At 49.3% G+C, this 110,366-nt stretch overlaps 2 protein-coding genes and 1 long non-coding RNA gene across 9 annotated transcripts; 1 reads left to right on the forward strand and 2 right to left on the reverse strand.

The window, feature by feature from the left end:
- Positions 1–4,862: 4,862 nt before the first annotated feature.
- CD247 (CD247 molecule) lies at positions 4,863–74,046 on the reverse strand. 3 transcript variants are annotated; one of them, XM_019747429.3, is made up of 8 exons: positions 73,839–74,046; positions 11,357–11,457; positions 10,543–10,599; positions 9,939–10,019; positions 8,808–8,843; positions 7,985–8,041; positions 7,023–7,064; positions 4,863–5,983 (listed from the first exon to the last, which is right to left on the reverse strand). In XM_019747429.3, the coding sequence occupies exons 1-8, from the start codon at positions 73,894–73,896 to the stop codon at positions 5,918–5,920; spliced, it is 498 nt and encodes a 165-aa protein (XP_019602988.3). In that variant the 5' UTR covers positions 73,897–74,046; the 3' UTR covers positions 4,863–5,917. The 3 variants fall into 3 exon arrangements, with proteins under 3 accessions (XP_019602988.3, XP_088657672.1, XP_088657671.1); XM_088801546.1 differs by lacking the exon at positions 73,839–74,046 and adding an exon at positions 16,027–16,122 and having other exon boundaries at positions 5,785–5,983; positions 8,808–8,840; XM_088801545.1 differs by lacking the exon at positions 73,839–74,046 and adding an exon at positions 16,027–16,105 and having other exon boundaries at positions 5,785–5,983.
- On the forward strand, positions 64,028–68,911 carry LOC148756605 (uncharacterized). Its single transcript, XR_016022696.1, has 2 exons — positions 64,028–65,541; positions 68,548–68,911. It is a non-coding gene; the product is annotated as an uncharacterized LOC148756605 (long non-coding RNA).
- A 9,378-nt stretch (positions 74,047–83,424) lies between the features above and the next one.
- CREG1 (cellular repressor of E1A stimulated genes 1) lies at positions 83,425–90,157 on the reverse strand. Of its 5 annotated transcripts, none has more exons than XR_012492837.2 (5): positions 89,754–90,157; positions 86,748–86,867; positions 84,867–85,051; positions 84,216–84,333; positions 83,912–84,173 (listed from the first exon to the last, which is right to left on the reverse strand). XR_012492837.2 is itself a non-coding variant. In XM_019747436.3 (4 exons), exons 1-4 carry the CDS (start codon positions 90,093–90,095, stop codon positions 84,324–84,326), a joined length of 657 nt encoding a protein of 218 aa, XP_019602995.2. In that variant the 5' UTR covers positions 90,096–90,157; the 3' UTR covers positions 83,425–84,323. The 5 variants fall into 5 exon arrangements, 3 of the variants coding, with proteins under 3 accessions (XP_019602995.2, XP_019602996.2, XP_074178170.1); XR_016022697.1 differs by having other exon boundaries at positions 83,912–84,153; positions 84,195–84,333; XM_019747436.3 differs by having other exon boundaries at positions 83,425–84,333.
- Between the last annotated feature and the right edge of the window lie 20,209 nt (positions 90,158–110,366).

Raw genomic sequence — 110,366 nt, forward strand, 5'->3', positions numbered from 1 at the left:
TGGAAAACCAAGACACCTTCCTTTTCTCTGCCATGGAACTGTGTCATTCCAGAATGTTCTTACTCGTGGGCTCCAGGGAGGTGAGTGGTTCATTGTTGTGATGCAACCCAGAAAGGAAGGGGGGGAAAAGGCTTGTATTACTCTCAATATTCCATTGAGAAAACAGTCAGGTTTCAGAACTTCGTGAAAGCTTTGCTCAGAGTCTTGTTCTGACTTGGTGTTAATACTCTGTGACTTCTCAAAATGCTAGGTGGTCTGTAAGCAGGTTACAGGGACTCCGAAGGTAGAAGTACTTGAAACAGAAGTTACGGGAGAACAAGGTGTGTCCGAGGGACACTGCTCTGAGCGTGGAAGTGAGACTTGCGGGGCAGAGGCGGGAAGGTGCTGTGTCCCTGACTCGACCCAGGGCACACAGGGCTCCGCCACCCAGCACCACCTTCCAGGTCAAACCAGGGCACCGTCAGAGAGTTCAGAACCCAAAGCTCCTTTCCTGCAGACATCGAGGTCTGCTGCAAGGCCCACGTGTTTCTGTTATTTACTCATCAATGTGCTGCAGGCTCTTTTCGGACCTTGAGTTCTGACGGCACATCCCAGAGTCTGCAGGCAGACAGCCCACACAGTGCTGAGCAAAACGAGGCAGCCAGACCCGTCTCTACAGTTGGGGTCTCCTTCGGGTAGAGAGGACGGAGCCAAGAGAGACCTGCCTCTGCGCTCCCACCTCGCTATCACGGCGTCTCCCAGTCTGAACCACTCGGCAGGAAATGCAATGCACTTTCAGAAGCTAAAATGACAGTTCTGTTACGAAGGGTGGAGTTTCGGTGGGTAGGGGCGCCCTGTCTTTGGTTCTGCAGAAGGCACACACTTCCTAATTGTGGGGTGACCAGTGCCAGCCTGGTGATTTGTGAAACTGCAAAGTTGGGCGGGGCAAAAAGCAGAGAGCTAAGACTTCACAGAACCATATTATAAGAGTGGCTTTCTGCCACAGAAATGGCGTGTCCCCTGAGGTCAGGTAAAGGGGAGAGACAGACAGACAGACATCCAGCTTCTTACCTCTGCTCGAGTGGGTCTGTGAACCTGCCCAGTGCAGGGGGGGGCACTCTCCGAGGAGACGCCCCCCTGCACATTAGCCGGAGTCCGACTCCTTCATCTGTGCTAGTAGCAAAGGCTAGGTGATAAGTGTGGGGTCCCCCGCCGCACGTACAGCAGCTGTCATATACCTCATTCGAACTCGTGACTGAGTAACTTGCTTTAACTCTAAACCCTACAGAGTGGCCAAGTCCGCCCTCCCTCCTCTGAGTTGCACTCTGGCCTAGAGCATCACGGGACCTGTAGCCTGGGGGGGACCTCCTAAAGCCTCCAAATGTCGCTGCTTGAAAGCTACTGCAAACTGAGGGCAAATTGCAATCTTCTGTCTCTTTCATCACAGGGGGTCTTCGCAGGTGTCCTAGCGTCTGCTCCCCCACCCGCCTGTAGGGCTGGCCCGCTGCCCGTGCCCCTTGCTGACTGTTGGCCACACAGCAGCTCCTGGCCCGGTGGTTGGCGGCCACCCCTTCCGCTTGGAGGCCTCAGGGTCCCTGCTGATTTTCAGGACTGGGGTGGAAGGGAAGACCCCCAAGAGGCTCCTTTATGCCGACTGCTGCACACACATTTCACTTGTTTTCCTTTGACATGACCAAAAAAACTCCAAATATTTAAGTTTTTATTATTATTAATATTATTATTATTTGACAATCTTCTACCCAGTGGGCTCTCCAGAAGCTGCAACCCCAGCCCCTCACCTTTGCTTTGAATGTAGCCCCTAACCTTCTCCAGCCCCCACTCCAGTGTCAGAAGCTCGGCCAGGTCCGCGTACTGCAGCTCGATGCAAAGGGAGGGCAGTTTCTTTGTTTTGTTTTGTTTTTTTAAATTTCCAGCCAAAACCAAAGATTTCTTAATGATTGTATAAACTCAAAACAAACAAAAAAACCAAAGAAAAGGGAAGTCTTCAGCGCTAACCCAGCCTGTGGCGTCCTGGCATTCAGAGGGGGCCCGGCGGGGCGGGGCGGTGGCCGGGGCAAGCCTGCCTGCCGTGGCGCAAACTGGCATTTCTGATTTTTCGAAACAGTACACAGAACCCCATGACCACAGCCAGCCCGGTCACCGCAGGGGCTGGGCACGGGCGAGGAGGGTGGTGGGGGTGCCGCGGGCCTGCGGACACCACAGTGGGGAAGCTGAAGACGCTGGCACAGGCTTGGCTGCTCTGCTGGGTGCTTCAACCTCTGGGCCGTGGTGGTAGCCACGCCGCGGGCCCTCTGAGCCTTTTCTCTCTTTTTCCTGTCCTGGAACTGCTTGGAAGTGGCTGTCCTGTTTGTGGGTGTCAAGCTTTCCATGTCCTTCCTGTAGCTGGTCTCCTTCCTGCAACGCACCGTGCAACTATGCATTGATTTCACAACCTTTTGTGCTAGGTAGATGCCTGTGACTTTTTAACTTCGGGGGGTGGGGGGTGCAAATGAAGGAACTTTTTACATGGATCTTTTTAATCTCAGTTGACTGGGGGGGTTTGGTTCGAGGGTCATACAAGCTCTATCCCAAAGCAAAATTCCAATGTTAATAATCTTAGCCTGACGAACATACCAAAGATACCTTCTTTCCTGCAGAACCTTAGACTTGTGTAATAAGTACGATTACCCAGCACTTGCATTAGTCTAACCTCAGTAATTCCAAAGCTTAGATGTATATTTTGGTATATTTCTGGGATATTAAAAAGTCGTCTAACTTCTTGTTTGTTTGAGTGTAATGCTCTTAAACTCATAGCATGAAAATAACTGAACTGTCCTATTCTTAGTAGTTTGAAATAATAGTATTTTTGTATGTTTTGGGTGTGTCTATGTATGTATTAACATAACAGTTTTCACTGCCTAGGTGTTCATAATAAAAAAGAAAATGGAAACGTTCTAAGTGTACATACTATTCAGTAATAAACTTCAGCCAGGCCCCATTGGAACACATTCGCTGGTTACTGTTCCCCGTTGGGTTCTGTTTTGTTTTAAAGACAGCGAGCGTGTTTTTCTAAAGGTGTTTTTTCTTTCTCTGACTTTAAATATCTTAACTCCCCTATCTGTTTCTTTTCTCCCTTTTCTTTCCTTTTTTCTTATTTTTTATTTTTGATATTGATTCAGGGGTGTTTTTCCACTGTTGTCAAGGGAGGGACACAAGGGGAATTGGCCCCTGGACCTCCCAAAACTTTGTTTTATGTACGTAACTTTAAAATGTGAGTTTGAGTTCTCTTTTGTGGAAACTGAAGATGTGGTGTAAATGATTCTTTCCAAAATTGTCCAGCGGCTTTAATGAGGCAGTGACAATTCCTGAGTAGTTTGTGGGGAGTCCCTTTCCATTTCTCCTTAGATGACTTGCGGTCTGGGTGGCTATCGTGTAGCCTCGCTGACCCAGAGCGCCCGGCCAGCCTTTCCCCTTTGATAGGAATATTTTGTAAGACTCGGCCGGTAACTTGGAGTTTGGGACCCTGTTACCTGGGCCCCCGGAAAACACAGGCAACTACGTTTGGGGGGATTAGCAGATGCCTTCAGAGGCCTGAGGAGGTGGTGGGGAATTTGAGCGGTGCTGTCTTTTTCAAAGTGCCCTTTCTGTGATTCCCCCTCCTGGGGCTGCCTGCAGGGGCTGTAGGTGACAGTGAATCAGAATGAAACGGTAGATTTTGTGTAGATGCATTTGTCTGCTGTAATTTTTTATATATATTAAACTTAACTGTAACTGTACAGTTCATTTCTGTTGTAAAACATCATTAAACCATTTTCCAAGTGTTTTCACATTGCTCGGGTTTCTTTGAAGGCGTCGTGTTGGTATGTGGCTGCTGCACACACACTACTTAGCCCGCAGGTACCCGGAGGAGCCCCAGAGTCACTGGGCACGGGGTTCCTCGCCACCACTCCACCCCCCGCCCGCCTCTTGTGTTCACCCTTCTGTCCTGGCTGTGTCTGGACCCTGCAGTGGTGCTATGTTCTTTTAGACGTGTGGCTGAAATCCAGTGACAGCATTTTTAAGTCTCTAACTCTGTGACGCTACATGATACTGCTCTGTCCTCCCTGGCAGCGGGCCGAGTGCTGGGCACAGGACGGGTGTGAGCTGGGTGCAGATTGTTGAATGGCGTTGAAGTCCCGTATGAGGCCAGCTTACAAATGGAATGTGTTGCCGTGAGCTGTGACATGTGCCTGGCAGAGGTGCGTGTCATGCCTATTGGAATCCCAAACATGCGGTGCTTTTAACAGCCGTCGCCTCAGAGTTCTTTTCTGGACGAGTGAAGGCACTGATTTCAAAGCTGTTACCCAGCGTTCATTGGGGGATTGATGAGTTCAGGCTTATTTACAGCCACTGCAGTTAGAGGACATGCTGCTGGGGGACACGGCCAGCTGTGGTGAGTGAAGATGACCTCAAGACCTCTGTCGCCGCCCGTTCTCCCCAAACGCTGTGTCCTGAGGCCCATGCTGTGCCATCAGCGGCTGATGGTTTCTCCTGGATGCCCTCTGCTGACAGTACCTCCTCTTCCTGACACCAGAATGCTGCGTGGCCTGTCTGCTGCTCATTTCCCTCACTCCACATGCCAGGCCTCACGTGGAGGCGAAAGGGGCCTGGCTCGGCCCGCCCCACCCTGTACCACATCAAGCACCGTGCCCACCAGCCCAGACGCCGCCCCCATGGCAGCACCGTGGACCACCGGATACCTCTGCTCACCTGTGCACCGAGGAACCCTCCTGTCCTGAGAATGGGCCATTTCACTGCCACTGAGAGGCAGCAGGCGGATTTCCTGGGGACTAAAGGACCATCACAGGCTTGACTGTCGCAATAAAGCTCAGAGTAAAGCAGCATTTTCACCAAAGCGTTTATTATGCAAAAGGTAAGGCCTCAGCAAACCAGTATAAATTAAAACCAAGCAGAGCAGAGCGGCCGTCCATCCATGCTGCGAGCCCTCCGACGCCACGCAGCGTTCCCGTCTATCCACTGGGCCTTTCCGTCCTGCCAGGCCCAGGGTCTAACTTCGAGGCCTTCACGACGATGGCTGTGTCCTGCTATCAGTGTGAGGTGAGCGTGCCTTGCTGCCTTCTCTTGCTCCCCCAGCTTGGTTCATGCTGTGATGACCCTTTCTGTGTTTTTGGTACTGGTTTGCTCACAGCTTGCTCCCCCTATAAGGATGTGAGCCCCGTGAGGGGAGCGGCGGCTTTGTCTTGCAGGCCCCAGAGGACCTGGTACACAAACTTTCCTGTGGAAGGGCTGCTGAGTGAGGAGGGCGTCCTGCCCCAGGCTCTGGCGGGGCCTCCACACTGGCTCCCACGCCTTACCCCTGGTTGCTACACACCTGCCGGGGCTTGGCCCACCTTCCCGCTGCCCAGACCTCCCAGAGGAGACACAGCCTCCTCGGCCCAATGAACAGTTCCAGAGAAATGAGGGGACAGCTGACGACAGAAGCCAAATTTACAGCAGGAACCAAGCTGCTCAAATACCGACAACAGTACAGACGACGAGGTGGGTGCTGGCGTTTGGGGTTCCCCTGGGGACTTTACAAAACACAATCTTACCAGTGGGTTGTGAGGGGTGTGCCTGCCTCCCGGGTAAGAGCCACCATCCCCAGCCAACAGAAGACCGAGGACAAGTGGTGCCCACAGCGGTCCCCTCGAGGAGAGGACTGGGTCATAGGACCGGGTCGCACTCCCTCACAGCACCCAGGCCGGACATTCTGTGTATGACGCTTTGGGACTATATAGGACCAAGTGGTACAACTTGAAGCCTCCTGCTCCTAAAGAGGAATGCTTTGCTCGTGGACAAATATGGGCGAACTGGGTTGGAAATGCTTTTTCCTGGGTCTGTGACAATCTGGGCGCCTGCAGGTCTGGCCCGTGAAGGGTGGAAGCTCCGCGCTGCTGTGCTAGCGAGGGGGCAGCGTCTGCATGTGCAGGGCGTCGTAGGTGTCCTTGGTGGCCGTGCTGAGCCCCTAGTGAAAGCAAATCAGAGAAGACAAGCAGGTCAGAACCCTCGTGCAGGCACGAGCTCACCAGAGGCCAACAGGTGACCGCAGCAAGGCCTGTGACCACCCACCCACTTCCAGAGACCCAGGAACTCGCCCCTCGTGCCACAGGTGAGATGGTTTGGCCCTGCTAAGCATGGCCTTGGAGCAATTCCTTTCCAGCTAACGTCTCCCCTGCCTCCAGCTTCCAAGGGCTGGGCACTCCCTGCCCGCCAGACGACTTGTCACAGGGAGGGCAGCTCCTTTCAGGCCACGCTACTGCAGTTGTGGCCTTGGTCAGGGAACAGGCAGGTGGGTCCCAATCTACCCGGAACGCCTCCCTCCCAGGTCCAGGAGACAGATGGGCAGCCACACGCAGCCACATTCTGGCCCTTGTGACACCGCTCTAAACTCAGGTAAGCTGGGCAGCCCCCCACGTTGGCGTCAGTGGAGCAAGCGAGCTGGGAAGAGCCCAGGGTGGCCAGAGAGCGAAGGGAGAACCACGGGGTCCCACTTTAAAGAAGCGGGTTGGCTGTGCTCTTTGCATCATCATTCCCACTGATTTGCGTAAACCAGGCACCTGACTACAACATTTTCTTTTCAAAGTTCTTTCTTATTTTTCTTGATTTTTTTCCTTCCACCTTCCCGCCCATCCTACCGTCTTACTAGGTCTGAGGATACGAGGCAGAATGAGGCTTCTGCCAGGCCCCAGAGCAGAGGGGAAAAGGCCGGACACGGCTGTGTGGCGTCCTTCGCCTACCTCTGCCCTGGGCCAGACCGCACAGCTGTGGCCGGTGCCCGGGACTCCCCCAGCCCCAGGGTTGGAGCCAAGTCATGTGCTTGACTGTCCGAACCCCAGCCCTGCCTCAGGACTGGCTGGAGGAGGAGCCACCGTGGCCCTGAACAGGTGCCCGAGGCTTAACTGCTCAGCAGTTGGCAAGAGCTGGTGCTGCCAGCAAGGCAAAGGTGGGGGCCTGACCTCACCTCCACGGAGATGTACCATCCAGAGCAGCGCCATCACTCTTACCTGGTAAAGACCATCGTGCCCCTTGCCTCTACGGCGCTGGTTCTGTGGGACAGAGACGAGGAAAGGGTTAAGTCAGATGGTCCACAGTGGCCGTCTTGCTCAAGGGCCCCCACTGGAGGGGCCCCCACTCAGAGGTGCCTGTCTCCCAGCCAGCACTCCTGCCCCCAGGGGAGAAGGGTCCTCAGGCCTCGGACAGGGCCCGGGTTTACTCTGCCCTCGCGGGTCCTCAGGAGAGTCCTGGGTGGGCCACATGGGAGCTGGCCACGATGCCCGCGGCTGGAATAAATGGGCCTCCCTCCAGCCCTTGAAATTCTGGGCTAGTCATCAAAGCCGCTGGGAGTGGCAGCTCCACAGTGGTCACGAACCTGGCTGCAGAGCCCGTTCACGTCCTGGCTCCCTATTTATTGGTTATGCCACCTTGGGGAAGTCATAGAGCCTCCCATGCCTGGCAGGGCACGCGTTTCTCATCGGGTTATTGTGGGAATTAAATGGGAGCGTCTAACTGGCAAAGCACTGACCAGGCCGGCATGGTGGATACACCCATGCAGGGCCCTGCTCAGAAGGGGCCAGTGCTCTGCTGTCACCACTCGGAAATTCTTAGTCACGTATGAACAAGGGGCCCCGCGGGCCCGGGCACTGAACACATATCAAGCACTTGATAACTTATTGTTAGTAACGGTGACCGATCTGCCCTGCTTTTGCAAAGCTTGGGCCGTCGTAGAATCCAGACTTGGGTCTTCATCAGCCCTTCCTTAGAGTCTTATGTGCCATCAAGTGGGTCGGAGCTGGACTGACCTTTGCCTCCTCCAGTCACCACTCAGCTTTTGCAGGCAGTGCCAGGAATGGATGGGAAGGGGACCTACAGCTGGCATATCTGGAAGCCCATGACGATCATCTTGGGAGCATGCCCCTCCCCCCAATGCCACCACCCAATCCTTGGGAATTAAGAAAGCGACACACACCTCAGGTTTCATGCCGATCTCGCTGTAGGCCTCCGCCATCTTGTCTTTTTGCAGCGCCTGGACAGGAAGAGGGCATGGGACACGGGTCTTACCAACTGAGGCTCCCCTCCAAGAGGAAGCATCTCGATTCACAAGTCGGTGGTGGGTTCCCAGTCAACACTCCAGACTTTATTCACACAAACACCTCTGCCAACCACCAGCTCCAGCCCCGCCCTCCCCCTCAGGCCCCTGGACTCCTGTCCCAGCTGCCAGCTCTTCGCCCTGAGCTCTGAGGCACGGGTTAGGATCAGAAGGGGAAGATGTGGCATTCCAGCCAGAGGACACAGATACTGGCCAATGCAAGGCTCACCTGGGGCCCCAGAATCATGTCTGTGAGCAAGTTGTCAACCCACTGCAGAGGGAAGGTCAAGGCCCTCTTTGCAGGAGGCCACCCCCCGCAAGCGTCCTCTAAGTGGCAGACCCAGACCAAGGGTCTGAAAACATCAGGTCCATGCCCGGATGCTGAGGAGGACCTTCCCACCAGAGGCGACACTCAGGAGAGGACTCCAGCCTCTAGGAACAGGAGCCCCCAGAAGGCATTGCCCAGCCTGACATCGCGATGCCCGCCCTGTCCCGGGCTGACCAGAAACCTGTAGCAGGTGGCTCAGGCTGAGGGAGGGGAGGGGAGTGACGGGGCCTTCCTACAAGCAGCTGAGGCAGGCAGCAAGCCCGTGAGCCTTTATACGCCCAGGAAGGCAGGGCCCCCGGGCTGTGCAGCGAAGCCTCCTCCTGCCTTCTCCTTCCCGCCAAAGCTCTAAGGGGAAGTGCGCTCTCCTCTACTCACATTGTACACGACCTCATGAGGGTTCTTCTTCCTCTGCTGAGAGAGAGAAGAGTTAGATGTGGAGACATGAATCCAGGCCCACCTCCTGCCCTCACACCCTGTGGGCTCCACCATCATCCTGTCCCCACCCTTGGCTCCTGCAGCCTTGCCTGGGCACTCAGGGGGCCTGCACAGCTCGGTGACGTCCCCTGAACTCAGCCTTCACCTCCTCACAAGGCCTCAGCCCAGCCTTGCTGAGGGCAGGCCTCGGGATGTCTGCTGATGGCCTGTCTGTCCCCTCGCAGATATACTGCCACACGTGTCAGAAGCTTACCAGTGGGATTTTGGGCTACAGATGAAAGGTCCCGAGCACCCTTCATTGGAGCATGGCCAACCACCGCTCAGCAGGTCCTGCTGCCCCATCCTTCCCCACCCCTCCCAGTCTAGGTAAGAAGAGGGCAGGAGAAGGGCTGAGGTTGGAGGATTTGGGGTGGACGGCAGGGTTCAAGGAAACCAGCTGTCTCTCCTGCCCCCACTCACTCCAGCCACAACAGGATGCTATGGGGCTCAGAGAGCTCGAGGGCTGGATGGACAGCTGTGACCAGAAGCATCGAGGGCCACAGGCCGTGTCAGATAGGACCGTCCCAAAACCTCGGCGGCCAGGCCTTTGCACTGAGTCCCGTTCTTCCAAGGACCCTACTCTGGCCCCATCCTGCTGCTCCCCAGCCCATAGGGTGTGGTCTACAGCCAAAAGGACAGAGCTGCCTGCCTGGAGCCCACCCATGCTCGAAGGGGTACCCGGGCCCCAGAGTCCGTGCCCAGCGGCTTTGTGTGCACCTTCACCAGGCCTGTCCTCCTGGGAGCAGACGGTGCCAGTGTCAGTGCTTCTCGGTGGCCAAGGAGCAGTGTGAGGGAGGTGGGGGGGGCTCGGACATGAGGCCAGGAGCCACATTCATGCACAGGAGGCCCCTGAGATGCAGACGGAAGCCCAACTGGGAGGAAGCGAAGGGGCTTTGCAGCAAATGAGGCCTCCGTCTGTCCTCATGGCCCAGGCCCCTTACATGTTAGGGGCAAGGGGGTGGCACAGTGTGCTAGCTGTGAGGGGCCCCCCACACCCACACTCGTTCACACACACAGAGAAGAATGTCCTACCTGTTTCCCTCCCATCTCAGGGTCACGGCCGCGTCTCTTATCCAAAACATCATACTGCTCTCTGCGTCCTACATTGAGCTCCTAAAGCAGACAGGAGAGCGTCAGAGACTGAGAGACCCTGGGAGGAGGAGCCAGCCGCACTGCGAGTTCCCCTTGGGTGGTGGCTCTCAAAGGAGCCGGGACTGGGGTGAGGGCGGTAACTGGTCCATGGGACACCAGCATCCCAGAGAACATCTCAGAGGACATGCGTTACCATGCGGACGGGGCAGTAATCCATTCGATCAAAGTCCATTGCACAGGGAGTCCCCGCCGCTGCAGTAAAGGGCCCACCCCTCACCCCGGCTGTGCGCACCCGGAGCCCTGCACCCAGCAGGCGCTTTCCAGAAGCAAGTCCTGAGAGCGCGGCCACCTCACAGCAACCCCCACGAGGCAGGTGCAATTACTGTCCCAGTTTTCCAGGTAGAACCCTGAGCCCCGGAAGGTGCGGTCATAGGGCTGTTGGCCACAGCCCAGACCTGCGAGCCAGCCCCGGCCTGTGTCTCCTGCGCCCAGCAGAAGATGCCCCTTCTCCCCGCGGGCTCCGCAGCAGCAGAGGCCGACTTACGTTGTAGACTTGGTTGGGGCCCTGCAGGTGTGGGGAGGCGTCGGCACTCTGGCTGAACTGGAAGAGAGGGGACAGCAGAGCGTGAGTGCCCTTGCTGGGGCAACTAGGCCGGCAGCCTCGCCCGGCATGCCTGCTGGGGGTGCCCTTGGGCGGCAGTGGTGGGACAGCGCAGGTGCTTGCCTGCGTCACTGTGTGGCTCTGGCTTAGCGTCCCAAGGCCCTGCCCACCGTGCACACCAGCCCACTCTTTTCAGTTCAGGCCACCGCAACCAGAGAAACTGCCAGGTCTCACAGGTCGGGGCAGGGCACACTGCCCGACATGTCTTCTGGGCAGCGTTGTTCAAACTTTTACAAAGAAAATCAGAACAGTTCCGCTTTTCAAATAAAATCTTCTGCTAAAGTTCCCAAACCCAAAATATGGGTGGTGGGGCACCCAGCCTCTTTTCTACACACCGCAGCGGCCCCTAGCCCCCTCCCCTCTAAGAAATCCAGCCTCTGCAAGGTACCAGCTGAGACCCTGCTCCCTGAGACACTTACCCACGGGGAGTGGGGAGCATGGGCCCTGGGACGCCTTGATGTCACACGTCAAAGCTCCTCACTAGGCACCGGGCGTCAGGCTGTGCCTCCGCTCTGTCCCTCTGTCCACTCAACCCCCCACCTTCCCAGCCCAGCCTTGTACACATGTAGCTGGTCCCTGCTTCTCCCATGGACACCAATCCACAGGCACCACCCACACTTGAGACTTTCCCCAACCAAGGCCCCTCTGAACCGAGTGGGGGAGCCCATGCCCCTCCCCAGAGCCCAGGGGTACCCACCTTCGCTTTCAGGAACAGGGCAGTGACAATGACACTGTAGATGAAGAGGAGCCCATCCAACAGGTAGCAGAGTTTGGGATCGAGCAGGCCGATCTGTGCCTCTGCCAAGAGATGACACTGGTCAGCCAGCCAGGCCCAGGGGACAGAGGCGTCCACACCACCCCGGGTGGCCCCATGACTGGCCAAGAAAGTCATGACAAGGGGGTCTGGGTTCACTCCCCATACCTCATCTCACCCCAACCTCCCTCCCACCCCCTTGGACCAGTGCCAGTCCCAATAGTGCACATGACAGCTGGGGCCACAGAGCCTGGGATGCAGGAGGCAGGCAGAACGCAGGGGAAGGGAAAGCTGCCCACTGTCCACGGGACAGCAGCCTCAGGCCCATGGGGGCCCAGGTGTGTGAGCCCATGTGACCCACACACTCTGGAAGCCTCCGGAAGATGGACGAATGGCAGCACCTGACTGGAGTGCGTGGCCCCCTGGGGCCCAGCCAGAGTCAGAGAACGGGACTGGGGGTGAAATGACATCATGTCAATCTCTAACTTAATTAGAACCCCCTTCCTGACTCCTGGTCCCCTGGTGCCAGGCCCTGAGCAGAGCCACCCTCCCAGGGCAGTGGGGTCTGCTGCTGGCTCCCCTCCCTTGGGCCTGAGGGGTCTCGTGAGCAACAGGCTGAGGGACCGTTGACGGTCCCCCTCCTGGCCGGAACCCGGCAGCCTCCCTGCTCACCGCCCTCCCCACCCTACTCATCCTTCCCAGGACCACCTTGCTTTTCCAAACTATGTGCCTTTGCACTGTTGCCTCTACATAGTCTCTCCCTGAAACCCCATCATGTAATGAAAACCTGATGCATCCTGCACAAAGCAGCTCCGAGGTCCCCTCTGTTTAGCATCTCCCACCCAGAATTGCCAAGGGCCCCTATCTCCACAGCCCTATTACCTTTGTCCCGCTGTAGGAATGCAGAATTAGTTGGTGCTGGCCCTGGAGTCCAGTGGGTTTGGGGAAGGAGGCACAGTAAATATTCTGCTTAAATTAAGTTAAATTTCATTCGCAAGCTCACTGCACTGTGTGCGGGGGCGCGGATGTTGTGTGTACGCGAGGCAGGCTGCTCACCCCGCCGCCCTGCGGGTGTTACCGGAGCTGAGGTCCGCGGCCGTCAGTCCTGAGGCCGGGGCGCCCTCTAGTGGCCGCTCAGGGAGTGGCTAATGTGCGGTCTTACGCTTCTAGCTGTGGGACTTGGGGCAAGTGATTGACCCTCTTTCAGCGGCCTCTTCTGTTAAGCAGGGTGGCAACGGTAGCATTTCTTCTGTGTTTACTCTGTGCCTGACCCCGCTGTAGTGCAGTAACTTTCAGCTCCTCCCACAGCACCCCATGGACACGGAGGCGCAGAGAAGTGGCGGTTTCCCCGCAGCACCCCCAAAGGGAGAGGTGCCCGAAATGCCTGGGGTCACCTCCCCTCCGCCTCCCGCCTCCGCTGGGCCCAGCGCTTCAGCAGGAGCAACGTTGTGGCGTCTGACACAAGCTATGTGAGCAAGGCTGCCCCGAGCCCCCCCCCCCTCCCCGAAGCCTTCTGTCCTCAAACCTTGGACCCCTGGCTAATTCAGGCCCCTCGCCGCTCTTGTCCAAACTCCCCGGAGCCCCTACTCAGAAACCATTGAGCACCCAGTCGCTGAGAGCAAAGCCCAGAGTCCCTGTCAAGGCCCCGCCACGCCCCGACTTGGGAGCTGGGGTCCCACCCCTCCTGGAGCTCCTCGGTAGCTCCCACCTGCCTGCCATGCTTGAGCTCGCTCTGCCAGGTCTGCCATTGCTGGCACCACCCTCTCCAGTCAGCATCTGCCCAGATGGGACTCGACCAGCCACCTTAGCCGCTAGTGATGAGTGTGCCCCCCCCAAGCACTCTACAGACATAACGTGTTGGGTTTGAGGGTCCCCCCATCTAGGCTGTAAGCGCTGGAGGCCAGTGGCCTTATTTTTGCCTGTCCTCCACCCCCACCTCAGGGCATTTAAACGGCAGAATTTTCAGGGGACAAGCCGTGCCCCAGCCCAAGATCGGGCTGCCCTCTGGCCCTGAGGCAGCACCGGAAGTCACCCGCTGTCCCTCCTAAGGGGGCCCTGACGGCCTCGAGGAGCTGAGCCAGTCCCCAGCGAAGGCCACCAAAGCTGGAGGACTTTTCCTTTCAGGACTGGAGGGGAGGTTTCAGAGGCGATTTATGGGGGTGGTTGAGATTCAAAAAAAAAGGGAAAAAGGCTGGGAGAAAATCGCTTGGCTGCCTGTCGCGTAAAAGGAGAACAGAAAAATTACTGGATGGTAAATTTAGAGCAAATAAAAAGAAATATTTCTTCGTGCTGTGCAGAGCCAGCTCAGCGGGGAGGGGAGTAGGTGCCTCCCCGGAGATAAGTAATAGGGGCAGGTGTTCTTTCTTTCTTTTTAAAGAGCAGCTTGATTTTATGACCAATGACAAGTGTGCTAAGTGTGGTTTGGCCGAGGAGAGGATAACAACCGAAACGCTCTTCCCAGGGTGGGGGGTGGGGACCCTCCCTCTGCCTAGTCCAGCTGTGCCTGTGCTGGGAGAGATGGGCCTGAGGAAGGTAGTGACAGCCAGAAAGTTCCACAAAGGGCCCAGGACCAAGTCCGTTTACATAATTGATTAAGTATTTCTTAGACATCTGTTTGATGCTGGGGGGTGTTGAATTGGAAACCCCTGGATTGGGTATCAAGTGCTTCCCGTCCTTCCCCTCCCACTAAGTAGCCGTGTGGTCTTGGGCAAGTCACTTCACCTCCCTGGGCCTCAGTTTTTCCATCTGTAAAATGGAGGGTAATCACATCCACCTGAAGGGTTGTGGTGAGACTCAAATGACATAATGCTTTATGCAGGACAGCGGTGCTCCCAGCTGAACTACAGGATCAGTGGGGCTGGGGGGGGCTGGGATCTGACCCCAGGAGCCTTTTCCCATTCAACCTGGGCCTCCACAACCCCTCTGTAGCCCCCTGCACAAAGCAGACTCAGCAGGGCTGGAAGTAAGAAGATTATGCCCGATTCCCCACCCCACCTTACCCAGATCTCATGGGTGACCCACCACTGGGTGCAGCCCCACCCCCAAGGGCCCCATATCTGGGTAGATACATGGAAATGTGGGCCCTGACGCCTGGCTGGGTTGCAGCACGTCTGTGTTATGGGGCTGCAGAATCTGGCTGCTGCCCGAGACGACCAGGCCTCACCCATGACGTTTGGGCAGAGACAGCGTGATTTTCTTAAGTGATTCAGGTTAGTCCAGGGCACAGCAAGACCCTGATGACACCCTGCAGACAAGCCGCTGGAGCCATGAAGAGCTGGCCCTGCACATGGGCGCTTCCGGCAGCGGGCTGGGAGTTGCACCCTGGGTACAAGGGGGTCCCCGCCTGCACCTGAAGTTGCTCAGCCATGAGATCACTGGCCAACAGTCTCACGACAGCCGCCTCATGAACTTGGGGCAGCTCCAGACCCAGTGCTTGGCTGAACTGAGAACCTGAGCTCTGGTCGTTTCGCAGCCCCGGGGTGTCACACAGCCACCCCCAAGGTAGGAACTGACGGAGCGGGCAGCAGGCTACAATCCCCTTCTTCCCCGCGCCAAGAAAACCTCATCTCCCAGGAGCTGAGGGATTAAGCCTTTTCCCATCCAAAGACAAAGAAACCCAGCAGCTGCAGCTCCCGTCCCACAAACTGGACGTGCTGCCCTTTGAGATGACAGGCAGGGGTGGCCAGCTGGCAGGGCCTGCTGCATTGTGAGCTGTAGGGGTCTCCTTCCCCACTGCCTTGGAGAGGTCCTCATATCACCTTGTCAGAAACCTGCTCGTCTCACCCAGAGGGAAACCATGCTGCCCAGGGCACAGGGAAGCACCTTGGTGACAGGGTGTTGTCCCTGGAGCGCAAGTCCCCTCTGCCTCCCTGCCGCCAGCCCAGGGCGTCACTTCCAGGTCCGAGGCCCCCATCGTGCCACCCTGATTTTCATTTTAAGCCTAATAAGTTGGAGCCTCCTGCTTGCCTAGCAGGAGACGTGGAGCACGCCACGTGAGACGCCCAGAGACTCCAGGGCAACCAGAGACAATCACCGGGTAACTGTCCATATGGTGTGTGGCATCTAAAAATGTAATAACTTATTAGCGAGCGTGAGCCCAGCCTGTGCTACACCCTGACGTCAGCTTCATGAAAAGCCTGAGCTCAGGAAGGGTCCCGGCACTGACCACCCCGGGAAGACTCTGGGCACTGCCCTTTGGAACCTGGTTTCTCTGGGCGAGGTGTCTTAGGATTGCATTGTTTTTCTGTCTCGCCGCTAGACCGTGAGCTTCGAGAACAAGGGGAACAGGATCTGGTCCTTCTTAACCGGAAGCTGCAGACACACCAGAGCCGAGCTGGCCCTGCTCACAGGCAGGGGACCTGCTCATCTCCCTCACAGCCAGATGCTAAGCAGACCTCTCATTTGAACCTCAATTTGTACTTTTAAAATTACGTCCTGTGTGTGCTCCAGTTTGTGTCTCATGCAAACGCAGGAGGTAGGCAGGGGGCTGTTCCTGGGCCCAATTCAAAGATTGATAAACGGAGACCCGAGGAAGGAAGCAGCCCCCCACCCCCCAGGAATGAAGCGGGGCTAGAAGGGCTCACGGGGTCTCCTGGGTGCAGGCCGCCTCTTACCTCTCTGCCTCCCGTGTCTCTCCCCTTTGGGTCCAGCACACAGAGCTTTCACCTGGCTCTGCATTCACAGCTAGCTTTTGGCACTAAGTCACAGCCGCTTGTGACCTTTTTACATAGTGTGTCCCCTCCCTGACAAGCCTGGAAAGCACAGAGGAGGCATTTTGGTTTCACTTGCTTATTTCCCTCCCCACCTACCACCTCCCCAGGCCACTTGAGAAGAGGAAGGAACGAGCCACACAGACTGGATTCAAATTCTGAATCTGCCGCTCACTGGCTTTGGGTTTGGGGACAACTGTCTTCACCTCTCTGAGCTTCAGTTTCCCCGCCTGCAGAAGAGGTGTAATAAGACCGACTTCTCAGGATATTTCTGCAGATGACGAGAGATAGCAGTGTGGAGGGAAGTGCCCTGCCCAGTGGAACACGCCGAGCCCATGGCTCTAAGTGAGCTTCTTTGCCACCACCGAGCTCTGTGCAGCCGCAGGCAGGGAGCAGGGCTCCCACCCCTCACTCACCCCTTCACACCAAGGTTGGGGGCAGAACCTGGTCCGGTCCCCAGCTCCAGAGGGAGAGAGCCACCTTTGAGGATGTGTGAGAATAAAATCGGACAGCGACTATGTATAAGGTACCTGCTACACCACAGAAGCTCAACAGTGTGGGGACATCTGAGAGCCCTCGTCTTCACAAAGTAGTAAGGACGTCACTTACATTTGCACTCAGCATTCAGGCGTGGGACCTCTGTGCCCTCGCATTATCTGATTTAATCTTCAGAGCAACTCTGTATGATCCGGCCAGAATTACTACAGGTCTGTTTTGCAGACGAAGAAACTTAGCTCAGAAAGATCCCTCAGGTAGAAAGCTCCTGAGCGCCTCTGGTGCAAAGTCCCTTGTCTGTCCACTTTATTCCTGTGCCTCTTTATTCCACCTTTTGTAGGAATTTCTTCTCTGGCACCTCCAGCCTCTGTTTGAATACCTCGGAGAGCAGGGAGCTCACCACCCAACAATCACTGGGGGACAGTTCTAATTTTCAGAGTTTTTAAAAAACAACTTTGGTCCTAGTTTTGCCTTGCAAAGCACACAGGGCACAGACTCTCCCACGGCCACCAAGCAGCCCATCTGTGCCCAGCTTCCCCCCCCCCCCCCCTCAGTAGCAAGCACACTAACATCTCAGCAAGAACAAATCCTTTGAAGGTAGAGAACTTGAGTGCCTGTCCTGGCTTTGCTACTTAACTAGCTGCATGACCGTGGAATACTCTCATAGCTGCCTCCAGGTGCGACACTTAAATGGAACGGGCTTGCTACCTGGTAGGCTCTCGGCCCATACACGCTCCTGGAATCAATATTAGTCATAAAACCCACAATTCAGATAAGACTGGCCAGCTTCCAAGCCCCCGACCTCCTCTTGCACCCCCAACCCTGAGGCCAGGGTCCTGCCATGCCCAGCCCCACCCCCAGGCTCAGACACCACTGCTGATGACACTGCAGGCTAAGAATTTAGAAAACAGGAAGTCACGAGTTCTCAGGAAGGCAGTGGCAGCAGCTCTGGGTGGCTGTGCTGCCAGCCCACTGGCCACACAGCAGTGACACACGTACCTCTCCTCAGGGCAGGCGCTCCCTCCCGTTGAGCAACAGGCTGGAGACACAGGATAATAGTGAGAACCAGGAGCTGAAGACGGATTTTGTGCCAGGAAGCACGCGTGCGTTTTCTCATTCAGTCCAAGCAGTGACTGAGAGCTGACAGCTGGGGAAACTGAGACTCCCAGAGGCGAATCACGGGCCTGAGACGGTCTAGAGCCAGAGCTGACCCCAGGCCTGTTTGCATCCTTCATCCAAAACACCATGGGGTTCAGCATCCTAAGCTGGACCTAAGGACCCTTTGGTCCTGCCCTTGACAACTTCCTGGTCCTCAGGGCTGGGGAGAGGGGGTCCTCACCAGGCTGGGAAATGTGTCCTACTGCGAAGAGCAAACCACATTCGAGGATGATATCCTGTCTCTAGAATTGGTCTCTGTCTTTGAGGGGGCAGGATGCTGAGAGGCCTGTGTGATTAACAGGGACAGAGGGCCTGCTACCAAGGGTGAGGCCAGGACCCACACTGGCCAATGAGCTCACGGAAGACCCACCTGGAGCCACTCATCACCTCCACCTGCAGAACAAGTCTCCATGGTTTATTGCTACTCGGGGGAAATTTCCCCACCCCCTCGTCAGTGTAGGATTTCAAATGCTCGTATTTCATTGTAAAGCTACTCACCTGGTCAGAACTACTACAAATTACCTATTCCCTCAGATAAGCATTCCCAGTGGAGAAACGGAGCTGTTTGAAACAAATATTTAGGGCAAATATTTATTCCCCTTCTTGTATTTTTTTTTTTTCCATTAAACTTCTTATGGTTTGTGCAATAATTTTTGAAATTTTTCTGTGGTCACTTTTCTTATTTTATTATCAACTCATTTTAACAGTGCAGGAAAGTGGAAAGAAATCAAAACCACCCATAATACCACACTCAGACTTAGCCACCGGTAGCGTGATGCCACTTTGCTTTCCCAGGGGTTTTCTACTTAGAAATTGTAATCATCCTACATAAAAATATTTCCCTGGGGGAAAAGAAAACCACCATTTTTTTCAGTTCGCGTAATGTAACTTAACATCATATTTTCATGTCATTTCTTGCTACTTCCTTGGTATCCTGAATGCTTGCATAATAATCCTGCCACTGTTTATTTAACCATTCCTCCATTAGCCATCATTTGTTTCCAATTTTTCACCATTGTAAATAATTTTGTAAGAAACACCTTCATTCCTAAAGCTTTTTTATAGGTTTAGAATCTGATCAATAATACTTTGACAAAAACGAAAGTCAAGACAACTAGTCCCGGAGAAAAACCAGCAAAAGATATAAATAGGCAACTCTCAGAGGAGGAAAAACAAATTGCTTATAAACATATAAAAGGACACTCAGTCTCACCGGCGGTCAGGGAAAGTACGAAATGACAAGAAGTTGGGTCACGTTTCTCACGGGTGGTCAGAAGGCCTCACCTGTAAGGATATGTGGAGGAATTGCTCTCCTGGCAGAAAAACAACAGGTGCAAAGGACCTGTGGTGGCCCCAGGCCTGGTATATGTGAACAGCAAGGAGATGGCCGTGGCCAGGGTGGCTTGGATGAGGGAGAGTATTAGAAGCTGAAGTGAGAGGGTCACCAGAGAGTGGGGCCATTAGTTCAAACCTCCTGAGCCAGTGGATTTGACTCTGAATGACATGGGACGCAATCGCAGAGGTTTCTCTTCTTACAACAAATACACATTACTTCTGTCATTTAAAAAATGTGAATAAAATGTAAAAGAAAATAAATGAAAGCCAACTGGAGTCCTCTTGGTTCACTGGGGTTGGCTGGAGATACCCAGGCGAGCTGCCTAACATCTGCCCCACGCTGCCAGGGCACTGCCCTGCTCCCTCGAGGCTGTGCCACGATTTGTCATGCAGATGTAGTCGTGTTTGCCTCTTCCTGCCCTCGCCCCATAAACCAAGCTGCAGTTTCCATGCAGAAAGTGGTTTTATTTCTACTGAAGACGTGCAGACCCATTCATTCTTTTGCTTTTTCATCATTTGTTACCATATACTGGTCACCCAGCCTTTGTTTCTGTTATGCTCTGAATTTTGTCCCCCCCCTCCCCCCGCAATTCCTACATTGCAGTTGTAACCCCCAGGACGTCAGAGTGTGACTGCGTTTGGAGAGAGGGACTTTAAAGAGGCAGTTAACATGAGGCTTTTGGGTGGGCCCTGATCCAGGATGGCTCCTATCCCATGAGAAGGGGCAATTAGGAGTCAGGCACACACAAAGGGACCCTGCGAGGACACAGGGAGAAGGTGGCCGTCTGCTCGCCAAGGGGAGAGGCCGCAGGGGGACCCCACCCTACTGACACCTGGATCTCAGACTTTCAGCCTCCAGGACTGGGAAGAAATACACTTCTATTGAAGCCTGTAAGTAAGTGTCTGTGGCACTTTGTTATAGCAGTTATATGCAGATGCTACAGTTTCCTTCCCTGAAAACAGTCACCATCATTCCTATTTCCGGGTGAGTGTAAGGAAGCGTGCACAGTCCGTGTGAGCAAGAACCGAGCACAGTACCTGACCCGCAGCAGGCACCGGAAACACAGCAGTGGCAGTCGTCACCACGAGAAGGTGCCAGGTCCTGTGCTGGGCAGTGAGAAGCAAGTGAAAGATGCAGTTCTAGCCTCGCAGTTGAGCAGGGAGAAGGGCCACATAAACAGATCACCCCAACTGGAGAGACGCTCGGGGCACTAAGGAAACAGGCGGGAATCACTGCCTGCAGCCACCGTCCGGGAGGAAAACACTGACCCACAAGTGACCTTTGGTGAGCAGAACTCATGTTTCAGTTCCTCCCTCTCATCCCACCTTCCCAGCAGCCCCTCAAGGCCAGCGGACAAGTCTCTCATTTTAGAGGACAGCACTTCACTTGCCATGTGCCAGGCCCACTATAAGCGATATATATATACATATATATATATATATATATATATATATATATATATATATATATAGAGAGAGAGAGAGAGAGAGAGAGAGAACAATATATATACACATGTGTGTGTGCGCGTGTGGGTGTATACCAAGGGTGCCACAAAAATGTACACAAGTGGACACGTTGGTCAGCGTTGCTCAAGGAGTCATTTGCCGTCATCAGAAGTGTCTGGATGCCGATGGTAACCACTTTGAGCATCTCTTGTCATTGCAGAAGTCATTACAAGGCTTGTATTCATCTTTTGTTATTGGTAGATATTGAGTATTACAATTTTAATACAGTTTTCCTTTCTTAAAATGTGTATACTTTTTTTGGCACCCTTTGTCTATACGTCTGCAGGTATATATACGTGTGTGTGCGTGTGTGGGTATATATACATATATGGGTATATGTGGAGAGAGAGGGAGAGAGAGAGAGAGGCTCGGCTCTGACGCAGGGCTTTCCTGGTTGACCCCAGGGATCCACTACACCCTACCAAACATTTGCTCCACACTTTCAGTTTACAAAACCCTTTTATATTCCTGATTTCCTTTGATCCGAACAACCATGGATGCAGCAAGCTGGGCAGATCGTATTTGCTCCACTCTGCAGATAAAGAGACTGAAGGTCAGGGAGGTGAAGTGAATCTCCTGGGGGCCCGGGAGCGTGTGCAGCAGAGCCCGGATGAGAAGCAGGTCTGGCCAGGCCTTTGTTCTTCCTCACACAGCCCCGCCGCGGATAGCCCTCACGCTGTGTTCTTGAACACCAGCACCGTTTAAAAGAAATCCACTCCAGATCTAACACCCTCGGGTGAAAATGCCAGGCAGGATTTCAGGTTCTCTGAGGCTTTATTTATTCTGTAGATAAACCCTGACAGTATGCAGACATACAAGCACAGGGATGTTTATTGCCTTATTGTTTGCAGGAGAAAGAGAGAGAGAGAGAGAGAGAGAGAGAGAGAGAGAGAGAGAGAGAGAGAGAGAGAGGGAGAACAAAAGGAGGGGGAGAGAGAGAGCAAAAGGAGGAGAGAGGGAGAGAGAAAAGAAGGAAGGAAGGAAGAGAGGAAGAAAGAGAGAGAAAAGAAAGAGAGGGAGAGAGAGAAAGGAAGAAAGAAAAGCAACGTAAATTTCCACCAACTGGGAACCTGATAAATAAATAAATAAATTTTGGTATATTCATATACAGCAGTTAATAAAACACAATATAACAGATAACTCTGCATGTGCTGCTCTGGGTAGATTTCCAAGACACTTAGGTAAAAAAAGCCCACTCTAGCATTGTGTGTGTAGTGTCTGTGTATAAAGAAAAAATGTGCATGGGCTGCATGTGTGTACTTATATGTACAGAACACACCCTGGATGGGCTTTCTGTGGGGATGCTGACCCAGTCCCCGCGATCGACGGTGGCTTCACAGCACCGTGAACGCACCTCGTGCCACCGAATTGCATGCTAAAAAATGGTTCAAATGGTAAATTTTATATTACATATATTTTACCACAAAATATGCATCTATGTGCGTGTGTCTCTATATCCAGATGGCCACACACACACACCCACATGTTACCCATGGTTAACTCTGGAGAGGAGCCAGACGAGGGAGCCGTTAGGAGAATCGCCCTTATTTTCCACTTTGCACTCGGAAAGGCTATGATAGTACATTACACCTCTAACAGTACACGACCCAAACTAAGACGGACGGCGTGAACCCTTCAATCAAACAAGGTGTGTGCAGCACAGTTCCCAGGGGCAGAAAGGGGGGGGACAGGGACTCGTCCATCTAGCAAAGCGCCTTCAACTGGGGATCACCTGCTGGGGTTTGGAAGGATCTCAGATATACGGACATTTTCGCTACAGTGCTATTTTGTGAACGCGACTATGATTATGTCTGGACATAAAACCCATTACTGCTGCTGAAGATGCAAGTTGTCGGGAATCCGGTCCTTTCATGGACAAGCCCCTCCTCCATCCGCGTCACGTGTACCAGCCCTGCCAGGCAGGTGGTGTGAGAGGAAGCCGGCTCCCAACCCCAGCCTCGCCCCCCAGCCAGTGCCACTGCCCAAGAGACCAAGCAGGTTTCTGGGTACCTAGAGCTGCCTGGGCACCCTGAGGGAGACTATGGGCGCAGGGAGCAGGAGGGCCCACCTGAGCCCTCACCTGCCCTCTGGGAAGCATCCTGTGGGCCCGAGGCTGTTGAGAGCAGCTTTTTGGGAGCTCCCAAAGTACCCAGAGCAGAAACCTGGGTGTTATCTCCTTTCCTGATAGCCCTCCAGCCTGGCACCTCGAGTGGGGGGCCATGTCTCCCCACCCTTGTAGGCCCCGTGCATCAGCCTCTCACCTGCAGACACCTGGGGGGCAGGGGCGAGGACTTCCCGCTGCACCAGCGCCTCGGAGCATGCGGAGGGGCTGGGGGGGGAATGGTATTTTGATTTTAAATTAGACCTCGTGGCACAGAGTAAACAAGTTGCTGGGATTTCAAAGAAGCACCTCAGCCTTCTGAGGCCACATCACTGCCCTGGGACTGGGCACCCTCATGGAAAAGAGAGAAGGAGAAGAATGACTGCCTCGGGGACGTCTCTGCAGGCGGACATGCTCACCTCCTCCCTGGGCCCTGGCCCCCCACTGTCTGACTGGGGTGGATCTGCCAGGCTGTCACACTGTCCTGGGTGCCGGGCTGTGCTCTCCAGCCACACTCAAAGCACCCAAGTCTCTGAGGAGCCTCAGGAAGGACAACCCTTCCCAAGAGGGAGAAACACCTGGGCCCAGAGACGGGGACTCGAGGCCCTTGCTCATCACACAGCCGGGTGGGCTCTGGTGACACTGCTCCACCGCCCCAGTCAGTGTGGTTACAAGGAGCACAGCCCCTCCCCTCCGACCCACAGCTGTCTCCTCGCTCGAGGTTTCCTGTCACACTGCCATCCAGGGCCTGGGTTATCTGTCCCCCGAGATCTCCCATCTGCACAGCTCACACACACGCAGACGTCCGCCCCCACTTGCGGTCCCCTTCCCCGAAACTGCACGCCCCCAGCCCTCTGTGAGGAGAGGTCGGTCTAGCCCAGAGCTCAGGGGGTGGCGGGGATCTGCGGCCTGGCTGGGGGCATGGGTGGGAGGGGCTTCTCCCCAGATGTCAGAGAGAACTATGCAAGGGTCCCCTTGAGGTGCAGGGACCAGACTAGTCCCTGGGCCCCGCCAAGGGGGGGCAGTGACCAATAGAAAGTCTCGCTCTGGGTCACTGGGCACATGTGCAATAGTCCACAGCTGTGCAGCTGAGAGGCCAGGCCGCTGCCTTCCGCTCTGAAGGCCCAGGAGACATGAACTTGCCAAGGCTCGGCCGCCACCCCCCACACCCCTCCCCTCCACAGAAAAGAGGGAGGAAGCGCAGGGGTCTCTCTGCTCTCACACAGGGGGACCCCAAATGTCGTCAAAGCCTCCATTCTCAGAACCGACCTCCGCTTTCACTTGGGAGCCCCGCAAGCACTGTCTGGGGGTTTTCCTGGCACACAGGCACACCTGGTGCAGAGCCTGGCACATTCACCGCCGAGGGGGCATTTCTGTGCAGAGCTCCAGGCATTCACCCTGGAACCGCCTGTGCCTGGGGCTGTGTCTCCCCTGCCCAACCCAGGAGTGAGGGGCCATGGCGGGGAGGGCAGCGGCCGAGGAGAAAGTGACTGCTGGCTCTCTCTGGTTTGCTCTGACGTGAGCTCATCAGGTCCCATGACCAGGTATAAAAGCAGAGAATTTTGACTTAGAAGGACAGAAAGTCCGCTAGGCCACTCCTGGGTGAAGAAGGTTTCAGTCCCCGTCTTGGCCAGCAGCCGGGTCGGGTCTGGGCCTGTGTGGGCATCGCCCTGAGCCACCGAGGGCAGGCCCAAGGGATTGGCCCTTCAACACAATCCCGTGTCTCATGGACACTGTGCTTTAGGAACCCCTGTCTCCGACTTGGTTGGCTCTGGAAAAGTCTATGAAGCCTCCAGCCCCATGTGAGCATTTGTACACAGGCGGCTCTGTGAAGGAGGGCAGCCCCCACGTGGGTCCAGCGGTCCGGCGGCAGGGACCAGCACCCACACCCCATGTCTTTAGTCAGAGAAACACCCAAGGGAGCCTCAGCGTCAACATTGCAGGTCCACTTTGGTTCATTCCACATTTCGTGGTATCGACACGTCGTCGCCTGTGGCATCATGACATACTAACATGGCTGCCCGAGGACCTACTTGGTTTAAAACTACGCTGACAGGGCCTGTCCTGGAATTCCTTTTCTACCTCTAGCCCCGCTTGCTTCACATCTGGTCGGCTTGCTGGGGGCTGGAGGCTGCCTGGGAAGACCTCACACCCACCGGCATCTTGGGAAATTCTGAAGCGCGGGTGTGAGGTGCCAGCAGGGTGGGGCCAGCCGCTGGGTGGCTGTCTCCCGCTGCTTCAGCACTGTCTCGCCAGTGGCCTCTGCGCCTGGTACAGGGGCATAAGCTGCTCTGGGCAACTTAGGGACCCGGAGTTGTTTGCTCAGGGCTGTGTGCAGATGGGATGGGGGCCCAGGCCCCCTATGGCATGTGTTAGTTCTCCTTGCAGGGTTCATTGGCCAAAGAGAACAAGTCCAGCTCCCAAACAGACCCGAATGACCAGAGAAGGAGAAAAGAGCAGAGAAATGCTGCTGCCCAAATGGAGCTGGCATCTCGCCCCGACCATCCATCCTTCCCTGGTTTTGACTCGGTGGACAAGGAACACTACCTCCTACCAGCCCTGGATGCCGAGAACCATCGTGCGACGAAGCCAGTGAGCGTGACCGTACGTCAGCGGGGCTCCTGGGTTTTCCTAAGTGCTGCCCACGGCACTCCAGCCAGACCCACCTTTGCCTTTCGCTCTCCAAGCCTTTCTCCCCTCTCGCCTTCCCTAAGTGTCCTTCCCCAGAGCTTCAGCCCACACCGACTTCCAATGACTTATTTATATTTTAGTGCAAAGAGCCCTTAGTTACTCTCACCGCACCTAAGGGCTGCTCTCCTGCTCAACTGGACTGCAGGTTGTTCAAGGGCGAAGGTCACGGCTTCCAGTTCTCTTGTTTCCACCACGTATGAAGCCCCAGTGGCATCCCCGACTCAGTAATTGCATAATTGCTTGGATGACTGACAAGCTGATTGATGACTGATTGATCAGTGGTCGTTAATGCCGTGCACTGAATGAATTTTGCCTCCTACATTTCAAAGAACCTACAAGTTGGAAGACGCCTGAGAGACCATATTTACGGGGGCCTTGGCCAAAGCTGCCACCCAAAATTTGTCCTTAGGGAAGTTACTTCACCCCTGGTTTCCTCACCGCCAAAATAAGGGTGTCAATCTAACAATCTCTATGGTTCCTTCCAGTTGTGCCTGCTACGTGATTCAGGGTTCAAGCTAGTCGTCAGGAAGAAAACTCCTTAGGATTTCTTAATGAGCAGCCTTCACAAAGTGCCAGATTCCTATCTGTACCCCACCCCACCCCACTTTTCCTGTTGTCCCCACATACTGTGTTTCCCCCAAAATAAGACCTAATCGGAAAATAAGCCCTAGCATGATTTTTCAGGATGACATCCCCTGAACATAAGGCCTAATGCGTCTTTTGGAGCAAAAATTAATATAAGGCTCGGTCTTATTTTCAGGGAAACACAGCACATGGCCCTGGTGAGGGCATAAGTGAGTGGGGTGGGGACATTGCAGCCCCTGAGCCTGTGAGGGAGGAGGCTGGCAGGGCCCCATGCCCTAAGCAGGCCTCTGTCCTGCATTTGACTCAGGCTCAGGCCGGGTGGCGGGACTGCCACCCATGTCAGCATCCTCCTGAGCGTGAACCAAGACCGGGCAGAGGTGTCCCCGGGCTGCCAGTCTCCCACCTCTTCCAGAAAGACCTTCCATTAGACCCTTCCTTCATCCTGACAACCTTTTACTCATCTTTCAAGGCTCAGCGCAAATGTCACCTCCTCTGCTCAGATGTCTGTGTTTCCTTCGGGCAGGCGCTAATCGTCTGTTTCTATTCTACACGGTGCCTGAAAAGTCAGGAATCATGAGTGAAATTTATCGTTAAACAGAATACCAGTTACATTTTCAAATAACACATTTAATGTTTTCCTTCAACCTTCCGGTACCTGTCCAGGTGAAGTATCCCTAAATTGAAAGAAATGGATTCTGTTGTTTACCTTGTAAAAAAAAAAAAGGGGGTTCAAGAAATACAGCGCTTTGTGTTTCCAGGTGTAATATATTTCTTGGACTTTTTTTTTTCACATTCACAATTGGACTCATTGCTTTAAATGGAAGAACGTCCTGACAAGGTGTCTGGAGGTTGAAGAAAACCAGACTGAGCACATTGTTTGAAAATGGAGCTAATGTTCTGTTTAAAACTAAATTTATGATAATGTTTCAGACTTTACAGACACTGTCTTTCTCGACACATTTTCCACTAATTATTTAACGATAGGTCTATCTTGTTAAAAATTAAACCGTCCAAGGCCTGGAATGTATTTTCTTCTTCTTTGACTCTCCAATTCCTCACTAGCGCCAGCATGAAGTAGGTGATCGTAAGGGTTTGATGATTGAATAAGTGATACAGCCAGGCGGTTTTCACCTGAACCCTTGCTCTGGGGCTGAGTCCAGAGTGGTCAGCCTCGCTCGTTCCTGTGTTTTCAACTTCCTTCCTAATCCTCCCCTGCCAAGTTTAAAGAAATAAGATGAAGATTAAGAGCTTTGTGTCTCAGATGTCCCAGACAAATATAAGAGCATCAGAAAAATCTGCCCTCAAGTGTAGGAAGGTGCAGGAGAAAGACCCAGCTTCTCCGGCGATGTATTTCTGAGCTCTGAGTCAGAGCTGGGGGGAGGGGGGAGGGCCATGCACACATCTAAGTCTCCCATGCAGGTCATTTGTGGGACAGCAGGGCTGCCCGCTGGGTTGGAGCAAGCCAGAGCTGGAAGGCTTTCCTGGAGATGTGTTTGTCAGTTTGGCAACCCTCAGTGAGCACAGCCCACGCCCTGAGTGCTCGCCTGTGACGTACTTGGATCAAAGACCCCACAAAGCCTGCCACCCCTGCAGCTGCGGTGCTGGGGACCTGCTGGGGACGTGGGAGGGCTGAGAGCCAGGCTGCCTGGCTGCCGTCTCCACAGGAGGGAGTTCACCCTGCAGCTTCCAAATTCAGCCTGCCCCCTACTCTTCTCAGGAGGGAGTTGGGAGGTTGAGCCTTGGACATATCACCTCCCCTCCTACTCTCTTAGTGACCCCATTACTTGGGCCCTTGGGACATAGCACCAGGACCACCAGGGGCACCTATTTGACTCTAAACCTAGGTCTCTGAGCATAGACAGGTATCAGGTATCACTAGAACAGCTACCAGAAGAAAATACAGCAACATGTTCACAGTGGTTTCATCTCTGGTTTGTGAAATCGTAGGTGATGTCAGTCTTTTCTCTGCTTTTCCCTATTTTCCAAGTTCTACCATGTATCATATAAAAAGGTAAAGTTTTGAACTAGGGAGAAGAGTAAACGTACAGGTTGGTTGACTTGTACAAACCTCACCCCCCAACTAAGGATAGGTCACGATAGGTCAAGGAGCATCAAATGACTCTGGATTCTTCAGGCAGACACCAGCAGATGGTGGGGTTAGCTGATGGAATGCTGGACTCACAGGTTGGTACCGACCAAGTCGCAGAATAGTAGGAGCCGGCCTGCAGCAGGAAGGCTGGACAGGCAGCTTGGTGTAAGTCACCGGGCCGCCCCTGCCAGCCTCCCTCCAAGCCCAGAGGCAGATGGGAGCACCTCTGTCTCCTCAAGCCACTCAGGGCTGGACATCGTCCTCTCACATCCCAGGACAAGGACCAAGTTGGGGTTTGCAGGTGCTCGGAGGTAGAGCCAGTGTCCCTGGAATCCCCTTCCAAAACAGAGCTCCGGCCCTGTGGTCGCAGAAGAGGCTGTGTCTGGCCAGGCAGCCGGAGCATGAAGTGGCTTAGGGACAAAGCCGCAGCGATGGGCAGGGATGTTGACACAGCTGGTATTCTGTGGGTGTCCTGAACACACAGGTGGCACGGTGCAGCAGGGAGGGGACCTGGGACTGTCTACACACGGGGGAGAGGCTCTGCCCTCTCTCAGAAGTGTCTACACCAGGGAAGGGGTTGGAATATTCCTCTGGCCGGGGACCATGCCCCTGCTGGGAGAAGTTTGATGAGGTCCCCACTCCAGACCCACATACGCGAGGAGGCCCCTGGGCCTCGTCCCGGCCTCAGCTCTCCCTATAAGGGCAGAAGAAGGGGACCAGCACGGGGAGAGTCTGAGTCTCCCGCCCCTGGAAAGGTCTGCCCGCCCTGCTTGCAGGGCTGAGGCCTTCCAGCCCTCCTCTCCCTTCCCTTCCCTGTCGTCCTGTACTCAGACTGACTCTCCTTTGCCTCCTTCTCCTGGTTTTCTCTCCATCGTCTCCCCCACACTGAATTTTCCTCCCTCGTTCTCCTCCAGCAGACTTGTATTTCTCTATCATCCGTTCCTCTCCTCCCCAAATGGTCCCTTCCCGAGAGAGCAGCATCCCCTGTCACCTCAGATGGCCTTGGGGACTGACATGTTACCCAGCAGCCGTGGCCCTGAAAACCTGGGGACTGCTCCTTCTGCTTGAGGCGGCTCTCTCTGGAGGCTGCGTGGCCACCGGCCATCCTGGCTCTCCTTCCTGACATCTGTGGGCAGCTTTTCCATGTGCGCTGCTCTGGGCTATTCAGCACAGAGGCCACACTGTCCGCTCCGATATCAGAATCACCCAAGTCTGCAACATGACCTACGACCTGGGGCCAGCAGGCTTTCTTGATCCAGACAGGCCAGGCACAGACAGCAAACACAGGGACCTACCGTCCCATTGACGGCCGTTTCCCTTATTGCCAGGTTGTACCCTGTCAATAATGCTTGTTCCTGACTTCAAACACCCAGACCCTTCAGGGGTGGAAGCAAGACCTGAAAGGGTCATCATTTCTTTTTTTAAAAGGAGAAGGGGAAAAAAAAAAAAGTTGGCTGCATGGAAGTTGTCTGCTGGGTTATTGGGAATTGAGGCTGGTAACTTGCATCTCTTTCCACTTGATCCTGCATTTCAGCCTCTAATTTGGTAGGAACTTGAACTAAACTGTGCTGACTTTTAGTTGAACACCGAATTTCAGGAGTCATTAATTTTTGGAACAAAATCAAACATTTAAACTTAAAAAAAAAATAGACCCCATTGAAACGAGTGGTTAGAATTTGATTTGAATCTACATACATTTATTTTCTAAAAGTGATTAAATTAAGGAGCATGTCAACTGATGGCATGAATTAAAACCAGTGATTCGTTTGGCTAAAGAATTTCCCTTTCTCTGTGACGGCTACATGCTACACATTTAAAGGGGGGATGGTGGAAATAGGAAAGAAGAAAGGAACGGTTGCTTGTTTGTTTTTAACATTTTGTGGGCTGACTTAAGATGCAACACAGTCCAGGAGATAGACTTCTCATTCCATGAGACAACAAAACACCCCAGAAATCCTGCCCCTAGCTAATAAGGTACATGTCTTTACTAACTGCCTCAGCAAGAAACCCCGGTGGCGGCATGTGTCGTGTGTTTGGCTGTGCATGGTTTTTCTCCAGAACGTGCCAACTGTGGCCGGTAGAAACTGTCTTTTCATTGGGCCATAATAAAACTGTTTTTAAGTTCCCATCTTTGGAGACGCTTCATTTATAAACAGAAATAATAAGTTTATAATTTCTCCCCAGGCAGATCCCATGTTCCTTACACAAAATTACCCCGGGAGGTGAGTTTGATAATCCCAGTGCATGCTGGGCGGAGGACTGAGGGTGTCTCATTTCTCTCCCCAGCCTGCATTTCTGAGGAGCTTTTTACAGACACTTAGCTCCAAATACAGGGGCTACCTCCCGCTGCGGGGTGGTTCTTAAACACCCCACTTTTCTCCAGGGCAACAGCAATTTAGTTCTAGTTCTGAGCACCTCAAGGGGTGGCTCCCCCCAAGAATGGCTCAGAAAGAGTCCCCTTAGCAAAGCCCAGGAGCGGTGACTCACAGGGTGTTGGTTCCTAAAGCACCCAGGGGTCCAAATATCTTCAACTGCTGGAAGCCTTTTCTGTCTTTCACAGCCCTCAGCCCTCTTCTGAAAGCAGAAAGCTGGGCCACGGGGGGAGTGGAAAGGGGTGAGGAGAAAGGGAAGAATTTTGCTTGTAGTTGTCCTAACTCTGAAAAGAAAAGGAGACGGGCAGACCTAACCCGAAACGTCAATCGACTCTGTTTTAAAGGTTAAAAAAAAATTTTTTTAACCGAAAAAAAGCAAAGGGAAAGAATAATAGAAGTAAGTTTCAAGAGCCTTGGAAAAAGGTCCAAAATTGCAATATTTATCTTTAGTGTGTGTTCTGGGAAAAAAGGTAGTGATGTGGTATTAACCCCTTTCACCTTATGTCTCTCTCTACACCTCTCTCCTCCCTCCCTTTCTTTTATTTCCTTTTTATTGATTTCAACCTCTCTTGCCTTTCGCGTCTCTCTGCTTCTGTCTCCCGCCTTCAATCTAATTCTCCATATGTCTCCTCCTTTCTCCTCTCTTCCTTTCCAAAGGTGGTCCAGACACAGAATCAGGTGTTGACAAACCTCGTTCAGAGTTCCTAGAACTCCCCCGTCCCCTGCCCCTAGCAGCCACCCTCACTGGGGTGACCGGCCCCTCACACACCCCAGTGCGACAGACAGAAAGCCACTGGGAGATCTCTCTGGTTCCCTTTCCTCTCCTACAGTGTTTCTCCAGCTCCTTGTGGCTGAGCAACCAGGAAGTGAAAGCAGGGGTTCCCCTGCAACATTTCAGGGGATTTGTTTATTTCACGGCAGGAATTATTTATCCAGCCCGGGCTGACAGAAAATTCTGAGCCTCCTGTCATTGGGAGGTCACTAATGACTGGCCGTGCCTTTGCCATATTTCTCTGTCTACAGTTACATCTGCTCTCAGAACGGTCAGCGAGTGATTTTAATGCACTGTTTCTTCTCTGCTAATTTGAGTGTTCGGCACAAACACAGACCTGACGGCATTGCAGGGGTGAGGGGAATATTGCTTCTCTGGACTTTGACACCAGCTCCAACTTTGAGAAGACTCTAAATGATATTTACTGCCTCGCCATTCCTCGCCGGACCTCGGCTCTTACGGCTCAGTCTGCTGACAACACCTTAGGTTTATTCTGGCCGCAACCAGCCTGAGACCCAGGCTTCATTAACCTCACTGGGGACTCGGGTTGCAGTTTTGGAATTTGAGGCTCAGGGCAGGTCTCATGACTGGTACCTCGGTGCTTAGCAGTCCCTCAAACCTGACAAATAAACAACGACGAAAACCCTCTGCCTTGCACGCCTCGCTGACCATTTACCAGGTTAACTCTGACCCCCTTTAGGGAAAAAAAAATCAGTTTGTCTTTGCACTGGCCCAAGGAGCTAGACAGTTTTATGTATTAAATTGAAGTCTATCTTTATGTTTGTACCACTTGAGATATTTTTTTTTAAATATTAGAATTAGGAACTAATATTTTTTTGGGGGGGAATCTCCGTGTAGGTAGAATCTACAGAATAATTATTCCCTCCCTGCTGTTTCAACCCCACCTTTTCCCCACATTTTTGAGAGTTACCCAAATACTCCTAATCTGATTTTCATCAGCCCTTCATACAAACACTGTCATGAAGCCCGGTGGAGTGCCCAGCGCCTGACGATTTTTCCACCTGTCTGTACCACCTGAAAACGCCCATCTCCCATCCATGCTTGAAGGACATGAATTCCACGGGGGAAGTTTCCATGTGACAAATAATTCTGTTGTCCTGGGTTATTACCGCCTTCCAGCCTGCCTCTCTGCTTCAAAGACTCAGAAGACAGCCCTTTGCAGGTAAATAGGAAATGCAGTCAGTGTTTATACCCCCACCCCTCCCGGGGACCCTGGAGCCGGCTCTAATTCTTGCCAGGGGTAGAGAGCAGACTAGGTGCTGGGAACTGGTTGCTACGACCAACCTCTCCTTGAGTGTGTGTTGTTTTTCGTCACAGTTTGGGCCAATCCTGGGGGTCTGCTTTATTCTCAGATCTATGTGTCCGTTTGTATGCCCCCCAGCACCCTGTTTGTCCCCACAACCCACCCAGATGAAACCCAGCAGACTTGCTCACACCCAGTGACCTAGGGCCTCTGGCTGGTCGGTTTAATATCTATAAGGTACATTTGTGGGCTATTCCTGATGCTGGACACTTCCTCATTCCAGACATTTGGTAGCAAATCGAAATCGCGGGAGCCGTATTGCATGCCACCATTCTCCAATCCCCTTAGCCAATTCAGAATTGACTTTTAAATCATTTAGGTACAAACGCAAATAATAATAGCCCCACTGTTCCATAGCTAATAAATTCTAGCTCGTGAAAACCGAGGGAGAAGGCTTAGACCATAAAAATTAAATATTTATAGATACTACACCCCCACACACATAAATGCACATACACACACATTTTAGGCATCACTATTCATTTTTAATTTCTTATGTGATGTCCAATAAGGAAAGATTTCTAGCGGGGGAAAAAATGAAAGGAAGATTTACTGCCTCCAAATTAATATGAGAAAACACCCCTGTGATAGCTAACCTCCTCTCCCAGTAAAAGGAAAAAAAAAAAAAGGATGCAAAAATATTGAATTGACAAAATTATCTTTTCTGTATTGCGAGAAAGGTGAGTTAATATCCGTAAAGAACTCAAACTCCCTCGGTTGAGGGATGCTCTATAAATACAAGGCATCATTATAATTTATTATTGAACAGAGTCAGTGTTTTCATCGGAACCATTTTTCAAGCGTCTCCCAGCGCAGGCCTGTCTGAGGGGAGCTCTGACATGAAGCCAAAACGAAACACCTCTCCTGACACAGAGGGACCGTCCATCACTCAGTTGAACACAAACACTCCTCCAAGCCAACCCTCGTAAGCAAGCAGGACTGTCCCTCAACTACATCAGTGCCTTACACAGAGACCCCACATCAACGAGTCACCCTGGGCAATGGCTTGAATTTCCACCCTCACGACCTTCCTCCCAAGAAGGGGAAACCGAGGCTAAGGAACCCTCACTTTTCTCTTCGCAGGCCAGCCTCCTGCGAAGTTGTAACCGACAAATTAACAGCGGCTAACACCTCTGTTCCCAGTCAACCTTTCTCTCCTCCCCTTAGCTCCTCTGTTGTGCATGAAGGGATTGAAAAAGAAAATAAAATTCTCTTCCCTCCCCAGCAGTGGCAGGAAGCTACACTCCCAAGCATAGAAAAGAAGCCAACTGCCCTCAAACACAGGAGTTCCTAAAACTGAAAAGATGTGTTCTGGGTTTGAACTCAAGCTTTTAAAAAAGTCTGGCGAGCAAGATTCATTCGTCTGTGGGACTGAGTCCCCCGAAACAGTCTAAACGTGCTGACCCAAAGCAAAGGCCCCCCAGGACTGGTCAGTGGACTTGGAAGGTGGAGACTCACTGGATTTTCAGTTGTAAGATCTAGCTGCACAATTAATCAAGGGGTTCACTGGAGGAGGGGACTGCGTCTTGCTGGCCCTCCAGCCGGGGGTGACTTCCTGGCAGCTTAAGTGGGTATTGCTTGTGTTATACAGGCTGATTAAGATGGTCACAGACATTGAATCAGCATTTTTTAATCTGACATTGTTTGTTATCCAAACATGATTTTATTCTCAAGAACGATGCATGCCCCCTCCCATCTTTCTTCTCCCCCCACCAAGGACTGGGCCCAAAAGGAGAGGAAGAGAGATAAAAGAAAGTGTGCAGGCAAATGACCTGAGGTTTTAGAATAAACCCATCTCCGAGGTCATATGTTTGTTCCTTTAGTCCTGGCAGACGTGTTTCCTAAGTGCCTGCTGGGAGCACGTGGTGGTCACTGAGGCACCATCTCCTTAGCTGATGCTTCTGTCTCTCCCAGTGTCTTGGAGCGACTCAAGGGTCGGTGTGGATCTCTTCCCGGATCTTAATCTCACTCCTTTTGTGACCTCATTTGCTCACCCCCAGGGCTTTAAAATACTGTCTATCTTCCGTTGACCCCAACATTCAGACCTGCAGCCCAGCTCCCCCCAGGAATCCAGATTCAAGCATCCACTCAGATGTCCAACGGACAACGCAGCTCTAGCTTCTCCTAAGCAGAATGCCTTACTTCTCCCCACCAAATCTGCTCTTTCTGGGGCCATTGGGTACCGTTTGGATGGATTTGGTTTCTCAATTCAAAACTGAAGGGCATAATTTTTATATTCTATAAAACTCTTCTGATGACAGGAGTAAAAGAGTTAATTATAGAAAAATTGGAAAGTTGAGAAAAACATGAAAAAGAAAATAAACTTTACCCAAAACCCCAGCACGCCAACATAATCACTGTTAACATTTTGCTATGTTTTCTTCCATTGTTTATTCTAATGCATTTTTTTTTCCAAAATGGGTTGTATCTTGAGTGTTTTTGTTTGTTTGTTTGTTTACTTAGGACTACCTATTTTTTCACTATTTTTAGATATTGTTACATATTATTATTTAGCCATTCTCCTATTGTTAGAAATATGTTATTGTTGATTTTTGAGTATTATAGATAGTATTGCAATAAACAACCTTGAACATAGTTTTATCTCTCTAATAATTTCTTAAGAAGTAAATCTGGACAGGTAGAAATACGTACCCAAAGGGAATAAATATTTTTGAGACTCTTTAAGCTTAGGGTTGAATTACTTTCCAGAAAGATGGTGCCACTTTACACTCAGCAGTTTTTGAGAGATTCTAATTATTGTATTCTCACCAACATTGGGTATTATCATTAAACAAACAAAAAAACAAAACAACCTACTCAGTAAACAAAAAACAGAATCTAATTTAAAAATTTGCATTTCTTTGGTTATTAATGACACTAAACATTTTTTCATGCATTTTCTTTACCACGTGTGTTCCTCACTTTATGAATTGTGTGGGGATGATTCTTTAAACATTGGAAATACTAAACATTTATTAGAGTCTATCATCTTGAAAATCCTATGTACATTTCCAAGGACACTGTATACATCAATTGCAAACACACTTTTATTTTCTCAAATTGCCTGACTTTAGTGTGGTGATGACTTTTGCCTATTTATTCATTTTTTGGATGCGCCTTTTTAAGAAGTGATTTCTAGGAGCTTGTTACATAGTGGGGGTATTCACCCGAATTTCCTCATTGTATATTGTGAATATTTTCCCACTTTGTCATCCACCTGTCATGTGGTGTCTCTGACACACAGAAATTGAAATTTAAAGAATTAAGTTTTTTGCTTTTACTCATATGCTTAGAAAATATTTCCTCATTTTGAGATCAAATATATATTCATTCATATTCTCCTGGAGGTGCTATTCTCAACGATGTCCTGAAAAACAGCCACAATAAAAAAATCAACAGGTGTGCTAGGCAGTTGCTCAGGTTGGTACCATTCTCTGTATTGCCAAAGGTGTGCACACACTCGCACAGTGTGTGTGTGCAGGGGGAAAGCAAATCTAGCAAAATTGACTTTATTGAATTGCCGTGAAATTGAGAAGGCCAAATTGTGGCTCTTTGCAAGGGGGCAGTAATAACACAGCTGAGATCACTGTTTTACAGCCGCGTTAGGGCTGGTATTCTTATACTTCTATTACGTAGGTTTTACTGCCATTAAAATTGGGTCCTCCTGCAGTTTGTATATTTATCACAGTTGTCATTCAAGAAGTAAAAATTCAAGGGGGGGCAGAGGCATGTGTAGGAAACACCTTAAACGTGTACACCTATATTCATGAGACTGCAGCCCGTTTCGTGTCCTCTCACACTTTGTGAGTGCCTGTCTGGTTTGGTGGCCCATGGCCTAGTGACTTCCGTGTCCTGAAACAGGTTTCTTTTTGCCTGATCTACATCCTGTGCAGCTAAGTGTACATGGTCACAGGACACATGCTGGTGCCTGGAAACCCTCAGCTCTGGCCCAGCCTCCCCTGCAGGTCCTTCTGTCCTGAACACAAATATTCTGTTAATAGTGCTAGGCCTGGAAAGATGCCAGGTGTTGACGCCCCAGGTGTCTGCCAGCATTTGTTTTCCCACAGCCAAACTCACTATTAGGGTGTTTGGGTGGTTCTATCCCCTAAAGTGACCGGCACCCCCATAGCCTCCGACCGTGGCCCAGGGACAAGCATGGTTCCTCCCTCCCTCCACTTGCATCCCTTCCACTCTGTCACCCCACTTCCACTCTGTCACCCCACTTCCACTCTGTCACCCCACTTCCGTCTGAGAGCAACTCAAGCTGGACTTGTTTTGAAAGCAAGTGTGGCTGCTTCTTGCCTCTCTGCAGATGCCCCAGGCTCCCGGGATCACAGAAAACGTGTGAGAAGCTTGTAGTCACACTCACACCCAGTGAGTCACAGGCTTCCAGCTCACCACCGGCTCCTTTAAGCCCCCCAACACCTTGAGGGTGAGAGTGATTGCTCCTCGATTGTAAACAAGTGGGAAGGACTTGCCTACACCAAGTTCACGCAGGGCATGGCCCACTGTGATCCTTGGGTCCTCGTCCCCTGCAGTGGGCAGGTCCACATTCCTCCTTTGAGTGCGTACCCCGCTGATATATTGGAACCCCCTTCCCAAATGTTCCTGACCAGACATCTTCCGGACTTTGCGGAACTCTCACTGCGGAGGGGAGCCCCCTGCTTCACATGGCGGCCCCTCACACCATCGCTGGGGGGTCTAATGGGTCACCAGCCTCCTTGTCACACGGACCCAGAGTCCAGCTCTGCCCCTGGAAACGGAAGGTAACCAGAAGACTACCGGCTACTCGGTGGCGCCACACAGGCCGTTCTTGGCTGATTCCCCTTTAGTGTCTTTGCCCGTTTCGTCTTACACGTGTCTCTGGAGGACTCTGCCTGCTCTGTGCACCCTGTCCCACCCCCACCCCCAGCAGATTAGACAAAGCTGTGTGAGCCGGAGGTACCCCACTGCCTCTCCCCTCAATGCTTCTCTCTGATTTAGTTTGCAAGATAAATCTGCCTAACTATAGATAGATAGAGATACTGAACCCTCTCACTGCCCCCCTTTCCTTCTGCTTGGTCCTGAGTCTGGGGGTGGGGCTGGGGTAGGGGTGCCAGCCTCAAGCAAGTGACTGCCTTTAAAGTCAGATTTAATCTCCCTTCCCCTCCACCCACCTACCAGCATAGTCAACGCACTGCGGAGACACCTGCTCTGAGGGGGTGGGAGTGCAGCCAGCAGCAGTGGGGGTAGAGGTGGCAGAGGCACCCTTGCTTGGTGGGTGGGGAGGGGGGAAGTCTGCTCCTGGCTACAGAGTCTCACTGGAGCCACGCAGGTCTCTTTAGGCCACGGTGGCCACACACACAAAAGACCCTTAGTGCAAGATGACAGCTCTGACTTGGAAAACGGACCAGGGCTGAGTAGGAAATGCACATCACAAATGGGACTCTTGTCATACAGAAAGCAAGCACACGGTCAGAGGCCACGGGGCCTCTGCCGAAAAGGACTGAGGAGCCAACATGAAGAGGCTCCCACTGGGCAGCAACAGAACCACGAACGCGTCAGTAAGAAACTACCTGCAATGGACCAACACACTTAAATACGCTGAAGGCCGTGCAATCATAACGACACCAACACCACACACTCGCCACTCTCCTTTGGAGGATGCTGGGGAACCAAATCATTAATTTTTTTACTGAGAAGAACCCCCCTGCTTTTTGTTATAAAATGTATCAAACATCCACAGAAATAAACTAGCGGTGGGAACCTCCGTGCACCTGTCACTCGACCTCAACAAGGAGCAGCTCGTGGCTGTTCTTCCCTGTGACCCCCCCTTCCCAGGATTATTAGAAATCAAATCACAGGCATCGTTTCCATCATGTCCTCTAAAAATGGCAAATCCTTGTAAATAAGGGGCAGGAGTCAAGCACTCATCCTGGGTATTTATCAAGGTAACCAAATGGTCGATGAGAAGTTTCTCTTTACAGAAACATTCCACCAAATCAACGGAAAAAGAGCGAGCCCCTGGTGAAACAGCGGCTCTCAGAAATGATTAGCAACGGCTTCTAACATCGCCAAAAGAAAGCCCTCGGGACCTCGTTAGCCTCCTGACCAAACCACCTTGAAGTACGTTCGTTCCAAGCGCAAACCAGAATCCTGACGAGCCTCCAGATCCAGCGGCCAGTTTATAAAAATACAGGAGGCAGAGGAACATGCCACAGGACACCACAGGGATGCAATCATGAAATCCAGACTGTGGGAACTTGTCGGGGACAAACGACCTGGCTTCCTCAACAAATACAGTTCAAGGAAATAGAGGGTGGGAGAGGGCGGGGTGCAAGGGAAGGAAACTATAGATGTAAAAGAGACTAAGAAACATAGAAGCCGGTTGGCTCCTAATTCAAACAAACAAACTGTAAAGTAAAACAACACCACCAAAAAAAAAAAAAGAGAGAGAGAGAGAGAAATTGAAACACTGACTCGATATTTGATGACATTAAGGAATTATTGTAAGTTGTGTAGGTTAGATAATATGGTTATGTTAAAAAAAATAGTCCCTATCGTTTAGAGATACATACTGAAATACATATGTGCTCTTTGTTATAAAACGCATTTTATAATACATTTATAGTCATTATATTATTTTCATTCTATTATTTTTCTACTTGTATATGCTTGGAAGAGAAAGACCTCCCCTGATTTCCCCGTCAGAAAACAGGGGTTTGCTTAGAAGTGAGGCTTACACTGGTAATTCCTACACGAGGGGTTGAAATAGCCTATGTTGAAGGCGGGCTATGTTTCTGGTTTAATTCTCAGAGTTTTATATGCATCATCTCATTTACTTCTCATGAAACCCTAAGACGCCTGTGCTATTATTGTCCTCATCTCATAAATGGGGACATTAAGGCACAAAGACGTAGGGGATACAGTGCAGGGCTTGTGGGATTTGTTCTTGTTGTAATAGATGGAAGAGGCTGTTGGCCACCTCTCTGTGCATTCCTATAGATGGAGGCATTTTGGTCGCTAAGAGGCCTCTGTTACCGTCGAGATTCCCCCAGAGGGGTAATACCTTAAGCTTCTGCACACCACCAATGGCCTCCTGTGAAATTGTCTTTCCCATTACTCTCCCTTCTCCCTCAGGGCCCTGGAGAAAGTAGGACTGGTCGGACCAGGAGACGCCCAAAGAGAAGAAGGTATGAAGGACAGAACCCAGGACCTTGGCGGTTTTGCCTGGAGCTTGCCTCGATCCCATCCTCAAGTGGTCAGTGCCAGATGACCTGCAGACAAAGCTGCCGTTCTTGTTCTCAGTCAGACCCAGGGAAGGGAGAGGCCCCTCCTGGATGCGTCTGTGCAGTTCCAGCACCTGCCCAGACGACGACTTCTTTGCTGACCCCTCCGGCTCGCTCAGACTCTTGCCGACTGGCTCTTGTGACTGCTGACGACTTCTTGGGACATCCTGGTACAACACTGGGAAGCCATCTGGGAGCCACAGGTGCTGCTGGGGCAGCTGCCCGCTCTGCTGCCAGATCTGGGTCTCCTTTCCTGCTCTGACGACCAGGCCGGCTAGACACTGTCATTTTGTTCCTCACCAGGAAGTCATGGAAGTTCTCAGCCAGCCACACGGAGGGCCCTGGAAACTCAATTTCCCTTCTATGGGCTGTGCTCTGTAGGACCAGACAAAGTATCAAAAGGCTGAACGAGCCAGGCTGTGGAGCTGCAAGGGGCCGGGGGACTTGGGAAGACACTCTGTTCATTGCAGCCACGTACCTGCGGCCACACTGGCAGGTATCTAGTGTCCAGCGCAGGTGGAGAGGTTGGCTGCAGCCTTTTAGGGCAAGTTTCCCCACGCCATGCTTTTGTTTCTAGCTGCCCAGTTAAGGGACACAGAAGAACCAGGCAGCCTGAGCAAAGGCTTGCATGGTTAGGGGCCTTCGAGCCGAGAAGAATGGCTGAGCTGCGGATGTTAAGCCTAGAAAAGGCAGGACTTGAGGACCTCAGAGAAGCTCTCCATAATTGACAGACTGTCTCATGGAGAAGAGCTGAGTGTGTGTGTGTGTGTGTGTGTGTGTGTGTCTCCTTGGCATCAGTAGAAGAAGCTTCCCCATGACCCAATTGGAGAGGCAGTGTGGTCCACAGCAGGGCAGACTCTGGAGTCAGAATGTCTGGCTTCAAATCCCACCATTTGTGCCTCAGTTATCTAGCCTGTGAAGTGGGGATAAAAATAGTATTTATCTCCAAGGGCCGTTGTGAAGATTAAATGACTTAATATAGGTAAAGTGCTTTGAATGGCCTTGCTCATGCTACGTGCTCAATGAATGTTAGGTTAATGTAATGTTCACACTGTCAGAGAATGGAAACTTCTATGCTAAGGCAAATCAAGACAGCAAGATTCAAGTTGTATATAGTGTGATTCTAATTGTGTGGTTAAAATGCACATGATTTTGGAAGAATACTGGAAGAAATTACAAAAAATGTCAACAATCGATTAGGTGATTTCTGGGTAATAAAATTAAGAATGATTTAAATTTTTTCATTTTTAAATATTGCATGCCTTCTAAATAAACATGTATTATTTCATAAATGGAAAACCATTTTTAATGCTATCTCTATTTTTTAAAAAAACATAGTTTGTAGGGAGATCCTGGTCCCTAAAGGGATTTAAACCATTCTGTTCCTAAAAATATTCAAACCCATATGGCTAATGGAGAGTTGGGTTATTTATACTGTTTACTCCCAACCATATGTAAAGAAGGCAGTACATAAAAATACAGACTGGAAGGAAGCAGATAACACTGGTAACAGTGGTTACTCTACAGAGAAGGATGAGAGTAGGGTTGGTTTGTTTCTTTATTCTTCTCTGCACTTTTTACATTTTCTAAACTAAATGCACATTACTTTGAAAATGGGTGTGGGGTGGAGGCCATTAAATGGAATGAGAACTGAACTAAAAACAAATCAAAAGAAAAGGAATTCCATCTAGATTAGCGCAAAGGTCCTCACAGACCTGGAGATCTAGTTTCCATGACCACAATTCTGTGACCACAAGATGGTGGCAATTGCAAGACATGACACATCTGCCTGGACACACCACGCACTGCAGCTGGTGGTCATGATGCCTCCCTCCCCTCCCCCACCTTCAGAAACCACTGAGGGACTCCGGTTTGTTTTTGCATCACATCGCAGCCCTTTCCCCACTGCACCCCCGCCATGTGGCTTCAGTGTCTCATGCTCGGATCACCCAACTTTCCACCGAGGTCAGGTCCCCTGTCCACGTCTCTGTCATATGACCAGGCATGCCTCCACAGTGCCTCACAGACACCTGCCCTCCCCATGCCTGGATGGCTGCCAGTCCCTCACCCAGGACCCCACCTCCCTCCTGCCAATCCATAGTCTACCCAGCAGGCAAGGGGGCCTCTTCCAGCAGTTGCACTGAGCGCCTCCTAAAAACCCCCGTTCTTTTCCTGCACCAAACGATTTACACGACGGCACTCTCCACTGCTTCTTGCCCCTGAGTCTTGCCTCTCTCACTTGGGTATGAGCTTCCTGACCGTGGAGCCACTTTTTCTACTGATTTTTTGTCTCCCGGGCCCCAAACCACAACCTCTAGCTCCCACTGAGGCTGCCCTCAGAATCCCAAACACCACCAGCTGGACCATGTTACTCAGTGGCCACTGGGTCTGACACTCAGTCCCAGCAGAGGCCCAGACCCACCAGGCAGACCGTCAAGGGGTCTGAAAAGACAGTGGCCCTGCACGTTAATGGCGATTTGTCAGGATAGCCCTGCAGTTAAGGCACAACCATGCCCCACAGGGAAAGAAACAGTGTTGTCACTCTCTCTGAACACTCGATGTTTGGTTTAGAGTTCCCCAGCATGAGCCACCCGGAGGAGAACTGCACAGGTCTCAGTGGGGGCATGAAAATGCGAGACAGCTTAGAGAGGGGACTAAAAAGCAACGCAGCCAGGGTTAACTTAGGGATAAGTGTTGACACGTCTTTACTATACCAAAGAAGCTCTGGCAGCCAGGCACACTCCTGGTGCCATTTCATCTTTCAGAGACCACCACCTCTCCCCAGCCCTGCCCCCCAAGACTCCTGGAGGGTTATTCCTGCTCAGACCTCCACCGAGTCAACACAAGTTCTCTCCCAGCTCCAAAAGTTTAGTTCGGAACCTCTTAAACCTCAGACGCTGGGCTCTGGAGTGCGCAGACCAGGGCGACTGGAATTACATTCTCAGGTGATTGTAAAGGAAACAGAGACGACTTTCAGAGGACACATCAAGCAGGACCTTTCCAACCTTTTAACTCTTCGGTCCACTCGGCTTTCCGTCAAACATGAAAATGCATGCTCCTTCCACATAACATATATCCTTTTGTTATCAAATTATACAAAAGTATTTTTAAATTTTCCTTCTGAGCTTATCTGGTGGTGAGCAATTTATTTAACTTGGGGTTGGCTATACTTCCTTGGCTTTTATCAGGCATTCTTGGGAATTTTTGTACTGTGACAAAACTCTAACCGGCCGCTTGTTTTCACGTGTGAAAGTCATGTGACTAAATCCACCATAAGGTTTATACAGAGCACAGTTGTGGAATTGCCTGAATCTCGGTGTCTAGTGCTTGGGTTCTCGACCATTGGCTTTTAAGTGGTGTTGAAAGAAAAGTGTTATTTCCAATAGTTAGAATATAAGAACTTGGAAATAACTTACTTCTACTAAAAATGTAACGTGGAGTCCAAGTTATACCTACGTGAAAATCATTTTCTCTCATTTGCTTTCCAAAAAGGGGAGAAAGTTGGGAGTAGAGGAAGGGTGGGGTTTTGTGAGTGCAGGGGGACACACGTTTTGCTGCCATCCATAATGTAGGTTGAAGTTGAAAGAAAAAAATTTATGGGAAATGTCTTATTTCTTTTTGAAACCATAAGTTTCTCAATACAGATGCAGTAAGTTTGTGATACAATCACAATCTAATACTATGTATAGGGGCCTTAAGACACAGCTTGGTAAATTGATTGATACCTAATTCTCTAGATGGAGCCATGCAGCAAATGGTACCACTGTCCCTCTTTCTCCAGGAAAAGCAGGGAGATCACAGGTTCATCACTTAATCCCATGAGACTGGTCAAGAGTTCCTGTTTGCCCATTTCACAGAGGGACACACTGAGGCACACGGCGGCCGGGGGTGGGGGGGTACGGCGAACCTAGTGCTGGGTGCTGAGAGGGATCCCAGGCCTCTGTGGAAGTCAGGCCTTTGGCAACAGTGCCCTGTCCCTTTCATCGGGTGTGATCCCTGCCTAAGCTACATGCCTCCTCTCTTCCCTGCCTCTCAACCAAAACTCCCTGGCGACCTGCTCTTGTCACCCTCTGGACAACTCTCAGAAGGAAGCTCAACCCTCTGAGCTGTCTCAGCAGGAATTTGGGGCCTTTCTGCGTCTCGTGAAAAATCCTCTGTCCTGAGGATGCTCGTGAACCCCCCTCCCTGCCCCACTGGGGATAGCCCTGTCCCCCACCTCTTTGGGGTCAAAATGACATCTTCTCCTGCCTCGTGACATTTCAGAGCCCAAAACCAGCGGACCCTTGTTCTCCGCAGTGCTCGTGAAATACTGAGCCCCCGCAGGGGCTGATGACAAAGAAGAAGGCCGGTGAGTCCTCCCCGTGACACGTCCGTCCCCACTGACAGCCAAGAGGCTGCACGGCACTCACGGCCCCAACTTGTGGCTTGTGCCCCGGGATTGTTCTCAGTCTCATCTCGCCCCTGCGGGGCTGGGCTGGAGTGAGTCTCTCTCCTCCAAGTACCTCCAAACCCATTCCTGCCCTGCTCGCCCGCCATCCCTGCCCCATCTCGTGCCCTCAGCAGAAGCAAAGGCCCTGCAGGCTGGGCCAGGTGTGACCTTGAAGAGCATGGAGCTGTGACCGGACGGCAGAGGAACCCAGCTACTGTGCTTGCAGCAGCCCCCGGAGGCTAGGCCTTGTGCCCAGCGCCACAGATGACTGGAGTGACATGCAGGACTCCTTCTGGACTCACGTCCAAAGGCCTGTGTCTTCTCCCAGGAGAGAGCATTGAGCTTCCCCACCCTGGGAAGGGGAGGTGTGGGTGGGGGCTTATGCTGCTCGTGCTGCTCCAGCCCGTTAGGACAGAGTCCAGGGGTGGTGAGGAGTTACGATGGGGGGACAGAGAGGCCTGGGGTGAGACCTTGTATGGCTCCTGGTTTGGGCCCTTTCTCAGCTATCTAATCTGATCAGGTGACCCCACAGCTGTGCCCACAGAGCAGCCAACCAACATTCTAATACCAACCTTCTTTAGCTTACAAATCATAAGGCCCCGGGGGAGAAAATCAAGCCCCTCCCAGGGATTTAGTGCCTAGACCCTAAAGCTAGCTCCCCCTCTTACTCCGCTTTTCCACCAGCCTTGGATGTCGCCCTGCCCTTTAAAACATCCATGCTTGTTTTTCCCCACGTGAGAGCTTTTATTACTACCCCCTACATTCCCAGCTCTGGCCGCAAATGTTTATCTCATTTATGCCTCAGAGCTCACTCAGGAAGATTGGCCATACTCTCTTATTTTACAGACAGGAGGCAGAGGTTCAGAGAGGTTAAGTCACTTGCCCAAGGTCACACAGCTAGTAGGTAGAGGAGCTGCTCTGTGAGGCAGCAAGGCCCACATCACCGGCAGTGCAGCAGCTGCTCCTGGAGTCCAGATGGGGTGGGGGTGGGGGGCATGACGTGACAATGACAATGGAAGTAGTTTACATTTGCACAGAACTTGGCAGCTGTGCTCCTAAACTCTAAATTAGGGGCATGAACTGAGTTTGAGGAGAGGTGCCATTCCCCTTCCCTCCTCGGCCACTTTCTGACAGACGTGAGAGATTGCTTGCCCACTGGGCTGGCCACAGTAACAGCAGGTTTTCTGCATGGAGACTGCCCACCGCAAGTCTCCCACTGCCTGGCGGGGCTGGGGGCAGGGGCCGAAGGGTGCTGCTGTGTGGCCCTGCCCCTTCCCCCCTGCCCCCTCATCTGCCAGCACAGGGTGAAGCCCCACAGCCACACAGAGGCTCAGTCTGGGGCGTGGATTGTTAGGGACATGAGCTGCTTGTACCCCTCTGCGCTCCCTGCCATCTCACTCCTCCTGCTGCAGTGCTGGCTGGCCAGGCACCGTGGGGAGGATGCTCTGTGAGTGTGGCTTCCTTGGCAGTTACAACCCGGGCAGGCGAGGGGACCTGACGGGCAGGGCTCAGGAAGCGCTCGTATCAGTCCTCTCTGCAGCCCCCGTCCTCACAGACCCTTTGGATGAGTGTGGCTCATCGCAAGCATCTCCCACCAAGGACAGGATGAATGTTGCTCTCGCTTCCTTGTGGCTGAGCCCCACAGGAGACCAGCATGGCCGGAGGGCGGGCATGGGGAGAGGAAGCCATGGTGGTGACAGGAAGGTCACTAACCAAAGAGAAAATGTCAGGAGGCCTCTCTGTCCACATTGCCCCTCGGAGCCCTGCAAGGACACACCCCATGCTCCGAGGGGCAGTGGGCTCAGCTGTGCTGCTCCAAGACCTCGCAGAAGAAGAGGCATCGTCAGGCCAGAGAAATGAGCAACATGGAAAGTCAGTGGAAAGAAAACATGTTTTCATCAAAGCAAGATCAAGAAACTGGTTTGGTTCTTGCACCAACCCCCTCATTTTTCATATGAGAAAGCAAATTCAGTAGGGCCACCTGCCTGAGTCACCTGAGAGACAGCCTAGGGAGGCAGAAGTTCCGTGGACCTCGGGCAAGTCACTTAACCTCTCTGAGCACCAGAGCAAACCGGGGACGGGCCCACTTCAGGGGGCTGTGGTGGGGTCACACGAGACCGCTTATGTGAACACACAGTTCAACCAAAAATAGAAATAAGATGGAAGGGGTCAGTGGCAGACCGGGGACTAGAGCACAGACTGCCTGAGGCCCAGGCCCCGGTCCAGCACCCACGTGGGCTGGCAGAGTCCCGATGTGCCAGGCACCGCCGTGGCACAGAGATCTGTTTCCCACGCTGCAAGGCCAGGCTCTCCTACCACATCCTTTCTCTCTGGCTTGTGGGGCCTGCTGCCTGCTGAGAGGGTCGGCACAGAAACGGCCCCCTTTGAAAGCCTCTGACCACTAACACCAGGCCCTGCAAGCCGCCCTGCGTCCCTGAGTGAGGTGGAGGAAAAGCCCCTGCCCAGCTCTCAGCCTAACCACACCTGGCAGTGCTATCCAAGTGGTCACAAATCTCACTTCCATTGAGTGTCTTCATGACATGATGAGACAGCACGGCCACATGGAAGGAGTGCCCAGCTGGGAGTCAGAGGATGTGGGTCCAGGTCCCACAGTATTACTTTGAAGCTGTGTTCCCTGGAGGAACTCAGTCAGCTCCCCTCCCCCACAGCCTCAGTTTCCCTCTGTCAAATGGGAGTGACAATCTCTCTTTCCGAGGGTTTGCGATGAGGCACAAAGGATATAACACTAGGAGAGTGCTTTGTAAAGTAGAAATCAGGAGTCAGTCATATCAGTAAGATGTTATCATATGTTCTAACAAAATTTTTAAATGATTTTATCACTAAGATGACATAGTGGTAATGAGACTTTAAAAAAAAAAAAAGAAAGAAAGATCCCCTCTCTGAAGGAGCAAAACAAGTATTTCCCTTTCTGCAGGTGCCACGTACGGGAAGCATATTCCCATAGGTGTAGGTCAAGTGGCTCTGGGTGGAAACTCAGGGAAGTGTGGATGTGGGCAGTTCCGGGAGATGGCCTGCCTCAGGGCGCCTGATGGATGGGTGGGCTGTGTGGGCCCCTCCTGGGAGGCTGAGGTCATTGCCTCCCCTACACCTCAGAGAGGCAACTTGAAAGGCAAGCCTGAGGCTCCCAGAAAGGATTTGTGAGGTTTGACAGCCTCCAAAAGCCTAATAGAAATCCAGGGCAGCGTTTTCCCAAGAGGGATGTGTCACTCACTGCAGAATAAAAAGAGATAAAGGGGGGTTCCTAGAATGATTCCTCCCCTTCCCCGCTGTGTGTGTAGGGACAGATTTTGTGTTCTTGTATGACAGTTCAAAATACACATGGTGTTAGATTAGCACGCCAATAACAAAAATAAAAGGGCTCCCATGTCACCTTCTTTGAAAATATGTATTCAAATGGGATAAAATGCTCCCCTGGGCTTTTGTGTGTGGAAGCAAAAGGTTAATTAAAGATTTCCTGCCGCTTTGTGAGTAGGTGACACTGGCATTGATGTGCCAGCATGGCCCTGTCTACTCAGTTGGCTCTGTTCAGTTTTCTTTCTATTCATCGGTTTTGGTGGTGGGATTCCATGGGTGTTTGACCTCATTCAAGGATGAGAGAAGCAAAAGGCTGCTGGTCACCTAGACGCTGTGTTTGCCCAGAAAATGGCTATGTCAGAGCCACAAACGCAGAGTGACACAGGCCAGGACTTGGGTCTCCTTTTCTGAGATCTGTAAACTGATGTGACTGGACAGCAGGAAGGAAGCCGAGGGGTTCCTGGGACATGGGTTTTCAAAGGGGAGCGGGGCTCTGTGGGGCCCAAGCCCAGGGCAGCCCCCGCCTGGCGCTCCCCCCTCACAGGCCGTTTCTCTGAAAAGAAAGAATTGTGATGTATTTGCTCCTTCACAAGGGGCTTAAAATGCTGAGACATGAGACTGAATGCTCCCTGCCTCTGATGTGTGCCTGAGCAGAGGTGTGGGGACAGCCAGGCCCAGCGAGATGGTAGCCTTTCCGCCTGGTTTGGTGCCAAATGCCCACTTTCTGGCCCAAGTAAGGAAGAGTGGTTTCCTCATCTTTGTGTCGCTCCCAGCAGAGAGATACACAGCAGGAAGCAAGAAATGTCCCTTAAACAAATATACTTACAGGACCTACGGCAGGAGGGTGGGGGGCCCTGGGAGGCCAGTGGCCTCATAATTTCAGAAAGTTATTCCAGATATTTCCCTCCAAGCTCTTCCACCTTTTTCCCCTCATCTCGCCCACATTTTACTTAATTTTTCTTCTCCCAATCTATTTTCCCCTTCTCCCTTTCCTCCTTCTGACATCTCTGAAGGAACTTAGAAAAGCAGTTATTATATTTTCTTTATCTGTGCGTTAAAATCATTCATTTGTTGAATTACTTTTTCACATTTAAAATGTGCATTTTATTCTATATTTACAAATGCTGAAATCCTGGTTTTGTTATTTCTTCCCTTAAAAAAAAAATCTTTCGATACCATCGTTCCAATGGCTATTACCAGAAAGCAGAAACACAAGGGTTAGTGAGGATAGGGAGAACACGTGTGCACTATTGGGGAGAATGTAAAATGGGGCAGCCGCTATGGAAAACAATTTAGTGAATCCTCAGGAAATTAAACATAGAACTCCCATGTGATGTAGCGATTCCACTTCTAGGTGCACAGACAAAAGAATTGAAAGCGGGGTCTGGAAGAAATATTTGTCCACCCGTGTCCACAGCAGCATTATTCACACTAACCAAGAAGTGGAAGCAACCCAAGCGTCCATGAATGGATGACCAAACTGTGATACACACGTTCCGGGAGTGTTATCAGCTGTACAAAGGAAGGAAATTCTAACACACGTTACGACGTAGATGAGCCTTGAAATAAGCCAGATACAAACAGACCAGTACTGTATGTATGATTCCACTTACACGAGGCACCCAGAGATGTCACATTCAGAGATAGAAAGTAGATGGGTTTTGGGTGCCAGGCGCTGGGGGAGCGGGCAGGGGGGTTAGTGTGAAAGGGGGTGGAGTTTCAGTTTGAGTTTTGAGGACAGATGGTGGTGATGGCTGCACAACAATGTGAATGTACTTATACCACTAAGTGCACACTTAAAAATGGTTAACAGGGTCAATTTGATGTGCCTTTTACCAAAATAAAAAAGGGGGTGAGGAGATTTAGAGCACATACTATTAAAATCGTCCTAGGCATTAAGACTGCCCGGTCAGTATCCTATCTGCTCACATCTGCATTTGTGAGGGTGGAGGAGGAGAGACCTGAGCTTGGCTGCTGGTCCACACAAAGGCTAACCTTGCAGCACCGAGTAAAGCAGGAGACCTAGCCTCTAGCTGTTCTTCTCTGGTTGGCCTGTGCTTACTTTTGTGAGTCCAACATTTTCCTGCTGCTTTCAGAGATAAAGGTAAGCAACAGCCTGTAAAATGTAGAAGTTGATATGCACAAAGAATAAAAACGCACACACAAGAAAACAGCGGGCGTTTGAAGCCTCTAACTGAGCAAGGAGGGGAATTTTCCTTTTCTAGCGCGTAGGCTGTTGTCTTCAGCTTCGAATCATAAACAACCTCCCCGGCCAGGGTGAGCTCCAGGTGAGGGACACCCTACTCCCCAAAACCTCCTTCCGGAAGTGATAGTTCGCTCCTAGTGGGAGGTGGGAAAGCATTCAGATCCATCTCAAAGGGACCCCTCCAGGGGTGGGTGTGTGGGATGGATGCTGAGCTGGCAGCCTTGTCCCGGGACACCCGGGATAGTGTCAGCCTGGAGGAGCATGCCCCACTGTTCTACAAGGCGTTGTTCCTGGGATACCATGGGTGGGGGTGAGGGGGGGCAGAGAGAGAGGCGATGGGGAGGGGTGAGGGTTTCTTTTTGGAGTCCACACATTTATATTATTCCACTTTTGAGCAGGTGAAAATGATTCCACTGCCACCCTCAAGCCTTTCCTGTCTTCTCCCCCACTACCATTTTCTTAATCTGTCTTCTCTATTCTTTCCATCTCCCCTTCTCCATCTTTGCCCTCTCTGCTTCACAGAGCAAGCATCAGCATATTAGAAACAACTGCTACTCAGTGGAGCCCTTTCTCAGTGCCACCCCCATGGGTTATCTCTTTGGATCCTCACAACAGCCTTATGAGATAGATGTTATTGTGCCCATTTTACAGATAGAGATGTTGAGGGCAAGTAACCTGCCCAAGGTCACACAGCTAGACGATGGCAGAGCAGAGATTTGAACCTGACCCTCTCCCTTCAGAGCCCCGACCCATGACTGTGTTGCTGTATTTTTTGCAAATTCTCTTCCCTTCCTTGTCCTAAAGCAGTGGGTCTGATGACAAAGTGTCGGCAGGGAATGGGGCAGAAGTTTGACTGACAGGGAGCGGAAGAAGGCCGTGGGGCTCAAGCTCCGATCATGACATCAGTGTAGCTTTATTTCCTGCCTGCCTTTCTCAGAACGGCTGAGTTCCAGAGCTAGAAGGAAACTTACTGATTATTTCCATGCAAGCCTTCCATAACATCGAGAAGAAAACAGGATCAGAGACATCAAGCGGCGTGCTTGAGGCCACTCAGCTCATTAGTGGCACAGCCATACCCAGGAGCTGGCCTTCCCGTTCTGAGACTCTGCCTGTCCTAGAGGCCTTCTCCATAGCGGGGCGTCTGCTAGGTTTACTTATCCAGAATCAGTAACTCGTCCAGGACGCATTTACCAAGCACTTAACCCTGGTGAGGCCCTGCGTCAGCAGACGCACCAAACAGCTAGATCTCCTGGGAGGTGAATCCATGTGTCTGCAGGAGCAGACTCGGGGACCCTGGACTTTTGTCCTGGGGCTCAGCTGTGCGGCTCTAGGCTGCAAAATGGGGACATGGCTTGGGACTGTCCTAGGGTGATCTGGGCTGGTCCCTGCAGAGCTATTAGGGGAGCAGGACAAGAAGGGGATATAAGTGGATCAGAAGGAGCTTGTGGGGTGGAGATGACTGGTAGATGAGACCTGCTTTCTGCCAAGCTGTGTGCCCTCTGTTACTGGGCATGGCCATAGCCAAGTGCCAGCCCCTGGGCTGAGCTCAGCACTGCCTCTGCCAAAGGACTGGGGAGGGTTTCATCCTTTCCGAAATGGTTAGATGCTCTCCTTTTACATGGGGAATGGGCAGCATTTGGAATACTCTAGAGACGGTGTTGGACTGAGAATTTGGCATTCAGTAAACACAGTGGCTTCTCTACAGGGGTGTGAGCAGGACTTTGGGGGGTCGCATAGCTCACTGGGCTGCTCTTGGCCCATCTAGGATATGGGCGTGATCTCCTCAGCCTGCCCACCTCTCAGGTGGTCTTGTTGCTGGGTTGTCCTGCTTCTCTGCGGCACTGGGGCTCTGCCCCACCCATTCACTGGATCATTTGAGGGTCAGATGAGATCAGGAGTTAATCGTGTCCCTCAGAAGGCAGCAGCATCACCTCACGTTTTGCACTGTGTGTCCCCAAAGGCCAGCATACACAGAAAGAGTTGCTAAAGCAATGGGTGCTGAGTGTGAAGGTCTCATCAAAAACCAAATGCGAGGGCCATGGCCGTGATCACATTAGATCATGTCCTCGTTGGCTTCCAGAGCTGGAAGGAGGGTTAAAGCCCTGTTCCAGGGCCTTACTCTGGAGCAAAGGTATCCGAGGTTCCGGGAGCTCAGACGCCTGGCCCGGCTGGGGCTGGACCTCAGCTCTTCCTCTCTGCACCCCCAGAGCAACCTGGTGACCCGCTATTCAGACACAGCAGGAGGACAGACTCTGAGGAGGGAGGGCTGGGGCCCAGGTGGCCCCCTGGGAGATTCTGGAGGCCTTCTCATGCTGTTGCAGAGGTACTTTCAAAGTCCACTGTAAAGAAAAAGTTTCCAACCATGATGTAGTGGTTAGGGGTGCAAGCTTTGAAGTGACAGCCCCAGGTGGGCAGCTTGCTAGCTGCATGGTCTCTCTGAGCCTAAGTTTCTTCATCTGTGAAATGGGGACATCGTGGGGTTGTTACCTTACAGATTTGGGGGAGAAATCATTGCAATAATGGCTGGCGTGTGCTCAGCCTCTAGCTTGGCACTGGGTAAGTTTGCTCATTAAAGGCTAGTTGTGAGGGCAGTTGTCACCCTGCTCCTCGAATATAGTAGATACTCAAATAGTTGCTGAATACATAAATGAATGCACAGCATTAGTGGTGGGTTTTGTTTTGTTTGGTCGTGTGTGTGTGTGTGTGTGTGTGTGTGTGTGCGTTTACATGGCAAGAATTGTGGAATAAAGCAGAAGGTAGGTAGGTAGGGACTTGTTCATCACAGAAGTGTTCCCAACGGTCGGGGTTTCCACCCATCCAAGACACCACTGAGTGACAACTATGTCAGAAAAGAGCTTGGACTTGACCTTGACCTTGACGCCATCTCTCAGTCTCTGACTGCTGCCCCTGCGCTGGGCCCGCACGTGCTGTAGAGGCTCAGGGGAGCCCTGTGTACACCCCCACTCCCTGTCCATCCTTCTGCCCTGGTCACTACTTGGGCCTGCCTAGCCCCAGGTCCACTCAAAAGCAATAGTTTGTCACTATATCCTAAAGCGATGAGGTTTGCATCTCTTTGGTCCTGAATCTCGAGCCTCTGGAGAGTCTGACTCCCTCCACAGAGCAAGGCAGGGAGAAGGAAGAAGGAACCGAGGAAGAAGCAGCTGGATCTCGGAGGCGCTGGGATCAGAGAGAAATTAGCAAGGCCAGCGGAGGAGCAGGGCTCCCTGGATGGGCCTGAGAGGTGGGCAGGGGGCGGGAGGAGGACGAAGCACGACCAGGGACCCCAGGAGGCAAGACGAGAGTCTAGAAGGTGGAGATTTGTTCCTAAACGGCCTCCCTGCGTTTCCTGCGATGAGAGCCCTGTGCCCTCTGAGGTCTTCTGTCACCATCGTAAATGCCCAAGAGGAATGACATGGGAGACCCTCCTCACAACTCTACTGCCAGGAATTTGTTCCAAGGAAATCACCCCATGGTGGACACAGATATATACACAGAAATGTCTGCAACAGCACTAGTCATAACGCGTCCAAATGCGAACCTGTCTAAAGGCCCAGCAATAAGCCGTGGTAGAATAAAATAGGGTGCCCTGTAGGCCCAAAAATGTAGATGAAATATTTAACAACAGGGCAAGGTGGCCAAGATGGAGCGTTAAGTGAAAACACAGTTACAGAACCAGAGGCACACGCTCAAACCCAGAAGCACAGGCGTGCTAATGAGTCTTGGTGGCAGAATTTTAAAAACTGATTTCTGTTTTCTCTTTGTTCCTTTTTTATGTTTCCGTGTATTCCACAAGAAGCATGCTGTGACCTTGTGATCATTAAAACGTGGAAAATAGTATCTTTGAAAGTGTGTGTGTTTTAGGTTCAAAAAGCAGAAAACGAAATCCACCCCATTTGAAGTGTGGTGCAGTGGAATGGCTGACTCCCGGGTCACCGTTTGCCTTTTCTCATTTTCTTTAGTATTTGAGAACAGGGGAAACTTTCTTGGTTGTACATTACTGCTCTGGGGGGCAGCATTAAACAAGTAAGGACACAAAGATTGTAAATGTTACTGCTATTTCATTTGGAAAGAGTACCGATCTCTGGATACCTGTTATCCTAGGACCTAGAGTTTCGAGTGAAAAGGAGACAGAGGTCTTATGAGAGCGGTATCCTGGCCTGACAGAAAGAGCACCAAGCTGAGAGCCAGTCCCGGGTACAGACTAGAACCACGTACTCTCCAAACTTAGAACCCCCTCTATAAGGGGCACCCGTCCCTGCCAAGACCTGAAAGCCACCTACAGCGTATTCTGGCTCTGCCACTCGCTTTGTGGTTCTGCTCCCTCCTTTCTCAGGGCCAGAGAAATAAAGGGATTGGGACAAAAGGGATCTCCCAGGTCCTTCAGGACGCACAGAGCCATGCTGCAGAAGGGGAAGAGTGATGGTGCTGGAAAAGCCTCTATCGTCGCTTTACCGAGGGCTGTCCTGGCCAAATATTCTACTGAGGGTCTGGCCCTTTCCCCTTCATGTCTGCCATGCACCCTGCTGCAGAGGGGCAATGGGTGTCCATAGCTTAGCCTTGGGGTCCTGGACTGGGGCAGCTGTCTGCCACCCTTCCGGTCCTTTAGCTTCTCCCCCAGCGCTTGCCAAGGCAGCGGCTTCTGTGCGACTCGCATCAAGCAGGGTCTTCCAATCATCCCTGTCGCTTCCTATTTCTACCGGTCTGTTGCTCAGTAACTCTGGTTGTTTTTCATGCCCCAGTACAGATCAGCTGCTGAAACAACAATGCTTTGGCGTCTTTCTACCTGAGTCCACACCTTTCCAACCTTCTGTTCGGGAAGGCCCAGGTCCATCAAGAGTCAGAGAAGCAGGGACACTGGAGTGAGGCCAGGTTGAGAGGGCCTCGAGAGAGCTGGAGATGAGCCCAGGCGTTGGTGATTATCAGAAGACCCTTCGATCAACCGCAGAGGGACACGGCCACTGGTGTTTCCCACGGAGATGCCTCAGGCACTCCATCTGGCATGTCAACTTATCTATTCAGGCATTTATTCTTTCATGATTTGTAGCAACTGAAAACATTACACAGCTGCCACATGCTTAGCCCCTTCTGGTCCTTTATACACATTATCAGGAATTCTCCCAACTCTTCAAGGTAGGTAGAGTTACCTTCATTCTACAAAGGAGAAGAGTTTCAGAGACGTCTAGTCATTTGACCGGGGTCACAGAGCTACGTAGGGATAAAGACAGAATTTCAATTTCCGTCTGGTCACCGCATAAATCGGTATTCTTTCCATTTCCTGCTGAAACTGACCTCCCTCAATCCCACGGTCTAGACGGAAATGCAGATGGAAGACAGAAGGGGGTACCTGCCAACGTGGACACCCAGTGTCAAGTGGCTGCTTTCCTTGGTTTCCAGCTGTTCTCTTTGGCAAGAGCCATTCCAAAACCCATGCTTGCAGGGCAGCCCTGAGACCATCATTTCAGCTAATACTGGGGGAAGGGATCGCAATGGATCCGTTGTGTGCTGGTCAACTTGAAGCCAGACTGGATTGCCCGTCATGGCAGAATCCATCACTGAGTGACTGACCAACAAAAATGCTGCCCCTCCAGGGGTTCTCTACCCGGAGTAAACTTTCCCCATAGGATTTTGGCAACCACTAAAGACATTTGGGTGGTCACACCTTAGAGGTGCTATGGGCATCTAGCGAGTAGAGGTCAGAGATGCTGCTAAATCTCCTACAATGCACAGGACTGGCCCCCCCACAGCAAAGAACCATCCAGACTCAAATATCATAATGCAGAGGCTGAGAAACCCTGCTCCACGCACTCAGGCAGAAGGGATTTGACACAACTGGAGATAATCGATATCAGAAAGAGCAGCTATTATTTCTGGGAAATGTCACTAGGGTTAAACTGTACAAGAGTTGGCTGTGACCACAGCTGTCTACTGCCTGCTGGGCTCGTCAGGGGTCACTGTGTATTTTTTATAGTTTGCCTTATTCAAGAGTGGTTCATGGAATTTACTTAGCCTTTCTTTGGGTTAAAATCAGGAATGGAAAATTTCACCTCGAAGTGGAAAACAAAAAGGACATGAAAAGGTGTGTGTAATAATGGGAGGTCACATGCAGATTTCAGTTGAGTGTGTTCTCTTCTATGAGGCTACTGGCCCCCACTGCACGGCACCCCCCTCTCCCCAGGCCACAGGTGTAGACATGCCCTGCCCATGTGCCACTGCGTAGGAGGAGAGCTTGGATTTGGATCCAGAAGAGAGAGTGGAATTCAAATTCCAAGTCTACCATTAACTAATCTCGACAAACACTTAACCTTCTCTTTCAGTAAAAGGAGCTATACCCACACTCTGGAAAGGCTCTGGATTTTTTCCACAAAGTGATTGACATAAAAGCACTTGGCAAAGCCACGAGGTGTGATCTGACCACTCACATGAGGATGACCACACACAGGGGGCTTCTCCGTGGGGCATGAGGATTTCTCTGTGTTTGGCTTTCCCACATGACGGCCACCTCTGTAAGTTTCTCCTGGGTGATACACTATTTCTTACATGGCCCTGGAGGAAATACTCTCTATCCCGTGAAATGGAAACGTTGAATCCACATTGCTTTACTCATGAGCCACAGAAGATGGTGGCTTCTGAGAGGACAACACCTCCCATGACAACCAGAGGGCTCACGATGGTCACGCAGACAATGTTTACGATGCAGCTTTCCATTTTCCGAGTGACGAGCTCATGACAACACCTGATGCTTCATTGCCCTACAATAATTCTTGCCACTTCGAGCCAGACTCTTACTGCTTTTTAATTCTCATGTTTTTATCCTCCCTTAACAGGATGCTGGATGTTTACTTTCAAAAATCAGCACAATGTCAAGCGTGATAAGAAAATAAAGTTTGAAATAGAAAATGCCAGCCGGCCCGGTGGCTCAGGCGGTTAGAGCTCCATGCTCCTAATTCTGAAGGCTGCCGGTTCGATTCCCACATGGGCCAGTGGGCTCTCCACCACAAGGTTGCCAGTTCAATTCCTCAAATCCCGCAAGGGATGCTGGGCAGCACCCCCTGCAACTAAAGATTGAACATGGCACCTTGAGCTGAGCTGCCACTGAGCTCCCGGATGGCTCAGTTGGTTGGAGTGCATCCTCTCAACCACAAGGTTGCCGGTTCGACTCCCGCAAGGGATGGTGGGCTGTGCCCCCTGCAACTAGTAACGGCAACTGGACCTGGAGCTGAGCTGCGCCCTCCACAGCTAAGACTGAAAGGACAACAACTTGAAGCTGAACTAAGATTGAAAGGACAACAACTTGACTTGGAAGAAAAAAAAAAAAGTCCTGGAAATACACACTGTTCCCCAATAAAATCCTGTTCTCCTTCCCCAATAAAATCTTAAATAAAGAAAAAAGAAAATGCCACTGTTCCATTATCCCCTGAGCTTCTGGTATGAACGAGCGAGCTGGACTGTACACATATGTGTGCGGTGAACTGACTTTGATCTGCTGATTGCAAAGCACTGCTAACAATTGCAACACACACACAGTTTCTTCTAATTGCCCCCCTGTTGCCTGTAAAGGCTTGTTATGAGGGCAGAATTGTTCCGAGGACGAATGAGCTACGTGTTGTGAGAGAGGTGAGGTCCTGAGAATAGAAAGTTCTATGACGAAACTCTCCATGAACAGAGTAAATCAGAGAATAATCACAAATGCTTTTATCACTCAGGCCAGCCAAATCACATGGGGTTTCCATCTCACGTTAGAGAGAGGGGTATGCCCCTTTGGGGGGGAAGAAGCTCCCTTCCCCCCACACACACAATGTGTGCCATTTTTGTCTCAAGTTTGGCACCTGTACTATTCGCTCATTGAAGCCAACCCCCCGCTCCAGCTGTGCGCCTGCCTAAGGAGGGCACCTCGGGTGTCCCCCTGGGGCTGTGGGATGGGAACAGGCAGAGATGCACAGACATTTACAGATGCATAGATGGAAAACCGGGCATAAGAATCTGTGGACGTAGACTTGGACCCACGCTTCTGACTTCCAGTCCCAATGCTCTTAACCAGGGGTTGCCAACTCTGGGCAGCTGCCTGTTTTGTCAATACAGGAATGTCACCACACTCCCCAGTTACCATGGCAGCTTTTGTGCTACATTCGCAGAGCTGGGTCATTTGGAAAGGGACCACATGGCCTACAAGGACTAAGATGTCTACTCTCTGATCCTTTGGAGACAATGTTTGCCAACCACTGTTAAAGACTGGATTTCACTCGAGGAAGACCCGTGGTCAGTACTTTAGGCATCGAGGGAGCACAGAAATGAATACTGGGGGCCTTGCCTCAAGAGCCTTTCCGCTGAAAAAGCAGAGTGTGACTATGTGAAAAGTTAATTAGTCAGACAAGAGCTGGGTGGCGAGGGGACTCAGCAGTCCATGACAGGACCACGCGGGGATGGGAGGAGTGGGTCCAGGTCAAGCCCTCAGTGCTGACCACCAAGCCCGGCCCTTTCTGTGCATTGCTGAGTTTGTCCCTCACAAACCCCTCTGAGGTAGAGGTCATGACCCATGTTAAACAGATGGAGAGCCCCAGATCCAGGGAACCTCTATCTGCCCCCAAGGACACACAGCTAGAAAGTCCACACAACCCAGTACATGTGACTCCAGAACCCACATTCTCACTGTCCGCCGAGAAGGGCAGACGCCGAATGCCTCGGGAGCTCAGTGAAGGGAGGGACTCTTCGGGGTGGGGTGGGCTGCAAAGGCGTTCATGCAGAGGTGGGTCTGAGCGGCACCGAAACGATGGAGAGAGTGTGAGGGAAGACCCTGTTACGCCTCAGTCATGACCAGCCAGCCTTGGAGAGGGCACTGGCCAGAGGAAGCTCTTTCCTAGGACTCACCGCCACCAGGCCCGTTCAGAACATCCAGTCAATGTTTACAAGCAGCCCCTCCGTCCCCACACCTCAGGGGTGGGACCCGAGCCACTGCACGTGGTGCTGGCAGGACATGCTGACTGTAGGTGGCTTGGCGGTGGTCCCCGTGCTCATGGGAGAGGGCCCAAGGCAGTGCATGTTAGAGCCTTTGGGGGAGGCACGTGCCCCGTCAGGGGCACCCTCATCACCCAGAGAAGGCCCAGCTCTGGCCTCAGCACCCAGCTCCAGAGCCTCGTCCTCTGAAAGCCCATCTTCCTGCAGGGGAGCCCATCGTTCTACTGGGGCTCAGCCCAGTGAGGACCCTGGGGAGGACAGGCCTCAGGGACCCTGGGTCCAAACTGGGCTGTGCCACTTACTAGCACCAGGTCCTGAGACAAGTGTCTCAGGCGCTCAGAGCTCAGGCTGTGTCACCCATCGACTGGAGTAGTAACGCTGGCCTCGCTGCATGTCCTAAGAGTCAAGGAGCTGTGAGATGGGACCCTGTGTGGACACACCAGGCTTAGGCACGTGATTAGAGTCATTGGCGATGCAAGTTAAAGGGATTAGGTTGGTGCAAAAGTAATGGTGGTTTAAAAGGTTAAAGAGAATTGCAAAAACCACAATAACTTTCGCACCAACCTAATAAATGGAAGGCTGGCAACAGAAGAAGGAATCTGGAATGAAGTGGCTTCCGATTTAGGATGTGGGTACTTTCTCCCGAATCAGCCGAGGAAATGGGCTCCTTGGTACAGATGGACATGAATCTCACAGAGTTGCCTTTTCCCGTAAGGGAGGGGCCCATGGTCCAGGAAATGGACAAAAGCAGTGGTACTTCTGGCCACACACTCTCCTCTCACAACCTCCCTCGCCCACGGGCCAGAACTCACCTGGGTGAGCAGGGCAATCACGGGAATTATATTCTTTCCCATGAATATCCTTTTAATACATCTTCCTGTCCCTTCCTTGCCTCCTACCAGTAATTCTCTCTCTCTCTCTCTCTCTCTCTCTCTCTCTCTCTCTCACACACACACACACACACACACACACACACACACACACACACAATCCTGCAACGGCAGAGACAAAATCAAGGGCATCTCGTCCCGGCCTACACACCTGTTTTGTAAACAAGGAGGTCTCAGTAGAACTACAACTTATTCTTAACTAAAACACACTCACACAGTCTTTCTCTGCAAGTCTGGGCTGGACCCTAATCCAGTCTCTCAAAAGCTCACTGACTCCAGAAAGCGGCAAAGGGAAATGGCCAATTCCTCATGCCTCTTCCCGAGGAGAACACATTTGAAGCATTTCTTGACTCAGAGCTGACCTGGAACCAGCCCACCTCACAGCTGGGGCCCCTGGCAGCTGTGACCTGGAAACACGACTTTGTTCTCCCCTCACCAGCCAGGAAGACCTGCAGAGGCCACAGCTGCACCTTGGCCTCTCCTGCAGGGGCCCTCTGCCAGGGCAGACCACTGCTGTGTCAGTTGGAGCAGAGGAAAGGTGGGGGGTGGGGGGTTCTGGAGCAGGAGGAAGGACCATCTAAAAGCCAGAACAAACCCTGCCGCTTGAGTTACCATTCAGACTCATTTCGAGATTGCAGAATGTGCTGGCGATGTTTTTCTAAAGGGTAACCCCGGTGTTCCCGAGCTGGGAGGCACCTCCCTTCTGACATATTTATTCCATCTTCTGCAAGTACGGAGGGGACAGAGCTGGCTCAGCAGCCCCACAGTCTGATGCCAGCCGTTTCAGCAGAGGTTTGATAAACACCCAGGCTGGAGATGAGTGTTTCTGTTTTCAGCTGGCAGTGTCCTCCCCTTAGTGACACCGAGTGGCAAAGAGCCCTGTGTGTGTACTTATGGTAACACGCCTCTGCCCTTTCCTCACTCAGCCACATCGTGGGCTCTGGCGATCAGTGTTCAAAACAAACAAACTGAGCCATCCTGGAAGCCACGTTACCAGAGGGCCTTAGGAGAAGTATATTCTTAGGTAGGAAAGAAACTGTTGACTCAAATCATGATTTCTGCGAGGGACTTGTTCCATGATGGCAGGACACTTTCGCAGTCTCTCTGTACTTCTGGGGGGCCGTGTTTGAAAGGGTGTCTTAGTTGGGGCTCTTCCAGAAGCGGACCCTGAGACAGACAGAGCTGGGAGTGCGGGCCCTTTCTGTGGAAGACGACCCCAGGAAGCCTGGCTGGGTGACACACATTGAATTGTGTCCCCTAAGAAGACGCTGAAGTCCTGCCCCTGTACCTGGGAAGGTGACCTGATTGGGAAATAGGGTGTTTGCAGACGATTGAGTTCAGATGAGGTCATTGGGGGGGCCCCAATCCCATATGACTGAGCCTTTATAAAAAGGGGGAGCTTGGGCACAGAGTCGAACATGCACACAGGGAGAAGGCCATGTGAAAGCGAAGTCAGGGGGGCGCTAATGCACCTACAAGCCAAAGCGTGACGAAAACTGCCAGCAAACCACCGGAAGCCGGGAGAGAGGCCCCTCCTCTTTGGATGAAATCCTACTATCCGGTATTTTCCTCATGGTGCAACCGTCACGTCCCTGCTCCATCTCCCTAGACCCCCTCTTAGAGCTTTTCCTGTCCTGAGCTACTCAAGATAGTCTTCGTCAAGCGTTTCTTTCTCCAACTATATTCCGCAGGCCACGTACTAGATGTTCCCTGAGAAAACAAGTGCCAAGTGGGCTCGAGTCAAATTGCACGGCACTGTAACAGAGGCTCTGAGAAGCTGCAGCCAAACGAGAAACAAAACCCTTCTGAAGTTTGCCTTCACCGGTGTTTCCAAAATGTCCTCCCCCTGTTTTTGCGGGACCGTCTTCCCATCTAGCAGAACAGTTTGGGGACCAGTGCCTTTGTTATCCACTGCAGTGGACAAGTCCTTCGAGAGTCAGCTCTTTGGGACAAGGAAAGGGGGCCTCACAAGGGCAGCTGGCCCACGGAAGGTCAGGACCAGGCCTGGAGGAGACGAGGGCTTCATGTTGGGTACCAAGGGCCATGGGTGGGAGGTGCCCCCTGGCTCTCCATCCCAGAAACATCCTGAGGGTGGGGAGTGAGGTTCCAGGAATGGGGGTGGGAGCTCCCAAGAGCCCTAGCTTGTGTTTCCTGGTTTCCTGAGGTGGGACACTCTATTCCTACCTCCAGATCTGCCCTTTTCCAAACCCCTTCTCCATGTGGCAAACAAACCTCAACCCCTCCCTCAAAGTTCATGACCAATGTCAGGCTCCGATACCCCACTCAGAAGCAATGTGGTTCCGGGTGGAGGCCACGCTGCCTGAGGTCAAAGCCCAGCTCTGGTTCATGCTGGCCGTGTATCTCCGGACCTCAGTTCCCCATCTGCAAAATGAGGACACCCATGAAAGTGCCGCAGGATGAGTTGACCTAACACATGTAAACAATACACAGAACAGGCTCATCTCAACAGTGTTAACTGTTGCTATAGCTTGACTCACTGGCCCAGACCCGTCAGACCTATCCATCAGCCCTGGAAATGTGCGTTCTCTGAGCACAGCACCTGGGCTTTAGCACAACGTAGCACCTGCCACGGAACAGAGCTTACTCAGAAAATACATTTAGGATGACGGAAGGCATGGCGAGGCCCTGACTTTTATTTCTATCTCTGATAATATTTCTGACAATGACATACACTGTTAAAACATACTCTCTTCACTAATAGGAAAATTCCTTGATTTTTCTCTCCCTGGTTTTAGTCTTCTCTCCCCAACTAGATTAACCTAATAGGTGCCCTGTCATGGTTAGAGGAGAGTTTAGCTGCCAGGGCCTTGGATCAGTGGGTCACCGTCCTTGTGGTCACCAAGTTCCTGGACAGTCTCAGCAGACAAGTCAGAGATGCCATTGATATATCTGCACAAAGGCATTTATCTGTTCTTTCAAGTCATGAACGAGATGCCAGGCAGGGGAGTCGGGACCCCAGGCAGAATTGCATCAGAGAAAGACCTTAAAAGAAAATTATTCCAAATCCTGGGGGGTCACTCCTGCCCACTCTAGGGAGGTCTTTCACCTGTGAACAACAGCCAGGAAGAACTGGGCATGTCTCTCTTCAAGAGAATGACCCATGATTGTCCATTCTACGAAAATCCAATAAAGTGAAAATTCACACTCATTTGGGGAATGAGGAAAAATAGTGAAACTTGAAAATGAGCCCTTGCGTTAACAACACTCACTTAAGTATATTTTCTGCTCCGCCACTCTCAGGGCCTCATGGCGATCTAAGCTAACATGGCCCAGCTCCCCAAGCAATCTGTGGCTGCCATTCGAATGTGAGGTCACACACCTGACACCCAAGTGGCCAGCCAGGAAACAGCACTTACATAGGGCGACCTGTTGGCCAGAGGACAGAGGGCTGCGGCAAGAATCAAAAGTCCTGGGGTCAGGTGTGACTCTGTCATTGGCTTGCTATGTAACATGTGGCCAGTTGATTAATTTCTTGGACCACAATTTCATCCCTGGTAAAATCCGGAGGGGGAACTTGAAGGTGTTTGTCCTTTACAGGTCAAACCTTCTGTGATTCTGTCATATCAGGCCAGCCCCATTTTGATCAGAGAAAAATCTCCCCAGAAAGGCTCCGTCTACTGTTCTTGTCACTGAATGTAACATTCCCTGGCAGCACCCCTAGCCCCCAGCCCAATCTAATCACATCATCACAAGCCACTCTGATTACAAGATAGTTAACACTACCTGAGAGGTGTATTCCTGACGGCTTTGCAAGATTCAACTTAATTTCTCATAGGAATAAATGTGAAATAAGAATAACATTATTTTAAATAGTGCACATAAATGGGGACTTTATTTATTTATTTATTTTGGGGGATGGCATTATTTCGAACTTGCCTACTTCAACATCCCACTAAATGTGACTTGTATATTTCCCCTGAAAGGATTTTAAAAAAACAAACAAAAAGAACAAAACCAAAAAAAAAAGCCTTCAAAGAGAAGGAATGGAGGTGAAGGGAGAGAGAGGTGATGGCTTGGGGTCCGATTTGATGGGTTGGAAGAAGCTGTGCAGTGATGGCATCCAGGACCTTCGAGAGGACCCAGCCACACAATACCATCTTCCTTGTACTGAATTTGATCGCTCTGTACTGAATTTGAGGCAATGGCCAACGTGGAGGTTATCTTTCTTTCTTTCTCTTTCTTTCTTTCTTTCTTTCTTTCTTTCTTTCTTTCTTTCTTTCTTTCTTTCTTTCTTTCTTTCTTTCTTTCTTTCTTTCTTTCTTTCTTTCTTTCTTTCTTTCTTTCTTTCTTTCTTTCTTTCTTTCTTTCTTTCTTTCTTTCTTTCTTTCTTTCTTTCTTTCTTTCTTTCTTTCTTTCTTTCTTTCTTTCTTTCTTTCTTTCTTTCTTTCTTTCTTTCTTTCTTTCTTTCTTTCTTTCTTTCTTTCTTTCTTTCTTTCTTTCTTTCTTTCTTTCTTTCTTTCTCTTTCTTCTTTTTAATTGAAATCACTCCAGGCTTGAATGCTAGAAAATGTCCAAACCCCAATGTTAAAATAGTCAAATCCTCTCTTCATCCCTCAGCACAGAGGAGCCATTTTGTGCTCTTCAAAATGGCTGACGGGTATTTTCTGAGGAATTTATGGTCTGAAACCAAACCAGGAATTAGGTCAGCTTCAAGTCTGAGACATTGTGTTTAGAGCCATAGCTAGAAACTAGCAGATGTGGGGGTTGTTTTTCTCCCCGAACCAACAAAATAAAAAAATGGCCATGAAAATCAAAAACTAAATGTTCCTTTCCACGTCCATCCCACTAGTCCCTCTGGATGGCAAGAATTTATGATTGATTATAACTTTATTCACATTCCACTTCTGGTTTCCAAGTAGCTCCCTCTCCAAGAAGAAATTACAAAGCTTTGAAAATTACAGACACCCCTCTCCTCGCCCCAAAGAGCTATTCCTGATGAGCTACCCTGTTGAAATGGAAGGAATTTGCTTTGTAGCAGCCTCCCTCCTGCAATTGTGGATGGGAACATTTAACAATACCGTATTTGCAACGGGCAGGTAAGAGCTAGCCAGGTTTTTGAAGGGGATTTCATAGGCCAGGTCAGCAGGGAGATGGATGGGTGAGCAGCAGTGAGTACAATTATTTGACTTCCCGAGCTGTTCTTTTGAAGCCTCAACACTTAATAGAAAGAAAAAGAATAATCCTCTTTGCCAACCTTTTGTAGCTCAAACGTTATTGTTCCCACCGAAATCCAAAGAGAACGGACAAGATTCATTTTGTCCAGAAAGCATTTGTGTATTTTATATACGTCTGGGCTTTGAAATGCTGATAGCGAAGTGACAGAAAAGACAAAGATTTCTCTCTAATCTGAGCAAATCAAAGGGCGCATTTCTGAAGCTCTCTAACCTAACTCAAAACACTCCTGGGTGGTCTCTCCTGGTAGGCGCCTCCTTTGCAACTGAACTCAGCATGGAAATTAGCACAGGCTCAGAAAAGGTAAAAATTAGACCCGATCAGAAAGAAGCAAGCCTGTAGGCAAATCAATACATTTTCATAAAAACCGGAGAACATGACTTATGGGGCCTGGGAATTAGATCAGGGCCTTTACTTGTAGGCTCTCAACCACGTGACGTCCATCTCCGAGACACTGGCCTGGTCAGTGGGCTGGTTTGACTTGGGGCCCATGAGAGGTGCTTGGTCAATATTTACTCACTGAGAAGTGCGGTGGCTGACCAGATGATTTGAATAACCAAATATTAGAAATAACTCTCCATCTGGCCAAACCAACTCTCAATGACCAAAGTGGGTTACCAGGAACCACGTTATTGAATTGCTTGTCAATCTATTCCGAGGGCAGAAAGAAAGAAAAGCATCAAATGCATTTGACTATGTTAGTCAAAAGTCACAGAATGGCCACAGTGGGGACAACCGGTAAGAATTTGGGGGAACTGGTCACATTTTCTGCTGATGGGTAAGTGCTCCTGAAACTACGCGTGTGCTGGGCCTCCACCATGAGAAGGGCTCACCATAGAGAACTAACCATGCTGGGTTTTCAGCCCTGAATTCTGATAACTACAATTTTCCACCTTCTTTTGACACCTAACTCTGGTAATTATGTCAACAGTGAGTCCGGGAGAGCCCCACACAGCTGAGCTTGAATTTAGGGGTAGACAGAGTTTCCACAGGTGGGGTTGGGGACAGAGTCAGGTTCTAAGGGGAGGGAACTGGGAGGAAGAAAGGCGCAAAGGACGGGGAGGACACCAGGCTTACTTGGGAGATGGGAGAGCTCTGAAGGGAGTCGGGCCACACCAACCCAAGACGTCTGCATCTATGAAGATGCTCTCAGGATCCTAGTGATTCTGGTCTCCCTTCTGCACAGAATCCCTGGGATGTGCCCCGTGGCATCTCAGCCCCTCTGCTCACCTACCCAGATCGCCAGCTCTGAGCCCACGCAATGTGTGCCCTTCCTTCTTTCTACAGAGCTGCCCTGCTGCCACCAGCCTCCTCTCAACACACACACACCACTCACCGGTGCACATAAAAACACACATCTGCAGGTGCTAGACGCACCCATCTAGCACACCAATGCATGTGCAGCTGGAACAAGCAGATCACAAACACACAGCATCACACACGCCGGCACATGTACACCAGGGCACAGACACCGGCATCTCTCCTGGAGCACATGGGTGAACACACATGAACACGCATGGTTGCCCGCACCCACCCTGAGCTGTAACCTCCAGGACCGGGCTGGGCATAGGGCAGCCCCATGATGGCGTCCCCTGCAGGGCTTGGCTGCTTTCTCTCTGGAGCACTCGCTCCGGCCAGTCTGCCTCCTGTGGCAACAGGTTGCAACCTCCCCCTCTGCACCCTTAGGCTGTCTGTTCTGTTCTTTCCTCTAGAACACTTCTTGTCTCCAATTCCACCATCACTCCCAGCCCACACGTTGAAAGGGCAGTTCTGTCTCAGGGCAGTCATTCACATTATGTCTTAGAGCCAGTACAGTGAAGGACGTGTGAAAGGCAGGAACATGCAGTTGACTTTCTAGTATCAACAGCAATCGAGAGAAGGAGGGATTTGTTTTATCCTAAACGGTGTGTAGGTTTGCATTGCAAGCCGTCCGCCCCAGCCCCCAGGTTCGGCAAAAGCAATGCACCTTGAGGTCAGCACCCCACCGACGTCCTGCTAAATCTCCTGAATGTCTCCTTGCTCCAAGCCTCCTCCAGACAGCTCCGGAGGGACCACACTACGTCCCAGATACTCCTCGGCATATTTGGCTCTTCAAGGCTCCCTGTATTTCGCTCAGCATCATATTTGTTATGTCGGTTGCTTTGCCCCAGTCAGCAGTTTGTATACCTGAGCTCCACCCAGGCAGACGCAAGTGGACCCAAGGCTAAAATCTGACATAAATAATTGAGAATTGATTGTAGACATTTGTCCATCAAAGGCAATTCGCCCACTCCTCGAGGATTTCGTACAAAAACAATCCCAGCTCAGAGTTGGTGTGTATCGGTGTGCTATCCTTTTAGTAAACTCCACACGTAAAAAACCTTACACGCCGTATGAAAACACATTCTCATCAAGCAGGTCAACTATAGTCTATTATTTAGGATCAAAGCTTCTCAAATACAATTTAATTTAGTTTTGATTTACACGATTTATTTCCACCCATGTGTAAGATGGTGGTGGGGTACCTGCACACATGGAAATGGGGTGAATTGCAAACTGAGGCCCAAGCCTCCCCAGGAAAGCTCCAAAATAGATATATTCATTAAAAGCAAAACAGAAAATATAGACGTTGCCAGATTTCGGGGAAACGTGAGTTCAGAACTATAATAATATGCCAGAGCAAAACGTAATTCTGTATCAACAATCAAATATTCCATACACCACAGAAATTTTTACATTAAATAAGGATATTCGGCATCAAAATAATTATTTCTTACTTTAAACATTGAGAGGAAAGTAGCGATACATGCTTACTAAGGGGAATACCTTCAAAGGTCTGCTGCAGAATTCAGTCATCAATGTTGAAAGTGGATGAAGACCTGGGAGAGGTCTGCAGAGAAGATTCGAGAACGTGTGCCCTGAATGAAGGGTTGGAGAAAGTGGGTCTGGGGCTGGTTCTTCTCGTAGGGAAGTCATCGAACCTTAGAGCATCATTTTTTTCATTTATAAAAAGAGAATCCTACGACTTTTCTGCTCCTCGCCACAGGACAGTTACGAGGACCAAACAAGCGAAGGTGTTGGTAGCATTTTGCAAACAGAAAAGGATGGCAGTGCTAAGAGAACGGCGGTGGGGGCTGGGCAAGGATCCTGCCTGTCCTTGTTCTAGCGCTTTCTATTTATTTTTTCCCCTTTGAGCCTGAAAATTAGTTGCTGAGCAGCACAAATCAGAAGAGGCAAGCAACGTGGACAGGGGACGCTGCTAACGTTGCCACCACTGCCATTTGGTTGCTTCAGATCACAATTTACTTTCTCCCCAAGTCAGATCTCACCCAACCAAGTTCTTGTGTGGCCCCAATAAATCTGCAGCTTAAGGAATAAGCCAGAAAAGGTTAGATTTCATCCTTGGAGTTTTCCCCACACAGGCTCCCACTAGAGAGTTAAAACTATTGTGAGAAGGCAGAAATCCAGGTTAAGAACATGTTGGGGGCTGCAGGAAAGAATGAGGCGTAGGTTCCTTATTCGTGAGCTAGGTAACTCAATGTCCTTAAAAATTTTTAATTTCAAGACCACCTGCAATCCGTTGGGTAGCAGAAAGGGATGCTCAACCCTCTCCTTTCTCATCTCACCGATGAGAAAACCAAAGCCCGGAGAGAGATTTCTGCCCAAGTTGACACTGCAATTTAGTGACAAAGAAAAAGAAAGCAAGTGAGTACCAGTGTTTCCGCTTTATTGCACTGGGAAAGCAATGGTCTTTCTCTTTTGCAGGTTGGGAAACTGAGGCCCACATGATAATGGCTGCTGCTTTTCAAGCACCTTGTGTGTGTAGGCACTTCCAAGAGTACCCTGTACCCCTCAACACTCTGCCTGAGGTAGATGTTATTACCGCCATCTTACAGAGCAAGACAGAGACTCTGAAGGTGGGCAACTCGCCGACGGTGAAGGCTGGGGAGGAACCAGACCCTGGACCCAGGTCTTTCCGGCTCCATGGCCCCCTTTCTCCCCCCACCATGTTGCCTGCGCCAGAGAAGACAGAAACACGTGCAGAGGATGGCAGCAATTTAGAAAAAAAGTCTTTCCTCCATGGGATTGTTTTCCACAGACCTCAAATAAAGTACCTTGTAAAATGTTCTTTCCTTTAACCTTTTCTTTTCATTGTCAGTCCTGGAGAAATTAGCCCAAGGAAGTACTCGCAAAGAAATTTTTAAAAGCTACACATGTAAAGATTTTCTTGCAGGATTAGCTATAATACCAAAAATTAGAAACAGCCCAAGTGTCCAACAATAAGGAAATAGTGACGAAAACAGGATGCATAAACTATGGAGGTTTACATAAGCAGTGAAAAGCAATCATGAAGGCTAAGCATGAAAATAAAGTCAGAATATTGGGGAGAAAAGCACATGAAACCGTTTTTATAACAGCAACTATATAAAGACATGTACACACTTGTTAAAAATACTGGAATGGAACATAAAGAAGTGAAAGTGAAGTTATTGGGCTAGCTTGGTAAGATCATGGGTTTTAAAAAATTTATAACTTCCTTTTATGATTTTATGGGTTTTTTTTGTTAAAATAGAGGAGGGGAGAAAGCAATCACTACGTGGAACATTGATGTAGTAACCTAGACCAAACTGAACAATAATGGTTAGATATCCTGCTTTTGTTTTTCTTTCCATATTTTGAGGCAATTGGGCAATTGGATACAATTGGATCATATGATATATGTTATAATCCACAAGCTCTTACTTTTTTCCTTGGTGCCTTTCATTAGTTTATTTGTTCATTAGTTAACAATCTCCAACGGTGATAGCCTTCTCTATTTTTTGTTTTTCCCTAGTGTTAAAGCTAAGTCAGAAAAATGAACGTCTTTCTTTGTTTATTTTTGAAATATAGTATTTGTTGAATCATAAGAAATGACCATTTTTGTAGGCCCAAAACAAATGAATATTGGAAATTCCATATGATCCGGAAGCAGAAAATTTTAACAATGGTGAGATGTACCTTAAACTAGCCTTGTAATAATTTTGAATCATTCCCTTCACTCCAATGGCTCTGTCCCCTCCACCAATTTAAGTACTCTCTCTGTCTCTGTCTCTCTCTCTCTCAAGTACTTTGTTTAATCCTAAGTTCTTTAGAGGAAAGGTCCAAATAATGCCATTCCGAAATACCCCTCACCAAATAAACCATTAAAGTTAACGTAATCACACGGAAATGTCTAGATTTTTATATATATATATATAAAAAAGCTTTTTTTTAATATATAAAAGCTTCACCCAGCTTTTATATATAATAAATATTTGATAAATATTTATTGTGCATGGACCCTGTTCCAGGTGCTAAGTGCTGGGACATATATACGAGCAACTCTGAGGCCTCTTTTCCCTCAGGGAGCAGAGACATGGCTTTTAGGCTGAAAGGAATGGTTGGGTAAGTGCAGTAACTGAACTGATCCTTTTGTTTCAACTAACAGGTCAAACAACGGGTTTGATTATTTTTTAACCCAATTGTCTGAAAGTGTGCTGAAATTGAGTAAATCTACCATCACGTTGGAGTTAACAAGAACTAGGTTTGGCCCAAGCAGAGAAGAAATTTATTTTGAGCTGGCCCTGCTATTTATCTAATCAATTAGCTGATGCCCAGGTAAATAGACTCAGGAGAACAAGGATGCCTGAAGTGTGTGCTTGTGTGGACAATTCTCACGCAAGGCAATTCCCAGAGGGCCCGAACCTTCAAAATAAGACACGGACGCAATGCCTGGGGACTCTCAAAAGGAAAAGTGAACATCCAGTAGCAACTAAATATAGTTTTTTAAGGACAAAGGCAAACAAGAAAATGATTTTAAGGGAACTACCTCCGTGGTCATTCACTTAAACAAGAACCTCTTAGGACTGTTTCTGGGGGACGCGTCACAAAGCAGATGCAGTCTCCAGGCCAGCAAGTCAAAAATACCAAGGCAGAAAGTTAAGTAGGTCACCTGTGTGAGGAAAGCCAGGTGACTGGAAGTCGAAATAAACCCCTTGTGAAAATACCATCGATAAAACACTCGTCCTGGCATCGCTTAAAAGCCTCCCTCAAGTCCAGCTCCAAGCAGTTCAAGCAAAGATCTGGTGTTCAAGATGCCTGCACTTCAACAGCCGGGCACTGCACCCCCACACTGGCCACCACCTCAAAATCTGGGGGCCACCCTGACCAATGACGACCAGGCGGCCTTTGTCTCTCACTTCCTCCCCTTAGCTACTTACGTTCTCATTTTTCAGACATGGTTTCACTTTGGGGGTCATCATCCCCTACAGAATCCATGTCTGGACAAAGTAAAAATGATGGCTGTAATGCTCATCCTGAGACCCACCGAAGAAGCTTTGGCCCTTAATCACGATTGAGGCTCAGGCTAGGAGGGTCCCGCCACGTTCCTGGGGTGTTACAGGTATGCTCAGAAATCCACAGAAAGAGAGTTAGATTTCAACAGATGGAGAAGACGCCCTGGGCTGTTTTACAACACAATCGAGAGCAAACTAGCAATCCCAACCATGGGTTTCCATGTCCTGTGCCTGGGTTCTGAGAACAAGGAGCCAGGCCACGAAGTAACAGCAGTGATCATTAATACAACTAACACCTGCTGGCTATCTATTATATATCAGGCTCGTTACATCATTTCTCATTTTCACAAGTCTGCAATGAAGGTTATCCTTACTCTAGAAGTGAGGAAACAGGCCCAGAGAGGTTAAGTAACTCGCCTAAGGTTGCACAGCTAGGAAAGTGGCAGCAAAGTGATTGGCCTGATTCTTCCCACCACATCCAGCTTCCTCCCTAAAGCAGAACTGCCCACTAGCCTGGGAGCCTGTGTTTCCTGAGGCGTTGTGTCTGAGCTGCATCTCCTCACTGGACAAAGGCCCAAGGCCACACAAACCACTGGGTGTGCCGTCGGCCACTGTGAGACAGGGATTAGAGGCACCAAGTTTCTGAGGGCTCTGCAGGCAAAAGTGTGCCCATGCCACTAGGCACACCATCTTAGCCTCTTCCAGCCTCAGACCTGGTGATGGTGACCTCCTCGACACTCACCCAGGGAGACCTCATGTAGACAGATAGATGAGGTCATTATTTGCTTTGATCTTAATGAGATGGGCATTTCTAAGGAAATGCAAATGGACAAGTCTTAGGAAAAAGTAGATGTTTTACAAGTGCTGGGAGGATGGGCAATCTCACTGTTCAAGAAAAGAGAGAAGACTTCAGCTCAAACTGCATCAGCAGCCTCTCCTCCAGGAGAGAAGGTAGAAATGTCTTCTCAGGCAGCACAGCCGCCATTTGCCTCCCTCGGTGAGAAAGGCCCCTGTGCGTCTCCCTGCACCTCCCCTCAGCGGGTCTAGGACACTTTGAAAAACTTTTGTGTCAGAGCCGTATCTAAAAATGGCTGAAACTTCAGTCTCCACACCGGCCAAGTGGTATTCATTGAAAGATGAATCTAAAGGTTTCTCCTGCTGGCTGTGTGCGGAAAAGCGGGATGGCCCCCCACCTGTCTGCTGGGTGGGGTTTTGTTTTCTGTTCTTGATGACCACCAGCAGCTAAGCAGCATCACGATTTCCATGCGGACCCCATGGCCCCTACCTTGGCCCTAGTGGACCCGTGAGGAAACCCCACAGGGTGAATTAGCCATCTCCCAAGTGCAGTCTCCCACACCTGGAGCCTGGGCTCTGAACACATTGCCGCCAGCTGTCCCCTCCAAACTACTGAATTCACAGGCTGTTCTGCTCTCATGGGTCCTCTTGTGCCCTGCACACAAGGATGGGCTGCTTCGGGCTCGCGTTGGTGGCCTCACCCCACAGCGTCGTGTGACTCATACCCAGCAGGGCCTTTCTGAGAAGAGAGCTGTGATCTCACAGAAAACCCCACAATCACTTAGTCCTCGAAGCCTCCAAAGCTGTAGGCCAGGGCTGTGCCGGGTCCCCTGGCAGGAACGGAAGTGCCAGTGGCCTCTCTTGCCCTGCCACCATTGTCGCTAAACACCGTCCCCCACTGTGGCGAGCTGCAAAGTGGAGGAAGGACATTGGTGACAACCCTCCCTGTTCCTTTAGATTCAAACACAGCTTGTCCTTGTAAGAAATGCATGCGACCCGTCCCCTGAGACAGTCCATTTTGTCTTCTCACTTCTTCTTCTCATTATCTGGGCTAGAAAACATGGTGGGAGGGAAAGAATTCTAGAAAAGCCTCATCCCCGAGAACTGGAATGAGGTTAAAAGTAACCTCTCTGGTTGGTTGGTGACCACTCACGGTAGTTACTTAACAAGTCACATCCTCTTATCTGTCCCCTGTGTTCTGTCAGCATCTTAGGCTTTTGGCCTCCGATAGAGAGCTGCTTATATGGGATGATGGGGGATGAGCGTCCAAGCCTGGGATGGGTGTGTCGTATGGCAGCACTTGACTGTGGGGTACAGGGGCGGCCATGACAGAGCTGAGCCTAAACATGGACCCCCCGGAAAGCCCCTTTGTCCCTGGCCCATTGAGGTGTTTCGACTCAGCCAGGGCCACGGCCACGACCTTGCCTGACTGTCGAGTGAAATATTCTTTGTTGGCAAAGGAAGAAGGAAAGGGGCCGAGTGTCGGAGCCAGCAAGGGAGTGAACGAAGATGCAGTGACTATAAAAATGTCACAGCACAAAGCACAGCAGGGCTGACCTTTTCTGATCCCGCCTGGCTTCTGTTAATACCCTCTCCCGTTCTCCACACTGGGCTTGCCTCAGTTGCTCATGTGCTTCCTTCGTCCACGTCCTCCCCCTCCAGGGACTTTTCTCTCTCCTTTGATCACTGGGAAAATCCATACTTTGGGCAGGTGTGTTTTCAAGCTGCTGCCTCTGAACTGATGCCCAACGTGCTGTAACGCGGCCCACGGCAGCATCGAGCTGGACCCCTAGCACCACCACCGCCACCACCGCTCAGCTGCCCTTGATTTTGGAAGACAGGACTCGGAGGAGATACCAGCTCCTCCACCCCTCCACTGTCCCCCGCCACCCCCACAGGCACAAAGAGTTTCTAAAAGTTCCTTGCCATCGACACGTCTGGCCTTACCTGTAACTGAGATGTGCGCCTGCAGGATGGCAACAATAAGGAGCACTTTCCACTTCATGGCGTCCTTCCCCCAGGATGCGGCAGGGAGGCAGAGGCTATGGCAGCCGTGGCTGGGACAAAGCCGAGCAGAGAAGCCTGCTGGCTTTGTTCTGTGTTGCCTCCTCAGGAAGTGGGGACTCTGGGGCTTTGAGAACGCAGGTCCCTGCCAGCAGGGCCAAGAACCTCACACTCCCCCTTTCGGTTTGCAGGCAGGAAGCTCTGGAGGTTTGAGGGGTTGGGGTGTGCGTGAGTCTGTCTGTTTACCTGCCTGAATTTTGCTTTTGCTCTCATTGCACAATTGTTTCATTTTCCTTTCTTTTTTCTCTAATTTTTGTCTAATTTTTATCTAATTCCTATCTTGATTGGTGAAATCACTCCCTCGGCAAATATGAGTTCCCAAAGCATGGAGAACACCTGCCATTTTCCTAGACTCTGATGTTTCATGGCGCTTGGGGAGATGACTGAGCCCTGGCTCAGAGTCAGGCTCATGCCGTCTCTGCTACGTACTTGCAGTGTGGCCTTGGGTAAGTCACTCAGTATCTCTAGACTTCAGTGTCTTTATCTATAAAGCACATTGTTGGAGGAGATCTGAGTTTTCAGATCTGTGCTTGGCCTGAATTTGGACTGTAGAATAGTTTGAAATACTATTTCAAACACTTTAGTTAGCTGTCAACATTTAAAGATTGGAGCAATTTACAATAATAAAAAAGATAAGTACCTAGAAACAAACTTAATTAAAAGTATAAGATCTATGTGAAACAGACTTTAAAACGTTACTGAAGAATACAGGTAGGACTTGCGTAAATAAAAAGATTTGAGGTCTGACAATGAAGTTCTTGAACTTGTTGCAACGAGGTTGCTCACCTTCTTTGATATCAGAGGGGTTATTCATTAGGAATTTATATAACTGGACTGTTAACCAAGTTTATTATTTGGAAGTGCTGAAAAGGCTGCGGGGAAAAAGTTAGACGACCTGAACTTTTCACCAACAATTCATGGCTCTTGCATCACGACAATGCACCAGCTCACACAGAACTGTCTGTGAGGGACTTTTTAGCCAGTAAACAAATAACTGTATTGGAACTCCCTCCCTACTCACCTGATCTTGCCACCAGTGACTTCTTTCTTTACCCAAAGATAAAGGAAATATTGAAAGGTAGACATTTTAATGACAGTCAGGACATCAAGGGTAATACGACGACAGCTCTGATGGCCATTCCAGAAAAAGAGTTCCAAAATTGCTTTGAAGGGTGGGCTAGGTGCTGGCGTCAGTGCATAGCTTACCACGGGGAGCACTTCGAAGGTGACCGTAGTGATAGTCAGCAATGTGGTAAGTAGCACTTTTTCTAGAATGAGTTCACTATCTTAATTGTCTAACCTGGTGTCCAGGTCTTTGACAAAAAGCTCCTTAAGAAGACCACAATTCTCCCTAAATTAATCAATCCATTCCACTAAAAATACTGGCAAAAGTTTTAGAACAACATAAAGTGATTCCAAAGTTTACATGAAAAAGAAAAAATAATGCACAAAAATATCCAGAACACAAAAAGCACAAGCAAAGAAAGATAGTAAATTGGACTTCATCAAAATTAAAAACACTTTTGTACATAAAGGACATCTATCAAGAAAGTGAAGAAAGCAATCCACAAAATGGGAGAAAATATTTGCAAGTCATATACTAATAAGGGTCTAGTATTTGGAATACATAAATAACTCCTACAACTCAACAAGAAAAAAGTAACCCAAATAAAAATTGGCCAAATATCTGAATAGACATTTCTCCAAAGAAAATACACAAATGGCCGATAAGTACATGGAAAGATGCCCCACATCACTAATCGTTAGGAAAAGCAAATCAAAACTACAGTGAGCTATTATTTTACACACACTATGATGGCTAGTATAAAAATAAAATAAAAAACAGACAAGTGCTGCTGAAGATGGGAAGAAATTGGAACTCTTGTACATTGCTGGTGGGACGGTGAAATGGTGAAGCCTCTGTGGAAAATAGTTTGGTATTTCCTCAAAAAGTTAGGCAGAGTTATAATATGACCCAGTAATTCTACTCCTAGGCTTATACTCAAGAGAATTGAAAACATATGCCCCCATAAATCTTGTATATGGATGTTTATAGCAGCATTATTCATAATAGCCTTAAACTGGAAACAACCCAAATGTCCGCCAACTAAGGAATGGATAAACAAAGGGGGTACTTCCAAACAACAGAATATATGATTCAGCCATAAAAAGGAATGAAGCATTGCAACGTGGATGAACCTTGAAAACATTACACTAAGGGAAAGAAGCCAGCCAGACACAAAAGGCCACTATAATAGGATCTCTTTTATACGAAATGTTCAGGATAGGCAAATCCATAGGGACAGAAAGTAGATTAGTGGTTTCTAAAGGATAGGGAGGGGGGAAATTGGGACTGATGACTAATAGACAGGAAGTTTCTCTTGGGAGGGATGGAAACCTTCTAGAATCAAATGGTGGTGATAGTGCACAATAGGGTGAATATACTAAGAACCACTGAAGTGTGCACTTGAAAATGGGGAATTTTATGTTATGTGATTTGTATCACAATATAAAAATAATGCTGAAACAGGCAAACAAACAAAAGAACAGCCGGGAAAAGTCTGTAAATGCATAAGGAGAGTGAAATAGCCCTGCCAGGCATCAAACACTACAAAGCAACACAAGTGCCATATAGTTAGTACGTATGGTGCTATAGACTCAAACATATATGGTCAATTGGTTTTTGATAAAGACACAAGTAAAATTTAATGGAGAAATGACAGTCTTTTCAACAAATTGTGCTAGACCAACTGGATATCTGCATGGGGAGAAAAAAGCATTGCTCCTTATGTCACACCATACACAAAAATTAACTGAAATAGTTCATGGACCTATAGGTAAAATGCAAAACTTCTGAAATAAAATGAGGAGAAAAATCCTTATAGTATGACACACGACGCACAAACCGTAAGCGAAGAATAATTGATAAATTTGACTTTATCAAAATTTAAAACTTTGTTCTTTGGAAAACACCATTACAAAATGAAAAGGCAAGCCATAGACTGAGAAAAATTATTTGCCAACTCATACATCAGACAGAGGATTTATATCCAGAATATATGAAGAACTCTTTGAACCCAATAATAAGATAATTCACTCAATAAGAAAATAGGCAAAATATTAAAATAGAAAATTCCCCAAAGAAAATAAATGAGTGGTCGGTGAGCACAAGAAAAGATACTGAACATCATGAATAATTAGAGAAATACAAATTAACACACAATGAGATACCACTACACATCTATTCACATACATACACCTACTGGCCATATCAAGTATTGACAAAAATATGGAGGAACTGGAACTTTCATACACCGATGATGTGAATGTAAAATGACACAACCATATTAAAAAACAGTTTGGCAGTTTCTTAAAAAGTTACGCATCCATGTATCATGTGATCCAGCCATTCCACTCCTAGGTATCTACCCAAGAAAAAAGGAAACACATGTCCATACAAAGACTTGTACAGGAATATTCACCACAACGTGATTTGTAATAGCCCCAAACTGGAAATCACCCAAATATCCATCAACAGATGGATGGATAAACAATTTACAGAATACCCATTCAATGAAATAATACTCAATAATAAAAAGGAATAAACTGCTAGTAACTCAACAACATGGTTGAATCTCAAAATCTTATACCAAGTGAAAGGAGACAGGCAGGCTAAGAGTATGTACTGCATGATTCCATTTACATAAAATTCTAGCGCTGTGACAAAAGACTTAGCTCCTTCATACATAAAGAGCATCTAACATTATTTAGTTACAACAAGTACTATTTGAGAGCCTACCATGTGACAAGCTCTGTACTATATGCTAAAGATATAACTGGGAATAAAATAGACAAGGAACATTCACCTTTAAGAAATTGTCAGGCTAGAAATCTAAAAACAATTAGAAAAATGGGCAAAGAACTTGAATAGAAAATTCATGGAAAAGGAATGAATGGCTTTTAAATAAATGAAACATTCTCAGCATCACTCATAGTGAGATATATCAAAATCAAAACTACAATGAATATACGTTTATCAGCTATCGTATTAGTATCAAGGACACTGTTCCAGAAATTTTCTCTTCACTCTCCTGCATATTTTTTTTCTTCTAAATCAGATCATTCTTATCAGTACACAAGCATACTATTTCTCCCATCTTTAAAAATCCCCTCAAGATATGAAAAGCGTTTATACATTGGAGTTTACCATAGCTCTTGTGCTTTGGGAATCCAGCCTCCATGTGAGGAAGCCTGGATAAGCCTGCTGGGGACGCACAGCTCAGCTGACAGCCAGCACTAACTTCCAGATAAATGGCTCAGGCCATCGCAGACCATCCAGCTCCAGCTAAGCAACTGGAGAACTGAAGCCACATGAGTGACCCCAGGGGAGACTAGACACAGGCTACCTAACTGAGCCCAGCCTAAGCTGCTGACCCACAGACTCAGCAGAACTAAAACAGTGTTCTAAGTCAGTACATGTGGGTTGTTACACAGCAAGAGATAACAGAGCTACGCAGTATCCCATCTCGGTCTCAGGAAATGCTCTAGCTTGGGTCTCATGCTTACCTTTTGGATCGACCATTATTTCCAGGGCGACAAGACGAGGTGGAGATAAGACACTATGGTGAACAGCCCTTCCGGAATCATTTATGATACAAGAAAGGATTCTGGGCACATGTAAAATAATAGCTGTCCACTACCACTGGCCTTGCCCTGGGCAGTGCAGTGGGAGGGGGTTTGGCCCCAGAACTAGGCCCACACTTTGCAGAGAAGGACACAGGCCGGGGATTAGCTGAAGGAACATCCAGGTAAAACAAGATAACCAGCAGCTGTGAGCTGCTTGTGGGAAAGGTCTGGCTACTCCTCTAGCTCCCAAAACATTCTGAATGGGTGGGTGGATGGATGGATGAACGGATGGATGGGTGGGTGGATGGATGGATGGGTGGGTGGATGGGCGGTAATATGCAGGATGGCAGGAAGTCCCACACTGAGTAGGAGATGCCTCAGCTATGGAGAGGAGCATAGCAGGGGAATCCAGGGCTGGTGAATGGAGTTCCCAGGTAGGAAAGTTGTCTCCCACCAGGGAGAAGGGCCCCTGTCCCTGGAGGGCTGACTGGGGGTCGGGCAGCACAAACACAGGGTAAAGACAAGGCACAAGGCAGGCACAGGGGCTCAGGACGAGGGCTACACTGTTGGGAGTCGAAGGGCTGCAACCGCCAGCCAAGGGAGTGCAAGGCGATGGGCCAACCAAACACGAACAAACATGTGACAGAAAAAAGACATCGATACTGGATGAAATCTCACAACTCTACAAACAAGTCTGGTGAAATAATTATTTTGACTCCCCTCGTTTTGTGGGACCCGCAGCCTCATTTCAGTGTCTGGTCTCTCCCTGGCCCGCAGGTTCAGGTGGGGTTCCTGGGCGTGCTCAGTAGCCCTCTGCCGATGCTCTGTCACCGCCACCATCGCCACCATCAGGAGCGCACTCAGGGAGGCAAGTGTGTGGGTGAGACGTGGAGCACTGGGGTGTCCGCGGGCCAGTTGGGGGACCTGCAGGCAACACATCCCGGGCTCACAGGCCAGCTTCTGGATGGAGTCCTCACCCCGACTGTGCCCTGAGTCGTAGCTGCCACTCTCCGTCTTGTCCGTCCCCCTGTCATGGAGCTCACAGCTTAGGCCTCAGGATGACAGGAGAGAGAACTGAGCCTCCGCTAGCAGCGTCCGGCACGGCCCGGGGAAGCCGGAAGCTCACTCACGTGGTCTCACTTTCCCCCACAGGAGAAACCCTGGGGCTGAGAAGGGCTCTCTCAGCTGCTGCCTCGCCTCAGGAGAGGGATTCAAGCTGGCCCTCTTCCCCACTGCAACGCATGCGAACTCAGAATTGTCGTTCCAGTGGAATGCTGGAACGTCCCCTGTGGGACCAGGACTGCCACAAATTCTCTCTCTCATCTGTGGCTGAGTGTCTGACATCTGTTCTTCCGAGGCTCCCAGACCACCACTGAACGGGGCTAGAGCTCGTTCACGGCCCCTGCAGGGCCCCCAGCTGGGACTGAGGTCTGTATGCTTATTACCCGACCAGGCACCAGTGGGCAAGAATCCTGCTGGTTCCCTTGGCATGTTGTGCTGGTCCCACAGCTCCCACAAAGGCACATTTATCCCTGGGTGGATGCCAAGTTGTCGTTGGTGAGGGTGAGACGTGAACAAGGGGCATCTTTCTTATTCAGCCACGTTGCTGACGTCACTCCATCAATCTGGGTTTGAAGAACCAACAGTTGTTTTTCAGTCTTGATGAGGCTTCAGGGAAAACCAATCAGCAGCCTTCTCCTGGAATTTAGATCTTGACAGAGCGACAAGACCTAGAAACACCCCCGTTCCCTTTCTCCTGCTTGGCTCCCTCCATCCCAGAACATGGCTGCCCAGGTTCTGCAGCTCTATGAACACAGTTCCAGTAAATTTCTTTTTCCTTTTTTTTTAATTTCTTTAAAAAAATTTTTTTTTTTTTAAAGAAATTTTAAATTTCTTTTTTTTTCCTCGCCACTGGGGAGGAACCCAGCCTTTTTTATATATTTATTTTATTTTATTGGGGAATATTGGGGAACTGTGTGTTTCTCCAGGGCCCATCAGCTCCAAGTCGTTGTCCTTCAATCTAGTTGTGGAGGGTGCAGCTCACTGGCCCATGTGGGAATCGAACCAGCAACCCTGTTGTTCAGAGCTCACGCTCTAACCAACTGAGCCATCTGGCCGCCCCTAAATTTCCTTTTTGCCGTCTACACTACACACCTTGAATACAAGTGGCAAGACATTTCTTCAGAGGCCCCGTATGTCACCAGCAGCTCTCAGCTGGTCATTGGATTCTTGGAGACAGAGCTAGGATTAGAGGCCAGGTCTGACTTGCATCTGTGTGAACGCCCCCAGGCTAACCATCTGGGGACCCCCTCCCACCTCCTCCCTGCAGCGAGGACAATAACATGCGTTCCACCTACCCCTTGGGTTTGTTGCAAGGATTAGAGAAATGCTGTGTGTGAATGTAGTCTGTAAAATGAACTCCTACACCAATCCGAACTTTCATTTTTGAGAAAACGCAACCTGCAGGTTACCAACTATAGATATTTGAAGCAAAGGAAAGAAAAGCAAGTAGTATTTACAGAGCTTTTAAAGGTCCAAAGTTCCCAGTAACCTAAAGTTGCCTACTGACATAACACAATGCTGTTTTTACCGATCAGACTTGGTGCACGGATTGAGAATGCTTTCATACTCCACTCGCAAGACTGTTAATTGATAGAAATTCTCCAGAGCAGTGTGTGACACGTACCACAGCTTTCTCCCCGCTCCCAGGGAGAAAGGAAATAAACAGGGATGTAGAAAATACTGTGTGCATAAAGTATTTCTTTCTCTTCTAACAGGAAAAATTGGAGCTAACTTCAAACACTGGAGAACGTGGTGACAGCGCGTCACCTCTACCTGCCCAGTGTCCCTAATTTATACAGTATCTCTTTTCCTTTCAGAAGCCCCGATCCAAACTTCTTCCTGTCCTTGTGGTTCTGACAGGTGCCTGAGCTGAACCTGCAATGGATGAGAAGGACCCAGGACCCAGGCTGGGCCAATGAGGGCATGTCCCCCCCCCCCACGCCACCCCTCACAGACACAGTGGTCATTCAGGAATGGTTCTCCTGGCTGGGAAGGAAGATCCTCTTTGCTGTAGGATTGCAGGCTGCGAGTAAAACTAGCACAGTAGGAAAAGGACCAGGAGACGAAGACGGGGCTTGGAGGAATATTTTAAGGTCAATGAACCCCTTTTTGCTTAAACGATTTTGACCAAGGTTTCTGGCACTAGCAACAGAGTGTTAATTCGAGCCATTATTTGGTAGTCATAGTAGATCGATTTGACAAAATGTACTGCAGCCCGCCTAAGCCATCCTTATGGTTTCTAGTAACATAACGAGCTTATGACTAAGTGAAAGAAGCATGGTACACATCAATATGCAGCATGATCTTATTACTGAATGTTATATTTAAACATTCTATGGAAGCAAAGATTGGAAGAAAACCCATCAAAATATTAGCATTGTGCTGGCTGCTGAGATTATGCATTAAAAATTTTTTTTTTAATTTTCCATATAAAGATATGTATATGACAATAAATACTAAGGAAAAAGCTAAGAAAAAGATGGCATTTTATTGATTGATTTACACCTCCCTGAATTCCAAAAGGACTTAAGTTATAATCATCTTCTCGGATGAAAATGTATAGAGTGCCTGGTTCTGAAGTAAGTTTGGAATTTCCCTAGAACATATGGAAAGACCAGCTCTGCACGAAATTAGAACGTTGTCTGGTTTTTCAGTCGGAAAACTGAAAGCGTGCCCTGTTACAGGGAAGCGGAGTCTCCTGTTCAATCTCTTTGTTATCTTCAGTCAGAAAATTGCTAAGAAGGGAAACACGACATTGACAGCGTAGCCAGGATATTTATGTACTGGTTTTACTGCTTCGTAAAGGATTTTCTTCATCCCACGACGTTCCTGCAAGGAATTTGAACCTGGAGTTTTGGCTGTGGTCTGGTAAAGACAGTGGCCTTGACCAGTCCTGAGCACAGATCCAAGGCCAAGGGACGATATTCACCAAACGCAGTCATGTGGACTCAGCCGCTTCAGGCTCCTCATAACTCCCTCTCTCTAATTTTCATTTGCTCCTTCCTTGATCAGAACCTGCCTTGCTCTCTGGGCCGAAACCTGTCCCTGTCCAAGAGCCTCATGCTCTCTCTGGCTAAGGCCAGGGCTCTGTCCCGCTTCTGCAGGAGGTCGGGGGTAGGGGTCCCAGGGCATCACATGAAGGGAGGGATCACAAGAGGCCTCTGTTTCTCCCCTTGTCCCTGCAGGGCTGCCTTTACCCCAGTGTCACCTCGAGGCCACCTACCCCCACCCCCGCCCATGGTGTCACTCTTAGGAGTTTAACTCCGCTGGACAAGGAGCAGGTGTCTGCACAAAAAGTGGTCTACAGTGCCCTCTGGTGGTCAAATATAATATACCAGGGTCATATTCCGCACGTTCGATTATATAAAGGAACCTATTGCACCTGCTGTGAACAAGTGGTTGACTTTCCTCCGGGATAATCGGATCTTACCTGAATATCATATGTCTTTATGTGGCCCCACATGGTGAAGACAAAACTCACACTAAGTGGGTAAAGGGAGAAAAACAGATAGTTGCCCTCAACCTGATTGCACCACAAGGCACCAAGGCCCTGAGGGGAGACCCTTCCCTTGACCACGGCTGCATTCCAGCCATGCCCCCAATTTTAAGAAACGATCGGCTGTTTATCAAAGGGAAAGAGTCCAACTGTTCACATGAGGCTTTGAAACAGCCAGGGGTGGAAAAAAATAAAATAAAAACTCAAATGGGTTTCAACAGTGGCTAGTGAAACAGACTGTGATAAATATGGATATCTGTGTTTAAGAAAATAAGTCCAACACAGTTCATTAAAATAATGCTTTTAATTGCTGATGCTTTGAATAAGAAAACTATGTTACCAAATTTCGTGGACATGATTTTTCTTAAATAGAAGCTGTTCGCTGGATTTTGGGTAAGTTCATTTTGTAGTTTTCAAACATGACACATATTCAACTCCTTTCTCTGAGCCATTGAAGGGTTCAGTGGCTTGATTTTCTGACACACCTCTTTACGAGGAATCTTACATCATCTTCTGAAATCATATATGTAGGTAACAAAACTATAAATTTAAATTTATAAAATTTGGCAGCCTCATCTTCCAAGAAATCCAGTAACAGTCCAACTTGATTCTGTAAACAAGCAAGCAAACCAACCAGCCAGAGTGTGAAGGCAAATGGGCTGATCTTCTGGGACATTTTCCACAGAGAAACCTGAATCTCTTCCAGTCTCTAGGAAACTGCCTTAAACTTCACCCGTGGGGTTAAATTCGCCAATTTCTGCTTCACCTAGACAGCGGGAGAGAGAAGAATTGTTTCATTAAACCGAGTTGACCAATCTTAAAACTTAAATCATTCTAGAGAAGGACTAGAGAAACTTCTGATCGAACAGTTGAAGACTTTGAGTTCATTTCAGCCACTTGAGTGAAGCGAAGAATCGTCTGAGAGCCCTGAGTCCTGCCATCCCTGGCCCAGGACTCGACTTCAGCCAGCACCTTCCTGTCCCAGGATGACACCTTCCTGTCCCAGGATGACACCTTCCTGTCCAGGATGACACCTTCCTGTTCCAAGATGACACCTTCCTGTCCCAGGATGAAACCTTCCTGTTCCAAGATGACACCTTCCTGTTCCAAGATGACACCTTCCTATCCAGGATGAGGCTGACACATGTTAGTAATTCACTATTTGGGCCGTGTGGTTCTCTCATTCAAGAATATCTGAAGGTTTAAAAGATGAAAACAGTTGAGAACAGGAGGAGTCCTGAACATCAGGGCAAAAGAGCAGTGATCAGCCGGTGCCCGATGATGCTGAGTTCAGCCGGGCAGGTGACCTTGGCCCTTTTTCCTTTTGCAGCCTTGACCATGGCTATCAGGAAATCCACCTCCAGGGAAGGGAGACCGGGCAAATCTGTAATCCACGAGCTCTCCTTCCCTGTGTCCTTGCTGGGGACTGTGTGGGCGCCCCAGAGGGGAGACAGGCCTGGTGCAGACATTCTGCTGCTCAGACTTAACCGTGAGAGAAGGCACGGTTTTAAAAAATGTATTTTTATAAATGTATTTCAATATAGTTGGTTTCCTTTGTAATCCTACATATTTCATGCATTTAAAAAATACGATTCTGAGGGTGGTCACAGGCTTTACCAGCTTGCCGAAGGGGTCCATGGTATGTGAAATGGACCCTGCTTAAGAGAGTTAAGGACCACTGATTAGGGCTGCAAAATAAGTTGAACGATGTATAAATCAATACTTACTGAAATGTGACATTATAATATTCTTCAGGAGTCACAATTTTTGGTCCACCGAAGTAGTCCAGGAGCCAGATATTGGTTATATTCAACTTAGCCACGAACCAATTATGGCTAGAAGGCCAGGTTTTCATCTCAGGGTGTCGAATGAACAATGATTGCTTGGCAAAGTCACCTTCTGTCTCATTCACCTAAAAGACACATGTGAAATTAACATTCTCATAGCAGTGACATTTCTCATGTTAAGAATGTGTGATTCTAGCATTCTTAAAATCCTAAAGAGTGAGTTTAGTTACAGATCCTGATTTTAGAAACCTTTTATATTTTTCAAAAAACTGAGATATAATTGGCATAGAACATTGTATTAGTTTTCGGTGTAACACGTAATGATTTGCTACATGCATACAGTGTGAAGTGATTGCCACAGTAAGTTTAGTCAACATCCATGACCACATACACTTAAAAAAAACTTTTCTCTTTTTTCTTTTTTCTTTTTCCTTTGATATGAACTTTTAAGATCTACTATAAATCCTGATTTTAAATTGAAGAAATCAAGAGAAAGTAAAGGCAGCTCGGGGAAATGCAGAGAACAATGAAGACTTGAAACACTGGTGAGAACAGACATGATTTTGGGGGTGGAAAACCATCACGAGTGCCAGTTTTCATTGCTACCCAGCAATTCTGAGCTATCAGAGTCACTGGCACAAGGTACTATCATAAAATGCTCCCAGTGCTTACGATGTGTAACAAGAGCACATTTATCCCAGGACAAGCACATGTTAGACGTGAGATGCACACACACAAAGGGTGACAATCTTTAGAGGACACACAATGGAATTTGAGAGCATTGGCTGCCCCTCCCCTTTTCTCCTGCCTGGGAAAGCCACTCAACTACAGAGATGCCTCCACATAGAACTTTGAGACCATAAATGAAACTTGTCTGAGGTACTGTGATTGACAAAGTCCAAAAGCAAATCTGCTGGCTCAGCCATCAGATCAGTGCTCATGACATCTTCCCATGGTTTTGTTGAACCTCTTCCCTCTGGCACTCACCCTAAGCCACCCAAAGGCGCGTCCAAGCCCTTAGTAATGGATATGCCCCTTTTCACCTACTTAGGAGGCTCTCTGCTCTAAGCCACTGTTATAATGCAGAGCCAGGAACCCAAATGTGGGAAATGCTGGACAGTGTACAGCATGGTCAAGAGTGAGCTTTGCTTAGATGCTCCTTATGTAGGGTCTGTATAGCTATTGGCTCTGTTTGGCTTCAAAAAAACAGTGTCATGGGGCAGCCAGTTGGCTCAGTTGGTTAGTGTGTGAAGCTCACAGCACCAGGGTTGCCGGTTCGATCCCCACATGGGCCACTGTGACCTGCACCCTCCACAACTAGATTGAAACAACTACTTGACTTGGAGCTGATGGGTCCTGGAAAGACACACTTAAAATACATTTTTAAAAAGTTTTAAAAACACAAAATCAGCTCCTCATAAATACCTCATTGAACACCTATAGGAAAACAACCTTTAGTTTTCATGAAACATATTTTCTAACTCTGCATCTCAATCACAATCATTTGTATTTTATTCTCAAATGATCTTTTCTTTCACTGTTCATAAAATGATGCTCTTCGGAAACCAGTGTCACAGACAACAGTAGGAGGAAGCGGGGTGGGAGGAAGCAGAAGAGGGCAAAGGGGGTCAAATATATGGGGACGGAAGGAGAACTGACTCTGGGTGGTGAGCACCCCATGTGACATACAGATGATGTGTTACAGAATTGTACACTTGAAACCTATGTCATTTTATTAATCAGTGTCACCCCCAATAAATCTAATAAAATTTTAGAAAATGAAAGAAAACCAGTCGTTGTTCTTATAGGGTAACTGTTTACCTTGATCACAGTTCCTGCCAGTATGAGATGAGCGCAGAGAGGGCTTTGGGGATCAAATCCATGTTTCCTGCAGAAGTCGGTCTGCGCCAATGACATGGTCAGCGTAGCACCCGGATTTGCCTGTGGAGAGGAAATAAAGACCCTCTCATGGGAAATACTGCTCTGGACAGGTAGGAAATTTCACAAGTTGTACACACACCATCCCCAGAGCTTGACTGTTCTTCCGTGAAACAACGAAGGGTACAACACTTCCTTCCACTTGGGAAAATTACTATTAAGATAGAGGATAATCTTGACCCATTCTCCAGAGGGCGGGGGAATGTTCTAATTAAAAATTAACTAAGAATTATTTTAACACTTATTTTCTTAAACTCTTAATTTGTCCCATATTCGCCAGAGAAATTAAAATTGCAGTACCACTTAAATATAAGCCTTCACTGACAGATCTGAAGGGTAGACTCTCACGTGAAACTGATACATAAAAATACCAGTTGCTCAACTAGCTGATTACATAGTGTCAGCAAGAAAGTAGTTGAGTCATGCTTCTTGGTTATCTTACGCTAGCAGAAATTGTCATGGGGTTTCAACACTGGAGAAGTTGCTCATTCCTGCTCTAACAACAAGAAAATTCTTAGGTCCAAAAAGTGAGGCAAGCAGAATTTCTAACTTTTCTAATTCAGAAGTCAGCTCCACAAAAGGCAATGTTGACAGAGTATAGCAAAAGTCACACGAAGCATTTCAGCCTATTTAGCTCTTTAAATTCCAAGTGTCTTGTGTGGGGAATTTTGCCATCTCACAGTGACCTGTCAAAACAGTGAGTCAGACATGGATCTCCTTGAAACCATTTAGCCAAATATTTGCTGTCTGTAAACTATTAGGCAAGACACTATAGGAGACCCAGAAAAAAGAGGGGGTGGGGAGCTCAGATACAAGTCTCTCCCTTCTGTGAGTTTATAATCTGGTTCAGACATAAGCAAAATTTACATAATGCAAAACAAAGATACAGGAGGTCAAATGGCAGCACAAAACTAATGGTCCAGTGAATGGACAGTTAAATGTATTCAAAGTTCAGTGTAAGGAGACCTCAGCATAGCCATAGAAGCTACAGGGAGCCTTTATAAGATATTCAAAATCAGGAGAGAAGTGGGAGGATGTATTTAACGTAAAGGGAACGTGACTGCAAAAAGACAGAATTGGCGACATGTAGGGAGGGATTGAGAATAGTGGGAAACCCAATTTGCTTGAAGGAGAGGCTTTCGGGGGTGTGGGGGAACGGGACAGGGGGCTTAAGTCCAAGCTCAGGAGTCAAGATTGCATTATGTAGGCTGGCATCTGTCAGTGCTTTCTAAGAACCAGCTGCCTGGAGAGCTTGTTAAATTGCAGATTTCGGGGCTCCCTTCCCAACCTAGATATTGGCATTTTAAACAAACACTGCAGGTGGATGGGAACCTGCGGATGTTGGTAGAGGTTTCTGAACAGAGGGCAGTGCCGAATGGTGCTCTGTTCATGTCCGTCTGGTGGAAAGGAGCAGACAGAGGTCAGAAGAAGGAGGAAACGTGGCAATTAGAAACCAACCCTGACTGGGTTAATCGATGGAATCAGACTAATTCTGATGTGGCCACGCCTTTTCACTCCATCATGGAAACCTGAAAGCCTGGGCAGGGTCCTCAGCACTGTCTCTTCCTAGATTGGTCAGAGATCTGGGCTGCAGTCCTACCTGACAGCCATTAGTGGGCTGGTCACAGGTGAGGCCCCACCTCTGAGTGATAGTTCCCTGGACCCTACAATGGGGATCATGATATCATCATAAGCTTAAATACTGTATCATGGACAGTTGTAGTTCTCAATCACCTTCCCCATTGGAAGCACCAGGAAGGATTGTTTTTTTGTTTGTGTGTTTTTTTTGGGGGGTGGGGTGGGGGGGTCTTTTAATAAAATGTGTTTTAATAAAATGCCTTGGCATTGCCTTTTAAAGAGTCTTCCCAGGTGACTGTATTTGCAGCCAAGGTTGAGCCCACGGAGGGAGTGGAACGAGCCCGCTTTGAGCCAATGCCTCGGGGAGTGACGTGGGCTGGGAACTAGAAAACGGTGTGCAGGGTGTCTGTGCTTTGGCTAAAGGAGGCAGCGGCTTCTGACTTTGCTCAGAGAATTGCAGGCCCCCAATTGTTCAAAAAGTTACAAATTTAGATTCTTAATGGCAATCCCAACTAACTCAAATTTATTAAAAAACAAAACAGAACTCTGTGTGGGCCAAAGAAGACTGGTTGGTGAGACATTCAGTTCAAGGCCACCAGTCTGTGTGACCTGTGTTTTGGAGGCAGGTGGACCTGGGGTGAGATTCCAGTGCGGCCACTGGCTTCTGGAAAGTCAGCTTAATCAACAATGTTGTACTTTCCCAATTAAACTCAAATCTGGACTCTGTCAAAAAGACGCTCTACCAAATCAGGCTCCTCCCTGGACGCTATGGCTCTAGCCTCCCAGCTCTGTGACACCTCTCTTGAGACAGCAGGGGTCCACCAGAGATGTAAACCTGGCCCTGCCTACGAAAGGTGGGTGACGGGTGAGGAGGAGATGGGTTTCCAGGCAGTCCTGCCTCTTATGGAGGAACCCAACGTGCACGGAGGCCACGATGCTATTAACTTCTTGGGGCAGAAGGGAAACCTCTGCGTTCAGAAGGGGGTTAAGAAAGAGAAACCCGAAGCCACGCACCCAAAGTGCTTAACTACCCCACAAGCTCACACCCTCTGAAACGTTTAATAAGAGTCCAGTTTATGAGACATCGTGGCCCAAGACGACTCGGGGGGAGACGGCAAAGGGTTTACCCCGCCCGTAGCCCTGTGGTGGGGGCGTGTATGAAATTCCCTGGTATTCACCTGCCCAACAACGGGGGCGCTGCAGTGCCCACCCGGCCAGCACCGGGGCGCAGGGGCAGGGGTGTGAGCCCGCTGTCCCTCCCGGGCAGGGTGCAGGCCACAGAGGAAAGGCTGGCCCTCCGGCCACGCTCACCTGCAGGTTGCCCACCGACTGCTGCAAGGGGCTCAGGTAGAAGTAGGGCACGCCGCTGCCTGCGCCCGGGGGCCCGTCGCTGAGCGACAGGACGTCGGCGAAAGGCTGGCCGAGCACCGCTTCCTGCGTGGAGATGGTGGCCAGCGCGCCCCAGTCGCAGACATGCGTCACGAAGCGGGCCACGCGTGCCGCGTCCTCGCGGGGCGGCAGCGGCGGCATCAGCGCGCCGGTGTCCCAGTCCCCGTGGCCCTTGCCGCCCCGGCCCCACGCCGGCGCCACCAGCAGCGCCACCAGCACCGGCGCCAGCAGGGCGACGAGCAACGCGCGGGCAGGCCCGGCCATGGCGGCCACTCCGGAGACAGTCCTCGCCCCGCGACCTCCACCCGCCCTGTGTTAGCCAAGGGCCTGGGCCCCGCCCACCGCGGGGCAGGCCCCACCCCTTATGAGAGGGACCAATCGGAGTAAGGGACGCAGGGGGCGGGTCCCTCGTCGCCCCGCAACCTGCAGGGCTGGTCTGGCGACCAGGCCGCGGCTCCACCCCGCTGCTCTGTAAGGATTGCGAAACGGTCCTGAGAGGGCTGTTGTTTTGTTTGACAGATGGAAAAACGGAGGCTTAGCGAAATTAAGCAATTTGCCTAAGTTATTCCACTGGGAAAGGACCAGCCTCTACGCGCGCGTATATACACACGCACGTGCACACACCTTTCTTAATACCTTTGGCTACGGGTAGCTGGCATCGGAGAGGAAATGTTGCATTTTATACACATGCTCCTCTTTGCTGTTTACTTCACTGTCCTCACCAAACAGCAGCAAGGGTCCCAGGCGTGGAGGACAGAAGCCCCAAAGTTTAAGACCTCTAAAGGACGCCTGGCCCAGGACTCTCTCAGACAGGGACACGAAGGGGTTGTTAGTCCACCGTGTGCCAGGCACAAATTTGAACTCATCGAAACCGTTTTTGGACCTGTTACGTCATCAGGCCTGGAGTCAATGATTTCATAAATTTATTACTCTTACTGACCCTTCTCACCCCATGGAAGCAGCATTTCCTTTAGCTTCTGCTAAGAAGGTCTCTTCCATTCTGTCAAGGGTGCCTCTTTATTTCAATATTCTGGGAATTGTTAAATAAGCTCATCCTCCCTGACATACATTCTTTGTCATCATACACTTTGGGATCACTTCCTCAGAGTGAGTCCTAATATTTTTGGGCTGGCCTCAAACCCCCACCCTAACTGTTATGAATGCTGCGTGGTGACGCTGGTGCAGGAGTTTGTCGGCCTGTAAATCTGGCTCTGGCCGACACCTGGCCCTCTGAGGCTGTTGTTCAATAGAGGTGAAGTTATTTCGCTCAGCAGCTGGTGGCCAGTCATGTGAGCAGGTGTGGACGACAGGTGTGTGAGCCAAAGTCTACTTCCTGTCTCCAACTCAGCTCCCTATCTATACTCAGCCAAGATTCTCAGGCTACTCCGGCAGAAGTGGTGCATGGAAACAAGCCTGTTTCCTCTGAATACGAGTCCCGTTCTTCTCCGGGGCCCAAAGGCTGTTACACACACACACACTGCTTTTACATTCAGGTAAGGGGAGTGTGGACAACCCTTGCTCTACGTTGTTCTCCTTTTTAACAACTACATTCGGAAGAGCTTCCAGCCAGATGGAAAACGAAATGGGGGAAACGTAAGAGGAGGAAAACCAGGTTTATCATTTTCAAAACAAACAATCCAAATAGTGGGAGTGCCTACCAATGACAAATAGTTCGTCCTGAACCTGTCAAGGAAAGAGCGTACCCATAATTTCAAAGTTGGAGTTCCAACCTCGGCCCTGCCACTGTCAAGTTGTGTGGCCATGGAACTTTCCTCTCACCTTTTTGGGGTCTCAGTTTTCTCATCTAAAACGAGGAGTTGGATTAGATGATATCTGACCCCTCTTCTGGCTCTATATTTTATTTTTCTATTAATATGCAAAATATGGGCCTTTTGTAACTTTCAGAATGTGAATAACTTTTTTGCAAGTGGATGAAAATATATATATTTCTTGTTTATTGTTATACCATTTATTGCTGGTATTCAAAGTCACAACAGACCCTGGTTTCCATCACAGAACAAGTGCCTGGGACTTGGTCTCATGCATCGGAGCGTAACAATGTGGCTAACAAATCCTCCCGCCTGCAGCACCTCTCCTCCGTCTCTGTCTTTGCACTGGCTGTTCCCTATGCCCCAAATGCTCTTCCCTCAGCTATGAGCATGGCCACCTCACACCCATCTGGATCTCCACTCCTCAGAGGTGCCTCCTTGGCCACTCTTTCTAAGAGGCCTTCCTCAATTACTCTCCACGGACACCTCTGCTTATTGGAGGCAGAACGGTCATCCACAGTGTAATTACCATATGTATTTACTTAGTTACTTGTTAGTTGTCTCCCTGGCTAGAACATAAGCTCCAGGAGAGCTGGAATGCTGTCTGTCTCGTCCACCTCTGTTCCATGTGCCCAGAGTAGGCACTCAATAAATATTTATCAAATGACTGCCTGACTTAATAAACATCTGATGAAATTCTTTGCACACAGAGCCTTTTAAAATCAGCAATAGGAAGCGAGGACTGAATGGAGATTCTCAAGAATAACAGTGGGGTGCTCCAGCTGTTAAGTAGCAAACCCTCCTCATTGGAGAGTTTGGGAAACCCTTTCGCCGACTACGTGAGTGTCTGGATCATCCATTTAGATCCTGCTGCTTTACATCCGGACTTTCTATGGTTGAATAGCCTGAATTGATCCCCAGCCCCACAGGCCCACTGGGAAATAATGATCTTCTCTTTATATCTGGGTTCGATCCTGGTCAAGAAGAATCCACCCCACAGGCTCCCCTTCCACGTGGTGCTGCCCTTGTTCAGTGTCTAGGTCACTACCAGCTCTAGTCTTCTTGAGTTCAGGAGCAGGGATTTCATTTTCTTCATGCTCCAGGTAACTAGCCGGCACCCAGCACATGCCGTTGACAAAATGAATTGTATCAGAACAATCACACAAATTGTCCATTTGGTCCTCGGGCTGTCGGCAGCGGCTGTGGAACTTTCTGCTTTGCGGTATGAATGCTTCAGATAGTAGGTAGCTAGCTAGGGAGTCAGCCATTGACGCATGACCTTGAGAGGATGAGTTCCTCATCAATAAAAAGGGGGAAAGAATATCTCCTACTTCATTGGATCTTTATGGGGATGAAATGGGAAAAGGCAATTAAAATGCCCAGCAGAATGCCTGGAACGTCGTACACACTCCGTAATTGCTAGCTGTTGTGTTAGTGTTTTTAGTTTTGGTCCCACTCTTTCTGTTCCCACTTTCTACTCTATAAATCAGTACATCGCTTCATTTAGTCCCTTTTTGAGATTGAATGCTTTCCATTGTGACCTCTGTAAAAACGCAAAAACAAAACAAGAACAAAAGACCTTCTGAAAAAAATAACTTTACAAAATGTGTGGGGATTCGCCAACCATCTACTGAGGAAGAAATTTCCTAGCTCACCCCGCTTTGGGGAGCATATGCCTGTGCCTATTTTTCATTCAGCAAATGCCCTTTCCCCCACATTTCTTACCATCCACCCTCACTTTGATCAAATCTCCCCAGACTTTAGGTGGTAATGGAAACCTGCCCTTTTGTGGATTACCTTGAGTTTTGTATTTTTCTCTTTTACGCACACTTACATTTGACTAACAACTATTTTCCAGAAGATTTGGGAACAATTCCTGACTCTTCTTAATCTTGAGGTTTGCTACGTGCCTACATAGTGCCTCATACCTAAAAAGATGCATTAACAAATCTCTTGGATTAACTATCTTTAATCAAAAACACACCCACTAAGCTTTAGAAGAGGAGTCTTCCTAAGAGTTCCACGATTCAGCAACATTAAACAGCAAAAGGAAGTTGTTTGTGAGTCACAAGAAAATGATTAAATTAGAATTTGCCCTAAAAGCCAGCCTTTCCCATTGTGAAGGAAAAAGAGGGGCTGTGTAGCAAACCTGACAAGGTCAAGGGGGCTACTTGGCAGGCATGACAAGCTCAGTGACCCACCCTCGCAGACCTCGCCTTATGTACCTCTCCGTGGGTCATCTCTACCCTGGACAATGTCCTGTATCATAAACTGGTAAACAAAAGTGTTTCCCTGAGTCCTGTAACCCAATATAGCAAATTGTCTTGAGGAGGGAGTCATGGGAACCCTTGATTTATAGCCAAGTTGAATAGAAGTGTCAGAAACCTGGGGACCATGACATTCGATTGGCATCTGAAGTGAGGGGCCGTCTTGTGGGACTGAGCCCCTGACCTGTGGGGTCTGTGCTAACGCCAGGTAGTTGGGGTCAGAATTGAACTGTGGACACCCAGTTGGTGCTGGAGTTGGAAAACTGGTTGATGGGGTGGGGGGATCCATACATTTGATGTCAGAAGTGTTGTCAGTAGAAGAATGTTGTCCTTTAGCCATTGATGAGGAGGGCAGGGTGTGGTGTGTGTGTGTGACAGAGAGAGAGAGAGAGCAGGTGGAGTACAGCACATGGGGTGGGGGCATATTGACTAGGAATGGATTGTTATTGCACCTATTGACCGCTGTCTTCTGCTTGTCCCACTAGACCCCCTCTGCTGGGAACCGCCCCCAAACACCACTGCCCTTGCAAGGGGTATCACTGCTTCTGCCAACCCCTTCAGCTGCATCTGTGGGGCGACTGCAACTGAGGGCTTCTGCCATCTTCTGTGACACTAGAGCCCCTAAATGCTATGGTCGGAAGGAAGATGGCCTCCTTCCCTCAATTTGTTTCAGATCCTTTTAGAGGATGACCTATGATGACATTGGCCAAGTGTCAGCAAAATCACACTCAAACTGACTACAAAGCCCATTAAAGGGGACGCACTCATGTATGATACTGAAGGTCCCAAGGGAGGCTCTGGCTTTGCTCAGGGTGTCAGGAATGTCATCCGGCTTTGGTTTCCTCCCACTGCTTTGCTCTGCTCAGCCCTGTGTGGGTGGGGAGGGACTGCACCGCCTGTCCAGGGCCTGAATGTTATGCTTCCTGGTCATGAAACTAAGGCAGGGCGAGGACAGTCCAGGAATGTTGCTGCACAAGGGCCAGGATGCTGGAGGCAAACGGTAAATGTTTACGCAGATGCTAAGGACAGCGGTGCCTCGGCCTTTCCAGGGTTGTGACTGCCTAGGACGCAGACCTCCGCTGGGACTGTCTGCATAAAACTTGGTCATGGCCCTACATGGCTGTGTTCCTGGTTTATGTGTCTACTATACTATGCTCTTATCGTTATTTTAGAGTGTACTCTTTCCATGTCTAAAAAGGTGGTTGTAAGCCAGTGTGCCGTGTCACGTGGGTAGCGGCCTCATACATCTTGGTCCATCACAGTCCGTGGGGGGGTCTTTGCACATTACCTGTGTCTTTGAGAACCTGATGGCCTCCTGATGGCATCATTTTCTCTTGTGCTGGATCTAATCTCGTGTTGTTTTGTGCAGTGACCTGCTGTGCAGGCTTGTAGCCCAGGAGAAGCAGGCTCTACCTGGCTTAGGTGTGCAGGAGGCTGTACCACCTAGGCTTGTGCAAGTGACTCGGTGATGTTCACACAACGACAAACACCTAACGAGACACACTTCTCAGGGGGTACCCTCATCGTTAAGCAGCACGTGACTGTATCATATAACAATGAAAACAAATTATCTCCAACTGCCTGCATCCACTTGGGTGACTCTTGGAAATACAAAGTTGAGGGGGAAAAGTCAAGTTGCAGAACATTGATCACATAATGCCTGTTTTTAACCCCATAAAGGAGCAAAATTAAACAATATATAGTTTGTAAATACAGAGGGTGCCAAAAAGTCATGTGCATACATTTTTTTGGTACCCCCGGAATACATCTGTGATAAAATTTAAAAAAAAAACAAAGGAATTAAAACAGAAAATTCTGGATAATGTGACCTCTGGGAGGGTGGCAGAGGGCTGAGGGAAAAAGCATACTGGTAGTTTGAGTGGTTTTGTTGTCAATTGGGCGGTGGATACAAGGTTTCATTATATGTTATTTTGCTTCATAAACATATATGTTACATGTTTACTTTTGTGTGAATCAAGCATTACAAAACCAAGAAACTTCCTTAACTCAAGTGGAAAAAAATAAAAGAGAGAGAGAGAGAACATGCAGAGTCCCATTTCCATTTCAACAGACACCAGGGGTATAACCCGTGAGGGTGGATTGAGATTTCTGGTGCTCCTTTAACTTTCTAATATTTGTCATCTCTGCCCCCCAGTGCACGTCTCCTGCCAATGAGCTTAAGAGTCCACACTGACACACAATTGACAGGGAAACTATAGTTTAAAATTAATGTAAGTGAAGGTGTTTTGCTGAGAGATATTTTTTTTTTTTTTTAGTCCAAGTGAGCAACCACTGACATGTGCTTTGAATTTTTTTCCCAACTAGAATTATCATAGCCCTGCTTTAAGGGAGTGTCTCTGCCCCAGATTGTCCTTAAATTGAAACTGCAGCTTCACTGGTTCACTCTGCAACAATAGATTCAAAATCTTTGGGGGTGGGACCCAGGACTCTTCACTGTAAGCAAATACTCTGGTGGGTCCTCTGTGCACTAAAATTTGCAAATGTTCGAAGGCATCTCTCTTTCATAAGCTGGAGTAGACCCCAGACTGTTTTCTGAAAGGGACTTGGCCTCAGCTTCTAGGCGCCCCTTCCATTCACCCCTTCTGCTGAGAGGAAGTGGGCGCCCCTCACTCACATGTCTGGATAGAATCCTAAATTCTCTTTAAACGACTTTCTTCTTTTCCCTTTGAGTTATTAAAAGCATTTTTTTTTTTTACCCTTGAAATGTGCCGGAGAATTGCCTACTTAGAGTGGATGGTTTTCCCCCCTTGTATGGCTTCGTTTTTACTGGACGGTGCACCATTAGCCTTACTTTGAACACTGTTACAAGAAACAACGGTAGGAAATTGGTACCACAGTCATTGCAGGGCTGTTGTATAGAGCAGGTCCCTAACAACCGGTCCTGTTTTCATGAGCCCCAAGGGAGATTGGTGAGGTCTCAGCCTCAGAGAGCACACGTGGTTTGTTTTCACCTAACAAACCGGATCGACACAATCACTAATTATTGTTTCCGCTTTGCCTTGGTTTCTGAGAGATTTCACAATGAAATGTCGTGTGACTTGCTTAGAACAAAAAACAGGGCTTTGCGCTGGCCTTACCCCAACCTTCTTATTATCACATATACATTCCTTCATCATATCCCGCCAACAGGTATTGTGTCGCTTTTATTGTATGTTTTAATAAATGACTACTAACCCCTTGTGGAAAGCGTGGAAGGGATGGAGGGAGGGAGGTCAACCCAGATCTTCTCATTTTCTCGGTCATGTGAGTGTTTTGCTCTCTCTGCCTACCCCCCTCCACCCCGAATACACACTCAAAAGAGAAGAGGTCAATTTTAAAAAATCCCATAAAAAGAGAGAAATAAAAATGCCACGTTTTATAAGTAAATATAACTGTTTCTAAGAGCAGATAGGGTGAGGAGAAAGGGGAAAGCAAATGAAGGGAAAGTGAGGAAAAGCGAAAAGACATGCAAAAGGAAGTGTAAAGGAAATGTGAAGACGTAAGCCTCGTTTTCAGAATGAAACAACAGAAAGTCTGGAATTTTCCAGGCGCATGTATGGCTTCAGATCGCCCCAGCAAGGCAGTTTTCCAGGGCTGCATCCTCGCGCTCTCGCCTGCTGGCCCCAGTACTGAGTGATTTTCCTCTGGCTGAAGTTCTGCAGGTCTCGGAATTTTTTTATGGTTTCTCCCCAGCATGTTTCAAAGACATAGGAAACAAAAACAAAACAACAAATACTAACGTGTTGCATAGTTTAAGGTCGTTAAAAATGCATCTTTCTCCTGAGTTCAGATGTGTGTTGGACTCCGGACACACGAGGGCACTGTTTTCTGCAATTGATAATATTCATGGCACAGAAAGTCTTGAGGAAAAACTAGGTCTGTGGAACTCATGGCCGGGGGCCAGAAGAGAAAAGGGTGTGCAATGGGTTCCAGGCTGGCCAGGTTGTCGGGAATGCGTGGAGCATGTCCTAATGTACCAAAGGCACAAAATGAAGGGTATCAGGGCCTGCCAGCTGGCCTCCTGGTTGGAACCCCCGTGAGATAAGGATGACAGCATCTCATTCATCTACGCAGGACAGAATTAGTGTATCGAAACACCAGCTTTGGAGTCTGACCTCAAATCAAAGAGGCGTGACCTTGAGCAAGTTACTTAAACTTAGTCTAAAACGAAAGTCTGAAAATGCAGGTGCTGTCGCACAGAACTATGGGGAGGATTACATGGGATGATCTGGCTACAGCATCTAGCACAGCACGTGACACATAGTAGGGACTCAGTAAGTAGCTGTTAACACTATTTGTCACTTAGCAGTGCTGACATACAGTGGTGCCCAATACGTGTTTAAGTGAATGAATGAATGAATGAATGAATGAATGAATGAATGGTATGGACTGAGGAAAACTAACATTTTCAAGCTTTCTGAGTGTGGAGTTGGCTGGCTGGATCACCAGGGGACAAAGTAACCAGTCTGTGGGTAGTAAGTGCTCTGTACCTGTCAGGCTTTTCTACGCCTCGTTTGACAGGTGGGCAAGCAAACATCAGAGGAAAATCCACGTGCCCAGGGCTTCAGAGCTGATTAGTGAGCCCGGGTGAGCCCCTAGGTCTCCTGAGCGCTGGCACCAAACCTGACCCCTAGGGACCCATCTGAGGATCTGGGAGCCGAAGGGTGGGGGGCACGGGGACCCACCCTAGCAGACTTATCCTAGAAAACAAATAGGCTCTTGGCTGGGTTCAGCAGTGCTGGTGAGGGGCACCTTTACCCAGCAGTGACATGCACCCCACCTCCAGTGTGGAAAGAGCCGAACCACAAAAGAGCCTCTAGCTTGCCCTGGGGCCACAGTGGTTGGCCTCTGTTCTGAAAGGAGCTGCAAGGAGAGCTCTCACTTCCCCAAATATGCCTCTTCCTGTGTCATAAGGAGCTTTGGGTCAACCTCCTTCCTCTGTGCAATGAGATCAAAAGCACTGTTTCTGCCTCTGCTCTCTTCTTTCCTGTCCCCACTTGTTTCGCCTTTTCCGGGCCCCAGTTGCCAGGACGCAGCCCCGCTCCAGCCTTCCTGGCTTCCTGAGCTGAACAGAATGGAACGCCTGGTGGGCCTGGGACCCTTCGTTTCCCTGTGTAGCTCAGGCTGTCCTGTGCTTGTGTTCTACCAGCAGGAAGCAATAAAAGGCACTTTCCACGTGCCTACTGGAGCCATATTTTCCAAACTGAAAAGCAGGACTCATCACCCAACCTAGACACGTACCTTTCTGAGAACTGTTGGACAAAAGGCATGAGACCGGACCAACCCAGGAAGGATGGCTGCCAGGTACATGCCTCAGGGGACGTTCTCTGCTCTGGGGGTGCCCGCCGGAAGTGCCCTCAGCGTTTGCCACAGATTCATGGCTATGAATGTGGCTCAGACACCAACCACAGGTCATTGGTTTGCACCTGCTCAGGTTCTGCCAGGAAGCCAGGATGCACGATTGTGTCCAGGAAACGTCCTGCTTTAGTTTCACCTGCTTATTTTATCTGCATAACGGCCTTACTCCTATGAAGGCTTCGGAAGGTGCTTTCAACTCTGACTCTCAAGAGTGCAGCTCTGAGTCTTTTCAAAATATCAATCCAACAACTTAAGTCCATCCCGTAAATACTATAATGACCTGTTCCACGCAACGGGTACTGTGCGGTGTCCTGCAGAGACGACGTGATGAAAACTGCCACTGACTGTTCACGACCCTATTGTGGACGTGGAATCATGCTAGTGAGTCAGGGGAGGGTCCAGTGACTGAACACGTGGCTTCTACCCTTTGCTGCTCAACTGTTATAAAAACAATCACGGTGTCATAGACAGCCAGAGGTCTTGGATTCAAATCTGGCCTCCTCCCCTAGGTGACTATGTTTATCTTTCCACTTCCCACTCCTCATTTTATCCCTAAGGAAGCCACACTACCTGCTGGTGAGGCTGGGTGAGGGATAAACGCTGGCGACTTGTTTATGTGCCTGAGAAATAACAGATACTGAGAGAAGATTTCTTCCTCCCTTCCTTCCTTCCTTGAGGAGTTTGGAGGCCAACAGATAAGAACAGGTCCTGCTAACAAACACACACTGTAGACCGTCATACAAGCTCAACCAGGGCTGCAAAGCATGCCAAGCCTGCCTTTTGTGGTTTGTTGCATACAGGGTGGGGTGGAACGGCTCTGCCTGGTCTCACTGGGGGCCGTTGGCTGGCTTCCTTCCTGCTGGTCCTTCCTGGGCTCCACCCAAATCACTTTGTGAGGGGTAAGTTTCAGGGCCTTCATCAGTCACACAGGCTCAGAACTCAGAAAGAGCCAGTGGGAGGGTTGAGCACCCAGGAGTCTGGGGGGCGGTGCTTGCTCACAGCAGGCGGGCTGAGCAGGGGTAGTGATAGGATTCACCCAAGTATTCCCCTGTGAGTGGAAACACAACACAGAGAAATGTCAGCTATGTGGTTTTTGCCACGCTGGGGAGCCAGAACCAAGTGCTCACGATTTAAAAACGAAACAAAACAAAACAAAAAAAACCAAAAACCACCTCTAGCTGTCCCAACGCAGCAGCACTTCACTTTTCATGTGATCTTGCGTCCTCCCTTAGGCTCTCAAAGGCATTAGTTTGTTTGGGCCTCCCAGCATCCCAGTGAGGCAGGCGGATGACTTAGCATCACCGAAGTGTGCCGTGGAAAAAAACCGAGATCGCACAAGTTACACAACTTGCCAAGATCACACCTGAGTGGCAGAGTGTGGCTCTAAACCAGGAAGTCTGACTCTAAGTCCAGACTTCTTAAAGAAAACATAAATGGCCTATCAATTCATGCAAGATTTTCCACAAAATTATGGTGATAGGGGCTATCTGTTCTCTTCAATATCCATTCCCTTTTTCTATAGCGATAGAAGTTGTTACTGCACAAGTAGCAACTCAGCTAAAGACCACATTTCCCAACCTCCTTTGCAGCTGCCGTTGTTCATGTAGTTATGTTTGGGTCAACATGAGATGTAAGCAGAAGTGATATGTGCACTCTTCCCGAAGACATGTGCTCAATTCCTCCCTGATGGCAGGGATACAGAATGTGACGGTAGGAGCTCAGGAAGCAGTTTTGGGGTGTACCACCTCTAAGCTACTCACCAGGAATTTTATGTGAGGGAGAAATAAACTTAAGTTGAACTTATTGCATTTTGGCTCTCTTTGTTAAAACAACCTAACATTTACTCTAACTAATGTGGGTATATGTATTCGATAATGATTATGTGGAAAGAAGGCTGTGGGGAATGATAACAAAAAAAACACACACACACACACAAAAAAAAACACGAAAAAAAAGAAAAGAAAAACAGGAGTTAAAGCAAAACATTCTTAGACATGTTACCAGTAGGTTTTGCCTGATACAAGTTATCTGAGTTATATTCACTGGGTGGGACCTCACCTTTATGCACACAGAATATTTCCCCCAAATCTTGTTGCATTGAAATTGAGACAGTGCTTGCCTTGACCCTCAAAAGGACTTCAAGTGACTATTTCAAAGAGCAGCAGACATGGCAGAAGGCCTGAGGTCTAATTCTAGCGCTGCTTTTCCTGCCTTAGGTGAGCTACTTAATCTCTCTGAGTTTAGATTTCCTCTTCTGTAAAAAGAGGGTGGGACCAGCCTCCAGGATTGGTGTGGAGGTGGCTCAGCACGAGGCTTGGCACCTAACAAATGCTCACTGCCGTCTCCTGCCTAGACCCTCCTAGAGCAGCCTGGTGACACTTGAGTGTGGGACAGAGTGATCACCCCATCCTTACTCTCTCTGGTCTCACCAGCCCTCGGAAGAAAAGCACCCAGGGATCCATCCGCCCGCACGAATGGGCCTGAAATTCGACGAGCACAGAGAGAGGACCCAGAATGATGCTGGCATAGTCCAGAGGTCTTTTTACGAGCAGGGGACACCAGTGAAAGCTGGAGGGAGCAGAGCCTTGTGGCATTTGGGAAACAACAGTGGGGGCCATGGTGTGGCTGAAGTGCTGAAATCATGAGCAGAGCCTCTGGGGTCTCAGCGTGGGACCGTTGGGGGTCAGAGATGCCCCAGCTGAAAATGGCTGGTCAGTTTGAGTTCAGGGTGCTCCCATTCTGGTGGCTGTGGTCTTCACCAAGAAACCTGGGAACAACTCTGTCGGGCAGCCCAGAGGCTGACACCCACCACTACCAAGTATCAGGAGAAGCTTTCCTAACAAATCAGAGACAATTAGACCTTGTGCTAGGAAGCTAACAGCCCAGGTGTGAATCCCATCACAGGCATTGTTGGATATCTGCTGACAGCCCCTGGAGAGAGGTGTTGTTTTCCTGGGGACAGAAACACCTCAACCCAACCTCCAGCCAATTACTTGACCCCACCTGTCCCCATGCAGCTCCTCTCCGGCAGGACTCCTGGAGGCTGAGCTCCAGCAGCCCCCACTGGGCTCTTCCCAATCAATGCCATGGCCCAGGGACCACTATTATTCTGAGGTCTCTCACCCTCAATTACTTGCGCCTGTTCTTGAATGTCAGGCATGTGTGTGGCTTCTGCTCAGCACTGTGGTTTTGAAATGCATCGAGGCCCTTGTGTGTATGGATGGTTTGTTTCTTTTTGTTGCTAAGTAACATCTTAACTGTCAGAATAATCCACAGGGTCCATCCCTTCTTTGGTATTTGGGTTCTTTGGAGTTTTGTACCTTTATGAATGGAGCTGATGTGAACATTTGTGTATGTCTTCTGTTGGATGATATCCACTCATTTCTCTTGGGAGTGTCCCTAGCGGTGGGGTTGCTGGGTCCTGGAGCTGACTCTCAGAGTTTTAAGGAAATAAGTCCGTCTCCCAACAACGAGGGGAAGGAGACTGCCTTTCAGCGAACCTCTAAAGAAGAGGAAGATGTTTTTATTGATCTCAGACTTTTTCGTGTTCCTTCCCTCTCCTATACTCCAAGACTTGTCACCCTGAGTCTGTTCCCTGTGTTTACATTATTATGGAAATGTATGCGAATACACAAACCCACGGAGACTAGTGCTATGAATTCCCACAGGCCCACGCCAGTTTCAACAAGGATCCAGGCATGTCCATTCTTGCCTCATCTATCCCCCTAACCAAATTTTCCTTTCTGGAATATTTTAAGGCAAGTCCTAGACTTCACATAATTTTAGCCACAAACACTTCAGTCTGTGTCTCTGACAGATAAGAACTTTCTTGGTGATCATAGGTACTATAGCACCATCCCATCTAAGAAAAGGAACATGGGTTTCTGAGTAACCTCCGTGCTCAAAATTTCCCCATTGTCTCGAGAACATTGGTATGTTTGCACAAGGATCCGATGCAGTTCTGCATGCTGCATTTTCTTGATCCTTCTCTTAAGTCTTTTAAAATTTATAACAGTTCCTTCTCTCTCTTTCTTTATTTTTTTAATGTCATTTATTTGTTGAAGAAACCAGTCCATTTGATCTCTAGAAATTTTCCACATTCCGGGCTTTGCTGATTAAATCCTCATGGGTCATACACGGGCCATATGCCGTATTTCCTGTAAACTGGGAGTCAGAACGAGAGGCTTTATTAGACTCTGGTTTCATTGATCTATATTTTTACTTTGGCAAACATCACATGACAGGTGGCCCTGTGTACTCCTGATTGTATCATGTCAGGAGGTACCTAATGTCTTGTTTCCCACTTTGACAGAGGCTAAGACTGACAGTGCGTAAGTGTCCCTGCCGCTCTGGCTCCCCCAGGCTTCTGCTTGCTCCCTGCTCTCCCCCTGCCCCTCTCTCAGTGTCTGAGGACTGCATACCCCTACCCACCGCAACCCACCAGATGCATGTTGCCAAAGCTCTCGTCCGTACCCCTTAACCAAATGGGGCTACAGCAGTTAACCTCCTGGCCTAATCACAGAGGGTGGGATAAGGTGCAAAGCCAAAGGGACTTCGCCTCTCCTACTGCCACTTCTCAGCCCAGTTTTGTGGTTTACAATCTTAGAATCTCTGCATCGGAGGTTACATCGAAGGTCAACCAGTCCCACTCGTTCAGAACACGATGCTTCTCTAGCATCTCTGTTCCGTGCTGCCTGAGATCGGCTTATGCTCTCCACTGCAGAGCACATTCCTTCTGAAGCTAGTTAATAGAAAGGTGTCCTCTTTGTGGACGCCAAATCTGGTCTTTTTTAGAAACTTTTACTGTTAGTCATGGGCCTGGCCTTTGAAGTAAACCCAGAAGAGTGGTGCCAGTGGAGGTCATTTACGGTTGCCATATTCAAGCATTTACACTTTTACTTTTTGTTCCTTTTTCAGTTTTAATTGTGGTAACACACACACACACACACACACACACACACACTAAATATTACCCTCTTAACCATTTTTTACTGTGCAGCTCAGTACTGTTAACTATATTCACAGGGTCGAATAGCTGATCTCTAGAACTTTTCCATCTTGCAAAACCAGAAACTCTGTACCCATTGAATAACAACCCTTCTTTTCCTCCTCCCTTCAGCCGCTGGCACCACAGTTCTACTTCCTGTTTCTATGACTCTGACTACTCTAGATATCTCCTATCGGTGGAATCCTATAGTATTTGTCCTTTTGTGATTGGCTGATGTCACTCAGCAGAATGTCCTCAAGTTTCATACATGTAGCACGTGACAGGATTGACTTCTTTTTTAAGACTGAATAATATTCCACTGTGTACATTTACCACATTTTCTTTATCCATTTATTTGTCGATGGACATTGGGGCTGATTTATTCTAGGAGTTTTATTGTTTTGTCTTATGTTGAGCCTTTAATCCATTGTGAGTTAATTTTTGCATATGGTAGAAGGTAAGTCTATATTCAGTGTTTTGCAGGTGAGTATCCAGTTTCCCAACACTGCTGAAGAGACCGTCCTTTCCCATTGTGTGGTCTTGGAAGCCTGTTGAAGGTCATCTGACTATATACACAGAGGTTTATTTCTGGGATCTCTGTTCTTTTCCATGTGTCTATCTTTAGGCCAGTACCTCACTCTTTTGATTCCTATAGCTTTGTAATATGTTTTGAATCCAGGAAGTATGAGGCAATTTGTGGTCCCATGAGATTCCACATGAATTTTAGATTTTTTTTTTCTATTTCTGAAAAAAAATGCCACTGGGATTTTAAAAGGGATTTCATTGACTCTGTAGATTGCTTTGGATAATATGGACATTTTTAGAGTCTTAATTCTTTGCATGAATGCATGATGTCTTTCCATTTATGTGTGTCTTTTTTAGTTTCTTTCAGCAACGTTTTGTAGTTTTCACTGTATTGGTCTTTCACCTCCTTGGTTAAGTTTACGCCTAAGTATTTCATTCTTTCTGATGCTATTGTAAATGGGATTATCGTCTTAATTTCCATCTTGGATTGTTTGTTGTTAGCCTATAGAAATGCAACTGATTTTTGTGTGTTGATTTTTTTTTTTTTTTATCCTGAAACTGCTGAATTTGTTTTATTAGTTCTAACAGTTTTGTGGGGGCGGGTTCTTTATGACTTTCTACACATAAGGTCATGTCATCTGCAAACAAAGATAATTTTACTTCTTCCTTTCCAATTCATTTTCTTGCTTCATGGCTCTGGCTAGAACTTCCAGGACTATGTTGGAAACAGTGGCAAGAGTGGGCAAACTTTCCTAGTTTCAGATCTTGGAGGGAAAGCTTTAAGTTTTTCGTTGTTGAATATAACGTTCACTGTGGGCTTTACACAGTTTACTTTTTAAAATATAGGATTCTCAGACTAATTTTGAAATACGAAATTTGGCCAGACACTAACAGGCGTTTGAAATGATAGCCCAGGACTACCAACTGGCAACAGCACACATGTGTATGGATTTTCTAGATGTGGCTTCATGGAGAGATAAGAGACCATACCTGCCTTGTGAGCTGTGCTCAGTTGCACTTAGGTTTCAAGGGCAGTCATTGACACAGCACACCCGACCTGTGTGACTGTAAGTCATTTGCCTCAGGTGGCCTTTGAAAACCAACTTGGCGGTTTACACATGTGAGTTCCATGGACCAGCTCCTGTAATGGATGGGGACATTTTGGGGGGTTCTGTTGAGGCAGAAGAACTGGGAGAGAGAATCTCTACCACTTTCCTTCTAGCCACTGTGGCTTTAGAAACTCAGGATCTCTAAGTTTGAAGATCTGTTCCCTCTAGACTTGCAGGAGAGGCAGTAGCAGGAAAAGAAACTAGGACAGGAGAAAACCATGCCCTGGTGAGTCTGGGAACAATGTGCTATGAGTGAAAACCAGACCTTTAGCAAGTAAGCGGCTGTGAGTCTGGGCTCCAGATTAGGAGCTATTGTCTTGAGTAGGACCAAGTTGCACTTGGGAGCTGTGTCTTGGTTTTTTAAGTGGCAAGCTGACTTGGGATCAAAGGAGGGAGATACACCTCATTCCTTCATTTATCATCTGCTTCCGGTGTCAGAATAAGCATGACAAAGGCATCTGCTGAGCAGACACCCCAGAGCATTGGGGAGAGAAGGTAAGCCCACAAGTCGCTGTGGCATGAAGTCAAGATCAGCATAGGAAGGCGTGAGGAGGAGGGATGGCGTGGCCAATACACGTTGCTCATGATTTAGGAACTGCCCTCAGCATTGACCGGTTCTCCTCAGTGATGACCCCTAAGCAAACGGTCACCATTCTCAGCTCATCAACAGCTAGTATTTCAGTCCTGCAAGTGCTTTCTTAGCGTCCCACTTCCTTCTTACCAACCCCGGTTCTCCGTCTGGTCTACTGGCCTTATGGTAAGCGTGACTTGGTGCAAGGGTGTGAGAGAGAGGGCCAGGCAGACGGACAGATCCACGACACGGAGCCAGACAGACAGTTCATGAAGCCTTAAACACAGCTGCAGAATTAAAACAAAAATGTCAAGGGAACAGAGTGTTCCAGCTGACTTAACTTCCTGTTGATAAGTCTCTGGGGGAGGCGGGGGAGGTCTGGAGTTCTAGAATTGGGGTAGAGGGAGGGCAGGGGGTCTGGTTGGGTGGGCGTGGGATGCCGTTGCAGGCATGGTCACTCAGGAGTTGGGTTCCCATGTGCAAGGCTGTTGACACTCACTTCCTGAGTCTGGCCATGGTCAGGGCTGCTTTCAGTTATGAATGTGCCCAAACTACAGAAAAACAGGATGTCAGCTTTCAGATCTGATTAAGCCATGAGATGCAAATTCCTTCCCTACCCTACCCCCATCCACTCCCCACCAACGCCACCCACACCATTCCCCAGCAGAGATGCATTCATCTCCCTGTGTGACCTCCATCAGGGTCTGTCTGCACCCTTTGCTTCATTGCCAGCTGGGCTATGTGAGGTCAGATTTAGTGCTTAACCCATTTCATTATGGTTTTAGATTTATGGTCATTTTGATTAGGAGTACCTCACCACATCCCTGGGTGACCAATGAGAATTAGCATCAAATAAGGAAGTAAGCATGGTGAAGTCACTTTGTCCTTTAGAAAGCACATATGTGGTGGGTTCGGGAGCCCCCCGTCCTCAGCTGGGCCTCTCTGCCTGCAGGGTCTCTACAGGTAAGTGGTTGTCTTGTCTCTTTCCCTGCTCACTCTCACCCCATCTCTTTCTCGTTGTTGCTGCTTAAAATCCCCCACCCTATGCATTGAAGGAAACAGAACGAGAAAATACAAACCAGAAGCCAGTCTGCTCAAGTTCAATAATCTTCAAACTGCAAATATCATCTATTTTTATGGAGATAAATACCAAGTATGAAACATCCCCAGAACAACACTCCAAGAAGAAGAAGGAGGCCGGGATGGGTTCCAAACATGTGCCCCTCCAACGGCTAATGAGCATCGTGCTAGAGCAGCCACTGCAGACCTGACAAGGACAGTCAGAGCTGGCCTCTGGCAAACTCTCACGTCCCTCTCCACCCCCTCCTCAGGCTCTTGGGGCCCCTCGCTCACTCTGTTCTTCCACCCAGAGCCCGACCTGTCCCATCCCAGCAAGCCTCCCAGGGCAGCTCCCTCTCCCTCTGTCCCCAGGCCTTCCTTGAACCCTCCCTCTGGCCTTCCTCAGGACCCCACAGCATCCAGTCTTATACTGCACAGGACATTTAGCATTCAGTTCACATTATGAGTCAAACATTCAAGGGTCTGTAACTGATTGCCGTCTCAGGTAAATGGCACCCTTATAAGATAGAGACCCTGTGCTATGTATTGGACACACCAAGGAACGGTATCGGGTACACCAAGAAGAGAAAGGTCTGAAAACGTCTCAGATACTATCACAGGTCAGGAAGCAGAAAAGGTGAATGAAGACCTACGAGTGTGGCGATGGAACTAAGGACACGTTCCAAACCCGTGAAACCATGGAACGGACTTCAGTGCCAGTTGTGAGTTTCTACAGCGGGATGAGGGCAAGTAAACTGCGGCAAAGTGGTAACATTTAGGAAAGAAAGTCAAATCCTTGACAATGCCAGGAAAAAAGCATAGTTTCTATGCAATAAATGTATGCATTATTTAAATCAGAGCAGCTTAAAACTGGTTTCCAAGATTAAAAAAAAAATAAAACACTGTTCAAGAGTGTAAAACTTATTCAGAATGGAGATATGAAAAGCCCGTCCCCCCTCCCCCCGCCTTTTCTTGGCATGTGCAAGCAGAAAGATGCACAACTGCTGGATGAAGTACGGACAAGAAGAAATAAGACAAAGATGAGTGTTTCCTCCAAGGTGAGGCTACGGCCAAGCAGAGACATGCATAAAAAACAGGTGGAAATTGTAAGCATTTGGCTGGGGATTGAGAGACGACCGCGGAACCGTGCTGAGCGCTCCGTGGGTTGACTAGATGGGCCCCTGCTGCTAATCGTTTCTTCATGACAAAGTGAGCGGCTGCTCCCAATACTACTGCGGCAATAATGACCCAGGATTTATCACACTTATTGTCAGTAGCACTTCACATGCATTCTAAGCATTCCACGTGTATTATTAACTCGTTTGACTCCTTACAACGCTGTGTGGTAAATTCTATTGTTATCCCCATTTTGCAGATTGAGGAGCGAGATGGTTTCCTGACGTGACCAAGCTTTGTTGAGGTAGAGCTGACAAATAAATTTGTAAGATACAGTGTACATCGTGATGATTTGTATGTGTGTGTATACAGTTCCTGTCATATAATTTATAGTCGAAGAAGCCACAGAGCCCAGAGCCACACGCTGAACCCGTCATCACAGTCGTCACCTTGCTCTAGTTTCTAACCTGTGACCCTTCCGGAGCCTGACCTAGACCTTCCTGCCACGGATGCTTTGGGAGCTGACAGACCAGCCACTTTGAGGGATGCCTTCCTATTTCGTTTGCCCAATGTTGCCCCATGGTTAGGTTCCGGTTGTGCACTTTGGGCCAGGATGTCACAGAAGAACCCTCCATCTCCGTGCCTTCAACACAGAAAACCCTACGCCTTGGTGCTCCCATTTCAGTGTATGTGACTGTTCCTCTGTGTATGTGACGTCAGCCTCTTGTAGCAGAAGAAGTTGTTTTGTTTTTGCCACATTCCCAGGATTTGGGGCTGACGTGCTATAGAGATTGTAGAGTTAATGTTTGTAGTCGTGAAAAACGTATTTGCTTCGTGCTGTTCATTGTACAGATGGACGGGCAGCCGCACAGTGTGGCCACTGACTAAGAGCTGAGTGGAGCTCATGGCAATTCTGGCTGCAAACTAATGAAGTGACCACTGAACGAACCCAGGCTTTCCTCCCAGGGGGTCTTTTCTCCCATCAGAGATCCATCGATTTAATTCAAGGATTTTGCCTTGAATTTTGGTTTAAAGGCAAAGATCCTACTCATTCACTTCATTAATTCATCCATTCAGCAGATATTTACAGAAGGCCCGCTGTGTGCCTGGAGCTATAGGCTGTGGTCATGTCTCTCCTGCCAGAGGTGTTTCCTGCCTCCTGTTCTTTACTGGCCTTTGTTTTACTGCTGGGCTTCTCCAGACTCCCAGGGGAGTGAAGGAAGCAGGTCCTCCTGAGCCAACCAGCCCAGCAGGGAGGGAGGGGAACCTCCCTACAGGCACCTTCCCTTCCCCTCGGGTTGTCACCTCCCAGCCCACAGAGCAGTGCGTCACAAACCCAGGTGACCCAGCAAAAACATGGTGTTTACTAGCTGTGTTATCTCGATTCTGGCTTCTGGGAATCTTCTGGAAGGCCAGGAGGCGAAGATAAGGGGATCCTAGCTCCCACACTTACTCGTGGCTGCTGAAACTGAGCTCTGGGCCTCAGGCCCTTTCTCCCTATTTTCCTCTCCTTCCTCCAGGGAAGGTCTCCACATAGGGCCGATGGAGCTCCAAAGCAGTGTCCCACCCACTCTGTGTGGCCTGAGACCTGAGAGCATGGCCCCAGCAGAACGTCTGCACTGTGGGCCGTGGGTTCTGGCCACAGAGGGAGGGCCTGAGCAGGGCGTGGGGTACAAGTCACCTTGGGAGACTGTTATGCTATCTGGGCCTAGTGGCTTCCTTTGGGTAGCACTTCCGCCCTCCTGTTTGTGAGGCCAGAAACCTGTGCTGGGGC

The sequence above is a fragment of the Rhinolophus sinicus genome, chromosome 11, assembly GCF_057876585.1.
Source record: "Rhinolophus sinicus isolate RSI-liver-muscle chromosome 11, RSI-T2T, whole genome shotgun sequence".
Taxonomy (NCBI): domain Eukaryota; kingdom Metazoa; phylum Chordata; class Mammalia; order Chiroptera; family Rhinolophidae; genus Rhinolophus; species Rhinolophus sinicus.

Coding starts and splice junctions, on each gene's coding strand:
- CD247 (XM_088801545.1), bottom strand. CDS start 16,090: ATGCAGAGCCAGGTGAAAGCTCTGTGTGCTGGACCCAAAGGGGAGAGA. Junction 8,844..9,938: donor CTGAGATGGGAGGGAAACAG/GTAGGACATTCT, acceptor TCTCTCTCTCAG/CAGAGGAAGAAGAACCCTCA. Junction 5,984..7,022: donor GGCACGATGGTCTTTACCAG/GTAAGAGTGATG, acceptor TGCTTTCACTAG/GGGCTCAGCACGGCCACCAA.
- CREG1 (XM_019747436.3), bottom strand. CDS start 90,095: ATGGCCGGGCCTGCCCGCGCGTTGCTCGTCGCCCTGCTGGCGCCGGTG. Junction 86,868..89,753: donor AGTCGGTGGGCAACCTGCAG/GTGAGCGTGGCC, acceptor TCCTCTCCACAG/GCAAATCCGGGTGCTACGCT. Junction 85,052..86,747: donor TGGCAGGAACTGTGATCAAG/GTAAACAGTTAC, acceptor TGTGTCTTTTAG/GTGAATGAGACAGAAGGTGA.